The sequence below is a fragment of the Dama dama genome, chromosome 1, assembly GCF_033118175.1.
Source record: "Dama dama isolate Ldn47 chromosome 1, ASM3311817v1, whole genome shotgun sequence".
Taxonomy (NCBI): Eukaryota; Metazoa; Chordata; class Mammalia; order Artiodactyla; family Cervidae; genus Dama; species Dama dama.
In genome coordinates, this window is record NC_083681.1 from 17275091 (window position 1) to 17396986 (window position 121896).

General features: G+C 42.2%; 2 protein-coding genes across 3 annotated transcripts; both read right to left on the reverse strand.

Moving 5' to 3' along the window:
• Positions 1–6261: 6261 nt before the first annotated feature.
• PIWIL4 (piwi like RNA-mediated gene silencing 4) lies at positions 6262–117801 on the reverse strand. 2 transcript variants are annotated; one of them, XM_061143970.1, is made up of 22 exons: positions 112786–117801; positions 105954–106130; positions 101625–101732; positions 61703–61781; positions 56468–56599; positions 50988–51202; positions 47629–47750; positions 44625–44705; positions 41027–41224; positions 39165–39276; positions 33709–33832; positions 32299–32416; positions 31437–31548; positions 25052–25236; positions 23053–23125; positions 18045–18245; positions 16897–17000; positions 14992–15062; positions 13455–13608; positions 8395–8520; positions 8141–8288; positions 6262–7459 (listed from the first exon to the last, which is right to left on the reverse strand). In XM_061143970.1, the coding sequence occupies exons 2-22, from the start codon at positions 105978–105980 to the stop codon at positions 7343–7345; spliced, it is 2607 nt and encodes an 868-aa protein (XP_060999953.1). In that variant the 5' UTR covers positions 105981–106130; positions 112786–117801; the 3' UTR covers positions 6262–7342. The 2 variants fall into 2 exon arrangements, with proteins under 2 accessions (XP_060999953.1, XP_060999962.1); XM_061143979.1 differs by lacking the exon at positions 44625–44705.
• A 140-nt stretch (positions 117802–117941) lies between these two features.
• FUT4 (fucosyltransferase 4) lies at positions 117942–120024 on the reverse strand. The gene has a single exon (XM_061143991.1). The coding sequence runs from the start codon at positions 119995–119997 to the stop codon at positions 118801–118803; it is 1197 nt and encodes a 398-aa protein (XP_060999974.1). The 5' UTR covers positions 119998–120024; the 3' UTR covers positions 117942–118800.
• Between the last annotated feature and the right edge of the window lie 1872 nt (positions 120025–121896).

The window sequence follows — 121896 nt, forward strand, 5'->3', positions numbered from 1 at the left end:
GAGTAATCATCAGGATCACCTGATGAAGGTCAGGCTTCACCTCAGACTAATAAAATCACTATTTCCAGAGGCTCAGGTTTCTGCTTTTTTTTTTTTTTTTTTTATATATATATAAAGTTTTTAAATATAGGAAGCTCTGATGTTTCCAAGGTTTAGCACCACTGGTTTAATCCAACCTCTCCTCATATTGCAGATTGGGTAACTGAGTCTTAATGAGGCAAAGTTGTTATATCCCTCAGCTGAAAGAGTTGGAACCAAAGTTCAAATGCAGAGTTTCCTAAACCATGTTGCCCTCTGGGAGCTCACTTGAGGTTGGCTATTCTCAGAAGGCTGAGCACTGAAGAACTGATGCTTTCGAACTGTGGTGCTGGAGAAGACTCTTGAGAGTCCCTTGGACAGCAAGGAGATCAAACCAGTCAATCCTAAGGGAAATAAACCCTGAATATTCATTTCAAGGACAGATGCTGAAGCTGAAGCTTCATTACTTTGCCCACCTGAGGCGAAGGGCCGACACATTGGAAAAGACCCTGATGCTGGGAAAGACTGAAGGCAGGAGGAGAAGGGGACGATGGAAGACTGAGATAGTTGAATAGCATCATTGACTCAACGGATACGAGTCTGAGCAAACTCTGGAAGATAGTAAAGGACAGGGAAGTCTGGCATGCTGCATTTCATGGAGTTGCAAAGAGTCAGACACTACTGAGCTCATCCAACAGTCCTTGTGTGCCCCCTGGTGGGTTAAAATGGTAAAGAGCCACCACCTTGGCCACTACTTAACCGGGTAAAAGAATGAGGAGTTCTATAAACCTTAGCATTGCCTCATCAACATGCTACATGTAGGTTTATACATGTTGGCTGTTAGTTGGTGGCACTTTACATCATCATTGTACTTAGAAGGAGGAAAACCACATCATCAACACAAAAACACAACCACTCGGGATTTGAACAGTGCCTTCCCTCTGAAGACTTACTACATACAATGCCAACTTTAAAGTGTATAAGGTGCTCCTTCATCTAAGAACTCTAGGAGAAGCTTTTTAAACTTTTAGTATCTATTATTAAGGTGGTAGAGTCTAGCAGTTCATCTCTCAGGCTTTGGAGTCAAACACAACTGAGGAAAATTCTCCCTTCACAATTATTAATTTTATAAATTTTGGTGAGCCACATGGCATCTTTCATCTTCAGTTTTACCATCTGTAGAATGGTCATTATAATGCTTAATTCGTACAGTTGTTATGAAGATTAAATATGTATGTCAAGTCTTGGTACTGTACCTGCAATATATTAACAACTCCCACCCCAGCAAAGATTTTCGTTACTAGAAAAGATCCCATGTTGGGTGCATCTGTGCCAGCCTGGACAAATGCTCTCAAATAGGAAAAACCTGTGTCTGGTGCCCTCTTATACGATCTCTGCATTGGTGTCTGCTCTCCCCTCCCTGCTTCTGCAGCCTTCTACACACTCTCTCCCCTGGGAGAAGAATTTGGACTCCAGTCTTTTCCTGCATCAAAATATTTGTGCATGCCCCCATATTCTCACCCCTGGGGCATTCACATGTGAAAAGGATAGAAGATGAGGGACAACCAGCAAAGGAAACGGAATGAGTGTTGGACGCAGCAGGAGAGAAACCAAGAGAGTGTTACTCTAGAGGCCACGTGGAGTGACGCAAGATGGAGGAAATGACCAACTGGGTCAAATATGCTGACAGGTCAGCAAAGATGAGGACAGAGAACCAACCATCAGATTTAATAAATGGAAGTCACTGCCTCTTTGACCAAAGTGATTTTTGCTGTAATGGTTGTGGTGAAATTCTGAGCAGCATATGAAACTGGATACATCAGTCATGGATGACTCTTGAGACGCTGAGAACTGTAATATTTCCTGTCATATCAATAAACAAGGATGGCACAGTCATCCGGATTCCAGCCCTCCAGGGCACTCAGGAAGGAGAAGAGTCCCTGCCATCAGAAGCCATGAGGCTGCAGCCACTCCCTACAGGGAGCCCTGAGGAACTCGGTGTGAAAGACACAGGATACTGGCCCCAGAGAGCTGAGATGCATATGAAAGGAGTGACTTCAGTGAGTCCAGACTCTTGCATCTTCCCATACATAGAAAAGCACCAAATACCTTGAGATATCTTATTTCTTGAATTCTCAAAAAAAATAGTTTTGATATTCAGAATACCTGCCCTTTGTTGCAAACCTGTACAACCTGACTCCTCCACATCTCTCCTCAGAGCAATTCTCTCAGGGTCACTTGAGATGCCGTCTCCCAGGCGTGAAGTCCTAAAAATTCCCACTGGCGAAAACATAACTTCCAACTTTAGGATTGTGACTATATTTTTAAGTTGATGAAGTTTTTCTGTAGAGAGGAGCAAAGAAATGAGGTAGTACCATGAGGACAAATGTTTCTTTTTTTAATATGGAAGAAATAAGAATATATTTATAATGCTGATGAGTGGGGAGAATCCAGGGTGAGAGGGAAATTGATGATACAGAAGGGCAAGGGAAGAATGTTTAGAGCAGCATCCTGGATAGACCAGAGGGAGCAGGAGTTAGCACACAGGTGGAGGGGTTCCACAGGAGCACAGTTTGTTTACAGTAACGAGGGGAGGGGCAGGGGCTATGGGCACAGATGCCCTCAGGCAGGCAGATGGATGGGAGCCTGTGCAAGTTCTCTTCTGATGGCATCTACTGTTTAGGAAGCAATAGGAGACAAGATCACAACCAGAGAAGCTGCTACCAAGTGAAATAAAGTTCCATAAGAGAATAAGTAAAATCTGAAAAAGAATACACATATATGTGTGTGTATATATATATGGCTGAAAAGAATATAATCAATCTGATTTCGGTGTTGACCATCTGGTGATGTCTATGTGTAGAGTCTTGTCTTGTGTTGTTGGAAGAGGGTGTTTGCTATGACCAGTGCGTTCTCTTGGCAAAACTCTATTAGCCTTTGCCCTGCTTCATTCCGTACTCCAAGGCCAAATTTGCCTGTTACTCCAGGTGTTTCTTGACTTCCTACTTTTGCATTCCAGTCCCCTATAATGAAAAGGACATCTGTTTTGGGTGTTAGTTCTAAAAGGTCTTGTAGGTCTTCATAGAACCATTCAACTTCAGCTTCTTCAGCATTACTGGTTGGGGCATAGGCTTGGATTACCATGATATTGAATGGTTTGCCTTGGAAACGAACAGAGATCATTCTGTTGTTTTTGAGATTGTACCCAAGTACTGCATTTTGGACTCTTCTGTTGACCATGATGGCTACTCCATTTCTTCTAAGGGATTCCTGCCCACAGTAGTAGATATAATGGTCATCTGAGCTAAATTCACCCATTCCAGTCCATTTTAGTTTGCTGATTCCTAGAATGTCGACATTCACTCTTGCCATCTCCTGTTTGACCACTTCCAATTTGCCTTGATTCATGGACCTAACATTCCAGATTCCTATGCAATATTGCTCTTTACAGCATCGGACCTTACTTCTATCACCAGTCACATCCATAACTGGGTATTGTTTCTGCTTTGGCTCCATCCCTTCATTCTTTCTGGAGTTATTTCTCCATTTATCTCCATTAGCACATTGGGCACCTACCGACCTGGGGAGTTCCTCTTTCAGTATCCTATCATTTTGCCTTTTCATACTGTTCATGGGGTTCTCAAGGCAAGAATACTGAAGTGGCTTGCCATTCCCTTCTCCAGTGGACCACATTCTGTCCGACCTCTCCACCATGACCCATCCATCTTGGGTGGCCCCACACGGCATGGCTTAGTTTCATTGAGTTAGACACGACTGTGGTCCTGTGATCAGATTGGCTAGTTTTCTGTGATTATGGTTTTAGTGTGTCTGCCCTCTGATGCCCTCTTACAACACCTACTGTCTTACTTGGGTTTCTCTTACCTTGGACATGGGGTATCTTTTCACGGCTGCTCCAGCAAAGCGCAGCCGCTGCTCCTTACCTTGGATGAGGGGTATCTTCTCACGGCCGCCCCTCCTGACCTTGAATGTGGAGTAGCTCCTCTCAGCCCTCCTGCACCCTGCAGCAGCCGCTCCTTGGAACTGGGGTTGCTCCTCTCGGCTGCAGCTCCTGAGCTGTCGCAGCCTGACGCTCTCTGTCGCTACCCCTGACCCTGGGCGAGGGGTAGCTCCTCACGGCCACACTTCTGCGCGGTCCGTCGCAGCGGCGTGAACTCCTTATTGCCAAATTCAGACTTAAACTGAAGAAAGTAGGGAAAACCACTAGACCATTCAGGTATGACCTAAATCAAATCCCTTATGACTACAGTGGAAGTGAGAAATAGATTTAAGGGACTAGATCTGATAGACAGAGAGCCTGATTAACTATGGACGGAGGTTCGTGACATTGTACAGGAGACAGGGATCAAGACCATCCCCATGGAAAAGAAATGCAAAAAGGCAAAATCGTTGTCTGAGGCGGCCTTACAAATAGCTGTGAGAAGAAGAGAAGCGAAAAGCAAAGGAGAAAAGGAAAGATATTCCCATTTGAATGCAGAGTTCCAAAGAATAGCCAGGAGAGATAAGAAAGCCTTCCTCAGCGATCAATGCAAAGAAATAGAGGAAAACAACAGAATGGGAAAGAGTAGAGATCTCTTCAAGAAAGTTAGAGATATCAAAGGAACATTTCAGGCAAAGGTGAGCTCGATAAAGGACAGAAATGGTATGGACCTAACAGAAGCAGAAGATATTAAGAAGAGGTGGCAAGAATACACAGAAGAACTGTACCAAAAAGATCTTCACGACCCAGATAATCACAATGGTGTGATCACTGACCTAGAGCCAGACATCCTGGAATGTGAAGTCAAGTGGGCCTTAGGAAGCATCACTACGAACAAAGCTAGTGGATGTGATGGAATTCCAGTTGAGCTATTTCAAATCCTAAAAGATGATGCTGTGAAAGTGCTTCACTCAATATGCCAGCAAATTTGGAGAACTCAGCAGTGGCCACAGGACTGGAAAAGGTCAGTTTTCATTCCAATCCCTAAGAAAGGCAATCCCAAAGAATGCTCAAACTACCGCACAATTGCCCTTATCTCTCACGCTAGTAAAGTAATGCTCAAAATTCTCCAAGCCAGGCTTCAGCAATACGTGAACCGTGAACTTCCAGATGTTCAAGCTGGTTTCAGAAAAGGCAGAGGAACCAGAGATCAAATTGCCAACATCTGCTGGATCATCAAAAAGCAAGAGAGCTCCAGAAAAACATCTATTTCTGCTTTATTGACTACGCCAAAGCCTCGACTGTGTGGATCACAATAAACTGTGGAAAATTCTGAAAGAGATGGGAATACCAGACCACCTGACCTGCCTCTTGAGAAACCTGTATGCAGGTCAGGAAGCAACAGTTAGAACTGGACATGGAACAACAGACTGGTTCCAAATAGGAAAAGGAGTACGTCAAGGCTGTATATTGTCACCCTGCTTATTTAACTTATATGCAGAGTACATCATTGGAAATGCTGGGCTGGAAGAAGCACAAGCTGGAATCAAGATTCCTGGGAGAAATATCAATAACCTCAGATATGCAGATGACACCACCCTTATGGCAGAAAGTGAAGAGGAACTAAAAAGCCTCTTGATGAAAGTGAAAGAGGAGAGTGTAAAAGTTGGGCTAAAGCTCAACATTCAGAAAACTAAGATCATGGCATCTGGTCCCATCACCTCATGGGAAATAGATGGGGAGACAGTGGAAACAGTGTCAGACTTTATTTTTTTGGGCTCCAAAATCACTGCAGATGGTGACTGCAGCCAGGAAATTAAAAGATGCTTACTCCTTGGAAGGAAAGTTATGACCAACCTAGACAGCATATTAAAAAGCAGAGACATTACTTTGCCAACAAAGGTCAGTCTAGTCAAGGCTATGGTTTTTCCAGTGATCATGTATGGATGTGAGAGTTGGACGGTGAAGAAAGCTGAGTGCCGAAAAATTGATGCTTTTGAACTGTGGTGTTGGAGAAGACTCTTGAGAGTCCCTTGGACTGCAAGGAGATCCAACCAGTCCATCCTAAAGGAGATCAGTCCTGGGTGTTCATTGGAAGGACTGATGCTGAAGCTGAAACTCCAGTACTTTGGCCACCTCATGTGAAGAGTTGACTCATTGGAAAAGACCCTGATGCTGGGAGGGATTGGGGGCAGGAGGAGAAGGGGAGGACAGAGGATGAGATGGCTGGATGGCATCACTGACTCGATGGGTATAAGTTTGAGTCAACTCCGGGAATGGTGATCGACAGGGAGGCCTGGCGTGCTGCAATTCATGGGGTCGCAAAGAGTCAGACACGACTGAGCGACTGAACTGAACTGATACATATATGGGCTTCCTAGGTGGCTCTAGTGGTAAAGAACCCACCTGCCAATGCAGGAGACTAAGAGACATGGGTTTGATCTCTGCATTGGGAAGATCCCCTGGAGGAGGGCATAGCAACCCAGTCCACTGTTCTTGCCTGGAGAATCCCATGGACAGAGGAGACTGGCAGATTACAGTCCACAGGATCGCAAAGAGTCAGGCACGACTGAGGTGGCTTAGCACGCACGCACACACACATGTGTAAATATTCATGTATAACTGAATCACTTTGCTGTACACTTGAAACTAACACAATCCTGTAAATTAACAATAGTTCAATTAAAAAAAAAAAGAATAAGTGAAATGTTCACTTTTGGAAATATAACTCAAAGTGATGGTGAGGTGGTTTAGGGGCTAAGAGTTTTTGCTGAAAACCCTTAAATAATGAAGTTCACATGAAATGTCAACTAAAATTCAAATAACAATAAACACGTATGTGATGCTCTCAATTTTCTTTATTTTCTAACAACTACTTAAACCACTCAACAAAACACTCTACAACATAATTTAAGAAAACTTCTGCAAATTTTAGGGTGGAAATTAGACCCTACCATTAAAACATCACACAAGCACTTATTTTCTGAGGGGATATTTAACTTTGTGGTATTCCTTACAGGTGATGGTACATTTTAATTCTATACACCACAACGAGAATTCACCCTGAGCACAAAGCTCTTTAAAATAAAACAACACATGTGTATACCATGCGGCTGATTCATGTTGATGAAAGGCAGTGATAAGCACAATATTGCGCAGTAATATCATCCTTCAATAAAAAAAAATTAAAAAAATAAAATAAAACATCATTTCTTCTGAACCATTTCAGGTTCAGTTGCTATGTTTTTTTTTTTTTTTCCCCTCAGAAGTTAAAACTACACTCAATCTGCTTCCCGGAGCCACAGCCTTGAGCTTATAGCAGATTTGTACAGAGTACACCATGGGCTCCTCAGAATCCTCCACCAGTGATGCCTCCCGTTCACGTTATCACAGGTAGAAGAGAGAATTGGCTAATTCCAAACTTGGTTCTTTATGAAGGCTTTGTGCCACTAGGAAGGTCAGCTTGCGTGCATACTGACAGGGAGCCGGAACACTGATTAGGCCCTAAGGAGGAAAACGTATTGATAGTAATTAAGAGGAAAACTTATTCTTCAAAGCGGTATTTCTTCTGAGTTTTTTTCATCCACCAGTTATACATATGTTAGAATGTGTGTAAATCAGTAAGAACTCAGCAACAAAGGGCGACCTTGCTCACTGCGAACTTAACTTCACTGGGCAGGATGCGGGAGCAGAGAGGGCCAGTCTGGTTTCACGACGCCCGGACCTGTGAACCACACACTGAGGGCTGACCTGCGCTTCCTACAATTTGATGCTCTGAGGGGCTGAGAGCAAATCTTGGCTTTGGACCTTGACAGCAGCTGTGGAACGGAGTCATGCCTGTTGCCCTCCCACCAGACACAATATCTGAGTTGCCTTCAACTGTCTCATCTGTCACTTGGAAATAACAATACCGTGGTTTCCTCCCAGACCAGTATAAAATAATGTATATCGTAAAGTCTTTGAGAAATTATCAGTGCTAATGAATTCTAATAGTTACTGGTGTTTTATGTCTATGATAGACCGGGTTTCATCCAGTGTGGACTAAGAAGCCATCCATCCACCCATCCATCCATTCATCCCTCCTCTGTGGAAATACAGGCATTGTGCCAAATGTGAACTGGGGGACAACCTCCGGGTGGACACCCTGAGTTCTACTCTGCAACTAAGCACAGAGCCGTCACTCACCATCCAGTTGTAGTAGAGGTGACACAGTTTGAACGTGAGTCTCTGCATGTGGTCAGGTTTCAGGCCATTGTCATCATAAATGACGTTGTAGTAGATGGGATTAACAGTTCCCCGAAAGGCCACCTGGCTGATCAAGTAAAAGTCGTACCTGAGGGGAAAGGAAGGATTGTGAGAAAGAAGGCAGGCAGAACAGGGCCAAACTTGACCACACACGTTCACAGCTTTGTTAACAACAGATTTTCTAACAAACTTGCCATTCTGGCCGTGTTGCTTCCGAATCCACGACAGTGCCAAGGGGTGGGTTCTGCAGAGTTCGGCCGGTTTCCGCCAAGAATCGTGGCATGCCCTTCTTCCTGACCACAATCACTGACAGTTTGGGGCTTAAAACCAGACAAGCAAAATAAAAAATAATAGTAATAATAATAATAAGAAGAAGATGGGGAGAACTAAAACCAAGCCATGCAGCTGTTTCTATTTATTTATATATTTTTGGTAATTTTAAAATGAAATAAATTAATTCATTCACAAAATTCTGCAAAACAAAGAAAATTAAAATTACCCTTAATCTCCCCTCCTCCCTGAAATAAAAACAATCTTTAAATTAAGGATCATCTTCATTTGTTGCAAAAGTGTGGTATGTCCAATCACTTGACCAATTTCCATCAGTGAAAGGGGATGGGAAAGAATGGTTCACGGGACAATAAATTACAATTAGCACTTCTAAAGAAAGCATTTGTAGAATTATACACAGAGACACGATTCTTTTCTCCATTAGCAATCATCTCCCTGTTTCACCTTCACTCTTCTCAATTTCTGAATAAAAAATGGAGAACTAGAAGCTCCCCTTACTCCTCCAGTCATTGCTTCTGAATGGGAAGCACATGCCTGGGAGGGTGGATTTGACCCCACATACACCTTGGGGTCAAATGCTGAATGACCAGGTGTTAAGTGTTAATAGATAAAGTCCAAATATTCACCCCCGGTAGTGGTTAAGAATCCACCTGCAATGCAGGAAACAGGTTCAATCCCTGCATCAGGAAGATTTCCTGGAGAAGGAAATGGCAACCCACTGCAGTATTCTTGCCTGCGAAATCCCAGAGACAGAGCAGCCTGGTGAGCTACAGCCCATGGAGTCTCAAAAGAGTCAGACATGACTGGGCGACTAAACAACAACAAATATTTGCCATTATGGGAGAAACCTCCAGATCACTGAAAATTCACTTTAGGCACTTTATCTTAAAAATACTTTATTAATGTTTTCAATCTCGAAACTTTTTAAAAGTTGATGTCATGGTGCAGGAGAATGAACTCTTTAGCATTGTCAGCTGCTAAAGTGTATCCTATGATCCCCAAATTGCATGCTGGTGACTCGGGTCAGTTAGATTGATCCAACGCAAACCACTTCAGTATTCTTGCCTTGAGATCCCCATGAACAGAATGGAAAAGCAAAAAGATAGGCACTGAAAGATGAACACCCCAGGTTGGTAGGTGCCCAATATGCTACTGGAGAAGAGTGGAGAAATAACTCCAGAAAGAATGAAGAGATGGAGCCAAAGCAAACACAGTGCCCAGTTGTGGATGTGACTGGTGATGGAAGTAAAGTCCGATGCTGTAAAGAGCAATATTGCACAGGAACCTGGAATGTTAGGTCCATAAATCAAGGTAAATTGGAAGTGGTCAAACAGGAGATGGCAAGAGTGGTCATTTACATTTTAGGAATCAGTGAACTAAAATGGACTGGGATGGTTGAATTTAATTCAGATGACCATTATATACTGTGGGCAAGAATCCCTTAGAAGAAACAGAGTGGCCCTCAGGGTCAACAGAAGATTCCAAAATGCAGTACTTGGATGCAGTCTCAAAAATGACAGAATGATCTCTGTTTCCAAGGCAAACCATTCAATATCACAGTAATCGAAGTCTATGCCCCAAACACTAATGCCAAAGAAGTTGAAGCTGAATGGTTTTATGAAGACCTACAGGACCTTCTAGAACTAACCAAAAAAAGTGACCAAAAAAAGATGTTCTTTTCATCATAGGGGACTGGAATGCAAACATAGGAAGTGAAGTAACAGGCAAGTTTGGTCTTGGAGTACAAAATGAAACAGGGCAGTTAACAGAGTTTTGCCAAGAGAATGCACTGGTCATAGCAAACACCCTCTTCCAACAACACAAGAGAAGACTCTACACGTGGAAATCACCAGATGGTGAATACTGAGATCAGATTGATTATACTGTTTGCAGCTAAAGATGGAGAAGCACTATATAATCAGCAAAAACATGGCCGGGAGCTGACTGTTGCTCATATCATGAACTTCTTATTGCCAAATTCAGACAACTTGCATAAAGTAGGGAAAACCACTAGACCATTCAGGTATGTCCAAAACGAACTCCCTTACAATTATACAGTGGAAGAGACAAATAGATTCAAGGGATTAGATCTCATAGAGTGGCTGAAGAACTATGGACAGAGGTTCGTGACACTGTACAAGAGGCAGTGATCAGGACAATCCCCAAGAAAAAGAAACACAAAAAGGCAAAATGGTTGTCTGAAGAGGCCTTACAAATAGCTGAGAAAAGAAGAGATGATGAAGCCAAGGGAGAAAAGGAAAGATATACCAATCTGAATGCAGAGCTCCAAAGAATGGCAAGGAGAGATAAGAAGCCTTCCTCAGTGATCAATGCAAAGAAACAGAGGAAAACAGTAGAATGGGAAAGACTAGAGATCTCTTCAAGAAAATTAGAGATACCAAGGGAACATTTCACGCAAAGATGGGTACAATAAAGGACATAAACAGTATGGACCTCACAGAAACAGAAGATATTAAAGGTGGCAAGAATACAGAGAAGAACTATACAAAAAAGTATCTTAATGACCCAGATAACCACGATGGTGTGATCACTTACCTAGAGCCAGACATCCCGGAGTCCGAAATTAAGTGGCCTGAGGAAGCATCACTATAAACAAAGCTAGTGGAGGTGATGGAATCCCAGTTGAGCCATTTCAAATCCTGGAAGATGATGCTGTGAAAATGCTGCAGTCAACATGTCAGCAAATTTGGAAAACTCAGTAGTGACCACGGGACTGGAAAAGATCAGTTTTCATTCCAATCCCAAAGAAAGGCAATGCCAAAGAATGTTCAAACTACCACACAATTGCACTCATTTTGCATACCAGGAAAGTAATGTTCAAAACTCCCCAAGCCAAGCTTCAACAGTACATGAACGAAAAAATTCCAGATGTTTAAGCTGGATTTAGAAAAGGCAGAGGAACCAGAGATCAAATTGCCAACATCTGTTGGATCATAGAAAAGCAAGAGAGTTCCAGAAAAACATCTGCTTCATTGACTATGTTAAAGCCTTTGACTGTGTGGATCACAACAAACTGCGGAAAATTCTTCAAGAGACAGGAATACCAGACCAGCTGATCTGCCTCCTGTGAAATTTGTATGCAGGTGAAGAAGCAACTGTTAGAACCGGACATGGACCAATGGACTGGATCCAAATTGGGAAAGGAGTATGTCAAGGCTGTGTATTGTCACCCTGCTTATCTAATTTATATGCAGAATACATCATATGAAATGCATGGCTGGATGAAGCACAAGCTCAAATCAAGACTGCTGGGAGAAATACCAACAACCTCAGATATGCAGATGACACCACTGTTACAGCAGAAAGTGAAGTGGAACTAAACAGCCTTTTGATGAAAGTGATAGAGGAGAGTGAAAACCTGGTTTCAAGATCAACATTCAAAAAACGAAGATCATGGCATCTGGTCCCACCACTTCATGGCAAATGGATGGGGAAACAATGGAAATAGTGACAGACTTTATTTTGGGGGGGCTCCAAAATCGTTGCAGATGGTGACTGCAGCCATGATATTAAAAAATGCTTGGTCCTTGGAAGAAAAGCTACGACCAACCTAGACAGCATATTAAAAATCAGAGGTATCACTTTGCCGACAAAGGTCTATCTAGTCAAAGCTATGGTTTTTTCCAATAGTCATGTATGGATGTGAGAGTTGGACCATAGGAAGGCTGAGTGCTGAAGAATTGATGCTTTTGAACTGTGGTCTTGGAGAAGACTCTTGAGAGTCCCCTGGACTGCAAGGAGATCCAACCAGTCCACCCTAAAGGAAATCAGTCCTGAATATTCATTGGAAGGACTGATGCTGAAGCTGAAGCTCCAATATTTTGGCTACCTATTATGAAGAACTGACTCATTGGAAAAGACCCTGATGCTGGGAAAGATTGAAGGCAGGAGGTGAACAGGATGACAGAGGGTGAGATGGTTGGATGGCATCATGGGTTTGATGGACATGAGTTTGAGCAAGCTCCGGGAGTTGGTGATGGACAGGAAGGCCTGGCGTGCTCCAGACCATGGGGTCACAAAAAGTCGCACACAACTGAGTGACTGAAGTGACCCAAGGTCAGTGGGGAATGAGAAAGTTTGGCTCTGATAGTTTGAATGCAGCTAAAGGTGGTTTTGCCACTCCACTATGATGCTCTCCCTCCTCTCTGATGGTCACTGATGAGGTCAAGGTTTGGCTCCTTTGAGCCTCGACAGTAGTGATGATGGTATAACCCTACAGAGGAGAGGGAGTGCTATGCACAACTTGGAATATAAAGCTTTCTGAGGATTATAAGGAGCCATCTTAAGATCATAATCCTCCTGAGGATTATAAGGAGCCATCTTAAGATCATAATCCTCCTCCATTTTTCCGGTTCTAACATTTTTCTTGCACTTACCACTGGATATAATCATGGAGGATAATGAACCAAGACATCGAATCTACAAATCTGACAGTAAAGGAAGGTTCTTGGTGTTTAGCATGGTCTGATTTCCAAATGCAGCCTTGATTTCACAGCACCCACAGCACTCTCAGCATCTTTCACACACCTGAGCTGCATATCAGTGCCTGCATGTCAGAGCCTTTCACCCTGTGCATTGATCTGGGCCTCAAATTTGAAACCAGCGCTTGTTTTTCTTCCCCCAGCATGTTAATATGTATGAAGCATCTTTAGCTGCCAGCAGCCCTGCAAGCTTCCTGCTGAATCTCAGTGTCAGCTGCTCTGGAGATTCCTGCCTTCTTCTGGTACCCCTACCCAGGGCCCCCAAAAGCTCACAGCACCCAGACGATTTGCGTAAGATCATCCCAACCACCCTCCAATCTAGGGGTGGTTGTACTCGCATAAAGAAGAAATGGAGAACAATTTAACTGCATGAAAAATAAGAGACAGATGCACATAATAATTTTAATAGTTACAATGAATGTCCTAGAATTGGAAGTGGGAAAAGAATACTCATTTGATACCTGGTATTTGAACTTGCTTCGGTCACACTGCTCAGCAGTTGTGGGACTTCATAGTCAACGAGTGTCTTGAGCTGACCATCGCCGACACCGTCACGGTACACAATTATCCGTGCTGGCAAACCGTGGTTATGCTTATACCACCTGTTCAGTGCCCCTGCAGGATTTGATGTTAGTAAGAAAAGGATGACTTGTCCGATGCCAACAAAGAATAACATTCCCACATATTTCAATGTTTAAATAGCCTGCTATTTCAGACCACAGTGATATAGGGTAATACCTAATCTGGTTTGTATTTGCAATAATATAAAATTGGATAAATTTCTGGAACATTGCTGCATTTCTCCTATTTAAGGAATCATAATGGCTTCTGTGGCATAATATATATTCAAACTCAGCCTATATCTTTAGTAAAATTTTCTAAGCAATAAATTAAAATTTAATTTATGCAATAGACAAATTCCCTCAAACCAAATTAATACTGATTTAGTTTATTTAAATCTTTAAATCCTCTCAATAAGGAAAGACTGGATAATATTATGTAATTTTCTTCTCTAATGAGCATAAATATGAAAACATAAGGAAAAGTCTTGGCTGTTCCTCTAAAAAACATCTCTTCACACTGACTCACCCATAAGTCTTGCTGACAATATGAACTCTGAAAAATTTCCACTCACTTTAAGAAACTGCCTAAAGAGCAGAGACTCCTACCCAACAGAAACTTTTCATAACTACTGCTAAAAAAATGACCAGGTTTTGAAGTGAAGGGAAAGTAATATGATAAAATATTTCTTTTCCTGCATATATGGCACCATTGTATTAGGAGAGTTTATGGTCCCGGAGATTCACTTTAGTTTGTAGAAAATGACCATATGTATAAGTCCACTACCAGTACCTATCACCAAATGCACCTTTTTGGGAAACAAATATTTACAACCCCTCAAAGTTTATAGTTGTGATGAAGCAGATTAGGGGCATGGGGAGTTGTACAGGTCACATTGCTAGGCAGTGGCCCAGCCAGTTTCGGACCTGGGTTGGAACAGATATGGGAACCCCAGAGCCCTCTTTCCACTGCATCCTTCTGTGAGGAGGGCACCCTCCCCATCTTCCCTGTTTTCTCCTCCAAGGCCACACCTGACCTGCCAGCACCCCCACCCCAGTCCCCCAGGCTTCTCTCCTGTTTCTAGACCTGGTCTGTCACAATCCTTGTTCCTCCGGGCTAAGCTTCTTTCGGTCTTCAAACTGCTTGCCAGAGCCACCAGCAGCAACAAACTTTCTTTCCTCCTGGCTTTCAATTTTTCTTTCTTTTTTTTTTTCTGGCTTTCAGGTTTTCACACAGAGACACAAATGCAAATTCCACAGCGCCTATCCGTCAGCCTGAGTCAGGCCGCAGCTTTGGGGTCTCCAACTAGGCTGGAGCCAATTGACTCAGGCAGACTTAAGGAGTCTGTTTCCACCTGTCTGCTCTGCTAGCAGCTTATGGACTTTGGGTCTGAAGGAGCAGTCCTTGGAGCCCACCCCCACTGCTTGAGTTTAGTACCGATCATGAACACTTTTAAGCAATCTGCAACATGAGCTGTTGTTCTCTGAAGAATACAGCGGGAAAACCATCTAAAGAAAGCAAAGAACCAAAGTAAAGCTCACCTTTGAAAGTTCTGCTATAAACATGCATAAGTATTAAATTAAGAAGTAGACATTATAACTAAATCAATGTTCATAACTTTGTCTACACTATAGGATCACTATTATATTAAAATGCTCTCCCTTACCCCCCTCCCATTCAATAAAATTTACTGATACTAGAAACTAAAGCACAGTGTTAGCATCAGATATCTCTGGGTTCAAGTCTTGGCTGGTAAATTCACCAACTGTGTGACTTTATTATATGAACTTAAGCCTCAGTTTCCTCATTTGTGCAAAGGAAATTTACAAAATAGTAATGTAGCTAGTGGGCTCCCCAGGTAGCTCAGTGGTAAAGAATCTGCCTGCCAATGCTGGAGCCACAGAAAACTCGGGTTCAGTCCCTGGGTCAGAAGATACCCTGAAGGAGGAAATGGCAACCCACTCCAGTACTCCTACCTGGACAATCCCATGAACAGAGGAGCCTGGCGGGCTATAGTCCATGGGATTGCAAAGAGTCAGACACGACTGAACTGACTTGGCATGCAAAGTAGTTAGTATCTCATAGGGTTGTTGTAAAAATTAGGTAAAATATGCAAAGTACTTGGTTCAGCACTTGGTACATAATAAGCACTGATAAATACAGGCCACTACATTATTGTAAGGAAATGTATTAGTTTAGCAGTAGACCTTCCACTTTCAAATTATTCAAAGATTTCTCAAGTATAAACTTCATTTCTATAGGTAAGCTTTGGGGAATTGATATCTTAACATGATTAACTTAATCTAGACTTCAGAAGCAAGTTCTCTTGCTAAAATTATTAATTAAAAGCACTTATAAAATGAAGATCATGACTTAGTGATACCTAATACCTCCATTTCTCTAGTTCTCTAAAAATGTGCAATAATCATGATGCAATTAGAAATGCTGCTAAGAAGCCAGAAGTCCCTTGGGTGTGTGATTAAGAAGTGACGCAGAGAACAGGGATCTCATACAACCTGGAATGAAGTTGGAGGCATGCAGACTGCTGCTTCATCCATTTCCCACAATTCCAAATATATTCCTGATCACAAATTTAACGGAGTAAATCAAAGAGCTTAATTCTAGGAAGAAAACCTGTTGCAAACAGCCTCAAAATACACTGTTTAGTTACAAATATTGAAACGATTCTAAGAACTACAATTTAATATGTACTATAAGTCAATGTTTAATGTGTTATCCTTCATCCTGCCTATGTTTGCTTTTTTTTTTTTAAAGATGATGTATTTTATTTTTATTTGTTTATTTATTTTTGGCTGTGTGTCTCAGCATATGGGATCTTAGTCTCCCAACAAGGAGTCAAACCCGTGTCCCCTGCAATGAAAGAGCAGAGTCTCAACCACTGGACCGCCAGGGAAGTCCCCTGCCTATGTTTTTAAAAGCTGTGTAAATAAACAACCACCACATCAAGTTTCTGTGACTATTAAAAATATTTACAAGCATGTCTTGAACATTTACACAGAATAGATAAGTTGCAGATCAGGATATAAATCCAGGCAACCTGATTCTCAACTGCTTGACATCATGAAAGTAAACTTCCTAGTACAGAGCATATAAGAAATAGCCTGTCCTAATGTATGTATAAAAATAGTATTTTATTGAAGCTAAATTTTACCCCAATATTACCCATCACATTTATACATGTGAGTATAATTTGTGACCGTAGTGTTCATATTTTAAAAATGAGTGAAGAATACAGACTATTCCTTGCTGTATAGCTATTAGTTAAATCAGAAGTAAAAGTCTAAACAGCTGAAGACTGTGTTAGGGTAATTTTAAAAGTACCTGGTGATTCTGGGGTTAATACTGGCCACAAATCCAACCACCACTGTTTCCTTGCTGAATGCATCTTTACAGACATTGATACCAACCACCATCAGGGATTTTAACTGTAAAATTAGATTTTTTCATGATTTAATGGAATGAGGTATTATTTTCCCAAGCAATGACTTAATATGAAGTTTTTAAAAGACTCTCCGTAGTTATGAAATTATTTAAATTCTGCGCCAGGGAGATCAAGGTCCAGTTGAGGCAGATTATTAAACCAGAAACCAGAGAAACTTAAAGACAGAGAGAGGAATATAGTACATACTTTGATTAAGAGAGACACTGTAATCCCAAATGGCCACCAACCACTGTTGGGGTGGGTAAGGGCCATCAGTGGCTTAAGAGTTCTGGTAAAGCAGTGGGTCCATTTATCCCTTGCCTCAGGGCTGAAGGAATCTGAAGAGAAATTCCATTCCCCATTCTTTTTCTTTTCTTTTTTTCCATTTATTTTTATTAGTTGGACTTTAGCTCTCCAAGGAATCCTCCCTTGTCTGCGTGCCTGCGTGCCTCCGTGCCTCCGGGAGGAGCAGCTGGGGGTAACCTGTTATATCCTGATTAAGGGAACAGGCAATGGGCCCTCATTCCTGAGGCTCCTCACTTCCTTCCACGGTGGCCATAGTTCAGGAAAGAGAATAGGATTTTTTCAGTTCCCAACACAAACTGGAGCTTTACCTCACAGGCTCTGCTGTTTCCCCAAGCTCTCGGAGTGTGGGGGGCAGGTGTTCCATCCAGGGTGCAAGGGGCCTCTGCAAGGTATTGCCCTGCTGAAAGCAGGGAAAGGCAGGAGCCACAGAACGCAGATTTTAAATAATGGCTCCAATCAAGTCCCTCCAAGTCAATGCCAAACTAGATTCTCTTTCATGAAATACTCTGTTACCAGCTTGACTAAAGCTCCACGGGAACAGGGGCCACAACTCACCCTCCAGACCTTCCCAGTGGCTGGTGTATAATGGAACCCAGAGCAGACAGGTAAACAACAAACCGACCCAATAAACAAACAGTGCAAATATTTCTAGAATCACATGAAAATTATCTCCTACTTTGATTCACTTTTTAAAATTCATAACTGATCGGTCACTAAAAGGAAAAGACAGGCAGTTCCTCACCGGGATCTCCACCGCCCAGAGCTCACCCCCGAGTTTACAGATCATTTGCATGGCAATCTTGGTGGTGACACTCATCATCATCCCCTGCTTATTCAACGTCTGAGCAAGCACACACTGGCTGGGCACGGGGCAGTCGGAGCTCAAATATTTTTTAATGGAATCATAATAGCTCGTCTGCATAGAAGGCAGAACGCACAGCACCTAAAAACAAAACAGACAGCAGCAACGACAAAAAGAAAAAAGTCAATTTACTTATGTTGAGAGGATGCTTTAAAAAACAAGGAATTTCCAAAACATCTTTCATCCTTACACTCCCAAGAAGCAAACAGCACACCGACAATTCTTTTCTTAAATGGCCTTTAAAGAGAAGACAATGAATCTAAGCCTTTTGAAATGCCTTCTCATCAGCCATCTGCTCTGCAAAGCCCCCTCCAATCCTACCACCTCCTTCGGCTCTTCCTTCCTCTCTGCTTCTCTCCTGATTTGATTTGGTCAGTTTCCTCAAATTCCCTTCCAACCTAGCTTTTTCTCCAGCTAGCTCTCTTCTTTGCAGTGACCCTTCCCTGTGGCTCTCCAGCTCCCCACTCCCCAACTGCATCCACAGACAAGCAAAGTGGAGAATTAGCTTAAACTGTAGTCTTTTTCCCCATTAGGCACTGGACATCTGAAATTAAAGAAAAAACAACACTTTTTGTTTGTTTGTTTACTCAGACTTGAGTGTAGGGTATGACGGGAAGGAAAATAAAGAGAAAGAAGCTTCAGATGCCCTGGTAAATTCCAGTCTTCTCTGTTACTGCCTACATTTCCCATCAGGTATTTCCCTCACAGAAGGACCTCTCCTGGCCTAACTCCATCTCCTTCCTATCTTTTATTCTCTACTTTCAACCACCCTCTCCCAAATTATAGAAAATATAAGCACTGCCATAATCAACAGAAAACAAATACAGTGACTTTTTTCACCTATAGAATTGTTTCAAATCATAACATCAAAAGCTAAAATTCACACTGAATCATATAAAGAAGAAAATATTTTTAATGTACCAGAAAAATTATCTTAGGGGCCTTCCTGCCTTGCATCCTGTGAATTTGGGGCTAAGCAAGGAGTGGCCCAATGGGAACCAGGACCTAAGAAGGTGGGAGCCAAGTGAGACTGGTTACACACCTGGGATGGAGAAATAAGCAAGTATGTGGAGAATAATAAGGGCCATGCTTCTCACTCTCAGAGATAAGGGCTACAGATATGGAAAGGGAGAACCATCTCCTGTGGCACTGGGTGGCAACTAGGGACCTGAACACATTTCATATTTAGAATTTTGATAAAATATTTTAATATATACATAGACACATACAGCAATAATATAGATGCAAGTGTGCATGTATATATATGCACACCCATGTGGCGGTGATAGTTTAGTCTCTAAGTCATGTCCAACTCTTGTGACCCACAGACTAGCCCACCAGGATCCTTTGTCCATTGGATTTCCCAGGCAAGAATACTGGAGTGGATTGCCATTTCCTTCTCCAGGGGATCTTCTCCACTCAGGGACTGAACCCACGTTTCCTGCACTGCAGGCAAACATTTCACCACTGAGCCACTAGGGAAGCCCATGCACACACACACATATACATATTTCCTAGCTTTGCCCCCTGGGAAGGCCTAGTGGCCGTGACATCCGAGCAGCAAGTAAGCACACCCAGTGCCCAGATCTTGGTTAGTGATACTGATCTCTTCCAGAAGGAATCAGGGCTCGTTGGAGAAATATACAACTCTAGAGCTGGGCAGCAAAACTTAACTTAACCTGGAATATCTTAATGTGTCAGACAGTAAGGAAGTGTTCCAAGAAAGATAAGAACACGTCAAAAAGACACAGAAGCCATCTTGAATGGAGTTCCTCCTGGCAAAACCAAGGACAGTTTGGGCATGGGGCCTCAAAGACTCAGACACGACGGAGCTTCTGAGCACACGCACAGATGTTGTAGCAATGGATTCAGACAAGAATTATCCACAGATTCTAACACTAGTGGGTGAAGTTTGATGAGAAACAAGATATTTACACAGTCTCAAAGTATCTCCTACCAAAAAACCCCTAATTACCAAAAAGTGTAACTTTATAAAGAAGAAGCTTGACAGAAACCACCTAATGGAGTAACCCCTGGTAAGAAGACAAAATCATTCCTGTGATATTGCTGTCCAAAGTGTATAACCTGAATTTAATGATAAAGAAACATTAGAAAAACCCAAGTTGAGAGACACTGTATAAAATAACTGGTCTATTATACCCTTAAAAACTGGAAGGTCATCCAAGTCAACGGAAACTATGGAACTGTTATAGACTGAAGGAGAGATTAAAGAGACAAGGCAACTAAATGCAATATAGCAGATTTTTTCACAAGAGAAAACATTCTGGGGACAAATGGAGAACTGTGGATGGAGTTGGTAGATTAGCTGGTGGTACTGCTCCTTGGTTTTGATGGTTGTTCTGTGGTTCCGTAGGACAGTGACCCTGTTCGTAGGAAATGTGCCTAACTGTATGAAAAGCATAATGGGCATCATGCCTGTAACTTACTCTCAAATGTTCAGGAAAAAAATAAATAAGATAGGGAGGGAGGAAGGGAAAGAGGGAGGGAGAGAAGAAGGAGAGGAAATGACAGAAAATGATAGTAAACATAATCAAACAATCGGGGAATCTGAGTGAATCGTATATTAGAGTTCTTTGTACTATTCTTGCAACTTTTCTGTAAGTTCAATTTTACATTTTTAAGTGAAAAATAAACGCTCTTAGAGTGAGAATTTCCTTGGTTTATTATAACATCCTTATGGGCAAATTTTTGTGGAAAGAAAGAGGTACCTAACTAAACTGCTTTGTGTGAGATATGAATAGCAAGGTTGGGAGCTGGGATGAACGAACCAGGGGAGTAAGATAGGAGCTGGGGCAGAGAAGCACTGCAGTACAGTGAGAGGCTAAGCGAACATTTCCAAGACACAGGAAGGGCTGAGAAATCCTTTACCAAAATGTGAGTCAATTTTCACTTGTCTGGAATGGTGGTATGTGATGTGATCGTGCCTTGGCCCCAAACCCTCAGCAAAGTCAGCTACGTAACACACACACATACACACACATTCACCACACACACACTCACTACACACACACATATACACTCACCACACACACACACGCACACTCACTACACACACACAGACACACCACACACACACACTCACCACACACCACACACACACACCACACACACACACCACACACACACACCACACACACACACACACACTCACCACACAAACACACCACACCACACACACACATATACACTCACCACACACACACCACACACAGACACACTCACACACACACCCCCACACACTCACCACACATACACACCACACATACAGACACACTCACACACACACCCCCACACACTCACCACACACACACACCACACCACACACACACATATACACTCACCACACACACACACCACAGCACACACATACACTCACCACATACACACACCCCACACCACACACACACACTCACCACACACAACATACACACTCACTACACACACACACCACACCACACACACATATACACACTCACCACACACACACACCACACACACACCCACACACTCACCACACACACACACCCCACACATATACACTCACCACACACACCACACACACAGACACACTCACACACACCCACACACACATACACATTCACTACACACACACACACCCCCCACACCAGACACACACACCACACACTACACACACATCACACACACTCACTACACACACACACCACACCACACACACTCACATACACACACTCACCACACACTACACAGATACACACCACACACACACACACACCACACACATATGCACACACTATACACACACATACACCACACCACACACACACATACACACACTCACCACACACACACCACACACACATACACACTCACTACACACGCACACACACACCCCACACCACACTCACCACACACTACACACACACATCACACAACACACACACTCACTACACACACACCACACATACACACACTCACCACACACTACACAGATACACCACACCACACACAGATACATACACCCACACACATATGCACATACCACACACACACATACACCACACACATGCACACACTACACACACACCACACACACATATACACACATCATACACACATGCACTTACTACACACACACACACACCACATACACCCACACACACTCACCACACACACACATTCACTACACACAACATGCACTGACACACACATGATACTTTGGGAAATGAAGCAATTGTGGGTGTTATAAAGCAGAAGGAAAGAGCACCCATGAAAGGGGACAAGAATTCAGAGGAAGAGGAACATGGAACCACAGGTGACATGGAAAACTTACACCTTCCAAGAACCCCCTGAAACACTGAGAAGAAAACTGGGTGCCCCAACATTTATGGGATAAGATAGGAGTCAATCTATCTTAAGTAAAAGATGACTCCCACCAACAAGCTGAAAAATATGAACATATCCAATAAGCTGATAAAGGGGTGGGTGCTCAGTCATGTCCAAATCTTTTCAGTTCCCATGGACTGTGGCCCACCAGGCTCCTCTGTCCATGGGATTCTCCAGGCAACAATATTGGAGTGGGTTGCTGTTTCCCTCTCCAGGGGATCTTCCTGACCCTGGGATTAAACCCACATCTCTTGTGTCTCCTGCATTCATAGGCAGATTCTTTACCACTAGCGCCACCTGGGTTAAAAATTAATATTAGAAATATGAAAGGAAAATAAAATATCTGATTAAAATACCAAGATCAATACTTTATTGGGTGTTTGGGGAAATGCACAGCTATTTGAAAACCTGTGGAAGAATATGTTCAAATTCCTTCTTTCAAGGCTGATATGAAGAAAAATAAAAATTATATCTTAAAACACAAAAAATATCCTATACTTACCAACTGAACCTCATATTTAACATGTTTCTGTATAGCGTGAATAAATGCAGCTGGATTTTCTTGTACTTTTATGCTACATAAAAAGATTAATTTTGAAAATGTATAAATTTTAGTAGCACATAATCATATAGTGTTAAAAATAATAGCAGTCAATTTTTATAACAGACTATAATTTGAGGGAAAAAAATCATTAAACTGAAACCTTTTGAGTCTAAAATTGCTTCTCCCAAACAAGGTATGCCAGAAATATTTAATTACTATTTTTATTAACATAAAAAACAGATTAGTGAAAACTAAAATTTTCTCCATTGTATAGAGTTCCCACAGACTCTATCTAAACAAGTCTGTTGTTCAAAATGAAATTGAAAATGTCCTTTTGAAACCACAAGTCACAATATCAAACGTTTGAAACAGAGGTCAAGTTAAATTGGGAGTAAAAATTCTGTAATTCTGAATCTCCATGGGAACTCTAAAATAAAAATCATTAGATTAATAAGATCAAGATATCCAGCTAATCTGTATAATTCAAACTAAAAGATTTTTTTCCTTAGTGGCACCTTGCAGCATGGAGCCTGGAATATCTAGCCTTAATTAATCAATCAATCAGTGGAGTACTTATCAATTATCTGTTCTGTGGCTACAGTATATTAGGGGCCAGAGGTTACAGAAAGTAATTCCACTCAGAGGAATTTATAGATCTGTTTTCTTGACATGGGAATCTCTCAGGCCCAATGCCCAGGGGCCTTTTAAAGCTTGCCTGCCAGGTGGCAGGACCACTATCTGCCTCTCGTTGGTTACAACAGAAGTGACCAGCAGTGCTGTTTCTGATGGGAGAAACCACGCATATAAATCTAATAAGTAAACAGATACGTCACAGGAGAGAAAAAGGATGGAATAAAATATGAGCTTGCAAACAAAACAGGCCAAGAACAGAACAAGAGCACAGACTTGCTGGAATGTGGGTGAAAAAGAGCCTCTGATGCCAGTTCAGGTCTGAGACTGTAGCTTCTTTCATTTCCTATCTTCTTACCTCATGGGTTAAGAGAAATTAGAGCAGGTGAAACTTAAAGCAGGAGATTTGTTAACAGATTTGATAAGAAGAGAATTCTAGACGACTGTAAAATGAGACTTCGGGAAAAGCTATGGTTTACAATAATTCTTGCGCTGATGATGTAATTAATTAGTAACCATGTATTTAAAGAATAACTCCCCACCCTGGCAATTAGGACATTTGCACCTCCACTACAGCAAAGAAAAAGAAGCATCTGTTGTTCTTTTTTTAAGCAATGAAGTAAGACATGACCAACTTTGTGGCTTTTCTAAATTAAAACAACATTCAGCTTTGAGTGTGATTGTATATGAATGGATCTCTTACTAAATTGAAAGCATCATATTTATCTCATCCTATGCAAATAGCAAATCATTTACTATGTAGTAGTAGATACTCAATAAATGTTCAAAGGCTAAATGAAAGACCTGGTTCTATCAGAAAACTATTTAGATGACTAATCTTATGCCACAGGAACAGAAGAATAAAAACTTCTTTCAGATCTATTTTTACAATAAATTTTAAATCATAAAATCTATCAAATAAGTCAGGAAATGCAAGTTTTGTTAATATCCTGACTGCTGTTAAGTTTTATAAACAAGTGATATGGAGGAATTCAGAAAAAAGTTGAGAAGGCAATATATGAACTTATTAAAAATTCATACCTCAACTAGTACTGGAAAGACATTGAGGTAATCAGACTAATGCCTAGGAAGAATTATGAAAATAAAGTTTTATAAAGACCAACATAAGATACATCTTAACTGGATAAAATTTTAATCATTGCCAACTCTATCTACTTATAACTATTATCTCGGCACTCTATAGCAGGAAATTTTATTGACATAAAGAAACATTTGTAGCTCTTTCAGCCATTACCTCCTATTACCTTTCTAACCAAACCATATTAACATATGAAAAAAATGAGGAGGACTTTCAGCATCTTCTCACATTTTGGGGCGATCCACATTAAATCCCACGGGACTTCCAACTCTTCTCAAGCAGTTCAGAAAGTTCTCTGTCACACTTTCAGCTCTGTTACTACATATAACCAACCATTTATTCAAAGACTGTGCACTTAAAACCTTGCAAGTTCGTATATCCTTGGACCAGTCAGCTGCAGAGGCAGGTTGACACTGAGAAAAATAACAGAGAATAATTTTAAAAAAAGACAATGTGGAAATACTTCATATTTGTCATAATAAAACGAGTTTCAGTACAGTTAACTACTCACAGACTTAAAACACAGATAGAAGTGCTTCACATCTGAACACCACACACACTGCCTGGGAGTGGACGCAAGTGAATGATATCCCAGGTCCACCCCTCCTTGCCTGTAGATTGCTGGCAAGTCCTTTACCTCATGGGGCTCTGCCATGGGCAAAGGCAAGTGTCTGGTTCAAATCTCTAGGTTCCCAGGAATTCCCTAGTGGTCCAGTGATTAGGACTCCAAGCTTTCACTGCCGAGGACACAGGTTCAATCCCTGGTGGGGGAATAAGCTGTACAGTGTGACCAAGAGAAAAAAAAACAAACCCCAAAAACAAACCCCACAAATCTCTAGGTTCCCTTCCAGCTCTAAAAACCTAAGATCTTTACTACAGAGACTCACGTGAGTGACTGTCCAGTTTGGTCTCTTTGCTTTAGGCATCTAGAAATCGTGAGTGGGAAATGCTGATGACTGATCTTCCAGGTCACCATACTGAGATGAACAAACCCTACAGTTAAGACTCCACATTACACTAGGAGTAGCTATATCCAGAAGCAAAGATGAAGCCAAGACACAGGCTCCTTATTCTTGGACGGTTCCCCGGGAGACCAGGAAAAACAAGCTCCTGACATTGAAGAGGGCAGACTTCAGACTAGTCCCCAGCCTTCTGAAATCAAATCAAAAGTCCCTGGTGTGTGAGGCAGGAAGAACCACGGTAGAATTTACAAGGACACTATAAGCTAATTCCTTGCTACTCAGCGTGCTGTCTTGTAGCAGCGCTGTCTCCTGAGAGCTCGTTAGAAATGCAGTCCTGGGCCCCATCCCAGACCCACTGAACCAGACTCTGCGTCTTAACGAGTTCCCCAGTGATTCACTCACACAGTACTGTTTAAGAAGCATTCCTATCCCCCTGTTTCACAGACTGAAAAGCGACGGCTGAAAGTGGTTATGGAGCCAGCTGGTGGCCCTGGACTTGACTTTGCGGTCAGGGCATCTCCCACAAGCACTCCAGGCCCCAGCCATGCTCCCAGGGCCGCGACACAGGAGGCCAGGCAGGGGCTCAGCCTCAGGGGCAACCTTCACCTAAGAACCCAGGGGAAGGGTTCAGCCTCCAGAAGGGTTCTGTCTGGAGCCAGGATTCATTCTTTCCCATTACAGCCAGTGTGAGGAGGATCACTGCCCTCTCACCCACACTCCCAGCTTTACTGGCTGGCAGGTGACCCAGGACACATACCCAAGGCCACTCTGAGGCCTGTGAACCTTTTGTGTACTCAGCTTCTCAAAGTGAAAGTCGCTCAGTCGTGTCCGACTCTTTGCGACCATCATAGTCAACAAAAGAGTCCAAAATGCAGTACTTGGATGCAATCTCAAAAACGACAGAATGATCTCTGTTCATTTCCAAGAAAAGCAATTCAGTATCACAGTAATCCAAGTTTATGCCCCAATCAGTAATGCTGAAGAATGGTAAAGTCGAATGGTTCTATGAAGACCTACAAGACCTCCTAGAACTAACACTGAAAAAGATGTCCTCTTCATTACAGGGGACTGGAATGCAAAAGTAGGGAGTAAAGAGCTACCTGGAGTAACAAGCAAATTTGGCCTTGGGTACAAAACGAAGCAGGGCAAAGGTTAACAGAGTTTTGCCAAGAGATCGCACTGGTCATAGCAAACACCCTCTTCCAACAACACAAGAGAAGACTCTACACATGGACATCACCAGATGGTCAATACCAAAATCAGACTGATTATATTCTTTACAGCTGAAGATGCAGAAGCTCTATACAGTCAGCAAAAACAAGACTGGGAGCTGACTGTGGTTCAGATCATCAACTCCTTATTGCAAAATTCAGACTTAAATTGAAGAAAGTAGGGAAAACCACCAGACCATTCAGGTATGACCTAAATCAAATCCCTTATGATTATACAGTAGAAGTGAGAAATAGATTCAAGGGATTAGATCTGATAGACAGAGTGCCTGAAGAACTATGGACGGAGGTTCATGACATTGTACAAGAGGCAGTGATCAAGACAATCCCCAAGAAAAAGAAATGCAAAAATGCAAAATGGTTGTCTGACAAGGGCTTAGAAATAGCTGAAAAAGAAGAGAAGCTAAAGGCAAAGCAGAAAAGGAAAGATATACCCATTTGAATGCAGAGTTCCAAAGAACAGCAAGGAGAGATAAGAAAGCCTTCCTCAGTGATCAGTGCGAAGAAATAGAGGAAAACAATAGACTGGGAAAGACTAGAGAACTCTTCAAGAAAATGAGAGATAGCAAGGGAACATTACATGCAAAGATGGGCACAATAAAGGACAGAAATAGTATGGATCTAACAACAGCAGAAGATATTAAGAAGAGGTGGCAAGGATACACAAAAGAACTATACAAAACAGATCTTCAGATCCAGATAACCATAATGGTGTGATCAATCACCTAGGGCCAGACATCTTGAAATGTGAAGTCAAGTGGGCCTTAGGAACGATCATTACAAACAAAGCTAGTGGAGGCGATGTAATTCCAGTTGAGCTATTTCAAGTCCCAAGAGAAGATGATGCTGTGAAAGTGCTGCACTCAATATGCCAGCAAATTTGGAAAATTCAGCAGTGGCCACAGGACTGGAAAAGGTCAGTTTTCATTCCAATCCCAAAGAAAGGCAAAGCCAAAGAATGCTCAAACTACCACACAACTGCACTCATCTCACATGATAGTGAAGTAATGCTCAAAATTCTCCAAGCCAGGCTTCAACAGAATGTGAACCGTGAACTTCCAGATGTTCAAAGTGGATTTAGAAAAGGCAGAGGAACCAGAGATCAAATTGCCAACATCGGCTGGATCACCGAAAAGTAAGAGAGTTCCAGAAAAACATCTACTTCTGCTGTATTGACTATGCCAAAGCCTTTGACTGTGTGGATCACAACAAACTGTGGAAAATTCTGAAAGAGATAGGAATACCAGACCATCTTACCTGCCTCCTGAGAAATCTATATGCAGGTCAGGAAGCAACAGTTAGAACTGGACATGGAACAACAGACTGGTTCCAAACTGGGAAAGGAGAACTTGTCAAGGCTGTATATTGTCACCCTGCTTATTTAACTTATATGCAGAGTACATCATGCAAATTGCCGGGCTGGATGAAGCACAAGCTGGAATCAAGGTTGCCGGGAGAAATATCAATAACCTCAGATAGGCAGATGACACCACCCTTATAGCCGAAAGCAAAGGAGAACTGACGAGCCTCTTGATGAAAGTGAAAGAGGAGAGTGAAAAAGTTGGCTTAAAACTTTCAGAAAAAAGTTGGCTTAAAACATTCAGAAAATTAAGATCATGGCATCTGTTCCCATCACTTTATGGGAAATAGATGGGGAAAAAATGGAAACAGTGACAGACTTTATTTTGAGGGGCTCCAAAATCACTGCAGATGGTTGCAGCCATGAAATTAAAAGACGCTTGCTCCTTGGAAGAAAAGCTATGACCAACCTAGACAGCATATTAAAAAGCAGAGACATTACTTTGCCAACAAAGGTCTGTCTAGTCAAAGCTATGGTTCTTCCAGTAGTCATGTATGGATGTGAGAGTTGGACTATAAAGAAAGCTGAGCGTCGAAGAATTGATGCTTTTGAACTGTGGTGTTGGAGAAGACTCTTGAGAGTCCCTCAGACTACAAGGAGATCCAACCAGTCCATCCTAAAGGAAATCACTCTTGAATATTCCTTGGAAGGACTGATGCTGAAGCTGAAACTACAGTACTTTGGCCACCTGATGTGAAGAACTGACTCAGTGTGAAAGACCCTGATGCTGGGAAAGATGGAAGGCAGGAGGAGAAGGAAATGACAGAGGATGAGATGGTTGGATGGCATCACCGGTTCAATGGACATGACTTTGAACAAGCTCCGGGAGTTGGTGATGGACAGGGAAGACTGGTGTGCTGTAGTCCATGGGGTCACAAAGAGTCAGACAAGACTGAGTGACTGAACTGAAATGAACTGAACTATACTGTCCATGGAATTCTCCAGGCCAGAATACTGGAGTGGGTAGCCATTCCCTTCTCCAGGGGATCTTCCCAACCCAGGGACTGAACTCAGGTCTTCTGCATTGCAGGCAGATTCTTTACCAGCTGAGCCACAAGGGAAGCCCAAGAATATTGGAGTGGGTAATTTATCCCTTCTCCAGGGGATCTTCGCGACCCAGGAATTGATCTGGGGTCTCCAGATCAATTGCATTGCAGGTGGATTCTTTACCAACTGAGCTATCAGGGAAGCCCCAGTTTCTCAAACCCAGTTTCAAAAAAGCAGGATCAGCTGAGAAGTCGCTGACGCAGCCACTTCTAACCTACCCCTAACCTAGGGGGCAGGTTCTCCACTTTAGTGCCACTTTTCCGATGGAGGGGGATTCCAAGGCGGTGCTAGTCATAAAGAATCTACCTGCCAATGCAAGAGATGGAAGAGATGCGGGTTTGATCCCTGGAGTAGGAGGATCCTCTGGAGTAGGAAATGGCAACCCACTCCAGTGTTGTTGCCTGGGAAATCCCATGAACAGAGGAGAGAGGGAGGCTACAGTCCATGGGGCTGGAAAGAGCTGGACACGACTGAGCACTCAGGACTGCTATGGAGATCTGATTCTGGGCAAAAATATGCAAACAAAACTCTAACAAGTGTGACTTTACCTAGAGATGATGAAACAGACCATTTAAAATATGTCACATCTCACTTCCCGTGTGGAACTAAAACCGAGCCTCTTTTTACTGACTCCTGACCAAGATCTTAACGAGGGTGTACATTTTAGGACTTGACAACGTTTTGTGTTTAAAGTAGTTTTTCCTTAGCCTCTCCAACAAGGATTTTGGTTATTTGAATAGATTATCAAAAAAGCAATAATGAAAAAAAGAATCTCCATCCTGCCAAAAAAAAAAAACATTCGCTGCTCAATCATTAATTTCAACATGCTGACTTACCTGCATCAAATAAGGGGAAGAAGAGTACCTTTAAAAATGAAATGAAATGTAACTGGCTTAAAAAATGGGCAAAACAGAGGGGGGAAAAGAGAGAATGTACAGTTTTCGCATAAAGTTGGTTCTTTTTTTTCAGTGGAAACCCCAGAGAAGCAATGATTTGTCTCTCCAGGTTTCTGAATGCCTCTCTGCCTAACTGCTATGGCTGGGGTGAGCTCTGGGAGAATTTCTTCATGTTTACACCAACTGAGCAGCACTCTATTTTGGGGGAAAGAAAGAACGCTGGTATCAGGAAACAGAGTCTACCGGAATTAACCTCCACCAGTTAAAACAATGTTTTCAGGTACCACAAATTTTTTTAAGCAATGTAAGAGTAAAACAACACCCAATAATAGGCTACATGTTTTGACTGCGGTGGCGCGAAGCAACATTTTCTAACGCATCTTTTGTTTATTTATTTTTGGCTGCACTGGGTCTTCACTGCTGTGTGAGGATTTTCTCTTGTGGTTGCAAGCAGGGTCTACTCTTGGTTGCAGTGTGGAGGCTTCTCATTGAGGCAGCTTCTCTTGTTGCAGAGAACTGGCTCCACAGCCCATGGGCTTCTGCAATTGCAGTACGTGGGCTTAGTTGCCCCGTGGCATGTGGAATCTCCCTGGACCAGCGATCGAACCTGTGTCCCCTGCACTGGCAGGTGGATTCTTAACCACTGGACGACCAGGGAAGTCTTCTAATGCATCTGTAAATGTGACATCAATCACACTAACCTAATTCTGCTGGGTGCCACTAAATCCTTGTACACCCGGATTAAAAAGGAAAATACAGGGCTCTTGGGGTTTAGGCGGGGAAATAAGTTGTGCTAAGTCAGTTCAGTCGTGTCCAATGCTTTGCGACCCTATGGACTGTAGACTGCCAGGCTCTTCTGTCCATGGAATTCTCCAGGCAAGAATATTGGAGTGGGTTTGCCATGCCCTCCTCCAGGGGATCTTCCTGACCCAGGGATGGAACCCACATCTCTTAACGTCTCCTGCACTGGCAGGCGGGTTCTTTACTACTGGTACCACCTCGGAAGAGGCCATGGAGAAACCAAATGAACATTATATTATAAGCTCACTCTGACTTACGATCAAACTGACACACATTCAAGAAAATACTTTTAAATGAAAATAAAATCACAGAACTTACCATGTGGTCTTGCATTATTATTTTTTCTGCAGGTGCAATGCGGCCAGTCAGAGACAACTGGCATCCAAAATGCAGCCCCCAGGTCTCCAGTTCAAAACGAGCATCCTTGTTTCTGTTGATAGAGTTGAGTCTTAAATCATTAAAAGTGCTTACTATCTAAAAATGTTAATCATTAGAGATAAAATTATAATGTTAATTATTCAGAGACTGACTTTTTTAGGGTTCCTCAATTCTATTTCTACTCACCATTTTTTCTCTGCTCAAAGGAATTATAGGAGGACTGAGGACCCATGGGGGACTCAAAGGGATGGAAAGGCTCCCAGCGTGGCCTTCTGGTAAACAAAACGGGCCATTGAGCCAAACAGTGTGTGCATGTGTACTCAGTCACTTCAGTCACGTCCAACTCCGTGACCCTATTGACTACAGCCTGCCAGGATCCTCTGTCCATAGCATTCTCCAGGCAAGAATACTGGGTTGCCATGCCATCCTCCAGGGGATCTTCCAGACCCAGGGATTGAACCTGAGTCTCCTGCATCTCCTGCATTGCAGATGGGTTCTCTACTACTGAGTCACTGAAGAAGCCCCTGAGCCAAACAGCTCAGGCTTCAAATCCAAATTCTAACACTAAATAACATGGACCTTGAGCAAACTCTGAAATCTTTTAAAGTCATGGTTTCCTTATTGACAAAATGTAGGACTAACCTAGCTATTTCATAGGGGTGATGTAAAGGTTAAATATGACAATACACAGACAGTGCCACCACCCTGCCTAGGTGCTCAGTATAGGTGAGATATTATTCCTGATAACAAACATCAATAAAGAGATTCTGTAGACCATCTGGATGTGGAGATGTCCCCATACCTCTGGAAGTCATCTGCAAGCCTGGCCAGGTGCTGCTGCCTTACCAAAGGATTAAGACGAGTTTCTTCAGCCACAGCCTTCATCAGCTGGACATCAGATGTCGCCTGGCCAGGCATCCCTATAAATTGTGAACGAAAACAAAGTGGAAAATGAACAGTCCTCAATGCAATCCAGCCCATCTCAGGCACAGAGCAATAAAACTCTGAACTTAAACTGAACCAGATTCACCATCTGACAGCAATGCAAGCCACATTTTCATTTAAAATTTTTTTCTAGTAGTCACATTTAAAAAGAGCCAGAAGGAAACAGATGCAATTATTCAAACAGTATATATTATTTAACTTAATATGTCCAAAATATTATCATTTCAACATATAACCAAGATAAAAAATGAGTTCATGAGATAGTTTCTCTTTTTTTCACACTACATCTTAGACGTCTAGTCTGTATTTTTACACTTACAGCTCCATCCAATCCCTCAGTTGCACTAGTCATGTGTCAAGTGCTCAGTGACCACATGTGGCTAGAGGCCACCAAGACGACTATGCAGATGTGAAATGCCAGAGTATCACTAAGAATGTTCATCCCTCTCTGCAAGGATGGTATCCTTATTAACTTCTCTAATTGCAGAATAAACACACGCACATCAAACTCATTCGAGCATCATAAGCGTAAAATGTAGAAAGTCCTCCCGTCTTAGTCTCACCCTAGTAATCAGATGAACATGATTAAAAGAATCTTAGCTAGTCTTTTTTTTTTTTTTTTTTTGGTTCTAGTGTAGAGTGAAGATTACCTTCTGGAGCTCATGCAAAAAGAAAATAAAGAGTATTTTGGCACCTCTCAAAGAACACACCGGAAGAAAATTAAATCACATGACTTCTTAGCCTGCATGCGTGCTAAGTCGCTTTAGTCGTGTTCAACTCTTTGCGACCCTAGGGACCAAAGCCCTCCAGGGTCCTCTGTCCATGGGACTCTCCAAACATGAATACTGGAGTGGGCCGCCATGTCCTCCTCCAGGGGATCTTCCTGATCCAGGGACTGAACCCGGGTGTCTTACATCTCCCGCACTGGCAGGCAAGTTCTTTACCACTAGCAACACCTAGCCCAGTGAAGTTCAAAAAATGGGGGAAATAGTTTGGTTTTAGGAAAACATCTGGCAACCAATTTAACGTCAAAGTAACAAATGGAATACATGAGATAAAGGAAATAGATAACCTTCACGGTGCTGACCAATTTCCAAAGAGTGCTCTACCCGCCCACTTCCTCTGTGATCAAATAAATTACCTGAGTCATCCTTCCTGGGTTAAATTAGAGCTCTGGCACTCATCTAACTTAAGGAGGTTTTGCCCACTGCAACGTGTCATGAGTCTGTGATCAAGAACTTGAGAGAGAATAAAATACAAACATTACCTGTTAGAAAGCAGAGTTCGGGAATCAGGTGGGCCATCGGAACCTCAGAGTTGTCATTTTTCTTGTTTTTCAACAGACTAACAAGCACTGGCTGGTTCAGGTCAGATAAGGTAATATCATATTGCTACAGAATGCAAGATTAAGGAGGGAAAAGTTAATATGGAAACACAATACAACGAGCATCCTTGCTTATAAGCAACAAATGAATAGATAAGAAAATCTTCTCAATAGAAGGGAAAAAAAGTCCCCACTAATCCCCATGGTAATCTACTCATTTCTACTTCCTTCGTGGGACCTATCTCTTACATCTCAGGATCAGCTTCATGATTTTAATTATTACCTTTTATAATTCAATAGCATTTTTTCCCAATCATTTTCCTGCTCTCTTCTGAGTTTCATCCAGAGTCCTAAGCTGGATGAAATCCATAGTACCATGACCCCAGGTGCAGCACTGCCACTGGAGACTGAGGCCAACTGAACCATATACAACTAACTGGCTCTGGCACCTGTGTTCATTATGAAAATATCAAACACAAGTTGGAGGCAACGGTCATGCTGAGTCAACCTCAGATTTCTCCAAAGAGCACAACTGTCCTTACTTTCCAAGACAGTATGATGTTACAGGGAAGTCACTTTGAACTCTGACAAATGTAAATCTGGTCCACAGATATTTTATCCACTTGGATCATGACACTGGGGAAGAGGCTTACCTTTCCTTCTCTATGAAATGAGGAGAACAAAAGCCCAGAGATGTCCCATGTAAACCATTAGCACGGTGTCTGGTTTATAGTAAGTCCTCAGCAATCATTAGTTCCTTCCCCACTCCCTTTCCCTTCATAAACTTGAATTTCAACATTCTTACCTTGCTATGAGTTCATTTACCTTCCAAAGGCAAAGTTTCCATTAACACCAGTATAGCTTACTCAACACTGATGACAGAACAATTGGAATTGTAATTTACAAAATGCCTGGGGACCACATGATGCTGACATCAATAATTATAATGCAGGAAGCCAGCAGTGACGGGTTCTCTACTCAATAAAGACTTTAAGTCATTAAAATAAAAAACAATTCAGGAAACAGCAATTTAAAGTGGTGATTGCAACAATGCTATGGCTGAAAAGCTTGGAGAAGCACTGGTAGAAAGAATTTTTATACATGACTTCATTAATTCACATCTTGTGCTTGCTATATTCCAGGGATTGAAGGAAATACAAATAAAAAAGAGTCACAGTCCCTGCCTTTACACATTATCTACACATTATCTATAAAGCAAGGTAGACCAGAAGCACAAATATATATCTACACTAAGCACTTATATTTTTCCTCATTTAGTCTTTTTCTAATGGATGACTACTGTGTTTTTTTTAAATTAAACTAGAATTGATTTACAAGGTCATGTTGATGTACGGCAAAGTGATGGAGTTTTAGGTAGACATTCTTTCCAGATTCTTTTCCCTTATAGGTTATTTAGTATAGTTTTTTTATACTAAACATAAAAATATTTAGTATAGTTCCCTGTGCTATACAGTAGGTCCTTGTTGGTTACCTACTACATATATATAAATAGTAGTAGTGTATATGTTAATCCCATGTGTATATGTTTTATCCCCTGCTTCTCCTTTCATAACCATAAGTTTGTTTTCTATGTTTGTGAGTTTATTTCTCTTTGGTAAATAAGACCCTTTCCTCACTAACTCTTAACAACAGAGTGTGACTGTTGTGTGCTCTGTCCTGTCTGACTCTGCAACTCTATGGACTTCAGCCTGCCAGGCTCCTCTGTCCATGGGATTATCCAGGCAAGAATACCGGAGTGGGTTGCCATGCCCTCTCCAGAGGATCTTCCTGACCTAGGGATCGAACCTGCAACTCCTGCATTGGCAGGTGGATTTTTTTTTTACCACTTAGCCGCCTGGGAAGCTCTTAACAAGAGAACTGTGACTCAAATGCTATTATCATCTTCTTCATTGATGAGGAAACATTGTTAAGAAATTAAATAACTTCCCAAGGTCCTGTAATTGAAAATTAGCACAACCAGGACTTAACACTTAAGACTTGGGAGCCTCCGCTTGTTACACCACTTGGGGCTGGGTCCCTCACAAGGAATAGGGAGCAAGGTAGTGAAAACAATTTATGGCTGGTAAATCAAGGAAGGCTTCATGAAGGAGGCAGAATCCAAGACAGCACCTTGAAGAAAATGCAGGAGTATTAGAAGTTCTGGGAACAGCTCAAGCAAAACTGGGACACAGTTTAAGAAGAGGGTATTCTACTATTTACCTGGAGCATGGTTAAGAATTTACCCACTATGTTGTATAATCAGGTGGACTTTACTGTCTCCCATGCCCAATTTTCTTAGCATTTGGCAATAGTTTTCATGATAAGATAAAATAGAGAAGTATAAAGGTCAATATCAAGATGTCTTCCAGTAAAATTACAGGCTATAAAATCAATACACAGACATCACTTGTATTCCTATACACTGGCAATGAAAAACCAGAAAGAGACATTAAGGAAACAATCCCATTCACTGCTGCAACAACAACAACAACAAAAATACCCATGAATAAACGGACCTAAGGAGACGAAAGACCTGTGTGCAGAAAACTATAAGACACTGATGAAAGAAACCAAACACAACACAAACAGATGGAGAGATATACCATGCTTTTGGACTGGAAGAATCAGTATTGTGCAAATGACCATACAACCCAAGGTAATCTATAGGTTCAATGCAATCCCTATGAAACTACCAATGGCATTTTTCACAGAACTAGAACAAAGAATTTCATAGTTTGTATGGAAACACAAAAGACCCTAAGTAGCCAAAGTGATCTTGAGAAAGAAAAATGGAGCTGGAGGAATCAACCTTTCTGACTTCAGATTATATGCAAAGCTACAGTCATCAAGACAGTACGGTACAGGCACAGAAACAGAAATACAGACCAGTGAAACAAGGTAGAAGGCCCAGAGATAAACCTCTGCACTTATGGGTACCTCATCTTTGACAAAGGCAAGAATATATCATGGAGAAAAGACAGCCTCTTCAATAAGTGGTGCTGGGAAAGCTGGAAAGCTACATGTAAAAGAATGAAACTAACTTCCTAACACTGTATACAAAAATAAACTCAAAATGGATTAAAGACTTAACTGTAAAGCCAGAAAACTCTTGGAGGAAAATATAGGCAGTACACTCTTTGACATACATCACAACAAGATCCTCTTTGACCCACCTCCTAGAGTAATGGAAATAAAAACAAACAAATAGGACCTAATTAAACTTACAAACCTTTGCACAGCAAAGAAATCAATAAACAAGATTAAAAGACAACCCTTAGAATGGGAGAAATACCTGCAAATGATTCAACTGACAAAGGCATAATCTCCAAAATATACAAGCAGCTCACACAGCTCTACATCAAGAAAACAAACAGCCCGGTCCAAAATGAGCAGAAGACCTAAACAGACATTTCTCCAAAGAATACATACAGATGGCAAATAAACACATAAGACGATGCTCAGCATCACTCATTATTAGAGAAATGCAAATCAAAATTACAATGAGGTATGACCTCACACCAGTCAGAATGGTCATCAAAAAATCTACAAACAAATGCTGGCAAAAACCAATACAACAAAAAGTTAAAAAACAAAAAATAGTAGAAAAAATTAAAACATTATGGCTGAAGTGAAAAAAAGGATGTCTTCCACTTTGAGAGTAGACTATATAATAATTTATCCTTCCTTTCCTGGGACAAAGAGGAAAGCATTCTAGAAACTGGTGCCATTTTCTTTCTTTTTCTCCCTAATTACAATAGATATGAAGGGAATCACAACTCATTACAAAGAAAGTGAGTGGGATTTTTATCATGATTCCCTTTTCAGAATGTCGCAGGTCCTCAAACACATTAAAGAAAAATGAATTTAACCATGCAGGAAAAATCCCAAACATTTAACAAATTCTGTGTTTAATAAACACTAATGGAGAACATGTTTTTGCACAAAATGCTTTGCCAAATGCCCAAAGTCTTATGTGTTCTGTAAGGACAACTGAATGAGGCGGAGAGGGAGAAGAAGAAGAATACAAAATGATTTCCTGAGATGCAAAATTCCCAAGGAGAGACAGGCATGGGAAAGACAATGAATTCAGTTTGAATTTTGTTCGTTTGAGATGCCTGCAGGATATTCATGCAAATGCAGCCTGAAAATGGAGACGAGGATGTAATTTAGGAAGGAGGGCAAGACAAAAATATATTAGAAGTGATCTCAGAATATGAAGAAAAGATCCTCTGCAAAGGGGCTGTGGTGAGTTATAGCATTTCATGTTTGGGGGAAGTGAAGGGGGAGAATGTTGAATGAGGCTGATAAAGAACCACCTGAAGCCCAGGGGAAAACCACCAGGGATATGCCGAGGGGCCAAAGAAGAGGAGGTCAGCCCACCAAGAGCGGTCACTAGCATCCAGAGCCACTAGCGTCCAAAAGCCCCTTAGAATAAGCACAGTAGCTGACTTTGACCTTGGAGAGTTAGTTCCATGGCAGCAGAACCAGATACCAGACAGCTGAGGCTTCCTGGAGGAAGAACAGAAGAGGTGCTTGGAGCTCGTTTAGACAACCTTCTAAAGAAACTAGCTAAGGAAGAAAAGGAGATCACTCTTCTTGAAGGTACAGAAAGGTCAACACATTTGCTTTCTCTTTTTGTTTGTAAAACAGTGGTGAGATTTTGGAAACAGAAATATGACTGAATATGAAATAAAGAGAAGGCGCCTCTGAAAGGAACTGAAGTTGGACAGTAGGGATGGGGAAATTGTCATCACTGTGAACCCAGCTCCCAGAGTCAACAGGAGATTTCATCAGTAAATGTTTGAGCATCTACTAGATTCCCTGAGTGTCCAGAAATCAAGAGCTCAAAGTTGAAGAGGGAGAGTCAGACCATTCATAACCTGCCTGTGATAACTGCAAGAAGTTAAGTACAGACAGGGGACCCGGGGGAAAAAATCCTAGGGCTCCCTTGACAGCTAGGGGAATTTCCCTGGCAGTCCAGTGGTTAAGACTTCGCCTGCCAAAGCAGGGAGTGCAGGTTGGATCCCTGGTCAGAGAGGTAAGATCCCACATGCTTTAGAGCCAAAAACTCAAAACACAGAACAGAAGTGATAGTGTAACGAATTCAATAAAGACTTTAAAAATGGTCCACATCAAAATAAAAAAAAAATCTTATTAAAAAAAGAGTTGACTGCTGAGCTGAGGACCGAAGGGTGTTCAGTAAGTGGCCGATGGTGAATGGGTGTCAAGGAAGAGGAGAGTAGGGTGTGAAAACATGCACGGGGAGTGGAGGACTTGAGGAACTATGAACCGTGAGCACAGCGGAACCTTCCAAGGGAACAGGATGGAGGAGTCAGACCACAGCCCTTCCCCGAGCTAAGCAGGAGGGAGATGAGGTGGAAAGGAGAAACAAGCGCTACCTGCTTGTAGTAATCCACGTAGGTGATCTCAGTGCCGTCCCGCTTCCGGAAGGTGTGCGTGGGTTTCACCGACCAGTCGATGTCATCAATGCGGTAGGTTTTGTTATTGTATCTGGTAAATGCAAGAAATCTTTTCAGTTCTTTTCTGAAATGCTACAAGGTAAGTGGTTAGTTCACTACACTTTAATTCACAGTATTATCCTCCAGAATTTCAGATATTATGAAAGACAATAACTCAAGAATAGTCACTTTAAAAACAAAGATAGCTCTTACCCAAGAAGAGCGTTGATGAACTCTTCCATTCATGGGAGGACCCCTGTATTGCAACAAAACCAAAGGAATAATCGCTGGCCCACCATCTGCTTTTCTCACTGAGAAACACTGTGTGTGTGTGTGTGTGTGTGTGCGTGCACACACACGTCTGTGTGTGCACACACATGCACACGTGCACTCAGTCCTGACTCTTTGTGACCCCATGAACTGCAGCCCACCAGGCTCCTCAGTCCATGAGATTTTCCAGGCAAGACTACTGGAGTGGGTTGCCATTTCCTTCTACAGGGGATCTTCTCAACCCAGGGACCGAACTGGCATCTCCTGTATCTCTTACGTTGGCAGGCAGGTTTTTTACCAGCTGAGCCACTGAGGCATGCCCGGGAAACACTGCAGCTTCAGGTAAATCATGCTTAAATGTTCAAAGGCTGAAGTTTGGCTCCAAACCTTCCTGTTGGCTTCTGTTTTCACTTAGAATTTTTGACCTCCCAGCTAGTCTTTCTGATAAAAAAAAAAAAAAGCATCCTAAGGAGGCTGATGAACCATGCCATTCTGGCAGCTTGCTTCATCTTCCATCTAAGGCTGGCCCTGGGCAAAACTGCAAAGCAGGTCAGCTAAGATCTTTCTAAGCTCTTTCTCCCCTCCATCAGGTACCATGTGGCCTGGAACACCCTCTCATGTCAACCCAGCCGTGGGACAGAAACCTCCTTGTCACTTTTCTCCTGGGCTCTCACTACTTTGCAAATGACTTGGAAATAATGTGATAAGTTAATTCATGGAGCTCATGACAAGAGGATAAAGGGGCAGTGTGGAATTCAACCAGTGCCACATCTCTGCTCCACAACCCAGAAAAACAACTTCAAGTGGAAATTCCAACCTAGACTAGGAGAAGGCGAGTGGGTCTTCTGTAAATGGTGTCCATGGACTGGCAGCCGTGTAGAGTGGACTTCTGTTTCTCAGGACGTCACCTAACTGTCCACACTTCATTCAGTTCAGTATGCACTGAGGGCAAATTACACACAGACACAGCCAGAGGCCTGCAAGTCCTCAGCCATAAGGACCTCATAACTTCACAGTGAAGATGAGACGCGAACCTGATGCTCTGTCTTGTTGCGACTGAACCAAAGCTGGGTCGGCTTGCCCAGCACAGTAAAGCCAGCCTCCCGACAGCAGGCTGTGGTGAAGCAAAGAGCATCAGGTACTGCTATGTGGGTACTTCAGAGAGGAGCTAAAGCAGAGGGTGCGGGGCAGGGGTCTGCCCGGGGAGGCCCCACAGAGTCCTGCTCAGTTACACTGTGATGTAATAAAAAGAAATAAAAGGGCTCTAAAGAGGTGACGATAAGCACTGGGCTTCCGGAGCAGCATAGAGGACAGAAGTGAATAATTCCAACTGAATGGACTTTGTGGGAGCAGAAATCTAAAAGGCAGAAACAGAAATAGAGGCGGGGGACCCAGGCTGAGGGGCTGGAGCAGTTTTTGCAGACCACAGTGGGTAGGGGAGGGTATGGGAGGAGCCCGGAGCTCTCCCTCTTCCTACGTGGCATACATAAGGCAATCTCTAGAGGAAAGTCTATTTAAAGGCAGGCTTTTACCTTGTCAGGACAATAAGCCCAATCAGCTGTTTCTCACACGTCTCGGAAAAGCAGGATACGCTTGTTTTGTGGCAGAGATCCGTCATGAACTCCAGAACTGTCTCATTCCGGAGGATTTTGTAACTCACATCAGCACTCAACAGGAGTTTGCTTTCAAAATGTGATACAGAAATGGCGAACCCAGGCCAAAGAGACAATCTTCAAAAAAATAAAAATGTTTAATAAATAAATATTTTTAAAAATAAATGTTTTAAATGTTATATCAGAAGAACAATACACATTTCAAAATGGTGACTTTATACTCTAATTCTCTCAATTCTATGAAACAATTTTTCTTTAAATCTGATTTCTTTCAGCGGCTGACTTAACACTTTAGCTATTTCCAGCTGGAGTGTCTTTAAACATATGAAGTGAAGTGAAATGAAAGTCGCTCAGTCATGTCTGACTCTTTGCAACCCCATGTGGAATTCTCCAGGCCAGAATACTGGAGTGGGTAGCTTATCCCTTCTCCAAGGGATCTTCCCAACCCAGGGATCAAACCCAGGTCTCCCGCATTGCAGGTGGATTCTTTACCAGCTGAGACACAAGGGAAGCAAATAAGGGGAAATTTTAAACACATATTTAGGATAAAATACATTTCTATAGAGCTTCGTTTCTTAACCTTGGCACTACTGACATTTGGACTGGATAATTCTTTGCTAAGGGCTGTTCTGGGCACTGCAGAGTGTGTGTGTGTGTGTGTGTGTGTGTGTGGTGTGGTGTGGTGTGGTGTGGTGTGGTGTGGTGTGGTGTGGTGTGGTGTGCTCAGTCATGTTCGACTCTGTGACCCCATGGACTCTAGCTCACCAGGCTCCTCTGTCCATGGGATTCTCCAGGCAAGAATACTAGAGTGGGTTGCCATTTCCTCCCCGAGAGGATCTTCCCGACCTAGGATCCCTTGGTTTGATCCAAACTTGCATCTCGATCCAAACCTTCATCTCTTTCGTCTCCTACTTCACAGGCAGATTCTTTACCACTGAGCAACCGGGGAAACCCGGGCATTGCAGAATGTGCAGCATACCCCTGGCCTCTACCCACTGGAGGCCAGCAGCAACTCCCACGCTGTGACAACCAAAAATACCTCCCGACATTTTCAAATGTCCCCTGGGGAGCAGACTCGCCCCTGGCTGAGAACACAACTGTAAGACTGAAGTGTTTATGGAGGGATCTGTCCCAGTAGGCAAACATCTAGGTTCAGAAACGCACAATGACTCAGTGGTGAAGACAGTAACGAGATTTCACAACGAGACAGAAATAATCTAAGTGATGTCACATGCAGACACCCAAGAGAAACTGTAGCAATGGCTACATCTCCTTTCCACATTTATGAATATCACAGTCTGAAGTCTTGAACTAGAAAAAGTTACAGGAACTGGCAAGAAAGAACAATTTTTTTAAAGAAATCGTTTCAGTTGATATTCTTGTGGACTTCATTGACTGTGAAACTAATGCAAGAGTACTGGAGTAAGTAACCATTCCCTTCTCCGGGGGATATTCCCAACCCAGGGATCAAACCCCAGTCTCCTGCATTGGAGGCAGATTCTTTACCATCTGAACCACTGGGGAAGCCCCAAACACCAGCTCAGGACCAGCACATGCTGAAAGAGGCACCAGCACTGAGAGAGGCTGGGATCTGGGGCCTCTTGCCACAATACTGGCACATGGACAAACATCTCCTCAAGCAACAAAATGCAGAGAAACTATAAAGGACTAAAAGTAACTGGATGCGTGCACAGTTGAGGCAAATTATGGACAACAAGATACAAAAAAGAAAAAAATATACCAAAAAGCCAACTGCCACTTCTGAAGAGCTGGGAGCAAAAGCAGGGTACTGTGCATGCCTGCTACACTCAACACCACAGAAGGGATGGGCAAACCAACTAAGCCAACCCTCTGGCCTGACCTCTGGACACATCCCTACCTTCACCCCACATAAGCAACCAGCTGCCCCTCTCAGTGAGTAAGCGGGCAAGGGAACCTATTACTTGTTCTTGTTCCTCCCTGTTGCAGCAGGGTCCCTGATAAAGCCCCGCTTGAATTTCTTGTCTGGTCTCAGCAACTTCTATTGATTAAGGAGACGAAGAACCCTGGTTGGCAACAGCACCAACGCCAGCTTGTCACAACACTGGAGCCACGAGAATTTCTAATTCAGGTGGAGATATAAGTGACAGGGTGAATGATCAGGTGCTTTATACAGAACAGTCTGACCCACTGAACCAGCACACAGAAACCCTGCCCTTTTCTTCCACCCAGAAGAAACCAAACACCCTGCATCCATTTTCTATCTTTTATGTACAGATCTTCCTCAACTGACAACGGGTTTTTATGTTCACAAACCCATCATAAGTTGAAACAGCCTCAGTCAAAAATGCATTTAATACACCCAACCTTTTCTTCAGTAACCTACTGAACATCATCAGGGCATCTCCAACCTGGTGTGCTAAGAACACTTACATTAGCCAAAAGACCCTGACGCTGGGAAAGATCGAGGGCAGGAGGAGAAGGGGACGACCGAGGATGAGCTGGTTGGATGGCATCACCGACTCGATGGACATGGGTTTGGGCGGACTCCGGGAGTTGTGATGGACAGGGAGGCCTGGCGTGCTGCGATTCATGGGGGTCGCAAAGAGTCAGACATGACTGAGTGACTGAACTGAACTGGACAAAATTATCTAACACAAGGCCTATTTTACAATCAGGTGCTGAGTATCTTGTGTCATTTACTGAATACTGTACCGAAAGTGAAAAACAGAATGGTTGTATGGGTTCAGAAAGGTTGTGAGTGTATCAGTCATTTACCTTCGTGGCTGCCTGGGTGCTGTGGCTGTGGCAGCCAATCATGATCACCAGATAGTATCACACTCCGTATCGCTAGCCCGGGAAAAGGTCAGAATCCACAATTCCAAGTGTGGTTTCTGCTGACGGTGTATAGCTTTCACATCATCGTAAAGTCAAAATGCCATTAAGTCTAAACCCTAAGTCAGGGGGCATCTGTGTTTCTCCCTTTGGGTCACTGGTTGCCTCTGTTTTTGGCTCAACCACATGTTTTGGAAAGCTGAGTAACAACCAGTTCAAGACCACCTTTGCTGCAGTCTCTACTTCCTAGTTTAGGATAGAGATTCTGCAAGTGTTCCTAATGGGTCTATCATTCACTAGGGCAGCTTAGTTGGCTTGGGTATCTGACATCTTCTTACCCATCATGATTTCCTACCTACCACCCTGGCTGTGTTAATGTTCTGTCAGCCAGAAAACAGAGCCCCAGTTATGAGGTGTAACATAATAGAGTTTATTCTGCTCTCATTATTACTTGTCACACACAGGAAGCTCAGTTTCTGAATTCTAGGATTTGTGATAATGATCTAGCACACTAGTATAAGAAAACAGACTGCTACCTTTTGACATTCACCATTCTATTAAAAAACTTGAAAATTAAAAAAATCCATTACCTTTTTCACCACAGAGTCTCTCATAGGAGGCATAATGGTATAATATTGCATCATAAATGATACTGCTCACATTATAACAATTTCAGAGTAGCAGAAAATATAAATAAACCTACTTGTGCTGGGGAATTTCCACTGGCTCAGAAGGCTTATAGAAGTTCCGTCCAATTTGGTACATGGACAACTTTTTTAAGATCCTGAAAGTATACATATTTAAAATCTGTGTTAAACATCTGTCTATAACAGTAAACTTCTAAGTTTGTACCCATGCTGAAATAAAAACTACTAGAAAAGTCCAGAACTCTTATTGTTATAATGCTGAAAGTTTAGCTACAGCATATACATGTGAGTGTATATACAAGAACTATCACTCCATATTGGGAATGACACAATTGAAAATACTTCTATTCTTCTGGGTTTAACTATAAAAGGAGGTGGTCCCCGAGCAGACATGACTGTGACTGTAACATTCTGGCTGGGGAGGCTGAGGTGAGAAAAGCCACGTCCACAGGGTTTTCTGGCCTCGTTCTTATTTTGAAATGAGGAGGCCATTTCCTTCCTTTTTTCTTTCTTTCTTTTTGCATAGTTAATTTACAATGTTATATTGGTTTTAGTGTACAACAAAGTGATTCAGTTCTTTTTAACGGCTGAGTAATATTCCATGGTGTATATGTACCACAGCTTCTTTATCCATTCATCTGCTGATGGGCATCTAGGTTGCTTCCATGTCCTGGCTATTATAAACAGTGCTGCTATGAACATTGGGGTGCACGTGTCTCTTTCAGATCTGGTTTCCTTTGAATCAGTCCTAATGAGATGGATGAAACTGGAGCCCCTTATACAGAGTGAAGTAAGCCAGAAAGATAAAGAACATTACAGCATACTAACACATATATATGGAATTTAGAAAGATGGTAACGATAACCCTATATGCAAAACAGAAAAAGAGACACAGAAATACAGAACAGACTTTTGAACTTTGTGGGAGAATGTGAGGGTGGGATATTTCAAAAGAACAGCATGTATACTATCTATGGTGAAACAGATCACCAGCCCAGGTGGGATGCATGAGACAAGTGCTCGGGCCTGGTGCACTGGGAAGACCCAGAGGAATCGGTTGGAGAGGGAGGTGGGAGGGGGGATCGGGATGGGGAATACGTGTAAATCTATGGCTGATTCATGTCAATGGATGACAAAACCCACTGAAATGTTGTGAAGTAATTAGCCTCCAACTAATAAAAAAAAAAAAAAGAAAAAAAGTGATTCAGTTCTATGTGTACATTCTTTTTTGGATACTTTCCCCTTATAGGTTATTACAAGATACTGAATATGGTTCCCTGTGCTATTCAGTAGGTCCTAGTTGCTTATTTTATATATGGTATTGTGTATATGTTAATCCCAAATTCCTAATTTACCTCTAACTCCCCATCCCCTTGGCTAACGATAAGGTTATTTTCTGTCTGTGAGCCTATTTCTGTTTTGTAAATAAGTTCATTGATATCATTTCTTAAAATTCTACATACAAGTGATATCATATGATATTTGTCTTTCTCTGGCTTACTTCAATGAGTATGGTCATCTCTAGGTCCATCCATATTGCTGCAAATGGCATTATTTCATTCTTTTTAAGACTGAATAGTATTCCATTGCATATATGTACCACATCTTCTTTATCCATTCCTCTGTTGATGGACATTTAAGTTGCTTCCATGGCTTGGCTATTGTACATAGTGCTGCTATGAACACTGAGGTGCACGTATCTTTTGGAATTAGAGTTCTTACTAGGTATATACCAGGAGTTAATCTTACAGTAGTTCTATTTTTAGTTTTTTTAAGGAAACTTCATACTGTTCTCTATAGTATCTGCACCAATTTACATTCCGAGGAGTTTGTTTTTAATGAGTCTGTTCAGTGTCCTCACTGCTACCAAATGACAAGGCTGCCTCTTTAGCAACTAACTCTGGCTGCTTTTGGAATGTGACACATGACTGGTCTGAAGCTGCCCTGTGCACTGTGGAAACGGAAGAGTTGCAAGTCTGAAAACAGAGATTCCAACTGTGTGCTTTTTGGCTACCCAAAGTCATCTGAGCCTCAGTCTCCTTATCTGTAAAATGGGGAGTTTAATCATACCTGCCTCATGGAAACTGAGTAAAGATCAAGGAAACTCTGGCACCAGAGAAAGAGCTCTGTCACTGCAAAGCACCTTCCAAATGTCAGCTGACTTAAAACAGTCAGGGGGGCACATGCAAAAATGGATTCTGAAGAGTGTTTTTTACAGCCCTGAGCTGAGGCCCAGATAAAATCGGAAGACACTTGCCTAGTCTTCTGACCAGAATTAGGAATCAATGTATCTGTGTGATGGAAATTCCTCTATGTGTCCTACTCAGTAAATCCAAGCTCCTCTCATCCTGTCCAGAACAAAAGGCTAAAATCTTAGGTTTTTAACACATCACCCTAGTGATCCACACCAACAGCATGGAAAACAGGAGTTCTCAAGCTTCTGAGCTCCCATCTGGGAAGCTTGCCAAAAATGTGGATTTTTCAGGCCCCACCCACAAAATTCTGTTCACTAGGTCCAGTGAGGGGCTAGGGAACCTGCATTTTGTCAAGCTGCCTCTAAGACCCAAGCTGACACTGAAGCAAGCGATCCTCAGAGCAGTCTGAAGAACACTGAAAAGTTCAGTGACAACCTTCCTCTCCCCAGGGGACAAGCGGGGGAAGGAAGGGGTCTGAAAGCACCGAACGCAGAGGGTGATGACCTTTCATACCTAAGGCAAATCAGCCAGGAGAAAAGCCACTCCCTCAGTTTATTGACCCAATTTTCAAGTCTGGGGATGGAGGCTGGGAGTGGGTTCAGGAAAAGGGCAAAGGCACTTGCCCTGGCCCCTGAGTCATTCTCAACGCAGGTGATACTGAATCGTGACCGAGGTGCCAGGTCAAGGCTGTGATGGGCTGTGGTGCGCACTTCTGCGCAAGTACACGGAAGTACACAGAAAACTGCCCTCAAGATGACACTGCTGCTGGCACACCACCTGCAAAATTGTCAGTACTTTTGATACCCAGGCTCTATGCGGAGAGGCATCACCGGCCTAAACTAAATTCACACTTAAGGCACTTTACTTTTTGAAGATGATATTGAAGACCTGGATGCACACAGGAGAACTTGCCGGCAGCTCTCTCGTCAGAGTGATAGTCATCTTTACAGTCTTGCCTCTTTGGGTTTCACTTGACAACTCCGTGACCTGGAAAAAGAAGTACTTAAAACAGACTCTATAGCTTATCCTCCAGTGCACAGAATGTGGCTATGCTAAAGCTGTCAAAGCTTCACAGGCTCTAACGAAAACAAAGCTGCAGCTGTTAGTGATGTGAGTGATAATCTAATCATCGGGTTACGTTTGGAAGGTTTTTTTCCCCTCTGTATTTTGCTAATCCCAGAAAAGCAACACATCTCTCCACTCTCAAATTTCTTAACAGAGAGTCAAAACCAGACTCAGGGTTCAAAGATTCAATCCAAAGAGAATTCAGGAGCAGGGCTCTTGACCTTTTAGGGGAATGGGGAGGTATAGGAAAGCAGGTCACAACCTACTTTGAGAGTCTGATGAAAGTTACAGACATTCTCCCAAGAAAATGTCATGTATTTGAATACCACAACAAGGTATATAATGTACCCATTTACAGGATTTCATGGATACCCAAAAACCTATTAATAAAGTGTCCTGCCCATCTTGGGGATTCCCCCATGACTCAGCAGAAAGGAATCTGCCTGCAGTGCAGGAGATGCAGGAGACACGGGTCCGATCTCTGGGTCAAGAAGATCCCCTGGAGTAGGTAATGGCAACCCACTCCAGTATTCTTACCGGAGAACACAATGGAGAGAAGAACCTGGAAGGCTATGGTCCATGGGGTCACATAGAGTTGGACACAACTGAGGACGCATGCACATTGCACGTTGCCCACCTTGAGTTCATGGATTTCAGAAAGAAGCCTCTCAAAAGTTTATTTAAAAAAACAAACAAACAATAGAGGGGCAGAAGAGAAGAAAAAAGGAAAGGATAGGGAACAGACCATAGGGAAAGTAAATGTGGAAAGAGAGAGAAGAAAATGGTGACAGTTTAGACAGGAAATCTGATTTCATTTTTAAAAGGCCTGGAGAAAGCCCTAGGGATCTTATAATCTGGAACCACATGCTAACAGTATAGTGAATGCATGAATAGGTCTTTATACCAGGTGCCTAACTAAATGTAAAGCTCCTTAGACCAAGCAAGGCTCAGTACAGATTTTTTGGAATAAAAGAATGAATAGATCAGCCGGTAAGAATCAATGGTCAAGGATTTTTCAGAAGGGTGAGGAATTAGAAGAGGTCAGTTCATTCGCAGGCATTTATGTATTTTCTATTGTGAAAGTGTAGTTTTAACGACTTTCGGCCTGAACCAAGAATGTAGGGCAGGGACTGAAACAAAGAGAAATGCAATGCATCCTTTCACAAGTGATGAAATATTTCACTGAAGTATTTCTTGCCTCAGGTATAACTGTACAAAAGTCTGGGACTTCCCTGGTGGTCCAGTGATTAAGAATCTGCCTGTATGTAGGACAAGATGATCTTTAATGATAGTAATACCCTTGAAATATGTCATTTAAGTATGAGAGACTATACTAGCATGCTATCAACATCTGGTCATAGGACAAAATATTGAGGGACCAATAAGGACTTAGGATGAATAAAAATGTTTCTAAATTTACAGATCCAGATCTTACATGTTCTTAAATCTAATCACATGATATAATTTTAAAATCCCATATTTAGATGAAATAAACACTCAGGTTGCTCCTATAAATCTTAGAATTTCATAAAAGGATAAAAAGGCTCCAAGAGTGTTCAGAAAAGCACTTCTTAAGGAGATTCACAAAGGTTCACAGGGAATCTAGAAATTTATATTTATGCTCTTGCTGTCATCCTGTTCAAGATGAGGAACTAAAATGATTACACTTTCCAAGGGACAGAAGCATCAAGTTTTAATTCAATACTCTGCTTTAGTTTTCCATACAGAAACTGGTTCTTTTTCTTTGCAATAATTTTAATATTGCCTTAGAACAAAGCATATGATAAAAACCTCAATATTGATATTTTGATTTTAGGACTAAAAATGAGAAGGTGTAAAAAATGGATATGAATCATGCAATTGCCATATCCAAAGGTCATAACCGTTCAAAAATATCCTTAAGACTGACACATGCATCTGCCTCAGTTGCTTCAGTCATGTCCAATCCATTGTGACTCTATGGACTATAGCCTGTCAGGCTCCCCTGTCCATGGGGTTCTCTAGGCAAGAATACTGGAGTGGGTCATCATTCCCTTCTCCAGGGGATCTTCCCAACATAAGGATGGAACCTACATCTCCTGCATTGTAGGCAGATTCTTTTCTGCTGAGCTACCAGGGAAGATTGATATCAGTTCAGTTCAGTTGCTCAGTCTCATCTCACTCTTTGCGACCCCACGGACTGCAGCAGGCCAGGCCTCCCTGTCCATCACCAACTCCTGGAGCGTGCTCAAATTCATGCCCACTGAGTCGGTGATGCCATCCAACCATCTCATTCTCTGCCATCCCCTTCTCCTCCTGCCTTCAATCTTTCCCAGAATCAGGGTCTTTTCCAATGAGTTAGTTCTTTGCATCGAGTAGCCAAAGTATTGCAGTTTCAGCTTCAGCATCAGCCCTTCCAATGAACACCCAGGACTGATCTCCTTTAGGATGGACTGGTTGGATCTCCTTGCAGTCCAAGGGACTCTCCAGAGTCTTCTCCAGCACCACAGTTCAAAAGCATCAATTTTTCGGAGCTCAGCTTTCTTCACCGTCCAACTCTCACATCCATACATGACCACTGGAAAAACCATAGCCTTGACCAGATGGACCTTTGTGGGCAAAGTAATGTCTCTGCTTTTCAATATGCTGTCTAAGTTGGTGATAGCTTTTCCTCCAAGGAGCAAGACTGAAATAAGTAACTCCTATTTCATATGATGGAACAAGTCATGAAAAATGACAGTTTTAGAATCAGGATTGATGTAAAGTTCTTTGGACAGATGGACACAATGCACAGGAGCAAAAAAAAAAAAGGAAATTTAAAGGTCTGAGGCCACAGGTTAAATGCTGTTTCTTAAAATTCTTGCCTATTTGGAGAAATGTTTAAAAAGGATTCCTCTCTCAAGGACACTTTGCCTTAGAAAAAACTGTCAAAAAAGCAGTATTTGTATTACAGCTCTTCTTTCTGAAATGCCAGACCAGCAGCTTCCTAATTAGGAAATCAATTACTGATGAGGTCTTAATTAAGAAGTCTTTTGCTCTCGGGCATGGGAATAGGAAAGAGAAAAGGAGTGAGTAACACACTTATCCCAACTGTCATGAAAATCAGCTAACCTCTAAAATCTATATGGGGGCGTATAAATATATGCATATGTGTGTGTTCAAAAATGAACCATACTTTACCTTTTCTTCTAGCTTTTGTGAGAGAAAAAGGATGACACCATCGAATGCTTTTGCTTTGTTGGAGAGTTCCCTGTGACTATAAAGCAGAGCAATTCTCAGCCTTCTAGATTCTATATCCGGACTATATGTCACATGATACTGGTATAGCTGCCAGTCCTGGGGCAAGTCTAAATTAAAGAGATTTGTGACCAGTTTCACAGGTATTCCACTGGAACCTGAAGAAAACAAATAAAAAATATTTTTTAATGAAAAAAATACATTATGTTCATATTAATCACAGCATTCAAAAATTCATTTGCATATGCTAATTGTTGCTGGAAAGCAAGAACTTTTGTTCAGCGACACAAAGTAAGCTCAAGTAACCGGCAGCCTAATAACCTTACATGCACGCACGCACTCTAAGTCACTTCAGTCGTGTCTGACTCTTTGGGATCTTATGGACTGTAGCCCACCAGGCTCCTCTGTCCATGGGATTCTCCAGGCAAGAATACTGGAGTGGGTTGCCATGCCCTCCTCCAGGGGATCTTCCCACCTCAGGGATCGAACCCATGTCTTATGTCCCCTGCATCAGCAGGCAGATTCTTTACCACTAGCACCACCTGGGAAGCAGAGTCCTACAAACAAAAGGATCACAATGGCAAAGCAGGCCTCATAAGAACCTAACAGAAGGAACTGACCTTTGGGAGAAGGACCTTTGGGGAGAAGAGAAACATCTGAATTCAACTATCCTACGTCGGGAGCCGCCAGGATGCGCCCAGTCCGTGACAAGGTCATGGGACAAGAGAGGAACCTGCAAGGCAGCTCTTCCTCACATGGGGCTGCCCCGGGGGCCCAATATGTCCCCTTGGGAGCCGCCGGGACGAGAAAGGAATCTGCAAGGCAGCTCTTCCCCTCGAAGTTGTCCCAGGGGCCTGGTATGTCCCTTTCTTCTTTCTGTCTTACTGTTCTTGGGCTTTCTATTAATTTTTGGAAATATAATATATAGTAATAAGGCCTCCCTGGAAAAGTCCAAGCCTTTTTGGAAATGCTCATGATTGCTCTGGCTCAGGACACGACCATAAACATCAAGTCAGAAAAGAAAAGGCCACAGGTACAGTTTGGCTGCTTGCTTAAACGATGATAATGTTCTAGAATAGAAAAGAGTAGAGGCATTTAGATTTAGAAGTTGATATACTGCTTCAGTTTAGTTGCTCCTTGGTTGAGAGAGTTTTCATTATTGCTATTTCCTTGCTGCTATTTGTCCATTGTTTCCCTTTCTTTAAACAACATGGGATATTATGGGTATTTTTGTAGAGTTAGGAAATGGGGTACATAGGATTTTAATAGAAGATTTATATTAACCAGCTTCACTGCCATTATCTCACTATTAATAGAGGCGTTTTGCTGCTTTAGAGGTGTTTTTGCTGTTTAATAGTTAATCATTGTAAATTGAGATTTTGTGGTTTCAGGTAAAGAAAAATATCAAGGTTTTTCTCATGGTACTATTCTCAGAAATGTCAAACATGTTACTGTGACCCTTCCCATGTATTGTTTTATTGTCCAAAGAATTTACATTATACCTGAGATTTTAGAACATTGTTTTGTTAGAATGAAAATGTTAGGCCATTGAGGCAAGAAGACTATGTACAGGACATTTAAGAAAAAACCCTGTAATCGGAAATGTTCTAGAAGAATACACAGGGGAAAAACATGAGAAATAAAAATATTGACAGGAGCACGAAACCAACATCTGATGTAATATGTGGTGACTTAAGGGGGAGGTAACGTTCATTCTATAAAAACTGAGCTATCCTAAAACTAAAAAAAAGCTACCTCTTCTATGCAACCTTCTGTGTGTGTCTGTCTTCTTCACCGATGCCACTCATTCCTTGGATGTTCCTGGACCCGCTGGGGCTGGACCCCAACAATCCTAGAACTTCTTCCAAAGACTGCCTTCCAGCTGATTCTGTGCAACTCAAATCATTCAAGTGATAATTCTGTAACTGAGCAAGACCCCATGGAGCCTTCCTGAGACAGACCCCTCTCCCATATCGTCTACTTTCGCGCCTCTCTAAGTACCCAGATAATAGTACCTAGTGCACATTTCCTGGATTGTTTCACAGATGCTAAAACCCCCACCCAATGAAAGAAGTTAACTACTTGACAACCATAGCTGTCTTGATCAACCAAGCTACTTCGTCACGTAGCTTCTAGAACTACTGGCACCTAAGAATTAATAGGGTTTCCCAGGTGGCTCAGTGGTATACAATCCACCTGTCAATGTAGGGGACCTGAGTCCAATCCCTGGGTCGCAAAGATCCCCTGGAGAAGGAAATGTCAACTTGCTCCAGAATTCTTGCCCGGGAAAGCCCATGGACAGAGGAGCCTGGCTGGCTATAGTCCATGGGGTTGCAAAGAGTCAGACATGACTGAACATCTGGGCACACACACACATCAGGAAGTTTGGGCTTTCTGAGCACGAGCTGTCCTAGACTCCTTGTACAGGGCCTCCTAGTAAACACTGCACTCCCCCTAACCACAGCCTGGCGTGTCAGGAGACTGACCACTGTGCATGGGTGAGGGGACCCGTTTGGTTTGACAAGTTTCAGATGCTGCTCTGAAATTATAGGGCTTCCCTATAAAGAATCTGGTAAAGAATCTGCTGCAATGCAGGACCTGGGTTGGGAAGACTCCCTGGAGAATGGAAAGGCTGACCACTCCAGTATTCTGACCTGGAGAGTTCAATGGACTGTACAGCCAATGCATCCTTATACAGTGCCTCACAATAATTTCCTTCACCACAATTTCCTTCACCACAACACGGTATGTCAGTAACACGGTATGTCAGTAGATTGACTTTACTGTGTGCGGGTGAGGGGACCTGTTTGGTTTGATAAGAGCTTCAGATGCTGCTCCGAAATTATGGTGCTCTCAGACTATAATGAAACTCTCCAGTTTTTACCATGAATATAGCCGCCACCCCACCCCCACCATTCTTTCGGAAATTCAGATAATCAAAAGTTCATCATATTTCAGAAAATGTTGAAACACTACAGTCAGTGGTTAGATGGCTCTGTAAGCCCCAGAGAAGGGGCAGAAGAAGAAATTTCACATCTTCCCTGTGTGAGAACAGACAGGACTCTGGGCTTCTGTTTTTTGCAGGCACAGGAAGGCCCTGTGAGCTTCCCGGAACTCCAGGCCCTACAGAACTTTTATTCACCTTTTCAAAGTCTACAGGACAGGGACTTCCCTGGGTCAGTGGCTAAGATTCCAGGCTCCCAGTGCAGGGTATCTGGGTTCCATCCCCGGTCAGGGGACCAGATCCCACACACTGCAACCAAGAGTTTGCAGGCCACAACCAAAGATCCTAAATGCAGCAAGACATTCAGGACACCCTGAAGACACCCGGCACAGCTGAATAAATAAATACATATTTTTTTTAATTGTTTTATAAAACTCTACAGGACAAATTCAGGATGGCTGTGACACAGTTGGTCGGTGTCCAGGATGCTGTAAACTCCATCAGGACAGACTCGGAGGGCACAAAGGAAGTACTCTCACCTCTCCTCCGAAGGTGGAGTGTTTGCCTTACAGGACAGAATTATCAAACAGTCACCGTTTTGCATGTCTCATGGAGGAAGTGGAAACATGAGCCCTGAGGTCATGAGGATGAAAGAGTATCCTGTGTACCTTAGGAAATATTCCCCCAGTTTTGACATGTGTATTAACTGAAAAATAATGCACAACTTAAAAGATGAGGATTATGTTTTATTCAGAGGACAAAACTGAGGGCTTAAGCTTCGAACACAGCATCTCAGATAACTCTGAGAGTCTGCCTGCAAGGAGGCAAGGGAAGAGCAGGATAGACAGGAGCTTTTGCAACAAAGGCCAGGGAGTCAGAACCTCTAAAGATGACTGGAATTAAAGAAAGCCAGACATCCTGTATTAATGACTTTAGCACTTTCCTATGTATGAAAGTGAAAGTGTTAGCCACTCAGGCATGTCCAGCTCTTTGAGACCCCATGGACTATAAGCCATCCAGGCTCCTCTGTCCATGGAACTCTCCGGGAAAGAATACTGGAGAGGGTTGTTGCCATTCCCTTCTCAGGGGATCTTCCTGACCCAGGGATCAAACCTGGGTTTCCTGCATTGCAGATGGATTCTTTACTACATGGGAAGATGCAAAAGTCAGGGTTCACTGAAATCATTCCTTTGCCATGCACCTCAGCTACAGGGGCCAGTGTCGTATTCTTTCCCACCCCGAGTCTCCTTAGGGTACATTGTTGGAGAGTGGCTGCAGTAACTGAAAGGCTTGGCAGTGGGCAGCCCTCATCCTTAATGTACTGATATGATAAATTAACAACACCCTTAATTTACTGATATGGTAGGCGATACTTTTTTTATTGACATGTGTACATACCCAGTAGGAACAAGGAATCATTGTGCTATTTTATTCAAAGGAAAGCTTTTTTGTCACTGTCCTCCCAAAGGCCATGCCAATGTGTTTTAGCTGCTCATATTAATGGACAAAGAGAAGTCATCTAGAATGTCCGAGCAGGCAGGCAACCCTTTGAGATCACTTAACCAAGTGTGTTCAAACTGTAATCCTGTCTCGTTAGTGCTCCAGTTATGAAAATAAGTGAGGCGAACCATCACGTTTTATAGAAAGACTAGGATACAACAGAATGGATCCAAGAGCTGGCCACTGGAAGGGCAACGCTGCCTCATGAAACTTTGTTTCAATTGTGTTTGTGTAGTGTGTGTGTGATGGATAAGGATTTATCTTATTTTTGTTGCACGGTTTGAAAGAGTTTGAAAAAGACTGATCTGCAGGCTTTCTGCATCACTGAGTCTTAACTTTTAGAGGGAATTACAAAGTCTTTTGAGGCTCCTATGAAAACAGTAGGCCTACTTTTCCAAAAATACACATAAAATTTTAGGTTGCAATTTCAAGGGTAAGCCTAGCATCAGCATAAAGAATTCCCCAAATAGGCTACACTTTTCTTTTTAGAGCTTAAGTCCAGAAAGGTTATTTTTCCCCATATAAGAAAAAGTTGAGAAAGGGACAAAGCATCTTCGTGGACCCCTACCTCAGAGGTAAGGAGAAAATGTTTTCAATGTATGAAATGTAGTTTTACAGAAAATGTTACTCTTCCTATTAATAAAAGAGAGAATTAAGGCTAAAACAAGTGTCTAGATAATGTTTTTGTTTGTTTGGTTTGGGTTTTTTGCCTTTCTTTTTCTATATTTATTTTTAATTGATTGATGATTGCTTTCCAATATTGGTTTGATTTCTGTCATACATCAACATGAATTAACCGTAGGTGTACATATGTCCCCTCCCACCCACCCTTAGACAATGTTTAAAATATAGCAGATGTTCAATACATATCTTTGAAGTCAACATATGAACTTATTTTAGATCTGGAAATTAAAATTCCTTAGGCAAGATTTGGTAATATTAAAAAAAAAGAAAGGTAAGTAACATGAAGAGTGGGTACCTGTTTTGCAGTCTCTAACATGGGCCAGTTTCTCCCTGGTACAGACAGCCAAGTCCATGATGTCTCCTCTGACTTTCCCACCTCTTTCCTTGATGGTACATCCAGAATCACCCGAAGATATACCACCTGCATCTAAAATATGATGAAAACACCATAATATCTCATATTTCATGCTAGTGATATTGCTTATAACCTCTATATAAAAAACGCATCTAGAACCAAAACTCAAATTTTTGTGGCTTTTAATAAAACTGACCCACATTACTGAAAACAATGGGGAATGTACAGAAGTCTGCAGCCTGAAAATTGAAAATCGTGAAGGAAGCATGGTCTTTTCTTAAACGTAGCAGACCCTGAGTTAGTCCCACCTCATATAACATTTGGGGCTGCTCTGATTCTCCTCTTGACTAAGGAGGAGGCTCTCTCTCCCCATACTCTGCTCCACACCCACTGATGAAGAGCTGGTCTCCCTCCTGTAGCCCTTGTGTAGCACCTAAAGAATTACACATTAAGATTGTCCATGTCAACTTCTGCACAGATTGAGGCTGAAAATTTCTCAACTTCTCCAACCACAGGAAGAGAAATGCCCAGAGGCTGTCATCAGTTTTTATGCTAGATCATTCCTCTGAGAATGAAAGTCAGCACTTCACCTTGGGAATGTCACTGTGTTAGGTTCTAGAAAACATGAAATTGAAATCTATTTCCAGATGGATATTTTCTTTTTTAAATGAGTATAAAGAGATGCTGATTTTGGATACAACTTTGACACTTTGAAGATAATGTGAAAATATCAATTTTACATTACAAAATTATTACTACAAAGAAACATGACTAATAGTAAACAAATCTCCTTCCTTTGAAATAGTCATGATCTGCAACTACCCCAAATGGCACTACCCACTCACCCAAAACTGCTGTCCATACCCTTTTTGGTGGAGTCAGTCTTTCAGGAAAATCACAAAATTTATTTCATTTTAAAAAATTTGATTATTCCTGCTAATTATCCATATAGCTTACTGCTCAAATGATGTCTGGTGGTTTCTAAAAATTCAGTCTACCATAGATGCTGGGAAAGATTGAAGGCAGGAGGAGAACGGGATGACAGAGGATGAGATGGTTGGATGGCATCACCAACTCGACGGACATGAGTCTGAGCAAGCTCCGGGAGTTGGTGATGGACAGGGAGGCCTGGCACGTTGCAGTCCATGGGGTTTCAAAGAGTGGGACACGACTGAGCCACTGAACTGATAGAATGGTAGTTGCCAGAGTCTGGTGAAAATCGCTCAGTCGTGTCCGACTCTTTGCGACCCCATGAACTATACAGTCCATGGAATCTCCAGGCCAGAATACTGGAGCGGGTAGCCTTTCCCTTCTCCAGGGAATCTTCCCAACCCAGGGATCGAACCCAGGTCTCCAGCATTGCAGGCAGATTCTTTACCAACTGAGCTATCAGGGAAGCCGGCCAGAGTTTGGGGTGAGGGGCAAATGGAAAGGTACTGTTAAATGTGTACAAAGTTTCAATTTTGCAAGAGGAGAAAGGTTCCAGAGATGGATAATGGCAATGGTTGCACAACAATGTGACTATTGTTAAGGCCACACTGGACTGTGCACTTCAATATCGTTAAAATGGTCAATTTTACACTCCACATGTTTTACCACAATTTTTAAAAGTAAAAATATTCAGTCTACCCTCAAAGGATGAAGGATTTCCATCACTTGCTAGTCACAAGGATGTGCAGAAGATGTGGAAAGAAATTCTCAAAGAAAAGCTGGAATGGCACTTGCATGATGGCAACAGGGGCTGGAATTATGAGACCAGACATTTACATTGTCTAAGTCACTGGGTCTGCGGTACTCTATCACAGCAGCCCTAGGAAACTAGCACATCGGGCAGCCAACTCGCACTGTGTGCTATGGGCTATTTAGAGTAGCCTGTCGACAAGTATCTTGAGGTCAAATCTGGATTTGCAGGGAAGAGGGCTTCCACCAAACAGTGATGTTTACTACAGATGGGAAGTGAAAACAGACTGGGAAACAGGCACACCAGGTTTCTACCATCTCTGCAAGGCAACAGTGTTGACATTTGTATGTCATAAAGAATTTTTAAATTTTTTTTCCCAAATTTATTCAGTAAGAAACAAATAAATCAGAAAAATTGGCTTCCTAATGTCTGGGGGTTCCCAACGGCCAAACACCATCAGGAAATTCAGTGGCAGGCTCTGTGTTTGGGAGTCTCAAAGAAACACAACAAACACAGAGGGATGCTTCAAGGAAAGGAAGATGGGATGCTCAAGAAGTGAGTCTGCTCTGATAGCTGTGGCCAACACTTCCAAAACTATGTTGAATAGTAGTGGTGAGAGTGGGCACCCTTGTCTTGTTCCTGACTTTAAGGGAAATGCTTTCAATTTTTCACCACTGAGGATAATGTTTGCTGTGGGTTTGTCATATATAGCTTTTATTATGTTGAGGTATGTTCCTTCTATGCCTGCTTTCTGGAGACTTTTTATCATAAATGGATGGTGAATTTTGTCAAAGGCTTTTTCTGCATCTATTAAGATAATCATATGGTTTTTATCTTTCAATTTGTTAATGTGGTGTATTACATTGATTGATTTGCAGATATTAAAGAATCCTTGCATTCCTGGGATAAAGCCCACTTGGTCATGATGTATGATCTTTTTAATATGTTGTTGGAATCTATCTGCTAGAATTTTGTTAAGGATTTTTGCATCTATGTTCATCAGTGATATTGGCCTGTAGTTTTCTTTTTTTGTGGCATCTTTGTCTGGTTTCGGTATTAGGGTGATAGAATGAGTTTGGAAGTTTGCCTTCTTCTGCAATTTTCTGGAAGAGAGTAATAAAAGGAATCCAGATAGGAAAAGAAGAAGTAAAACTCTCACTGTTTGCAGACGACATGACCCTCTACATAGAAAACCCTAAAGACTCTACAAGAAAAAAAAAAAAAAAAAAGACTCTGCCAGAAAATTATTAGAGCTAATCAATGAATATAGTAAAGTTGCAGGATATAAAATTAACACACAGAAATCCCTTGCATTCCTATACACTAACAATGAGAAAACAGAAAGAGAAATTAAGGAAACAATACCATTCACCATTGCAACAAAAAGAATAAAATACTTAGGAGTATATCTACCTAAAGAAACAAAGACCTATATATAGAAAACTATAAAACACTGATGAAAGAAATCAAAGAGGACACAAATAGATGGAGAAATATACCGAGTTCATGGATTGGAGGAATCAATATTGTGAAAATGACTATACTACCCAAAGCAATCTATAGATTCAATGCAATCCCTATCAAGCTACCAATGGTATTTTTCACAGAACTAGAACAAATAATTTCACAATTTGTATGGAAATACAAAAAAACCTCGAATAGCCAAAGCAATCTTGAGAAAGAAGAATGGAACTGGAGGAATCAACCTGCCTGACTTCAGACTCTACTACAAAGCCATAGTCATCAAGACAGTATGGTACTGGCACAAAGAAATACAGATCAATGGGACAGAATAGAAAGCCCAGAGATAAATCCACATACCTATGGACACCTTATCTTCGACAAAGGAGGCAAGGATATACAATGGAAAAAAGACAACCTCTTCAACAAGTGGTGCTGGGAAAACTGGTCAACCACTTGTAAAAGAATGAAACTAGAACACTTTCTAACACCATACACAAAAATAAACTCAAAATGGATTAAAGATCTAAATGTAAGACCAGAAACTATAAAACTCCTAGAGGAAAACATAGGCAAAACACTCTCCGACATAAATCACAGCAGGATCCTCTATGACCCACCTCCCAGAATATTGGAGATAAAAGCAAAAATAAACAAATGGGACCTAATTAAACTTAAAAGCTTTTGCACAACAAAGGAAACTATAAGCAAGGTGAAAAGACAGCCCTCAGATTGGGAGAAAATAATAGCAAACGAAGCAAAAGACAAAGGATTAATCTCAAAAATATATAAGCAACTCCTGCAGCTCAATTCCAGAAAAATAAATGACCCAATCAAAAAAAGGGCCAAAGAACTAAACAATCATTTCTCCTAAGAAGACATACAGATGGCTGACAAACACATGAAAAGATGCTCAACATCACTCATTATCAGAGAAATGCAAATCAAAACCTCAATGAGGTACCATTACACGCCAGTCAGGATGGCTGCTATCCAAAAGTCTACAAGCAATAAATGCTGGAGAGGGTGTGGAGAAAAGGGAACCCTGTTACATTGTTGGTAGGAATGCAAACTAGTATAGCTGCTATGGAGAACAGTGTGGAGATTTCTTAAAAAACTGGAAATAGAACTGCCATATGACCCAGCAATCCCACTCCTGGGCATACACACCGAGAAAACCAGATGTGAAAGAGACACGTGTACCCCAATGTTTATCCCAGCACTGTTTACAATTACCAGGACATGGAAGCAACCTAGATGTCCATCAGCAGACGAATGGATAAGGAAGCTATGGTACATATACACAATGGAATATTACTCAGCCATTAAACAGAATTCATTTGAATCAGTTCTAATGAGATGGATGAAACTGGAGCCCATTAAACAGAGTGAAGTAAGCCAGAAAGATAAACACCAATACAGTATACTGACACATATATATGGAATTTAAAAAGATGGTAACGATAACCCTATATGCAAAACAGAAAAAGAGACACAGATGTACAGAACAGACTTTGGGACTCTGTGGGAGAAGGCGAGGGTGGGATGTTCTGAGAGAACAGCATTGAAACAAGTATACTATCAAGGGTGAAACAGATCACCAGCCCAGGTTGGATGCATGAGACAAGTGCTCAGGGCTGGTGCACTGGGAAGACCCAGAGGGATGGGATGGGGAGGGAGGCGGGAGGGGGGATTGGGATGGGGAACACATGTAAATCCATGGCTGATTCACGTCAATGTATGGCAAAAACCACTACAATATTGTAAAGTAATTAGCCTCCAACTAATAAAAATTAATGAAAAAATAAAATAGATTGCAGAAAAAAAAAAAGACTATTCCCTGGCCAATAACAACTATAAGACATTATCAATTATAAGACATCTTATAATAATGTCAAAATATAAAGAATGTACATTTTAAAATCAATGAAAAAAAAAAAAAGAAGTGAGTCTTCTGCTCAAAGGCTTGGTCGAGTCACTCCTATTTCATTCAGATGGGATGCAACCGAATGGTCAGACGGAGCTGCACTTACATTTCTGTGAAATCCTGCTTGTTCTATCACAGTCACTGCTAGAGGATGCTTCGTTATCAATAAGTGCAACAGATGGAGGCTGAAATGAGTAAAGATATTTGGTCAGATTTAAGATATTAAGTCATAAACCAAAACATTACCACGAGATGAGAAGGAGAATGGAAATTATGTCCTGTGTCAGTAGAGTACCACGAGCTAGGAAAAGAAAATGTTAGCAGGTAAGATGCTTGAAAGAGGAGGAAAGATTGCCCATTTTAGAAAAATAGATAAGGCCAAGCTACAGTGTTCCCCATTCATGAATCTTTGATTTCAATGCTGTGAGCCAGATACAGCCTTTAGACCTCGGAGGCAAAGGTGTGAGCCTTGCCCCCAAAAGTGAAGTCTCTCAGTGGTGTCCGACTCTTTGTGACCCCCTGGACTGTAGCCTACCAGGCTCCTCTGTCCATGGGATTTTCCAAGGCAAGAATATTGGAGTGGGTTGCCATTTCCTTCTCCAAGAAGGTCATCAAATGGAAGGTGGTACAGGTGGTCACAAGCTTCCTGGTGACGACGATAAAGAATTTGCCTACAGTGCAGGAGACGAAGGTTCAGTCCCTGGAGAAGGAACTGGCAACCCACTCCAGTGTTCTTGCCTGGAGAAATTCATGGACAGAGGACCTTGTTGGGCTATAGTCCACGGGATCGCACAGGGTTGGACACGACTAAAGCGACTAACACACATACAGATGATCACAGACCTTATGCTTCTGTAGCTCTCAGACATAGGGACTCTGATGTGAACAAGTTTATACAAGAAAATAAACTGAGCCCAGAGGATCTGGGCCACCAGCCAGATGATGAGGCTCCTGAAAAAACTGGTCCAAAATTAGTTCACAAAATAGATGAAGAGAACCATTAATATTTTCTCTTCACAGTAATTCCCTGTTGAAGAGGCCTGATTTTTTTTTTTTTTTTAAGAAAAATGGGGGAAATCAACAGGTCTCTTTATGAGAGTAAAGGCATATTGACGACACACTACTCAGGTAACACTTCTGGTCTAAGATGTTACTCCAAATACTAAGTTTTTGCTAAGTATTGCTCCAGATACTAAGTGTAACATCACTCAGAAATTGCAGATTTGCTTCTCGATTCAACCTAGCTGCCTGTTTAATAAGGAGCCCTATGCACGGCGGTTGATTCTAAATTTCCGTTGTGTTTGAAATTATTTCTCTTTATATAAATTAGCAAGATGAATCATATTATGTTACATACCAAATAATAGTACCTTTAAGGTACAGTCCTTTTCACCAGGAGACTTAAAAACGAATGAAGTAATTAAAACTCAGAAAACAGAAGAGTGATCCACTCGCCTCCCACTTTCAGTCCTTTTCAGCGGCCAAAACATCTACATTAATATCTTACTCTGATAAGCTCCCCAACGGGAAATATATATATATATGAATATGAGAAACCCTGGAAAGACTCAAAGTTGAAAGAGAAGAGAGAAGAGAAGTCGCTGCTTTCTATTAGAGAGGAAAAGAGATGTGCAGAGAAGGGCAGTGTCCACGAAGGAGTGGTAGGAGGGAGACAGCTCAGCTGCTAAGCGGCCTACACACCGACGGATGCCCCTGGGGGCGCCCCACCTCCGCGGCGCCGGGGCTGCGGGCCATGCCTCGCGCCCTCACGCGGGCGCGGCCGCTCATGTCCCCGCGGAGCCCAGAGGCCGCCAAGTCTCACTGAGGGCGCTTCTTCACCAGCACCCGGGCCGCATAGAGCCAACAGGGGCGGAGGAGGTGGATCTCCGCAGAATCGAGGCCCGGCTCCCGCGTGGGTGGAGCCGGGCGCGCAGCCCGCCGTCTTCCCGCGGCGGGGGCGGGGGCAGCGCCTGGGCCGGAGGGGGTGGGAGCCTGCCTCCAGACTTTTCTTTGCATCCGCCCCCCCTCAAATTTATCCAGCTTTCTAGTTTTTGCCTATCAGAGGTGTATATAAGGTTGCATCACACTTTTTTGTCTGTGTTATCTGCTCACTTCTGCTCCTGGCTTCTGGATGTTTTAGAATATGTCATGTCAGTGTTGTTTCTGAGAAATATCTGATTCATCTACTGGGGCATTGGGAGGATTCATTTAAAATTAAATTAATATAAAAATATGCAGGAATGCTTTAAAAAAATGGTAGCCGTATCTTCATCTGTGTGATAGATGTGAGGGTTTTTCTGTTATTGTTCTGTGAATTGCCTGTTTATATTCTTGGCTGTTTTAAACTGTACTTCTCGTGTTTTTCTTGTCATTTGAAAGAATTTTTTTTTCATAACATAGCAAATACCTACTCTTGATTTATCACTTGTTAATTTTAACTATGAAGTTCTTTATCTAATCAAGTCTTAATTTCGATGTAGTCAAATCTATTTTATTGTTTGTGCTTTTGAGATTTTCTTGAAAGAAAATTTTCCCTGCCCTGAATTTACAAGGACTTCATAGGACATTTGTGTTTCCCTGGTAGCTCAGATGGTGAGGGATCTGCCTGCAATGCAGGAGACCTGGGTTTGATCCCTGGATTGGGAATATACCCTGGAGAAGGGAATGGCAACCCACTCCACTATTCTTGCCTGGAAAATTCCATGGACAGTCCATGGGGTCACAAAGAGTCGGACATGACTGAGGGACTAACAGTTTCATTTCTTTCGATTTCATATGACATTTATTAATTTTATGTTTTCTATTCACATAAGCTACCTTGTATCCTTTAAGAGTTTATTCATATATATACATATAAATATATATTTATATGATATGTATGATGTGAGGTAGGGATCTAACTTTATATCACTTTGGTAAGCTGTTTACTCTTAACATCATCTATTAAACTTACAATGGTTTCTGGAGGCACTGTCAAGAAATAGCAAATTCCCATATGTATCTGGATCTGATTTTGTGTCTTCCGTTTCTATTGTACTTATTTATATCTGCTCAGAATCAATACTTTATCCCTTTAAAAGAATTTTTAATGACTTTAGCATTTACTTATTTTTATTTTTTGGCCACACTGCATGGCATGTGGGATCTTAGTACCCCAAGGAGGGGTCGACCTGCAGCCCCTGCAGTGGAAGCACAGAATCTTAACCACCGGACCGCCAGGGAAGTCGCAGTACTTTACCTCTTTTAATTATTGTTTCTTTGTATTACTCCTAAAATCTGGTGGGGAAAGTCTTTATTCTTTGATTTTTTGATTGATTTATTTTTTGCCAACTGTATTCTTTCATATAAGTTTTTAAAATAAGTTTGTCAGGCTTCTTTAAAATTCCTGATTAATTTCCAACGGGCACTGTATGGAATATAGAAATTAGTTTCAGAAGAACTGTCACTCTTGCAGTTATATTTCTTCATTTATTCAAGTATCTCTTTATATCCTTTAATAAAATTTAACTTTTTCACAAAAGCCTTGTATATTATTTATGGAAACATAGTCTTATTAGTAGTTTGAAGCTTCTCTTTTTTTATTATGTTTTCTATTTGGTTATTATTAATGTAGATACAGGATATTGATTTTTGTAAATTGGTATCAGATTTGCTGAACTCCTTAGTTCATATAGCTTGTCCTTTGATTTCACTAAGTTTGCATTTAGATGATCATGTCATCTACAAATAATAGTAATTTTGTCTCATCCCTTCTTATTCTTCTTTTACTTGTCTTATCACGTTGATCAAGTTTTCCTGAATAGTATTGAAAGTGACTGTGATAGCTGATATTGCTTTCTTCCTGACTTTAAGGAGACTATCTCTGAAATGTTTCCATTCTGAGTCTGCCATAAATATCAGGTTTATAGTCTTTCATATTTTAAGGAAACTCCTCTTCTAACCCTAATTTTCAAAGATTACTTTAATCATGAATTTGTATAGAACTTTAGTAAATATATCTATGGATGTATTGAAAACTTGTGCAGAGGTTATAGACTGCTTATTGTATAGGCTGTTTATTGAAGTTATTTATTTATATATTTCACATTAGAATATTCTTTTATTCAGTTGTCTTGGGAAACCATTAGCCCTAAGGGCTGGCAGTGCAAGAGGTATAGTAGCCTTGGACAGAGATGACCAGTCTGGACTTGGCTCAGTGAAGCCATGGTAATAAATATGTTTCTTTGAAAATGAATGAGTCTGAAAGTTGTGAATGATCATAAAATGCATATTAAAAAGTAGGGCAGGTGGAGAACAGAATCTGGGCAAGGAATCTACTTTTGAAAAATCTGAGCTTTGTTTGTGAATATAAAAATAATCTTTACGTCATGTTTTCCAAATTGACCGCCTCAGATGAATTTGACTTATATTGATGTGAGAACACTAACAGTGATGAGAAGCACTGAGAACACCACAGACAACGTCAAACAGTCAAATCCTTTCAATTTTCCAAATACTGACTCATTATGAAATAAAAAATATTGATTATTTCTAATCATTATCTGCATTTCCACCTCTCTGCTATAATTATTATAATAACTGATATACAAATTCACACTGTGACCTCCACATATGATTTTTAAAGACACTTGTGTATTCCTTGTAATAGGGAATTCATAGCATGGTCACAAGCACGCATGGGCTTTAGAGTCCTAAAGATTAGGATTTATATCTTGACTCCATCAACCCACTAGCTTTCCGTCTCAAGGAAATGCACTTAATCTCATTTAGCCTCAGTTTCTTCAACTGTAAAATGGAGATAAAGGTAGGCCAGGATTTCTCAACCTTGGCACTATTCACATTTTGGCCCAGATAATGCATTATTTGGGGGGAGGGGGATCTGTCCTCTATATTATAGGATGTTTAGCAATAATCTTGGCCTCTACTCACTAGACACCAGTATCTCTTGGCATTGTGAGAACCAAAAATGTCCATAGATTTTGACAAATGTCTTTTGCAGGGTAAATTGCCCTAGATAAAGAACCACTGAGGGATTTCCCTGGTGGCCCAGTGGTTATGAGTCAACTTGCCAATGCAGGGGACATGGATTTGATTCCTAGTCCAGGAACATCCCATATGCCACGGGGGAACTTAGCCCGTGTGCCACAACTACTGGGCCGCCTCTCTAGAGCTGATGCTCTGGAACAAGAGAAGCCACCGCAGTAAGAATTCCGAGCCCTGCAACTAGAGAGTAGTGCCCACTCATCACAACTAGAGAAAAGCCCACGCACAGCAATGAAGACCCAGAGCAAACAAACAGACAAAAAAAGGCTTTGCCTTCCAGTGCACAGGGTGTGGGTTCAATCCCTGGTCAGAGAGCTAAGATCTCACATACCTCACAGTTGAAAAACAAAAACCTAAAACAGAAGCATTACTGTAAAAAATTCAGTAAAGACTTTGAAAATGGTCCACATTAAAAAAAACAAACACGAAGACCCACCAAGATATGGCTACCTCTCAAGGCTGTTTTGACTGTTTTGAGGATTAAATGAAATAAAAATAATGACACAGTATAGTGTGTGGCATGTAATACAAATTGAAGTTCCAGTACTTTGGCCACCAGATGCAGCATCAACTCATTGGAAAAGACCCTGATGCTGGGAAAGCCTGAGGCAGGAGGAGAAGGGGACGACAAAGGATGAGATGGTTGGATGGTATCCCTGATTCAATGGACATGAGTTTGAGCAAGCTCTGGGAGATGGTAAAGGACAGGGAAGTCTGGAGTGCTGCAGTCCACGGAGTCACAAAGAGTCGGACACGACTGAACAACTGAACAACAATAACAAATTATATAATTAGTTATTATTGATATCAGAGGGTAGGTTCTTGTCTCATGGCATAAAGAATTCAAAGATAAGAGAAGGAGGTCAAGAAAGCAAAATGAGGGTTTATATAGGTGATATGCTCTTAGGGGAGAGCAGGCAGACTCAGGTGAACAGCTGTCCTGAGTTTCTTCGGCAGGTTGGTTATGTGGAATGTAGAAATGAAAAGGTAAAATATTCACTGGGGAGGGAAGGTTTTGGGAGTCATATTCCCTGATTTTCATACCAGCTCCACCTTCTTGAGAGGTGGAGGAATTTTTGTTCTTATTAAGTCTTGGTTGGAATTGTCACGGTGTAGGAACATGATGGGTACTTCTTACCTTCAAGGCTAATTCTATTGTAATGAGAATACAATGAACAAAAGGTTACATTTGGAAGCTGGAGATTCCCACCTTTCTTTGCCTCCAGGATATTTATAGACCCAAAATATGTCTAGAGATTCCAGCTCTTCTTTGTCCGCCCAAGGATCCCCATTGACCTCCATTGTTTGCAAGGCATGTGGGTTCTTGCCATTTGGCCCATGTCCCCTTTCTCTGCTCATGTCTAGCTAACTGCCTTCTTTGACATTTATTATCATAAGAATGTGTGATGAACACATTTTACAAAAGTTTACTTAGTATAATTTTTGTCATGTTTCATATTTGTGTCAAGCCCGTTCATGTGCACATACTGGCTCATAATGTTCCTAGTGCTGGACAACTCTTCACATTGTCTTCTGCCCACCTTTTAGCTCCAGCCCTTGCTGTGGTGATCAGCTGCACACAGTGTAACCTCGGCTGCACCATACCTCTCTCTCTCCAGCTTCCATCCTGGGGCTTCTCTGCTACTGCAGGATACCCGTAGGAACTCACTCAGCCATTCCAACAGAGGAGCAAACCTGGAAGTGTGAAGAAGTTCACATCTCACACTAAACTTGGCCAGTGTGTCATGGGAAATGCTGGATAAATATTCCCTTCTCCACCCATTGGGCAGACTGCTTTGTGGTGCATTCTATGGCTTCACAGAGGGTCCGAGTGGAATCAAGTATCAAATGTCACAGTGGTGCTCACCTGGTAATGCACTCTTACGTGGACTTCATCATCCCTGTTTCACTCTTCCTTCTCCCTCTCTACTGCGTCTTGCAATCACTTCCCAAAAACAGACTACTTGCATGCAAACCTTATCTCAGGTTCTATTTTGGAGGGAACCTAGTATCAGTTGAAACAAAAAAAAAGTGCAATCTAACAGGGGTACAATCTAAAGGTACAATCTAAAAGTACAATCTAAAGGAGAATTTGTTTTATGTAGTGGTCTTTCTGCGGACTTCAGTCCTGGGAGGCAGTCCCTCAGCAGGGACTGCTCCTAAGAGATGTATCAACAGTCTGTTCAGTTCAGTTCAGTTCAGTCGCTCAGTCATCTGTGACTCTTCGTGACCCCATGGACTGCAGCACGCCAGGCTTCCTTGTCCATCACCAACTCCCAGAGCTTGCTTAAACTCATGGCCATTGAGTCAGTGATGCCATCCAACCATCTCATCCTCTGTCATCCCCTTCTCCTTCTCCTTCAATCTTTCCCAGCATCAGGGTCTTTTCAAATGAGTCAGTTCTTCACATCAGGTGGCCAAAGCTTTAGCATCAGTACTTCCAATGAATACTCAGGACTGATTTCCTTTAAGATTGATGGATTTGATCTCTTTGCAGTCCAAGGGACTCAAGAGTCTTCTCTAATACCACAGTTCAAAAGCATCAATTCTTTGGCGCTCAGCTTTCTTTATGGTCCAACTCTCACATCCAGATATGATTACTGGAAAAACCATAGCTTTGACTAGATGTACCTTTGTTGGCAACTTCAGCTTCTTCAGCGTTACTGGTTGGGGCATAGGCTTGGATTACCATGATATTGAATGGTTTGCCTTGGAAACCAACAGAGATCATTCTGTCGTTTTTGAGATTGCATCCAAGTACTGCATTTCGGACTCTTTTGTTCACCATGATGGCTACTCCATTTCTTCTAAGGGATTCCTGCCCACAGTAGTAGATATAATGGTCATCTGAGTTAAACTCACCCATTCCAGTCCATTTTAGTTTGCTGATTCCTAGAATGTCGACATTCACTCTTGCCATCTCCTGTTTGACCACTTCCAATTTGCCTTGATTCATGGACCTAACATTCCAGGTTCCTATGCAATATTGCTCCTTACAGCATTGGACCTTGCTTCTGTCACCAGTCATAGCCACAACTGGGTATTGTTTTTGCTTTGGCTCCATCCCTTCATTCTTTCTGGAGTTATTTCTCCACTGATCTCCAGTAGCATATTGGGCACCTACTGACCTGGGGAGTTCCTCTTTCAGTATCCTATCATTTTGCCTTTCATACTATTCATGGGATTCTCAAGGCAAGAATACTGAAGTGGTTTGCCATTCCCTTCTCCCTGCTTATTTAACTTATATGCAGAGTACATCATGAGAAACGCCAGGCTGGAAGAAGTACAAGCTGAAATCAAGATTGCCAGGAGAAATATCAATAACCTCAGATAGGCAGATGACACCACCCTTATGGCAGAAAGTGAAGAGGAACTAAAAATCCTCTTGATGAAAGTGAAAGAGGAGAGTGAAAAAGTTGGCTTAAAGCTCAACATTTGGAAAACTAAGATCTTGGCATCTGGTCCCATCACTTCATGGCAAATAGATGGGGAAACAGTGGAAACAGTGGCTGACTTTATTTTGGGGGGCTCCAAAATCACTGCAGATGGTGATTGTAGCCACGAAATTAAAAGATGCTTACTCCTTGGAAGGAAAGTTATGACCAACCTAGACAGCATATTAAAAAGCAGAGACATTACTTTGCCAACAAAGGTCCATCTAGTCAAGGCTATGGTTTTTCCAGTGGTCATGTATGGATGTGAGAGTTGGACAGTGAAGAAAGCTGAGCGCCGAAGAATTGATGCTTTTGAACTGTGGTGTTGGAGAAGACTCTTGGGAGTCCCTTGGACTGCAAGGAGATCCAACCAGTCCATCCTGAAGGAGATCAGTCCTGGGTGTTCATTGGAAGGACTGATGCTGAAGCTGAAGCTCCAATACTTTGGCCACCTCATGCAAAGAGTTGACTCATTAGAAAAGACCCTGGTGCTGGGAGGGATTGGGGGCAGGAAGAGAAGGGGACGACAGAGGATGAGATGGCTGGATGGCATCACTGACTCAATGGACATGAGTTTAAGTGAACTCCGGGAGTTGGTGATGGACAAGGAGGCCTGGCATGCTGCGACTCATGGGGTCACAAAGAGTCGGACACGACTGAGCGACTGAACTGAACTGAACTGAACCTTGTTGGCAAAGTAATGTCTCTGCTTTTTAATGTACTGTCTATGTTGTTCATCACTTTTTTCCCAAGGAGCAAATGTCTTTTAATTTCATGGCTGCAGTCACCATCTGCAGTGATTTTGGAGCACAGAACAGTAAAGTCTCTCACTGTTTCCATTGTTTCCCCTTCTAGTTGCCATGAAGTGATGGGACAAGATCCCATGATCTTAGTCTCTTGAATGTTGAGTTTTAAGGCAGTTTTTTCACTCTCCCCTTTCACTTTCATCAAGAATCTCTTCAATTCCACTTTGCTTTCTACCATAAGGGTGGTGTCATCTACATATCTGAGGTTATATTTCTCCCAGCAATCTTGATTCCAGCTGTGCTTCATCTGGCCCAGCATTTCACATGATCTACTCTGCATACAAGTTAAATAAGCAGGTTGACTATATACAGGCTTGACTTACTCCTTTCCCAATTTGGAACCAGTCTGTTGTTTCATGTTTATTTCTAACTTCTGTTTCTTAACCTGCATACAGATTTCTCAGGAGACAGGTAAGGTGGTCTGGCAGTCTCCTCTCTTGAAGAATTTTCCAGTTTGTTGTGATCCACATAGACAAAGGCGTTGCCATAGTCAATAAAGCAGAAATAGATGTTTTTCTGGAACTCTCTTGCTTTATCTGTGAGCTTTTTCAAGAGCCTGGGTTCATTGAAACTATTCCTTTGATATGCACCGCAACTATTTAGGGCCACTATCCTGTTTTTTTGGGCCTCACTGGTGGCTCAGACAGTAAAGAATCCACCTGGGATGTAGGACACCCAGATTCCATCCCTAGGTTGGGAATATCCCCTGGAGAAGGGAATGGCTACACACCCCAGTATCCTTGACTGGAAAAATCCCTTGGACAGAGGAGCCTGGCAGACTCCACCAGATTGCAAAGAGTTGGACACGACTGAGCAAGGAACACACATAGTGACTTCATGACTGTAACAGTCTTTGTTTACTGATATATCAGGCAGCATTTTTCTTTCTTTCTCTTTTTTTAGGCAACATTTTTCATTCAAACTAGGCTAGCCTCGTTCAGAAAGCAAATGTAGTATTTACTCATTTAAAACATGTTTCACACGCACCCTGGACACAAGCACTGGTATCTGAATTTTATCCTGCAGATCAGCTGTAAAGTTTTTCAGTTATTTTTCAGTTTTTCAGTTATTCATTCCAGTGGTTGTAGCTTAAATTTTTGAAATGATTTTTATTAGGAAAACCCTGCAAACAATGACAACCTACTAGTGCAGACACATGGTTGAATACCTGTGAAATTAGTGTATTAGTGGTGTTGTCATCTTTGGACCTTATTTTAACACTTTAAAATTAACACTGGATTAATTTTAAACAGTTTCATTTTTTAACTTTTTATTTTTAAATGTATTACATTTACAGAAAAGTTGCAAGACTAGCCCAAAGAACATTTCACCAAGATTCACCAGTTAACATTCTGACATACTTGTTTAATCTTTTCTCTTCATGTTGAAGCTAAATCTGGCCTCTGTGTTCCAAGGTCAAATTAAATCTTGAAGGCAGAGTTTTGGGTGAAGTTCAAAACTGAAAGAATAGCTTTAGTGCTTGGCCAGGCAAAGGGGGCTACAGTGAGCTAATGCCCTCAAAGTTGTGAGTCTCCCCAACTTGGAGGGGATAGTGAGAAGTTTCACAGTAAAGATTCAAAGAGAGCATGATCAGGTGGTGGACATTCTTCTGATTGATTGGTGGTGAGCTAAGTGGGAATCATCATCATTAACCTTCTGATTCCAACCAGTCTGGGGTCTACGGCATACTGTCCCTCAGCCATTAACTTTTTCCACGTAGTAGGGGTTTCAGTATGTGCAAGACGGCTCAGAAGATCTTGTTGTGTGAATCCCTTGATGGGGAACAAGGACCTTGTCCCAAGGCTGCAATAGTGTTTCTCTTGACTTTGTTTTTCCTTTGTCTCTCATCCCCTCTTCTTCCCTAATTTACAACTGCTTCTGTCTACCCATTGGAACTCAGGAAAGGTCATGCTGAATGAAGACTACTTCCTGTAATCAAAGAAATGGGGGAACACAGAAGAGCTTTGTGCCCAGGAGCCCCATAGGGCTCTGCTCATTATCAGTGTGTGTGTGTGTGTGTGTGTTGCTGACCCATTTACAAAGTGGTTGTAGACATTATACCCTTTGACCCCCTCATATTTTAGTGTGCATTTGTTAAGAATAACAATATCTTCCAATTTTCTTGTATAACCACCAATCCAATCCCAAAATGTAACATGGATAAAATACTGTTGTCCAAGTATCATCAATACTTAATTTAGACAATATTCCCCAAATGTCCTTTAAAACTTTTTTTTTTCTTTCGCTTCTCCAGAGCCTCAGTTTTTTCCTTTTATTGTCATTTTTTAACCAGCCCGTGTGGCATGTGGGATCTTAGTTCCCCAACCAGGGATTGAACCCATCCTTGTCCCTTGTGTTGGAAACATGGAGTCTTAACCACTGGACCACCAGGGAAGTCCCTGTCGCAGTCTTTTATTTGTGATGTGAACTGCCTCTCTCTCTCCCTCTCTCAGCAAATTGTAAAAAATACACTACTGTCATTACTAAAATATCCAGAGAAAGAAAAATTCCCACTATGTGTGTTAACTGCTTAGCGACTGTGATGGGAATCTTTCCAAACCATTTCATCTGCCTCTTGGCCTGCAGTGAATGCTCTGCATTCAGTGAATTCCTTCTGGAGACATGAACTGACTAGCACTGAGTGTTCCATGCTGCAGAGGTATTTTTATCTCTGTGTGCCCGCTGGTGCTCCAGGAAGGATTTGAGATTACTTATACATGTACAAGGTAAAAAAAAAAAAGGAAAATGTTTACAGTAGAGAGCTCCTCTATTCCCTAGTTCCTACCTTAGTTCTCTAGCCATAGGCTTTATAGACTTCCTGCACCTAAAGCCCGCTTTGGTTGAGAAAATCCGTCCAACAAAAAACTGCACCCCAGTGATTTCAGAGCACCATTTTGACTTTCCTTGGCTATAAGCACCTTCACCTTGGTGGGCTCCTTTTTCACTTAAAAGATATTTAAAATTATATCTTATAACTTAGGTGATATAAAGATGAATATATTAACATTATATAATAGAATATTTTCTTGGAACTCAAATTTTTCCTTTTCCAATTTAAAAGAAATGAAACATTTTCAAGCACTCCCCCCACCAAAGTATTATGGGCCCTAGAGTGTTAGGGATGGCCCCCGACTCCCATTTCCCACCAGAAGTTCACAGAAGATGGGTGAGGGTGAATCCCAGGCCAAAGATTAATAGTCAAGGGCAGATGTGAGTCCTCCAGGTCCGATTTCCTTTACAGCAGTCCCCTCTGTGTGAGCTGTATGTCCACTTATTTTCTTTAATTATGGCAACTCTTTAGTTTTGTTGATTTTCTCTGTTGATTTCTGGCTTTTGATTTCATTGATTTCTGCTCTAATTTCTTCTGCTTCTTTTGGATATAATTTGCTATTTGTTTTCTAGTTTCCCAAGGAGGAAATTTAAGTGATTGATTTAAGATCTTTTTTCCTTTCTAATATGTGTGTTCAATGCCATACATTTCTATCCAGCACTGTTTTCACTGCATCCTACAAATTTTGATAAGTTATGTTTTCATTTTTATTTAGTTCAAAACATTTTTCAATTTCTCTTGAAATTTGTTCCTTTACCCATGTACTATTTAGAAGTGTGTTGTTTAATCTACATGTATTTGGAGATTTTCCAATTATCTTTCTGCTAATGATTTCTTCTTTATTCCCACTGTGGTTGGAGAGCAGACATGGTATGACTTCTATTGTTTTTAATGTGTTAAGTGTGTTTCATGGCCAAGATAGTGGTCCATCTTGGTGAATGTTCCAAGTGAACTTGAGAAGAATGTGTATTTTTCTGTTATTGGATGAAGTAGTCTATAGATGTCAATTATGTCCAGTTGATTGATAATGCTGTTAAGTTCAGCTATAGCCTTATAATTTTCTCCCTACAGTCTGTCCATTTCTGAGAGATAGATGTTGAAGTCTCCCACCATCAAAATGGATTCATTTATTTCTCTTTGCAGTTCTATCAGTTTTTGACTCATGTAATTTAATGGTCTGTTGTTAGGTGCACCCACGTTAAGGATTGTTGTGTCTTCTTGTAGAACTGACCTTTTTATCATTATGTAATGTGCTCCTTTATTCCTGATAACTCTCCTTGCTTTGAAGTCTGCTCTGTCTGAAGGAAAATTCTATCCATTCCTGTATTCTGGCCTGGAAAATTCCATGGACAGTAGAGTCCATGGGGTCGCAAAGAGTCGGACATGACTGAGCGACTTTCACTTCACTTCACTTCACTGTCTGAAATTAACACAGTTACTCTTGCTTTTTGAAATTAATGTTAGCAAGGTACAATTTCCTCCAACCATTTAACATTTAATCTATATGTGTCTTTATATTTAAAGTGGGCTTCTTGAAGACAACATATAGATAGTTGGATCTCGTTTTTTAAAATCTTTTCAAAGTCTTTTTAATTGATGCATTTAGATAATTGATGTTCAAAGTAATTATTGGCAGAGTTGGATTAATATCCACCATATTATATCTACTGTTTTCTTTTTATTGCACTCATTCTTTGTTCCTGTCTTTGTCTTCTACACTTTCTCTGGGGTGTTTTTTGTGGTTTTAACATATTTTTATTGAAATATATTTAACATGCAACACTGTGTATATTTAAGTCTTCCCAGATGGCTCAGTGGTAAAGAGCCCACCTGTCATTTCAGGAGATGAAAGAGATGTTGGTTCTATTCCTGGGTTTGGAAGACCCCTGGAGGAGGAAATAGCAATCCACTCCAGTATTCTTGCCTAGAAAATTCCATGGACAGAGGAGCCTGGCAGGCTACAGTCCATGGGGGTCTCAAAGAGTTGGACATGACTGAGCAACTAACGCTACTACTATTACACATACATCACATCTTTTGTATCTATACACTCATTGATTGGCTAGTAGACTATTTCCAAATCTTAGCTATTGTGAATAATGTTGCAATAAACATAGGAATGCATATATATATTTGATATCTTGTTTGTTTTAAATTTCCTTTGTTTATATACCCAGAAATGGAATTGCTGAATTATGTAGTAGGTCTATTTTCAATTTTTTGAGGAACCTCAATATTGCTTTGCATAGTGGCTGAACCAATTTATGTTTCCACCAACAAAGTGCAAGCATTTCCTTTCCTCCATATCTTCACCAGCATCTGTTATCTCTTATCTTCTTGATGATAGCCATTTTAACAGATATGAAGTGATATCTCCTTGTGGTTTTGATTTGCATTTCTCTGATGATTTATGGTGCTGAGCATTTTTTTCATGTACCCGTTGATTATGTGGGTGTCTTGTTTGGAAAAATGTCCTCTGCCCATTTTGAAATCAGATTGTTTGCTTTTTTTAATTATTGAATTGTATGAGTTTTTTTTAAATCTATTTGCATGTTGACTCCTTATTGGAATATGCTTTGCAAAAAATCTCCCATGGATGCCTTTTAATTTTGTTAATTATTTCTTTTGCTATGCAAAATGTTTTAACTTGATGTAGTCCCATATGCTTTTGGACCAGTATCATAGTTTTTATTACTATGGCTTGATAATTTTGCTTGAAATCAGGAAGTGTAACACCTCTGGTTTTGTTTCATTCCACCAGAGTGCTTTGGTTATTCAAGGTCTTTTGTAGTTCCATACAAATTTTAGGATTGCTTTTTCTATCTCTCTGATAAATACCATTGGTACTTTGATGGGGATTGTGTTGAATCTATAGATGTGCTGCTAAGTCACCTCAGTTGTGTTCAACTCTTTGTGAGCCTCCAGACTGTAGCCCACAGGCTCTCCTGTCCATGAAATTCTTCAGGCAAGAATATTGGAATGGGGTGCCATTTCCTACTCCAGAATCTATAGATGGCTCTGAGAAATATGGACATTTTAACAGTTATAATTCCTCTGATCCATGAACACAGAATGTTTCCCATCTGTGGCTTCTTCAGTTTTTTTTTTCAGCAGTCTTATCAGTTCACTTTAGTCACTCAGTCATGTCCAACTCTTTGCGACCCCAAGGACTGCAGCACACAAGGCTTCCCTGTCCATCACCAAATCCTGGAGCTTGCTCAAGCTCATATCCATTGAGTCAGTGATGCCATCCAATCATCTCATCCTCTGTTGTCCCCTTCTCCTTCAATCTTTCTTAGCATCAGGTTCTTTAACAAGGAGTCAGTTCTTCGCATCAGGTGGCCAAAGTATAGGAGTTTCAACTTCAGTGTCAGTTCTTCCATGAATATTCAGGATTGATTTCCTTTAGGATTGACTGGTTGGATCTCCTTGCAGTCCAAGGGACTCTCAAGACTCTTCTCCAACACCACAGTTCAAAAACATCAGTTCTTTGGCATTCAGCTTTCTTTATAGTCCAATTCTCACATCCGTACATGAGTACTGGAAAAACTATAGCTTTGACTAGACAAAGCTTTGTCAGCAAAGTAATATCTCTGCTTTTTAATATGCTGTCTAGGTTGGTCATAACTTTTTTTCAAAGAAGCAAGCATCTTTTAATTTCATGGCTGCAGTCACCATCTGCAGTGATTTTGGAGCCCAGAAAAATAAAGTCTCTCACTGTTTCCATTGTTTCCCCATCAATTTGCCGTGAAGTGATGGGACCAGATGCCATAATCTTAGTTTTCTGAATGTTGAGTTTTAAGCCAACTTTTTCACTCTCCTCTTTCACTTTCATCAAGAGGCTCTTTACTTATTCTTTGCTTTCTACCATAAGGGTGATGTCATCTGCATATCTGAGGTTATTCATGTCTCTCCCAGCAATCTTGATTCCAGCTTGTGCTTCATCCAGCCTGGCATTTTGCATGATGTACTCTAAGCAGGGTGGCAATATACAGCCTTGATGTACTCTTTTTCCTATTTGGAGCCCATCTGTGTTTTCCATGTCCAGTTCTAACTGTTGCTTCCTGACCTGCATCCAGGTTTCTCAAGAGGCAGGTCAGGTGGTCTGGTATTCCCATCTCTTTCAGAATTTTCCACAGTTTGTTGTGATCCACACAGTCAAAGTCTTTCACATAGTCAATAAAGCAGAAATATATGTTTTTCTGGAACTCTCTTGCTTTTTAGATGATCCAGTGGATGTTGGCAATTTGATCTCCGGTTCCTCTGCCTTTTCTAAATCCAGCTTGAACAGCTGGAAGTTCACGGTTTACATATTGTTGAAGCCTGGCTTGGAGAATTTTGAGCATTACTTTACTAGCGTGTGAGATGAGTGCAAATATGCAATAGTTTGAGCATTCTTTGGCATTGCCTTTCTTAGGGATTGGAATGAAAACTGACTTTTTCCAGTTCTGCTGGGTCATATGGTGGTTTTATTCCTAGTTTTTTAAGGAATCTCCATACTGTCTTCCATAGTGGCTATATCAATTTACATCCCCACCAACAGTGTAAGACCGTGTCCTTTTCTCCACAGCCTCTCCAGCGTTTATTGTTTGTAGACTTTTTGATGACGCCCATTCTGACCAGTGTGAGGTGACATCTCATTGTAGTTTTGATTTGCATTTCTCTGGTAATGAGTGATGTTGGACATCTTTTCATGTATTTGTTAGCCATCTGTATGTCTTCTTTTTAGAAATGTCTGGTTAGATCTTTTTCCCACTTTTTTCTTGGGTTGTTTGCTTTTCTGGTATTGAGTTGTATGAGCTGCTTGTATATTTTGGAAATTAATCCTTTGTCAGTTGTTTCATTTGCTATTATTTTCTCCCATTCTGAGGATTGTCTTTTCACCTTGTTTATAGTTTCTTTTGCTGTACAAAAGCTTTTAAATTTAACCAGGTCCCACTTATTTACTTTTGTTTTAATTTCCATTACTCTAGGAAGTGGGTCATACAGGATCTTGCTTTGATTTATGTCATCAAGTGTTCTGCCTATATTTTCCTCTAAGAGGTTTATAGTTTCTGGTCTTATATTTATGTCTTTAATCCATTTTGAATTTATCTTTGTGTATGGTGTTAGGAAGTGTTCTAATTTCATTCTTTTACATGTAGATGTCTCAGCACCGTGTATTGAAGAGTCTGTCTTTGCCCCATTGTATATTCTTGCCTCCTTTCTCAAAAATAAGGTACGTAGGTGCATGGGTTTATTTCTGGGCTTTCTATCTTGTTCCATTGGTCTATATTTCTGGTTTTGCTTTTTTTTTTTTTCCCCCAGTACCATGCTGTCTTGATGACTGTACCTTTGTAGTGTAATCTGAAGTCAGGGAAGTTGATTTCTCCAGCTCTATTCTTCTTTCTCAAGACTGCTTGGATGGACAAGGTCTATTCAGGGTCTTTTGTGTTTCCATATGAATTGTGAAATTTTTTGTTCTAATTCTGTGAAAAATGCCAATGGTAATTTAATAGGGATCACATTAAATCTGTAGATTGTGTCTGGTAGTGTGATCATTTTCACAATGTTGATTCTTTCTACCCAGGAACATGGACTATCTCTCCATCTATTTATATTGTTTCTGATTTCTTTCATTAGTGTCTTATAATTCTGTGTACAGTTCTTTTGTCTCCTTAGGTATGTTTATTCCTAGATATTTAATTCTTTTTGTTGCAATGGTGAAAGGGAGTGGTGCCTTAATTTCTCTTTCTGAATTTTCATTGTTAGTATATAGAATGCAAGTGATTTCTGTTTATTGATTTTGTATCCTGCAACTTCGCTAAGTATACTGATTAGCTCTAGTAATTTTCTGATACTATATTTAGGGTCTCTATGTACAGTATCATGTCACCTGCAAACACTGAGAGCTTTGCTGTTTGGCCTCTTCTGCCAGTCTTTCTCCATAGCTCTGCCCATTCAGGCACTTAGAAGGCTCTTTTGCCTGGGATCGTTCTCTGTTGTATGGTGTGTCAGGCACATAGAGGGGCCCCCCTGTCTGGGACCCTACTCTGTAGTTCAGTGCATCAGGCGTTTGGTGGGCCAGCCTCTCTGTTGTTCAGCTGCTGATGCTGGTATGTGGGAAGAGAGAGGCTATGGTGATGGCTTCACCCCCTACATGTGCCTCAGCAGTATCACCTTGCTTCCATGGCTGCCTGGCTTTCCTCCACTGGCTTTTCCCAGCGTGATCTCCTCCCTCATGTCCCCTCGATCTGTCTCTCCACAGTCAACAGCAGCCCTAGCCCTGGAATTGCTCCACAATCCCCAAACTCCAGCTCCTAGCCACTGCGCCTTCCAGGGGACCTGCGTCCCTGTCCAGGGTATGTATGGCTGCAGCAAGGACTGTCTGATTCTCATCCCAGTTAGGCTGCCGCAGATCAACTGTTTTACTCTCAGCCTTAAATGTTTCTCCTGTGACTCAGACAGTTGCCCCGATGTGGGGATCAGAACCCTGCTTCAGTTCCCCCACCCACTGAGGGCAGGTCCAGTCCTACTAACACTCCTGTTTTTCCCCCTTGTTCCTTTGTCCTACCGAGTTTTGTGTGGTTCTATACATTCTTTGCCACCCTCAGCTAGTGTTCTGCATGCACGTCTGTGTCTGAAGCTGTGTTCCTGATGTATCCATGGAGAGAGATATACTCCACATCCACCTACTCCTCCACCATCTTGTTCTCCCTTTCTCTCCTTGCTATTTTTTGGAATTGTGCATTCTGATGGGTATATCTTTCCTTTCCTCCTTTGCCTTTAGCTTCTCTTCTTTTCTCAGCTATTTGTAAGGTCTCTTCAGACAACCATTTTGCCTTTTCGTATTACTTTTTCTTGGGAATGATCTTGATCACTATCTCTTATACACTGTCACAAACCTCCATTCCATAGTTCTTCAGGCACTCTGTCTATCAGATCTAATCCGTGGAGTCTATTTGTCACTTCCACTGTGTAATCACAAAGGATTTGATTTAGATCATACCTGAATGATCTAGTGGTTTTGCCTAGTTTATGCAATTTGAGTTTGAATTTTGCAATAAAGAGTCATGATCTGAGCAACAGTCAGCTCCCAGTCTTGTTTTTGCTGACTGTATAGAGCTTCTCCATCTTTGGCTGCAAAGAATATAATCAATCTGATTTCAGTATTGACCATCTGGCGATGTTGATGTGTAGAGTCTTCTCTTGCGCTGTTGGAAGAGGATGTTTGCTATGACCAGTGCATTCTCTTGGCAAAACTCTGCTAGCCTTTGCCCTGCTTCACTTTGTACTCCAAGGCCAAATTTGCCTGTTACTCCAGGTTTGTCTTGATTTCCTACTTTTGCATTCCAGTCCCCTATGAGGAAATGGACATCTTTTTGGGGTGTTAGTTTTAGAAGGTCTTGTAGGTCTTCATAGAACCATTCAACTTCAACTTCTTCAGCATTACTGGTTGGGGTATAGACTTTGATTACTGTGACATTGAATGATTTGCCTTGGAATTTTGTTGTATACATCTTTCACTTCCTTGGTTAAATTTATTTCTAAGTATTTTATTGTTTTTGACTGTAGTTATAAATGGGATAGATTTTTAAATTTCTTTTTCAATGTTTAATCATTTGTGTATGGAAATGCAACTGATTTCTATCTGTTGATTTTGTATTCTCCACCTTTACAGAAATTGTTGATTAGTTCCAATGGTTTTTTGGTTGAGTCTTGGATATTTTCTCTATGAAAAATTATGTTGTCTGCAAATAGTAACAACTTTACTTCTTCCTTTCTAATGTGGATGTCTTTTATTTCTTTGTCTTGCCTACTAGCTCTAGTTAGGACTTTCAGTACTTTTCTGAGTTAGAGTGGTGAGAATGGGAATCCTTGTCTTATTCCTGTTCTTGAAGGAAAGTCTTTTAATTTTTCTTCATTGAACGTAATGTCAGCTGTACATTTGTCATATATGACAGATATATCTTCATTATATGGATGCATGTTCCTTCTAGGAGAAGGGAATGGCAGCCCACTCCAGTATTCTTGCCTGGAGAATTCCATGGATGGACAGAGGAACCTAGCTGGCTAAGGTCCACGTGGTTGCAAAGAGTTGAACATGACAGAGCTTATAAGCACAGAACAGCATGTGTTCCTTCTATACCAATTTGTTAAGGTTTTTGTCATGAAAGGATATTATATTTTGTCCAATGCTTTTCTGTGTCTATTGAGATGTGATTTTTATCTTCCTTTTATTAACGTGATGTGTTACTTTATCAATTTGCGTATGTTGAACCATTCCAGGGATAAGTTCCTCTTGGTCATGACATATGACCTTTTAATATGTCTTGAATTTGGTTTGCTAATATTTTGTTGAGAATTTTTGCATTCATATTGATCAGAGATATTGGTCTATAGATTCCTTTTCTTGTGGATCCCTTATCTGGCTTTGGAATCAGGGTAGTGCTGACCTCAAAATATGTTTGGGAGTGTCCCTTTCTTCTCAATTTTATGGAAGACTTTGAGAAGGATTGATGTTAATTCTTCTTTAAATATTTGGTCAAATTTGCCAGGGAGCCCTCTGGTCCTGGTTTTCTGTGGTGGGACACAGTGATTATTGATTGAATCTGGTTATTAGATATTGTTATATTCAGATTCTCTTTTTTGTCTTGATTCAGTCTTGGTAGGTTGTTTGTTTCTAGAACTTTACCCATTTCTTCTACGCTATACAATTTGTTGGCTAATATTTGCTATTAGTAGTCTTTTATTTCTGTATTAGTATTTATATTAGTAGTCTATGTATTTCTATAGTGTTAATTTAATGTCTCTTCTTTCATTTCTATTTGTATTTTCTCTGTCTTTTTCTTAGCCTAGCTAAAGGTTGGTCAATTTTGTTTATCTTTTTGAGAAACCAGCTCTTACTTTGTTGGTCCTATTATTTTTCTGTCCTCTAGTTCATTTATCTTTACTCTGATATTTATCTTTTCCTTCTTCTGCTAAATTTGAGATTAATTTGTTCTTTTTTTCTAATTTCTTGAGATATAAAGTTAGGTTGTTTATTTGAGGTATTTCTAATTTCTTTTTTAATTTATTTGTTTTTAATTGGAGGATAATTTCTTTATAATATTGTGTTGGTTTCTGCCATACCTCATCATGAATCAGCCATAGGTATACATAGGTCCCCTCCCTCCTGAACCTCTCACCGCATCCCACCCATCTAGGTTGTCACAGAGCACCAGGTTTGAGCTCCTTGCATCACATCACAAATTCCCATTGGCTGTTTACTTTACATATGGCAAACAAGGTATATGTTTCAATGCTACTTTCTCAATTCCTCCCACCCTTTCCTTCCCCCACTGTATTCACAAGTCTCTTTTCTATGTCTCTGTCTCCATTGCTGCCCTGCACATAGGTGCATCAGTACCATCTTTCTAGATCCCACATATACGCATTGATATATGATCATTTGTTTTTCTCTTTCTGACTTACTTTATTCTGTGTAATATGCTTTAGGTTCATCCACGTAATTAGAAATGAATCAAATGTGTTCCTTTTTATGGGAACGCAAATGTGTGTTAAGTCACTTTAGTTGTGTCTGTGACTCTGTGGACTGTAACCCACCAGGCTCTTCTGTCCGTGGGATTCTCCAGGCAAGCATACTGGAGTGGATTGCCATGCCATCCTTTAAGCGGATCTTCTTGACCCAGGGATCAAACCTGCATCTCTTATGTCTCCTGCATTGGCAGGCAGATTCTTTACCAATAGCATTACATGGGAAGTCCTTTATATGGCTGAGTAACATAAAAATATAAAATGCTTCATAAATTTGAAAAGCATCCCGTGTTCACTGATTAGAAGACTTAATGCTAAGCTAAGATGGAAGTACCTCCCAAATTGATCAATAGATTGCATGCAATCCCTATCACAATTCAGCTGGCTTTTTGGGCAGAAATTGTAGACATTTTAAACCATTTTTTTAAATGTAAAAATTATGTTTGATCCAAAGGAATGGACTCAAATGATGTCATTTGTAAAAAGTAAATTGCTTACAAATCTATAGTGTACCAGATACTATTTGAAGTTCTGGAGATTAAGCAATGACTAGGACAAAATCTCTGCCTTTCTGGTGATTTATAGTCTAGTTATATAATTTTTAATGTATAGTTTTACTCTTTGTGGTTATAAAATCTATATATTTATGTTTAACGGAAAGCAAATATTTAGCATAATTTTTTTCCTTTTCATACTTCAAAATTTTTCAACATTTAGTTCTGAAATATATTTTCACATATGAAAAAATAATTTTTTACCAGTATCTTTTATCTTATATTCCATTCTTCAGTCTATTTCTGAAGTTTTTGTTTGTTTGTTTATTTCATTGTGCCAACACTACAGCTCCCTGGCCCACGCCCCCTGCAGTGTAAGTGTGGGGTCTTAACCACTGGACCAACAGGGAATTCTCTACAATGTTTTATAATTTGCTTTACTATCTATCTATTAGGGAACTTTTTACTGTAATGAAGTGGCTAAAATACCATTCTAATATAGTTACAATTTCCTAACTTTGACTTTTTTCCACCTATACCAGAATGCTGTGTACTTTCCTATGTTTTTATGTCACTCGCATCTTTTCATTTCAAACTGAAGAACTCCCTTCAGCAGGTCTAGTGGTGGTGAGCTCCCTCAGCCTTTGTTTGTCTTATAAAAGCCTTTGTTTCTTCTTCATGCATAAAGGATAACTATGCCAGATACAGTATTCTTGGCTGGCAACTTTTCTCTTTTGACACTCTGAATGTGTTATTCCACTCTCTCCTGGCCTCAGCAGAGTTTCTTCTAAGAAATTCACTGATACTCTAATGTGATCCTTTGTAGGTAATTTTCTTTATCACTACTTATTGACAATTTCATTATAATGCATCTTGGGAAAGGTCTTTTTGCTTTGAGAAAACAGGTGTTTTATTGACTTTATGGATGTCCAATTCTTTCCCCAGGTTTGGAAATTTCTCGTCTTTAAATAAACTCTCTGGGTCCTTTTCCCTTTCTTGTTCTAGTACACCATCTATACTTTTATCTATATTTCCAATCAAATTTGATAACTCTTGTAGAGTTTTTTCACTTTTTAGAAATCTAATCCTCTCCCAACTGAATCATCACTTATTCTTTCTTCCATCTGATCTGCCCTGTTACCTGTGCTCTCCAATACGTTCTTTATTTCATTCATTGAATTCCTCAGTTCCAGAATCTTCGTTTGGTTCTTCTTTATAATTTAAATTTCTTTGGTAAAGAATTCCTATTTGATAACTTTATTCTTCAGTTCATTAAATTTCCTGAGTTTTCTTGTAGTTGGTTAAATTTCTTCATAACAGATATTTTGAATTCCCTATCTCTTAGATACCAATATTCCATGTCTTTAAGTTTGGTTGCTGGAGAATTATCATTTTCTTTTTGTGAGGTCATATTTCCTTTATTTTTCACAGTGTTTGATAGTATGAGTTTCTGCTTTCATACTGTTTACATTCGTTCTTAGATTTCAACAGACTGACAATTAGAAAACTTCCCTGGTGGCTCAGACAATAAAGAAACTGCCCACAATGTGGGAGACCTGGGTTTGATCCCTGGATTGGGAAGATCCCCTGGAGAAGGGAAAGGCTACCCATTCCAGTATTCTTGCCTGGAGAATCCCATGGACAGAAGAGCCTGGTGGGTCCATGGCATCACAGTCAGACAGGACTAAGCAACTAACACTTTCCAACTTTCAACCTTTGCATTCCAGAAGGTGGCGCAATTGTTCGTTTTAAAAAATTTCTATTGAGCTGGTTCTAGGAGCTGCACTCAAGGGCACACACAAGGAACCCTCAGCAGAGTGGGGAGAGGTGTGGGTTTAGCATCTGGGACTTTGGGGGTGCCCACAGGCCTCACAGGGGACTTCCAGAACTCGGAGGTGGACATCCTGCTGAAGGCCCCAAGCATACAGCAAGAAATGTGTTCCTTGGGGCCCTTTGGTATTCTTATCTGACTCCTTCCCCTTTCTTCTCTCACTCCAGTCACAGACGTCCGTCCCCCTCAGAAATCTGGGCGCTGCTAGAGAGAAATGGGTCCCTCCAGCTACAAGCACTGCGGTCAAGCAGTCCGTCTCTCACCACTCTTGCTCTCCACCTCCTCTGCTGAAGAGGCAACTGCTGCAGTGGCACCTCGGGAAGGGGCTGCCCTTTCCTCCCTCTCCTCTGCTGCCAACCTCATCTCTGTCCTGCGCTGGTGGCATGTCACATTCCCCCAACAGGCAAGCCGGACCTCCACAAAATATCTCCTGTGGATGTCTGCCCAGTTTTGCACTCTCCAGGCTTCCATTTCCCCAGTTACAGTGAGTGGGGTGGGGCAGGCTTACCGACTCTGATTTGCAGCCCCCTCCAAGGTCCTGCTTGGGTGCTAAGTCGATTCAATTGTGTCTAGCTCTGTGCGAGTCCATGGGCTGTAGCTCTCCAGGCTCCTCTGTCCACGGGGATGCTCCAAGCAAGAATATTGGAGTGGGTTGCCATGCCCTCCTCCAGGGGATCTTCCCAACCCAGGGATCAACCTGTGCCTCTTATGTCTCCTGAATTGGCAGGAGAGTTCTTTACCACTAGCGCCAGCTGGGAAGCCCACGGTGCCCTAATTTACTGCACAGTTCAGTTATCAATGTTCAATTAATTGTAAATCAAAGAGAAGAAGAAAAGGGAACAACTCAAACCACATGATGCTGATGTTGCTATACTTCTTATGCTTTGATAGGATTTTAATAACCAGACAGGTGTCTCTATGTGATCACTTGTTTCCTTATTCCTTTTACCAGAGATATTTTAAAGATAAGCATGAACTGGACAAGGTTTTACCATTTGCAATATTGAAAAATAAATCCCAGGCACCCATTGAGATCCTAAACTGAGCTAACTTCCCTAAAGAAGTTGCTAAAACCCTGACCAATTGGAACTAGCTGTTTGTCTTCCATTTTCTGACCATGAGAGACCCACCTGTCCACTGGAGAGATACTTACTCAAAACTTTGTGACTAGAAATAAGATTTTAGGTGGCAGTCAACCCTGGCAGTCCAGTGATTGAGACTTTGCCTTCCAATTGCAGGGGGTTCAGGTTCAATCCCTGGTTAGGAAGCCAAGTTCCCACATGCCTCGTGGCCAAAAACCCAAAACATAGAACAAAAACAACATTATGACCAATTCTATAAAGACTTTAAAAATGGTTCACATCGAAAAAAGAGGCACATGACTACTCTAGAGGCAGTATGCCTCCTTCCCCTGAGTGAGCTTTCCCTGGCCAACTAAGAACAGGTACACGAAGAAAAAGGCCAAGAGTTATGACACATTCATACACAGGTCTGCCCACAAGCAACAGCTCAAGGAAGAGGGCCTTGCTCATCTGAATCACTATGCCTATATTACAGCCATAGCATCCTCTTCTAAAACAGTTTCTTCAAAGACTTTTGTAACTAGTTTCCCTGGCACGGGTTCTTTTCACCAACCACATCCTGGACTTTGTCACAGTAGTTAGGGCTACTTGACCTGTCAATCTTTTCCCTGGTTTCCTGGTGTCTAAGGCTGCTGTGTGGCAGTGGGTTCCTGAGCCAAGAAGTTACAACTCCAGTGGTAGGCCAGAGGAAGCTGGTGTCTTACTGGGCTACTTCTGCATTATTCCAGGAGTCACGCCAGAAAGATCTAGAACATACTCTTTCAGCATGTCCAACATTCCTGAACTAAATCCCTCCCTTCCTCATTTAAATAAATAAATAGAAAGAAATACACACATGCACAAACACACAAAGGATAAATCTTTTCCTAATTAAAGCACCTTATTTTTTTTTAAACCCAATTCAAATGTCTCTTCCTTTTTGAAAGCTTCTTGTGTCTCCAAGAAAACATTTTTCATGCTTTAACTTCTTTAACATTTCGTATCTTTCTTTTAGTGCTGACCACAATGGTTATTGGGCTTCCTAGGTGGCACTAGTGGTAAAGAACCCACCTGCCAATATAAGAGATGTAAGAGACCACAGTTTTCATCCCTGGGTCTGAAAGATCTCTTGGAATAGGGCACAGCAACCCACTCGCGTATTCTTGTCTGGAGAATCCCCATCGACAGAGGAGCCTGGCAGGTTACAATCCCGGGGGTCGCAAAAGAGGTGGACACAACTGAAGCAACTTAGCATGCATGAACAATAGTTACTGGTAAGGCTGTCTTTTCCAAGTTAATGAATCATGAGTTCCTTCAGCACAGGAACCAGTCTGGCTTCTAATACCATCCTAAATTTAGAATAGTTCCTTGAACACAGTAAACGATCAATAAACATTGGTTTGAATACTTGAATTGGAGTTTGGCTTGTAAAAGTGTAAAGATTTTTTACAGAAGAAAGCAGAAACTTAAGAAGATACAGCCTACAAAAATGGCAACGGATGAAAAAGCTTAATCGCTCAGTCATGTCTGATTTTTTGCAACCCCATGAACTGTAGCCCACCAGGCTCCCCCGCCGATGGAATTCTCCAGGCAAGAATACTGGAGTGGGTTGCCATTTCCTTCTTCGGGGATCAAACCTGCCTCTCCTGCATTGCAGGCAGATTCTTTATCATCTGAGCCATCAGGGAAGCTCAAAAAAGTGCATAACAAACAGAAAAGGAAACACAACTTGCCCTCATGGAACACAAATAAGGAACACTGATTATCTGGAACACAAATAAGGAACACTGATTATCTTTCTGTTCTAATCAACAACAGCAAAGAGAGATTATCAAGACTATAGGTTCTGGTTCAACGACCACGTAGGCAGATCCTTTGCACACCTCGTCCAGTGGACACATCAAATCTATAGCTATATATGGAATAATTGACACTGAAAAACAAAACCAGAAACCAAAAGTAGCTGAGTGACTTCCATGCTTTGGGCAAACTGGGAAATACCCTTGTGGTATTCCAAGTGGTCAGGAGAGGCCGAGACACAGTCCTGCCATAAACCCCACCCCTGGCACGGTCATGCACAATCAGGAGGGAACTCTCACAAACCCAGGTTTCTCCCTGAGGAGTGAAGGGCTTGAAACCCAAAATTGGCACTCCAATTTTTAAGAGTTATACCTGAGAGGCAAGCCCCTAAAATATATAGCTTTGAAAGCCATGAGACCTACAGGGAATAGGGAACTGAGAAACTGTTCTTAAAGGACTTGCCCATGCAGATTCACCCATCCCAGGACCCAGTGCAGAAGAAGCCGACTGAAAGGTGCTGACTTCCCATGAAATATGCTTGTTTGCTCAACTTACGCCGTTAGCCTGAGGGACAGGCATCTACTTTAACATACATCTAGGGGCCTACTGAAACAGTCTCCAAAGACAGAGCTTGGTGCGTGCCATTTTAGCGCTCTCTTTCTGCTCTGCTCTGTTAATAGCTTCCTAGTTATTCTTTAGTCACTAAGTCATGTCAGATTCTTTTCTGACCCCACGACTGTAGCTCGCCAGGCTCTTCTGTCCGTATTCCAGGCAAGAATACTGGAGTGGATTGCCATTTCCTTTCCTTGGGGGATCTCCCTCACCCAGGGATTGAACCTGTATCTCCTGCTTGGCAGGCGGATTCTTTATCACTGAGCCACCAGGTACCACCTAGAAAGGAGTTTGTACCCTTGTGTTGTGCCTGGGTTTTTATGGCTGGGGCTCAGCGTGTGATCTTTGATTGCTTGTTTCCGGTGGCCAGCAAAGCTTCAGACTGTGAGTCCCCTGGGGCTGTTACAAACAGAGGGGCAGTTCTTAGCCAGCTACCACCCACAGGCAGTAGCACAGGCAGCTTATTGAAACACAGTCTCAGCCTTTCTATGAAAGAGGCCTATTTGTCATCCTGGAGCTTTGGCCCGAGGGGCAGGCTTCTCTGGTTTGGCACACACTTAGAGGTTACCCCGGGTGCTATCTTTGTGCTCTCCCTGGGTCTCACTCCTGGGCTTCCTTGGTGGTTCAGACAGTAAAGAATCTGCCTGCAATGCAGGAGACCTGGGTTTGATCCCTGGGTCGGGAAGATCCCCTGGAGAAGGGAATGGTTACCCGCTCCAGTATTCTTGCCTGGAGAATTCCATGGACAGAGGAGCCTGGGAGGCTACAGTCCTTGGGGTCACAAAGAGTTGGACACAACTGAGAGACTAACTTTTTTTTTTTTAATTTTTGAGTCTGACTCCATACTGCTGATATCTCCCGGAGAGGAGCTTGCACTGTCATCTGGAGTTCCACTTTAGTGGCTGTAGCCCCACGAACTCATCTAGATGGCCTGGTTCTGGTGGTGGGTGGGGCGTATGCTCATGGATCCCACAGGATTGTAATCAACAGGGAAAGAGCTCTTCAACGGCTAACACCACAAGACTCAGCTCAGAGGCAATAGACTGAGTGAGGAGCCCCGAGGCCTGTTAGGTTTTCTGCACAGCTTTGGCCTGAGGGCCAGGCTTCTAATGAAACACACATCTAAGGGCTGACTATAAATCCATCCAGAGACCTCAAAGGGCAAGTCCTATGTCACAGCCTTCCTCCTCTGCTGAGTCCCAGTATCTCTCAGAGGGCAGCTTGTACATGGATCTGGTGCCCAGTTTGTGTGTATGTGGAGGGGGGTGTACTTCCCTGGAAGATGCCCCTTGATTGCCTGGATCAGGTGGCCAGTAGAGCCTGTGTTCATGAACTCAGCGGGACGGTAGCAAAGAAAGAAACAGTTTCTAACTGGCCATCAGCCCATCGCTCAGCCCAGAAAGAGAACACAGAAATGCCCAACTCCTGTTGCAAATGAATTCATCAAGAAGGAGCATTGTTGAGGAGTGGCCAAGGTGGTAGAGTTGGAGGACTTGAGCTCACCTCCTCCCACAGGCACACCGAAATGACAGCTATTTACAGAGAAACTGTACATAAGAAACTGTACATAAGAAAAACCAGAAGATGGGCAGAATGGACAAAAGGGATCTTCTACAACTAAAAATATAAAGAAGGAACCCCAACAAGACAGGTAGGTGGGGTTGAGTCATGATACAGTCATGTCCAACTCTGCGACCCCATGAACTCCTCTGTCCATGGGGTCCTCTGTCCATAGAATTCTCCAGGCAAGAATACTGGAGTGGGCTGCCATCCCCTTCTCCAGGGATATTCCCCACCCAGGAATCAAACCCGGGTCTCCTGCATTGCAGGCAGTTTCTTTACCATCTGAGCCACCAGGGTGAACCACAAATGGGAGGATAGTTACAACTTTACAGATTCTTCCCAAGTAGCAAGGAGTCCAAGCACCTCATCGGGCTCCCCAGCCTGGGGATCTTGCACCAGGAAGAAGAGACCCCAAAATGTTTGGCTTTTAAGGCCAGCAGGGCTTATTTAGGGCAATCCATAGGGCTGTGGGAAATAGACGATCTACTCTTAAAGAGCACACACCAAATCTCACAGCTCTGGGACCTAGTACAGAAGCAGTAATTTGAAAGGAACCTGGGTCAGATCACCACAGGACTTCCCAAGTGGCGCAGTGGTAGAGAATCCACCACTTCTCCTGCCAATGCAGGAGAAGCAAGAGACCCAGTTTTGATCCCTGGGTCAGGAAGATCCCCTAGAGAAGGAAATGTCAACCCACCCACTCCAGTATTCTTGCCTGGAAAATCCCATGCTCAGAGGAGCCTGGCGGGCTACAGAACATGGTGTTGCAAAGAGTCAGACGCATCCTGAGCACATGTGCACGTGTGCGCATGCACACACACACACACACACACACACACACACCTGCTGATCTCAGGAAGCCTCCCAGAGAGGCAGGAAGCAACTGGAACTCATCCTGGGGACACAGACACTGGCAACAGTCACTTTGGGGGTGCTTTTCCTACCATGTGGGTACTGGCACCGGCAAGTGCCATTTTGGAATCCTCTCCCTAGCTTATTAGCATTGGGATCCACCCCCAACCCTCACCAGCCTGTTGGCACCAGTACTAGGATGCCTCCAGCCAAGCAACTAGCCAGGTGGAGATATAGCCCTGCCCATCAGCGGACATGCTGCTTAAAAAACCCTGAGCCCACAGCTGCCCCAGACCTGGCCCTTTGAAACAAACTGGTTTGCTTATTGGAACAAGAGGGATTTTAGGGTCAGGTAGAGTCATTTTCATTTTCATTTGGCATCATTGACTCATGAGTGTGAGCAAACTCTGGGAGATAGTGAAGGTCAGGGAAGCCTAGCGTACTGCAGTCCATGGTGCTGCAAAGAGTCAGACATGACTTAGCCACTGAACAACAAAGAGTCATTTCAGAGTTCAGTTACTTAAACCATAGAGCTTCAACTTCCATAACTGAATGATGGAATATTACAATCCATCTTGTATAGTTATTGTGATAATTAGAGATAATACACACAAAACTCCAATAAGATTATTAATGTACAGTAGAAACAAAAAATGTTTATCATTCTTTTATTTCAAAGCAAAAATGACAAAATGATTTTTAGTGACTGATTGTGGACTCCTGGTACACTATCATGAGAATGGTATGAGTTTGTGGTTTGACTCAAGGTCCATGACCCAGGGTCAGTGAGAAATCTCTGCCATGGGCACAGTGACAGAAGCTGCAAACTGAGTCACGATTTACTGCACTCTTCCAGTTAGAAGTCCTATCTGAAAGGAGGGAATGGTAAACAGAGAGGGTAAAAGTAAGTATAGTTCCATGAGCTCCCCTGAATCTATGAATCAATCACTGAATAAGTTCAAAGAATTGACAACTGATCAGCTAAAAAAATGTATTTTACAAAAATCTGGAATAGTGTCTACTACCCACAGGCAAAGTCAGAAGGCAACTAGCTATGGAGAGGAGATGAAAATTTTAAATAAATAGGAGGTTATTGCAAAAAAAAGAGAGTGGGAGAAATCAGTGTCAAAGTACTAGAGATGAATATTTACTGATGGTTTTATAACTGATTCCCACTGTACTACGTGGGACATGCTTAAAGTAGTCAGAAAAGTGTTTGCAAAATACCACTTCTTGGATCAACAGGGCAGCAAATATTAAAGTGGACAGCTGACACCAGAAGCCTAATTGCTATACCTTTGCTTTTCCTTCAGAATATATTTATTGCAAATATTCTCTACTCTTTTAGCCTGGCTTTCATAAGAGAAGCATAAACAATAGCTCACCTAAATCACTACAGTCATACCATCAGTTATATTACAAAAGGCAGTTAAATGCGATTGTTATTATTTTTGGCTGTGCTTGGTCTTCGTTGCAGCTCTGAGGCTCTTCATTGCTGCCCCGAGTTTCTCTGGTTGTGGCAAATGAGGGCTATTCTTTGTTTGTGGTACACAGGTGTCTTGTACTTGGTGGCTTCTCTTGTTATAAAGCAAGGGTTCTAGGGCACCTGGGCTTGGTAGTTGCGACACACATGCCTAGCTGCCCCATGGCATGTGGAATTTGGTTCCTGGACCAAGGATCAAACCCATATTCCCTGAATTGGCAGGCAGATTCTTAACCAATGCACCACCAGGAAAGCCCCACAATTATTACTTTTTTTAAAAAAAATACACCTTTATTTTGTGGCTGTGCCTTGAAACTTGTGGGATCCTAGTTCCCCAACCAAGGATCCAACCCATGTCCTCTGTAATGGAAGCTGGGAGTCTTAACCACTGGACCTCCAGGGAAGTCTCCGCAATTATATTTTATTACAAATATTACAATAAAGAATAGATCTCTCAAAAAACATGTAATGGGTTATTAATACCATTCTAAATAAATTGACAAAATTTTAAAAAACTGTTTTACTCCTAGTATGGTAAATATTGCGTGATAAAACCTACATAAACAAAATTATCCTTAGGGTACTACCATATCATCCAGCAATCACACTCCTGGACATATGGAGAAAACCATAATAGAAAAGGTATATGCACCATTGTAGCACCCCACGTAGTTCACTGCATCTCTATTTACAATAGCCAGGACATGGAAACAACCTGAATGTCCATCGATGCAGGAATGGATAAAGATGTACTGGGAATTCCTGGTTGTCCAGTGGTTAGGGCTCTGCTCTTCCACTTTGGGGATCACAGGTTTGAACAAGTTGCTACTCGTGACCAAAAGCAGAAAAAAATTGTGTGGTACGTATATACAATGGAATATTATTCAGCCATAAAAAGAATGAAATAATGCCACCTGCTTTAACATGGATGGACCTTGAGATGATCATACCAAGTGAAGTAAGTCAGAGAGAGAAAGACAAATATCATGTGATATCACTCAAAGGTGGAATCTAATTTTTTAAAATGTTACAAAGGAACTTACTTGCAAAAGAGAAATAGACTTACAGATATCAAAAACAAATTTATGGTTACCAAAGGGGAAACAGGAAGGAGGGGTAAATCAGGAGCTTGGAAAGATAGATAACCAACAAGGACCTACTGTGTAGCAAAGGAAACTCTACTCAATATTCTGTGATAACCTATATGAGAAAAGAATCTTAAAAAGAATGAATATATGTGTATGCATATTGGAATCACTTTACTGTACACCTGAAAATCAACTATATATATTTCAATAAATTAAAAAAAAATTATCCTTAGGGTTCTCACTAATTCTTGGAGAAGGGAACGGAAACCCACTCCAGTATTTGTGCCTGGAAAATCCCATGGACAGAGGATCCTGGAGGGCAGGCTACAGTCTACCGGGTCACAAAGAGTCAGACATGACTGAGTGACTAACACTTTGTCACTAATTCTAAGACAATATAGATAATATTGAATCAAAATGTTTTGAGAACGATGAGTCAGTTCCTGGGGCAGGACTCAGGGTGACGGTGTGAAAAAGAATGTTTCACACAGGAGGAGAGGGCTCCGGGCAAAGCCCCAGGCCTCCCCCTGGTGTGGGTGTCAGGTCCCAGGTGTTTCCGATAGAGGAAGCTCAGTGCTGCGGTGTCCCGTCTCCCAGGAGTTTCATTTCGTCCTCTCAAAACCTGTGTCAGCTCCTCCTGCTAGAGTATTCACCATTTTGCCCCAGGTCTTAACTCCCAATGCCAGGCCCATTTCTGGGGCTGTCAATCTGGGTCATCAAAAGTGTTAGTCTCTCAGTCACGTCTGACTTTGTGACCCGGTGGACTGTGACCCCGCCAGGCTCCTCTGTCCATGGAATTCTCCAGACAAGAATACTTCTCCAGGGGAATCTTCCCTCCCAGGTATCAAACCTGGGTCTCCTGCATTGAAGGCAGATTCTTTACCGACCGAGCCACCTGGGAAGCCCAGGGTCACCGAGGGTCCTGGTTAAAAGTCCGCACAAAGCCAGGACTGATTCTCCCCAGACTCCCAGGATCCCGATTACGGCGCCCCAACCTTTCCAGTTGCTGCTCTGTGGAGGGGGGATGGTCAGCAGACCTGGGAAGCGAGTGCGGGTCCAGCAGAGAAACGAAACTTGTCCGGGAATAGCTAAGAGGGCGGGACTATGTGGGCGTGGTTGGCCGCTGGGGCGTGGCCAGGACCTCAGAGCCTGCAGGGGATTGGTGGAGGCGTTTTGACAGACGTCTCCTCCGCAGGGGACAATGAATGCGTTGCCTGCGACGGCGACGTTCCCTGGCCCCGAAAGAGTGCGCTGTCTGGGGTCGCGTAGCGCAGGGTGGCTCGTGCCGCCTGCGCGAGCGAGACGCAGCCGGTGAGGCGGAGCGCCACAGGAACTATTTGGAGGGGCCATGCTGCGGGGGGTGGTACCCCAGACTGCTAGAGAAACCTACTGGAAGGAAATGCTGAAGCGGATCTCCCCGACCTCCCTCTGGGCTGACGCTAGCTTCCCACAGGAGGGAAAAGTGAAATCAGCGTCAGAATACAGCCCTCCTCCCGCTCTGTCCAGACTTTTATCTTCTGTACCAGAAAGTGACTGGCCCAGAGGGCCCTCCTTTCTTTATTTTTTCTTTCTATTTTTGTTTTTCTTTTTTCTCATATATTAAAGTGAAAGTCGCTCAGTCGTCTTCGACTCTCTGTGATCCTATAGTTCATGGAATTCTCCAGGCCAGAATACTGGAATGGGTAGCATTTCCCTCCTCCAGGGGATCTTCCCAACCCAGGAATCGAACCCAGCTCTGACACATTGCAGGCGGATTCTTTATTAGCTGTGTCACAAGGGAAGCCCAAGAATACTGGAGTAGGTTGCCTATCCCTGCTCCAGTGGATCTTTCCAACCCTGGAATCGAAAGGGGGTCGCCCGCAATGCAGGCGACTTCTTTACCAGAGTTAATTTCTCATACATTAAAATCGACTCTTCCTGATGTACAGTTTCATAAATGTTGACACATGTATGGATTAGTGCAACTATCACCACAGTCCAATATGGAGCAGTTCCTTCACCCCGGAAACACTCTCTCAGCTGCCCTTCTGTATTCACATCCTCCTCCACCCAACCCCTAGCAACCGCTGATCTGTTCTCTATCACTATGGTTTTGTCTTTTGGAGAATGTGGTAGAAACAAAATAGCTGGGCTTCCCGGGTGGCTCAGCAGTAAAGAATCTACCTGCCAAGCAGGAGACTGTTTGATCCCTGGAAGATCCCCTGGAGAAAGAAATGGCAACCCACTTCAGTGTTCTTGCCAGGGAAATCTCATGGACAGGGGAGCTTGGCAGGCTACCATCCATGGGGTCTCAAAAGAGTCAGACATGACTTAGCCACTCAACAACAACAAAAATACAATGTAATTTTTGACACTGGCTTTCTTTAAAGGACTATTAAAGAATACAGTCTCTCAGGATGGAGGGAGAGCTGATCCCTGAAATGACTGATCAGAGGTTCCTTTTAACCCTAGCAGCTGGCTTGGGAACTAGGACTTTCTTTCTCAAGGCCCATTCTCCACCTGAGAATGCCTTTGGAGGCCTCCTTCTAGCATTTTTAAGTCATTCACCCTCTACTCAGTCAGCAGTCTGTATTCTCTTTCTTAGAGACCTGAGGCCTTCTACCATGGGCTCTCACTTAAATCTAAGAACTTACCAAGGAGCTGAAGATTAACCCAGATTCCCCAGTCCAGACTGATATCTGGGTTTTCTGCTTCTTCCTTCTAAACCAATTGTCCTGAACATTCTCAGGGTGGGCAGGCGTGCCTAGTCAATGCCCAGTATATCCTGGGCTTGGGTGTGGTCACTCCTTAGCTGGCTCATCTTCTCTGCTCCTTTGTCCTTGTCCCTTCGGTAGAGCCTTGTCCCACTAGCACCTGTGGTCACAGGGGCGTGAACACCACCTGGGCCCTGTCCTGTTTCCAGGACCGGGGGCGGTGAGGGCTTCCTGTAGCTGGGTCAGCCTAGGCTCAGGCCTGAGTCCTGCCCCTGACTCCCATCATTTGCGTCCAGTATTTCTCTGGATTATGCCTGCTGTTTTTCGTGTTTAGAGTTCAGGTCTCTTTCCCCTGTGGGTCTACCATCTCTCTGACAGAAGCAGGGCTCATTTTGCCTGTCATTGTCCCCTCAAGTCTCAGGGCAGCCCATGCTCACAGGCATCTCGGTGGGACTGAAATGAATTCCAGACTAATCCAGCTCTTGCCTTTTTTCTAGGGGTGTTCCCTGGATTTTTCCCCCCATTCTTTACCAATGTATTTTTTAAGACAAGATTCTGGAGTGAGCAGAGAAGAGAGATCTGACAGTTTCTCATCTTAATTAAATTCCTCTTGGGTTTCTATCTTCTCTGCAACCTGTACCTTCTCTCTGCCTTAGCTCTAGTAATCTGATTCCTGGCTCCAGTGCAAACTCCTGGATTTATTGCATCTGATTTTGATTCACAGTTAGTCAGAAAATGGGACCTACAAGCCTAGGCTTGTCTTTTCTGGAAAGAGAAATATAAATGAGTATAACCATGCGCTGTACTGTGCAGGAGGGTTGGTGTGGGAGGGAGGTGCTTTGTGGAGGGAGGGGAAGGCAGCACTTGTGAGAAAATTACAGGCGGCACTGATGTCAGTGTGAGTGATGCTGTGCTGTAGGGCTGCCTCACAGCAGTATTTGGCCTAAGGCTACATTAATAAAGATATTTTCTCTAGAATAGGGAGGTGCTCTACACTAATCATTCATTCAACTGATATTCGTTGTGGGTCAGATATATGACATAGTATTTTTTGCATCTAGGAAACCTCAGTGAACTAAAAACAAAAAAAACATTACTGACCTTGTGGGGCATGTTCTATTGGAAAGAGGCAGGCTATACTATAAGCATATTAAATGGGGAAGTGTTTATGTTAGAGGTTGTGTAGTATTTTGAGGAAGTTGACTCAGTATAAATGTGTGGGAACAGCATAGCTGGCTGTTTTCTGGTGTGGTCAGTGTGGTTCTCAGTGAGAAGATGACCACTGAGAAAAGATGTGAAGGACATGAATTGTCCAAGAGGATATCTAAGGGAAGTTCTGTGCAGACAGGAAAAATCTCCAGTGCAAATGCATTAGTGCAGGAGTGAGTCTGTGTATTCAAGAAAAGCGAGGAGGCTCAAGCGGCCAGAGCAGAGAGGAGCTGAGGTGAGGCCCGGTGTCTGGATCACGTAGGCCTCAATGATACTAGAAAGATTTCGACTGTTCTCTGAGTAAGATGTGAAGTTACAAGATAGTTTTGAACAGAAGACAGATCTGGTATGACTTCTCTTTAGAAGCAGTAGTCTGGCCACTGCACAGAATGGACAGGTGAAGGCTGAGTGACTTGCAGAGGAAATTGTAGTATGCAGTGGCCAGGCTGGAGATATCGGTTGCCTGTCTGGGATGTGAGCAGGGAAAATAACAGAAGGTGATTGAACTCTGGATATATTTAAAGATGGACTTTACAGCATCTCCTGATGGATTAAATCTGAGAAGGAAGAATCAAGGAGGACACTCAAAGCTTCAGACAGTATGAGTAGAAATATAGGAGGACTTCTGTGGAAATGGTGACATCATAGGCATCTAATTTAGTAAAGTTGAAGCTAAGATGTGATAGTCACTCAGTCATGTCTGATTCTATGCGACCCCGTAGACTGTAACCCACCAGGCTTCTCTGTCCACCAGAATTCTCCAGGGAAGAATACTGGAGTGGGTTGTCATGCCATGCCCTGCTCCAAGGGGTCTTCCATGTCAAGGGATCAAACCTGGGTTTCCTGAATTGCAGGCAGACTCTTTACCATCTGAGCCACCAGGGAAGCCCTGAAACTAAGGAATCTATTAGAAAATACAAGTGAGGTTAGCAGGTGGATACAAGAGTTTAGGCAGATATCCTGACCGGAGAAATAAATTTGGGAGGTGATACCAAGTAAATGATATTTAAAGCCTTGAGAAGGGAGAGAAAGAAAAGCTGAGTGAAAGAAGCAAACTTGCCAAAATGTTAACATCTGCTATATCCAGTTGAAGATGCATTGGTATTTATTGTACTATTGCAACTTTTCTAAAGGTTTTCACTGTCTACAACGATAAGATGAAGAAAGAAAAGCAAGCTAGGTTTGATTCTAGCTTCATCTTCATATATAGTCTTGGTAGGAAATAAGCAAAATTCCATTGAATTTAATAAGCCGAAATAAATTAACCTTGACTTTCAAAAAAAAGCCTTGAGAGGGGATGAGGTTAACCAGGGGAGTAATGACTATAGAAGAGAAAGGATCAGGGCTGAACCCCGGAACACCCCTGCCCTGTGCTGAGGGGTCTGATCAGACCACACACCAAAAGCAGACTGCATAGTCCTGACATCACATCTGAAGGTATGACGACAAGGGAGTCCCAAACGTTACTGCACACAAGAATCACCTGGACATCTTATTAAGATCTAGATGGTCTAAAGCAGAGCATGAGATTCCAAATTTATAACAAGATGCTGATGCTGCTGGTCTTCAGATCACACATTTAGAAGCAAGAATGTAGACCAGAATTCCCACATGGCTGTGAATCAGCCTCCTATGTAGGGCTTGTTAAATTATGTGTTCCTGACTCCATGCCCTACATTCTAAGATAAGGGGTCTGAGGACAGGCCTGAGTGTTTTGTAATAAACTCACAGGTAATCCAGCCAGATTGGGATCCGGGGAGCTCAGAGATCAGAGAGGACTCAGGGCACAGAGGGGTCTTAAATCCACACAGAAATTTTTTTTTTTAGAGAGAAAAAAAAGACAAGATGTATGCTGTTTTCTCTACTGTGGGGTAGAGGCAAGTGGAAGATTTAGGAAATGGCTATCAGCTCAGCATAAAGAAAACTCTTGAGTAAGAAAACTCTTGAGTTGCTAAGAGTCTAGATCTTAAATGTGCTCCCCACAAAAAAGAAATGGTAATAATGTAACATGAGACAGATTTTAGCTAGTGCTATGGTGGTAGTCCTCCAGTACTCTTGCCTGGAAAATCCCATGGATGGAGGAGCCTGGTAGGCTGCCGTCTATGGGGTCGCACAGAGTCGGACACGACTGAAGTGACTTAGCAGCAGCAGCATGGTGGTAGTCATTTTGCAAAATGTAAATGTATCAAAGCAACAAGTTGTACAAATTACATTCCCACCAACAGTGTAGGAGGATTCGCCTTTCTCCACATCCTCTCCTGCATTTATTGTTTGTAGTTTTTTTGATGACGGCCATTCTGATTGGGGGCTTCTGATTAAGGGCTATTCTGATTAGGTGGCACTAGTGGTAAAGAACCTGCCTGCTAATTCAGGAGATACAAGAGATGCAGTTTCGATCCCTGGGTCGGGAATATCCTGATGTTTTTATATTTTTTTAATATAAAAATATTTTCATATTTTTATTTATTTTATATATTTTACATTTTATCTATTGTTGCCTGGAGAATCCCATGGACAGAGGAGCCTGGTGGGCTGTGGTCCATAGGGTCTCAAAGAGTCAGACCGACTGAAGTGACTTAGCACACATGCATTCTGACTGGGGAGAGGTGATACCTCATTGTAGTTTTGATTGGCATTTCTCTAAAAATAAGAGATGCTGAGCATCTTTTCATGTGTTTACTGGCTCTCTGTATGTCTTCTTTGGTCGGGGGGAGAAAGCTCAAGAAGGAGAGGATATATATATATACACACAATTAATTATATATTAATATATAATTATTTATATTATTATATATTATATATATTATTTATATATTATATATATATTTTATATACATATATAATTAAGACTGATTGGTGTTGATGTACAGCAGAGACCACCACTACATTGTAAGGCAATTATCCTCCAAAAAAAAAAAAAAGCAACAGGTTATACATCTTAAATTTACACAATGTTATATCTCAATAAATCTGGGGAAAAATCTCGGAATCCTTGCCCTCTGAGACTATTTCCTACATGAATTTCTCACTTCTTGTGTGAACAATGGATTCCAAATTGTTCTAATTGAAGCATAAGTGAAAATGTATGCATGTATATATAGGGTGGTGGTTCAGTCACCAAGTCATGTCCAACTCTTGCAATCCAATGGACTGTAGCCTGCCAGGCTCCTCTGTCCATGGGATTCTCCAGGCAAGAACAGTGGAGTGGGTTGCCAGTTCCTTTATCAGGGAGGTGTACATATATACATATGAATTTGGGCCTTGTTTTATCTCAGGGAAAGCCATAGAACAGTCTTAAGACTACATAGCTAAGAACTGGATCTAGAATCTCACCCCAGGTTGGGTCCCACAAAGGCACCACTGCCATGCTGTTAGGCCCAGATGCCAGTGTTCACACCACTGGCTCCCCTGACGCTGGACACTGTGCCCTGGCCCTAGGACTGCTTTCTCTGTTGCTCCTGACAACTGGATAACACTAATACCTCTCCTGCCACCTGTGCCCAACGCATTCTGCACTGTCCCAACCTGTCTGTCACCAAGTCCCGAGCCAGAGAACTGGCATGTGGTCACCTGCCGGCGAGGGCTTCATGTCCTGCCCATCTGCAAGAATGCTTGGGAAAGTGAGATTTCCTCTCTTATGCATATGCAAGGAAGTGGTCTCTGGGACAAATAAGGTAGAGGTTTACTATCTTATACTCACTCTCAGTACTTACATGTATCTTATTGTAGGCTGATAACAAGCAGTTCACAAACCAGCACTGGCTTGCAGAACACGCAGAGTAGCTTTGCTTTAGGTAGATTTGTATTTCAGTCCTTATATCCTGATGCAAGATAAATAGCAGAAATGAAAGGAAAAAAAAAAAAAGGTTAATTTGGGCTCCATTTCCAGTTACATGATAGGTTAGGTTTTAAAGCTGTCTCTTCCACTAAAAATGACTAGAAATAATAGATGAAATATAAAAACATCCAGAAGAATACAATCAAGAAAACAATCGAGAGAGTAATCGTTTAGACCAAAAATATCTGTGTGGTTATGGAAAGAGAGAAAAGTTGTTTTTATCCTTAGGGCATTAGCCAAATCTGAAAAAATCTTAGCTTTTGTTTTCTCAAGCTCATGAGCTATAACAGGCAGGAAATGATACCCAGAGCTCAACCACATGGGGAACATATGAGACGTCCTCTAGCGGAAAGTCTGGGGATCCAAAACTCACATGCTCAGAGTAAGGATGAAACAAAACAAAATCTGCTGTATCCTCTAATTCAAGAGTATTCTAAGAAAATTTGCCTTTTGAGGCAGGAAAAAAAAAAAAAGAGCAAACAACTGTTTTTTTAAGATTTGCAACCATGGGTTAGCCCTCCTATGATTTGCAGTCCAAATCTGCTTTACTATTTGGGGCCAAAATAACCTCAAGCCCTGACTTTATGTTATAATGGCCCTGGATTTGATGGATGTGATGACCCCAAAAAAATGGAAGAAAGAAATAAAATTCTCTACAGAAATCTATAGTTAACCTGAGTATCAAAGAATTTGCCAAATGATTGCACCAGGAAAAAGAGCAACTCATAGCAAGAAATGTATGGAGAACAAATGGGAAAAAAGACAGTGATTGAAAACCAGTATAATAAAATACAATCTATTTATATTTTAAGGCAGGAAAAGAAATTATCTAACATAAAATTCTTTTTATTTGCTTGTTTGGGCCTTCTCCCTCCCTAATATATACCATGCATCTCCATTACACATTAACCAGAGCCCCTCAAAGATGGGAGTGCCTGCTGATGCTAGCAATGTAACTTCTTAAAAGAATACAGTGATAAATGGTGTGGCCTTAAGCAGGCAACTCAGCCTCTTCAGTTCAGTTCAGTCACTCAGTCGTGTCCGACTCTTTGCAACCCCATGGACTGCAGCACGCCAGGCCTCCCTGTTCATCACCAACTCCCAGAGTCCACCCAAACCCATGTCCATCGAGTCGGTGATGCCATCCAGCCATCTCATCCTCTGTCGTCCTCTTCTCCTCCTGCCCCCAATCCCTCCCAGCATCAGGGTCTTTTCCAATGAGTCAAGTCTTCGCATGAGGTGGCCAAGGTGTTGGAGTTTCAGTTTCAGCATCAGTCCTTCCAATGAACACCCAGGACTGATCTCTTTTAGGATGGACTGGTTGGATCTCCTTGTGGTCCAAGGGACTTTCAAGAGTCTTCTCGAACACCACAGTTCAAAAGCATCAATTTTTCGGCACTCAGCTTTCTTCACCATCCAACTCTCACATCCATACATGACCACTGGAAAAGCCATAGCCTTGAGTAGATGGACCTTTGTTGGCAAAGTAATGTCTCTGCTTTTTAATATGCTGTCTAGGTTGGTCATAACTTTCCTTCCAAGGAGTAAGCATCTTTTAATTTCATGGCTGCAGTCACCATCTGCAGTGATTTTGGAGCCCAGAAAAATAAAGTCAGCCACTGTTTTCACTGTGCTCCATCTATTTCCCATGAAGTGATGGGACCAGATGCCATGATCTTAGTTTTCTGAATGTTGAGCTTTAAGCCAACTTTTTCACTCTCTTCTTTCACTTTCATCAAGAGGCTTTTTAGTTCCTCTTCACTTTCTGCCATAAGGGTGGTGTCATCTGCATGTCTGAGGTTATTGATATTTCTCCTGGCAACCTTGATTCCAGCTTGTGCTTCTTCCAGCCCTGCGTTTCTCATGATGTACTCTGCATATAAGTTAAATATGCAGGGTGACAATATACAGACTTGAAGTACTCCTTTTCCTATTTAGAACCAGTCTGTTGTTTCATGTCCAGTTCTAACTGTTGCTTCCTGACCTGCATACAGGTTTCTCAAGAGACAGGTTCAGATGGTCTGGTATTCCCATCTCTTTCAGAATTTTCAAGTTTATTGTGATCCACACAGTCAAAGGCTTTGGCATAGTCAATAAAGCAGAAATATATATATATATATATATATAGTATATATATATATATATATGTATAAAATATATATACAGATAGAGGATATAATGAGGATCATAAGACAACCCCAGGGCTTCCCTGGTCTTCTAGCAGTTAAGAATCCACTTGCCAGTGCAGGGAACACTTGTTTGATCCCTAGTCCAGAAAGATCACACATGCTGCGGAGCAACTAAGCCCGTGTGCCCCCACTACTGAGCCTGCACCCTAGAGCCCATGAGCAGCAACTACTGAAGCCTGCTCACGTAGAGCCCATGCTCCGCAACAGAGAAGCCCCCGAAATGAGAAGCCTGCACACCAAAAGGAAGAGTAGCCCCCGCTTGACAAAACAAAAGAAAGTCCTCAGGCAACCACTAAGACCCGGCCCAGCCAAAAATAAAATAAAATAAATAAATAAATCTTAAAAAAAACAACACAAAGTAATATGAACTTGTAGTTTAAAAAAATGTGTAAACCCCCATGGGGTGACAGAGGATGAGATGGTGGGATGGCATCAATGACTCAATGAAAATGAGTTTGAGCAAACTCCTGGAGATAGTGAAGGACAGGGAAGCCTGGTGTGTTGCAGTTTATGGGGTTGCAAAGAGTCATACACAACTTAGCAACTGAACAACAACAACCCCCAGGGAGCGTTGTGGCTGTAAAATAGGATAATGTGTGTGGGAAATGTATGTGGACCAGCTTAGGTGGGCATACAGCAGGTGCAATAAAGTTCACCTTCTCTGTGCTCCCCTCCTCATTTAGGACCACGCTATATATATATTCTTCCTGTGAAAGGAATTTCTTTCTTACCCTATGATGTAGAACTAGCTTTCTCTTACTCTAGCCCCGGCAAAGATTAAAAAAAAAAAAAGCAGGATATCACTCTGAACAATGAGCCCCCCCCCCGCTCATGTATTATGGAAAGTTACTTTCTCTGTCTGGGTACCTATTTATTTTCTGTTCCCTTCATATCATTCCACCATGAAGAATGAAACTTTGTATGCTGGCTTCTTTAACCCCAGCAAGGAATCAGGTCCTAGTACTTGGCAGAATATTTTTTGGATGATTGAAGATGCTTGAAGAGTATGAGAAAACTCCCCTTAGCTTTTTCTTCTCTGGTTTATTTTGTTCCATCACTTCACACTTTCCCACAGGGCACTTTTATTCCAACTCTTTAATTATGTTGTCCAAATGGCTCAGTGATTTTGGCAATTATGAAAGCAGAATACTAACATAAGACAAAATCACTTATTCTCATGCATTATAACACACAGAAGTAAACTTAAATCTTGCTTAGTTCAACTGGCTCACTGTCTGGAGTCTAGGTCCTAGACTAGTATGCTCAATAAATAAAACAAGATATTATATCCATAATCCCGAAGTAATGCAAATGGAAATTTAAGCAGAATGGCAGGGTTGCAAAAGCTGATGTCTAAATAACTGTGGTTTATGGTATATGCTACATGCCTTACAGACTTACGAGGCATAAAGGACTTGGTAAATCTTTAAAGAAGGAAAAGACAGGGTATGACTATTTCTGAGTGCTACATAAAACTTTCAATTATTTTTATTATTAAATAATGAAAAAAGTTTAGAATTTTATTAGTCATTCTGGAGGACTGCTGGCAACTAAGTGCCCTCAGATAGAGCAAGGCATATGTAAGGAGTACAGACATTCATTTATTTTGGCCTCAAGGGGAGCTTATCTGTTCAGACTGGTAGAAAGAATAAATGTAATACAGAAAAGTACTAAAACAAAGGAGCAAATAAATTTGGACAGGGGAAACTTTCAAAATGGCATCTAAATTAGAATTTTCTGGTCAGTTATGGACGGAGCATGACAAATAGTTGCTCACTTAAAACTGTAACTCAGAAACAAAAAAAAAAACTGTAACTCAGAAATTCTTACAAAGTGTCTATGCTTGAAAACTCAAAGAGATTCCTAGCTAAGTGGAAACAAAAAGGAATCCTTGTAGTCAGTCTTACTGATTTGCTTTACAGACAAAACTAGAAGGCAAAGCTGCAGGTGCTACTATAAATTAATCACCATAACATCACATGAATCCTTCTCAATCAATGAATAGTAGGACTTGCCTGTTTACTTGTATGGGATGGTTTCATTCGAGGCTTCCTACGTGTTCCAACTCAAATAGCAGTCCCGACTTAAAACCAAAAGTGGAGCCACATACAGCTGCATATTTGCCATTTTAGTCTCCTGGGTAAGAATATCAAACCATTTCCTTTCCAGTACGTTATGTAGAATTGCCAGGCCTTTAATCAACAATGAAGAAGAATGTAGTAGTAGCAAGTAAGACAGAAAAAAAAAAAAAAAAAAAGAAAAATATCAATAGTTTCTTCTTATTTCCTGGGACATAAAAACCTGTATTCAGGAATTAAAAGGAAGGAATTGCTGACAGATACAATAATATTGAAGAGTCTCACAAGCATTATGTTAAGAAAAATGGAGCCATATAGAAAGGCTACACACTGCTCAGGTTCATTTATGATATTTTAGGAAAGCAAACTACAGCAATAGAAAACAGATTAGCAGTTGTCAAGAGCTTGGAGTGGTAGGAGTTGTGTCTGAAGAAGTACGAGGAAAATCTGGGGAATGATGGAACTTGACCACAAGACCTGGTTTCTAGATCCTGGAGCGGCCTTGGCAGTGCTGTACCACGAAAATCACTGGACTAACTAAATTTCATTAGGCTTCAGGCATGCAGGGGAACATGGTGAACTGCACACCTAAGACTGCTATCCACTCTGGGACCCGGAACGTGGGCCTGTATTTCTTGGGCATTAATAAATCTGATTGACTAACTGTCTGACTTTGGATTTCTACCACCACTTTGTTTTCAGATACAAAATTTATAGAGACTAAGTTAGACTATAATAGTGGGAGAAGATAGTACATACCAGGTTGGAGGGGTCATAGTTGAGCATTGATTGCCTACAGATCACCCATATGCGCACCATTCAGGAAATTCTAGTGTCACTGCTTACGCACTATCAAGATGACAGGCAAATCAGACTACCCAACGTTCCTACATACTCTTCCAATTTGATCATGGTTCTATAGGCCCAGATTTAATCTCAAGTATAATAACAAAAAACTGGAATATGACTGAAATACTTCTTACTCTGCTTTGAGGAAAAGAAAAAGTGACAGAGATGGGGGAAAGAAGACAATATACTTCGCTTAGATAATTATTGGGGATGGAGCTAGGTTTAGATGAATGAGACAAGAATGAATAAATAAATCAATTAACTATTCACAAGGGAAGAACGTAAAAATTTCAAGGTGATTTTCATATGTAATTTTGGCATAACAATGGTTTCTTTCAAATATCTTTTCAATTTAGTAAGTTGGTTACAATATAGAATTCAAGTAATATAAATGGTACCTATAAATATGCAACATATTATTTGGTTATTATTGTTAAAATTTGGCTTCCCTAGTGGCTCAGTGGTAAAGAATCTGCCTACCAATGCAAATTTGATCCCTGGGTCAGGAAGATCCTCTGGTCAGAGGAAATGGCAATATACTCCAATATTCTTGCCTGGGAAATCCCATGGGGAGAGGGCCCTGGCAGGCTACAATCCATGAGGTCACGAAAGAGCTGGACACGACTTAGCAACTAAACAACAGCAATAGCAATGTATGCACGTTTATCCTTATTTCCCGTTTGCATTTAAAAATGGGGTACCAAAACTTTGGAGGACAGCCTTCCTGCTCATGGTGACTAAACATTTTTGACAGCTGTGGTGGATTCCCCAGTCCAATCGGGACAAACTTCTTTTTGGGAGGGGAGGGGCGTGCATGGTGGGAGACCAGGGAGATGTGCTGAGCTGCGCACTGGAGGCTCCTGATTATTTCTTTGCTTTTAGAGAATCAGAAGTTTCGAGATGGAAGAAGTTTATTCAAAAGATGCTCTCTTGGATTGAAGCTGAAATTTTTATGTAACACTAAAAAAAGGCACTTTACAAAGGAGTTTGGTAGCTAGCTAAAACATTTTGATCTATGTATTACTGACATAATGTGGATTTGCGGATTTCTCCTGTAAGAATTACTCTAAAACTAGAATTATCTATCCTCTCTTAAATATCAGCCATTTCCTTTCTTGCTATGGTGTCATTATTCTGAAATTATATTCATATCGAAGGCATCTTCGTCCTAGAATTATGTTTCTGTTACTAGTAGACATATATTACTTAAGCTACAGACAAACAGAAATAGCTAGAAGCGATGATAAAATCTGAGCAATACTGTGTGGCATGAAGGATCTTAGCTCCTCCACAGGGATTGAACCCTTGCCCCCTGCAATGGAAGCACAGGGTCTTAAACGCTGGACCATTAGGAAAGTCCTTCAATAGTTATTTCAGTGACCACAACTCAAAATTATTACACTGATTTTCAAAACTAAATAATTTGTTGTTGTGGTTTAGTTGCTAAGTTGTGGCCGACTCTTTTGTGACCCCATGAAAGCCTGCCAGGCCCCTCTCTCCATGGGATTTCCCAGGCAAGAAGACTGATATGGGTTGCCATTTCCTTCTCCAGGGGATCTTTCTGACCCAGGGACTGAACCCCCATCTCCTGCATTGGCAGGCAAATTCTTCACCTCTAAGCCACAAGGGAAGTCCCACGCATACATTACAAAATGCTATAAACTGAGTCATCTAAGAAAATTCAGGGCCATGGCTACAAGAAGTCAAGAGCTGAGATCAATGGCCAGGGCTCCATATTTTACAAGGGTCAGCACCCTTTCATGTTACCGCATCTTCTGTTGTTCCTTCACTGGGAATGCAAAGAACTAGAATGCAAAGAATGAGGAATCTGGCACCAGACAGACCCATCAAGAAAAGCAATTATGTTTTCTAGTCTCCTTCCCCAGCTCTGCTCAGAAGACTTGGAATCTTCTCTAGCTCTTGCCAACCTTATCCACTTAGGGGCTGGACCCCACTTATGCACTCCCATCCCATTGTTGTGATCCTGCTTTAAACCACATGGATCGACCACCTGAAACAGCAAGGTTACCACTACCCATTTGGCCACACGGACACTCTTGTATTCAATCCACAAGGTCAAAACTGCTATTAACTTGAATCTGTCCCTCACCATGAGGTCTCTGGGCTTTCGTTGATACCATAGTAAGAGCTACTGGCTGCCACCCAAAGGCATTGCCTCTAGTGAGTCAATTACCCTTGTCTAAACCCTTCAATGCAGGAGACCTGGGTTTGATCCCTGGGTCAGAAAGATCCCCTGGAGGAAGAAAGGGCAACCCATTCCAGAATTCTTGCTGGAGCATCACATGGAGAAGAGGAGACTGGCAAACTACAGTCCATGGGGTCGCAAGGAGCTGGACAAGACTGAGCAACTAACTTAAGCCCCTCCCAGTTCTGAATCCTGCTTCTTCCCAAATGCCCAGACACCGAGGTCCCAGCAAGCTTCCTGGTAAGCCAATGCTAAATATGTGCCTCCATATTTTACAGATGAGAAAAATCCAAATTTAGAGGAGTTGAGAAGATTGCCTATTTAATCAGCAAAAGATTAGGGAAACTTATTACATATTCGGACAGAGGGGCATACCTCACAGTTACTGCAAAACTTAGACTTAATGAAAGACAGGGTACTATAATGAAAGATTTGGAATCAAATGGAGTTATATTAGAATCCTGGCTTGGGTACTATCTGCAGGACTGTGCGTGCCTAACCTGTTTATCATTTTTCTTATCTCTAAAATGGGAAAAATACCAGTGTTAGCGATCTATTGTTACATAACGAATACCCCTACAGAAACCCTAAAACAGGAGACATCTATTATCTTACAGATCCTGTGGGCCGGGAATCTGGGCATGCCTCACCTTGGGGTCTCTGACTCAGGGTCTCTTGCTGCTGCTGCTAAGTCGCTTCAGCCTTGTCCGACTCTGTGCGACCCCATAGATGGCAGCCCACCAGGCTCCCCCGTCCCTGGGATTCTCCAGGCAAGAACACTGGAGTGGGTTGCCATTTCCTTCTCCAATGCAGGAAAGTGAAAAGTGAAGTGAAGTCGCTCAGTCGTGTCCGACTCTTAGCGACCCCATGGACTGCAGCCTACCAGGCTCCTCCATCCATGGGATTTTCCAGGCAAGAGGACTGGAGTGGGGTGCCAGGGTCTCTTAAGAGGTTGCAGTTAAGATGTCAGCCGGGCCTGGGTCTCCTCTGGAGGTTCCCGCATCTGGTGGGCAGGACCCAGTTCCTCACTGGGTTGGTCAGAGGGCCTCCCCCTGTTTCCTGTCCCAGGGTAGCTCACATCCTGTCAGAGCAAGCAAGCTATAATGCAAGAAAGGCCCCCAGAATGGAGAACCAGGCCTTTCATGATCTAATTTCGGAAGTGTCAGCTTTTCACTTCTGCCATATTCTTCTAATCCAGACCAAACTCAAAAGGAAATAATTACACAAAGGTGTGGACCACAGGGAGCAGGAGTCAATGGGGGTTATCTTGAAGACCGACTACCACAATGTCTAAAATGTAAACAGTTAAAAAACAGAAAAGGAAATATGTAAAGCACCCTGCATATACTAGGAGCTTAATAAATAACACATATTAGTGAGCTACAATTTCTAGCAAAAAAATCCTTGTTTAAAAGTAACAAATGTATATCAAAGAAGGTGGCTTGAGAAATCCTTAGATGTGACTCATTTTTATCTAAACATGTTTCTGTTTGATCAGTGTGATGGTGGTGCCTCATTGTATTTCAGAATAAGTTTCAGGAAGTAGAGCAGAAATTTCTAAAGTGTTTATCTAATATTATGAGAAGGAGAAAACCAAAGGGTATGAGTGGGTGTGCCTAGCTGCTAGGAGAGCAAAATCCCTATACAGATTGACATTTAGGTTAGTTCCATGTCTTGGCTATTATAAGCAGTGCTGCAATGAACACTGGGTGCATGTTTCTTTTCAGACCATGATTTTCTCTGGATATATGCCCAGGAGTGGGACTGATGGGTCATAAGGTAGCTCTATTTGTTTTTTAAGGAACCTCTATACTATTCTCCCTAGTGGCTGTACCAACTTACATTCCCACCAACAGTGTAAGGGGCTCCCTTCTCTCCACGCTCTCTATAGCACTTACTGTTTGTGGATTTTTTGATGCCAGTCACTCTAGCTGGTGTGAAGTGATACCTCACTGTAGTTTTGATTTGCATTAATCTGATAATTAGTGATACTGAACATCTTTTCATGTGCCTATTTGCCGTGTGTATGTCCTCTTTGGAGAACTGTCTATTTAGGTCTTCTGCCCATTTTGGAGTGGGTTGTTTTGACGCTGTTCAGCATCACGGGCTGCTTGTGAATTTTGGAGACTAACCCCTTATCAATCACTTCATTTGCAAATATTTTCTCCCCACCTGTGGGTTGGCTTTTCATTTTGCTTACTGTTTTCTTTGCTGTGCAGAAGTTTTTGAGTTTAAGTAGGTCCCATTTTTTTTTGTTTGTTTTTATTTCCATTATTCCTGGAGATGTATCAAAAAAGATGTTGCTGTGATTTATGTCAGTGAGTGCAGGACATATACTTTTTGAGTGCAGAGTGCTTGCCTTAGTTCCATTTACATCCCCAAGTCCTAGCACAGTATCTGCACAGAACAGACACCCAAAAAATGTTTGTAAAATGCTGTTGAAATCCATTTCCCTATAATTCAGATTAAGACTTGTAATTCTCATGATCTAACAGAGTATTAGTTTTTAGCATATTTAGGGAAGATTCAGTAATTTTCAAAAACTCTAAATTGAAGATCTCAGAAATACAATTCTTTACAAGTTACTTGAAATAGTTTTACAGTAGGTTCCCCATGACACTAATAAGGTACTAAACGTTCTTTATCCCTTCTGTTTTCCTCTGACTCTTCCTCAGTGGAGTCAGTTGGTGATTATGGCTATTTTAAAACACAATAAATTTCTCTAAAAGTAGATACTGAGTACAGTTGAAGCATGCTGACTGGAAGTAAAAAATAAAATAATCTGTCACAAACGTGATTTTTTCCAAGATGAGAAGAAGCATTCACAAGAGTTCAAGAAGCTGTTGTAATCAATTAAGGGCACTTCCATATTTCTGCTGAAATGTTAGTTTATTCCTTGTTAAGTTCCTGACTCTTTGTCAGTAATTTTAAACTTCATGATTTTGCTTCTCATTTGCCAAAGGACGCTGCATTTCACAGGGGAACAAAGGTTTCTTTGGAGGACAGTGGTATTGAATGGTAGATTTTACTGTCCCTTCATTCTCCAGACAGATGTTCCTCCTTTATCCTACTTTCTTTGTCATCCCACTATATCTTCCCTCTCCTCTTTTTCTATCTTCTCACTTTCTCTTCAAGCTCTTTGTACTTATTTTACCCCAAAGTCTTTCTTTTTCTCTTCCCTCCTCACATATACTCACCACCTGTTCTGCTTTATAATGCATTTCTTTTAACTCTTTCATTATGGAGTCCTCTTTTCCTGTCACACCTGCTCCTACCCCCTACTGACCATCATCATTTTTCAGTACTTAAATGAGCACATCAGTGTGTGCCTATTGGAGAAGGGAAACTAGGGGAAATAGTGATCTTCCGAGTTCCTCTTTTCCCCTTTTAATAATTTGAGCATCAGCAGTTAAGAAGAGAGATACCTCTGCCTACCATCACAGTCCCAGACTTTAGTTCACCTCTTTTATTTTTAATTTTTTGGCCATGATGCATAGCTTGTGGGATCTTAATTCCCTGACCAGGAATCAAACCCAGCCCTTGGCAATGAATGTACAAAATCCTAACCACTGGATGGCCAGGGAACTCCCATTATTCCACCTCTTTTAAAAATGGTATTATTTAATTTAGTGCACAGAAGCTAGAGATAGTACAGAGGACATCTGAGCACTTAGCAAAATAAACTGGAATAAGAGAAAAGAGTATGCTACTTACACCCTTGGAGAGGAGTCACTGGTTTAAAGTGAAGAAGCCAGACAAGAAAGAGCAGAAGGCAAGCTGAATGAGACCTTGTGTGGTTCAGAAAAGGCAACGTCATCACATTTCAGTTCCCTTTCTAGAACCAGTGAGCTTACAGAAACCCCTTGACCAAGAAACACCCAATATATCATTGTTGAATTCACTAGTACCTGGGGAATATACATCATAAAAAAAGAGTTATTTTTGATCTCATTACTTTAATCGTTTTGTCAAAATAATCTGAACTTGGGTACATAAATACTCAATTTGTTATTAGAATGTGCACCTTAAAAGTCCCTGAGAAACATTCAAAATTGACTGAAATGTATTCAATGTAATTATTTACCATACTAATTGCCAAGGACTTGGCTCCTTCTCTGATACTTAAGGCATGCAGTGTATCATACATGTATACACACACAACATCAAAAAACTTAAGGTCACGGCATCCAGTCCCACCACTTCATGGCAAGAGGAAGGGGGAAAAGTGGACGCAGTAACAGATTTTATTTTCTTGGGCTCCAAAATCACTGTGCACAGTGACTGCAGCCATGAAATTAAGATACTTGCTCCTTGGAAGGAAAGACATCAAAAACCTAGACAGCATATTAAAAAGCAGAGACATCACTTTGCTGACAAAGGTCCATATAGTCAAAGCTATGGTTTCTCCAGCAGTCATATACAGATGTGAGAGTTAGACCATAAAGAAGGCTGAGCGCTGAAGAATTGATGCTTTTGAATTGCACTCCTGGAAGATTCTTGAGAGTCCCTTGGACTGCAAGGAGATCAAACCAGTCAATCCTAAAAGAAATCAACCCTGAATATTTTCATTGGGATGACTGGTGCTGAAACTGAAGCTCCAATACTTTGGCCACCTGATGCGAAGATTGACTCACTGGAAAAGTCCCTGATGCTGAGAAAGACTGAAGGCAAAAGGAGAAGGGGGCGGTGGAGGATGAGATGGTTAGATAGTATCATTGACTCTACAGACATTGAATTTGACAAACTCCAGGAGATAGTGGGAGACAGGGGAGCTTGATGAGCTGCAGTCCAAGGGGTTGTAGAGTCAGACATGACTTAGCGACTGAACAATAACAATATGTTCACATATATAATGTAAATTTATAATTACATATTCTATATAAATATATTTATTTTATATTAATGCCACATCAGAGTCTCCCTCTCTGTTGCCTGCATTTTTTTTTTTTTTTTGCCAATTTACTGATGCTGCATAGTAAGTCATTTCCAGACGGGAAGGCACTTAGGGAAGTAAATTAGTTCTTTAAGCCCTAGGGTGCCAGTTAGTCAAGTAAGGACAATGGAACTAGAAGGTCGCAAAAGAAGATGTTGCCCAACCCCCCCATTTTTCAGTTCAAGTGACAAAGGCTCAAAGGGGTTGTGCCTTGCACAAGCTTGTCTGGTTCTGCCACTATTACTGTGAAGTAAAACTGGAAGTGTTAGTAGCTCCAGTGTCCAACTCTCTGTGACACCATGGACTTTAGCCTGCCAGGCTCCTCTGTCCATGGAATTCTCTAGGCAATGGAGAATTCGCTGGAGTGGGTTGCCTTCTCTAAGGGGATCTTCTCCACCCAGGGATCGAACTCAGGTCTCCTGCATTGCAGGCAGATTCTTTACCACATGAGCCACGAGGGAAGCCCCAACTATTACTGTAATCTTAGACAAGTCCTTAACTACATCTGGACTTCCACTCTCTTCTCTGTAAAATGACAGGTGATCATCACAGCTAACATCTTTCAGGTGCTTCCTGAGTTGCCAACACTGTCCTGAGTACTTTAAGTGTCTTTTCTAATTCTCCCAACACCTTCATAAATTATATATAATTACCTTCAATTAGAGATGAGACTATCAAAACACAGAAAGCTTAAATAATTTGCCCCAATAAGACAATTGAGAAATGTTGTAAAGCTGACCTAGTAATCTAGGAATAACCACCTCCAAGATTCTCATATTCCAATTCTTAAATCCCTTCTAAGAAAACTCCATCAGGAAGCTTCTCAAATTCCTCTAGCTCTGAAAGTCTGGAGCAGAGTTAACAAACTATGTCACCACCTTTGTTTACAGATAGGTATTGGCTGCCTTTGCACCACCAACAGCAGAGATTAGTACCAGCAATAGAGGTTGTATGGTCAGTAAAACCTGAAATATTTACTCTGCTTCTTTACAGAAAAAAGCTGTGCTGACACCTGCTCTAGAGCTTTGAAAATTTAGAGTACGCTGAAACTGTACAGCATTTTACAATGTACAAAGCACCTTGGCAAACGTCATCACATTTAATCCTTGTTTTGCAAGGGGCATTCAAGCACTATAAAGGAGAAAGTTAATTTAAGTAACTTGCCTAATCAGGGTCACAGAGGCAGACAGTGGCAGAACCACACACCCAGGTTTGGACTCCAGATTGTGAGCTCTTTCCATGAAGCTACCCTGTCTCCTCTAAATTACTGTTAAGGAAGGGTTTGGAAACTGGAAAAGACCTGTAAATACTGAAGGTGAGTCAGACTGTCTTCCTGCTGTCAATATCATTCCAGGTGCACTAGTAATTAAAGTCATCAAGCACTAAAGATAATAAATTAAATTTGTAATAAATTGGAAAGAAAAGTTTAAGAAAGCCACTTTGGAATATGTGATGTATTTCTATGTATTTTTGTACTAACGTATATGAAATTTTAAATTACTCAACTTAGAATGACTTGAAAAATGAAATTATATAAAATGAGCAATTGCCCATTTCTCCTGCTCTTTGATGAGATTAGCCTTAAAATACACTGTTTTTTTCCTTACCTAGAATTTGCCCATGAATAACACTGCAATTATCCTTCCTCATGCTTAGCAATAAAAAAATACATGGTTAGTTTTAAACAGACTTAATACTAAAGAGAGTATTAGTAAAATAATACTTAATTTAACAACAAAAACTTAATATAACTTAACAAATTAAAAAAAAATTTTTTTTCAAAGAAAGCATTAGCTTTAGGGATTCATTTGAAATACATGATATGAGGTCACTTGCTTTTTATTTCAGATATATTCTGTAACATATCTTGAGATTTAATTTTATAATCCATATAAGTGGATATGGAGGCACCCTGAAATCACTCCAAGGGGAAAAAACCCTATTTTTCTGTCACCAATTGAGTCACCACTATGTGTTAGGCACCTTTTTACTCTGTTCTCTGAACAGCTCATAAGCCGCTGTGAAGCCATTTCCTGCTCCATTTAAGATGAGAAAACTGAGGCCCAGGGTTATTACTCATTTGCCTGAGGTCACATGGCTGGAATTCAAATCTAAGCCAGATTACCTTCACAATCCAAACTATCCCCCAACTGTCCCATGTAGATTTCCAATAACCCCAAGATCATTAGCCAATAAGTCATAAATAGTTATTTAAAAAGTAGAATTTTTCCTTCTTTATTGAATGACTCTACTTGATATTGTAATTTTGCCCATACTATTTTAATGAGGAAATTTTATCCAGGGATTTCAATTTCTCTTTTTAAGGAAAAGGAAGAACTGAAGCACCTAGATTTTAGTGAGTTTTTAAAGTCTGCAACAAATGTTTACAAATAAAAGTTACTTTATGAATCAGCTCATTGTACTAATCAAATGCAAAATTACTGTTTACAGCAGAATTCTGTATAAACCTAATTAATGTTGGACCTCACCCGTAATAATTAGTCACTGAGGGTGCTTATTATAATAAATCAAGGAGGAAAAAAAGACCCCATTATTTTAGGCTTTAAATCAACTGGCTTTCTAATAATTGATTTATGGTACTATTAAGAATGTCACTTTACTCCTGATTTATTCCTCCTCTTCAAATTAGGAGTTTGGGATTAACAGATACACACAACTATATGTAAAAGATAAACAACAAGGACCTACTGTATATCACAGAGAACTATATTCAATATCTTGTAATAAGCTATAATAGAAAAGAATCTGAAAAACAATATATATTATCTATAATATATGTTACAGAGAATGTAGGGCTTCCCAGGTGGGGTTAGTGGTAAAGAACTGGCCTGCAAATGCAGGAGACATAAGAGACTCGGGTTCAACCTGTGGGTCAGAAAGATCCCCTGGAGAAGGGAATGTTTACCCACTCCAGTATTCTTGTCTGGAGAAACCTATGGAAAGAGAAGCCTGTAGGACTACAGTCCATAGGGTCACAAACAGCTGGACACGTCTGAAGCTACTTAGCATGCATAGATAATATATATATTATATATAAAACTCAATCACTTTGGCGCACACCTGAAACTAACATGACATTGTAAATCAACAATATGTTAATTAAAAAAAAAGAATGTTACTTTAACAAATAAGGTCTGCCAATTGCTTTTTGACAAAGGTAGATTTCAAGAGCCTTCAAGACAGGGATCCTGCCTTACATATTTTTGTCTTTGTCACGCTCAGGGTTTCACACAGTGCAGGTACATGGTGACACCTAACATGCTGTTCATTCGACAGTTTTTAGTCAATGGATATATTTACAAGGTGGATCCCACAGCACAGTCTCAAGGGCCGTAGAAATGTTGGTATCTGGATGGTAAAGAATCTGCCTGCAATGCAGGAGACCTGGGTGTGATTCCTGGGTCAGAAAGATCCCCTGGAGAAGGGAATAGCAACCCACTCCAGTATTCTTGCCTAGAGAATCCCATGGACAGAAGAGCCTGGCAGGCTACAGTTCATAGGGTCACAAAGAGTCAGACATGACTAAGCAACTAAGCACCTACATGAACATACTACTGGGCAGGCCAGAAGGGGAACCTGATGGCCCCAGGGAGAATTGCAGATTTTTGTAACAAATGATAAAGTTTTACTGCAGGCACTGATTTAGTTCTATTCCCTAGCAACCAAACATTTAACTTCAAACTGACAAGAGTCAAAAACGGCCATTAACAGCCAGGAGACTTTTTTCCTTTTGCATGATTCCATTATACAGTGCAACCTCACTCCCTGTTCTGCAGAGAGGTAATGCCGGCACCCCTGGAGGACTGACTTTCCGGGTTTAAATTTCAGCTCCAGTAAAGACACAAAAATAAATAATTCTGTGGAAAATGACATTATGGCTTCCTTTTCTAGGTAAACATAGGCTGGATTTCTGGGGTGAAGGGAGAAAAAGGTTGCTTCTGCTTTATTTTCACATCTGTAATTATGGTTTTTAAAAAATCTAGGTTATAGAAAAACGGATAGAGAAGAAATCAGGAGATGATTATTCACATTGTAAAGGGATTCTCCACAGGGTTCCATTAAACACTGCGCTCTCTTATAAGAGTGGATTTGATTAAAAAGCGGCCTTTCAGGAATACATTTGTATGAAGCGAGGTACACCAAATATTCACTCTCACTCTTCTCCAAGGACAATCCAGCATCTTGTTTCCATTCATAAAGCAGGGGAACAAACAACACTAGTTGTTACTGAAGTCAGTGGAGGCCTGGACCACCCTCCTCACCTTTCTTAGGCGATGAGGCTTTGAGGAATCCAGGTACAAAGAGTAAGACCCACTGGTAGCCACAGTCCCTTTGCTATCCTGCAACAAGTCTCTTTCTAAAGCCAGGGTTTTGCAGCATTTGGCCCAGGGACATGTGAGTGGAGGAGTCTGTGAAATTTGGACTCAGCAGAGGTCACAAATATAGCCTGTGGCAGATGAGGAAATTCAGAGCCACGGGACCATGGTTTCTTGTAGGTAAACTGTTTTCTCAACTTACAAGGAGGAGCAAAGGTCCCCTTCTTCACCCCTGAACTCGGATGCCCTCAGACAACCACGAGTTATGCAAAACCCACGAGCACCCAGGATCCTTCCCACCCAGTCTTTGTGTTGAATGAGATTAACTGGTAAATCAACTTGTTCCCATAGATTAAAAACAGGTATTTGGGAAATGCAGTCCCACGACTCAGTGGTCAAGGAGAGGCACCGCAGAGCATCCAGACTTGGCCTCCAGGGTCACACCCGGGGACAGTGACCTCACTGTTGAAACCAGCCAGCCAAGTTGGGGACACTCTTGCGTTGGTTCCCAGCCTTCTGCACAGCCTGGCAGGCGAGGCACCAGGGCTCATCCCAGAAGGAGGTGACGTGCACGGCATGGCTCCGGCGCCACCTGAAGTAGCTGCGATAGGCGGTCGGGTTGCGGTCCAAGAACTGCAGGTGGGCGGCCAGGGAGGACACGGAAGGGAAGTCGTCCACGTGGATGAAGGCATAGGAGGGCACGAAGCGCTCGTAATTGGTGCGGTTGGGGCCCAGCACGATTGGCACGGCCCCAGCCAGGAAGGCGTTGCGCCAGAGCTTCTCGGTGATATAATCCAGGTGCTGCGAGTTCTCGAAGGCCAGGTAGAACTTGTAGCGGGCCACCGTGTGCACGAGCTCCGCGTCGGGCAGCGGCTGCCCGGGCCCGGCCTTGCCGAACACGTCCACGGGCACGAACTGACTCAGCTGGCGGTAGTAGCGCACGCGCGCCTGGCGCTCGTCCCAGTTGCTCACCACCCAGGCCACCAGCCCCTGCTTCCGGGCCAGCGGGGGGACCAGCCCCGGCGGCTGCTCGCTGGGATGGGTCCTGGGGTAGAGGTAGCCGTAAGGCACGAAGATGTCCGAGTCGGCCCTGTAGGAGAGCGTCCAGTTGAAGATGTTACCTGCCAGGCCCTGCAACCCCGGGGAGTGGGAGGGCGACTCGAAGTTCATCCACACCCAGCGCTGGCCGGGGGGCCGGGGGCCCAAGGCGGCCAGGGCTTTGGCCTCAGCCGCTTGCCTCTCGTCGTCCATCGCCAGCACTTTCTGCTCCTCCGCCGGGGGCATCTGGACGCCCCAGGGCGGGGGCCAGTCCGGGGGTCCCTTCACCAGGTCTCGGTGGTGGAAGAGCACCGCCTGGGCCTCCCCGTAGGCCGCGCGATCCGTGTGCAAGACGCAGCCGCTGATGTTGAAGCGCCGCTGGCAGTCGGGGGGCGGCCTGCCGGAGTTGTGTCGGCCCCTGAACGGCTCCCACCACAGCAGCACGTTCACCGGCCGCGGCGGGCCAGGGGAGGCCCAGGGCAGAGGCGGCAGCTGCTTCAAGCAAACGTAGATGGCCAGGACGGTGGACAGCAGGCTGGCGGCCAGCAGCGCCAAGTGGGTGCCTGGCAGCCCCGGGCCTCCGCGCCGGGAGCCCCGCCGGCCCCAGCGCGCGCGCATGGACAGCGCCGGCAGAGCCGCCGCCGCCGCCCGCCGCGCGGCCGCGAGCGTGGAGCGCCGGCGCCCGCTCTCATGCTGCCGAGGCGGCTCCAGCTTTCTTAGGCGCTCGCCCCCCGCCCTGGAGCGCGAGAGGGCGGTCCCGGGATCTGAGGACCCGCGGGTCCCGCTCTCCTCCCCGCCGCTCCCCTCCCGGCGAGGTTCCCGGGCGAGGGGGGCGGACCCGACGGCCCAACCTGGCGCCGCTGGGCCCCTCCCCTCCACCGCGCCCCCGGCCCGACCGGCCCGGCCGGGCCCCGGGCGCCTCCTGCTGCGCCTCCGTCCACTTCCGCGCCCCTCCAGGGTTTCTGGATTCCCCGGCCGCGCCCCACCCGCGGCTCCGGATGCCTCTCTCCGCACACCCCAAGCCCCGGCCTGTAATATTCCCTCCCAGATACGCCCCGGCCCTCAATCGCGGTGGCCCAGACGCTTGCCTTCCAGGGTGAGGGCCGGGTTCATCCCCTGGCGCGGGCAGGCGGCGTGAGACCCTCCGAAGCCGCGGCGGCGGCGCGAGAGGAGGCGGGCACCGGAGAAAGGCGGCCCGGGGGTGGGACCGGGGAACCGCTTCCTTCCTCTCGTGCCGTCCGGGGCCGGTGACGCCGGCGGGAGGAAGGGAGCGCGCGAGGCCGAAGTGCGGAGCGGACGGGGGCGCAGCCTTGATCTTGTGACCTGCCACCCACCCCGCAGGCCCTGCACTCGGCCTCCTCGGCGCGGCCCACAGAGGTGGTGCATTTTGTGAAACCAAGTTTTCCAGGAAAGCCTGCTGTCAAAAGGACCTTCGCTTTGCCTTTCGCTCCAGCAGTGGAGAGAGAATTGCTTCTGAACAATGGAATTGTTCTGTTTCTTCCCTCCACCACTGAATGAACGCTTCTGCCTGCTGGCTCAAAGCTTTCTTTGTACCAGGGCTAGGAGAACTCGTAAACCAAACGTAAAAATGTGGCCCTTGAGGCCATTGTCCTCAGGGAAATTCCTGCCTATTCAATGAGTTGAATGAATGAACACCATTTTTTCCCTTCTAAGCACTTAAGAATCGGCTTAGTATCGGCACTTAGGAATAGGAAGATCATACAAAACACAGGACTATAAAATGATGACTAAGATAAATATCATAGCATCCAAGTTCAGGATATAAACGGCAAGTATCGCAGTGGTACCTTCCGGTTGATCAGCGAAGCAACCGAGGCATCTACCTCCACAGTGACTTAAGGAATTTTTTCCCTATGGCTTGATTTTGAATTTCTGGATTTTGACCTTCATTTATGTAACTAAACTTTTCTTCAGCAAATTTCTAAATAGGGCATGGGCGGGCTGCTGACCTGAGAAGAGCGGGCAGTTTTGAGAGAATTTTTAGAGCCCAGCAGTGCATGGGTGGTGACCCAGCCCACTACCAGGTAAGTTACAAGATGTTAGGGAAGAAATAGACTTGCTGGGAAGGGGCCAACCTGACAGGTGTTTTTGATGTTATGCCGTTTGGATTTATTGTGAAAAACTTTTTCATTGAAAACCAAGTACAGATGGTAAAAGCTTACATAAAATGGTTTCAGGTGGCACTTCCTGTCTGCCTACACTGACAGTTTGGAAGCTGAATGAACAGTGTTAGGTGCTCTGGCTATACCCATCAACCTAGTGATACTTTCTCCCACACCGAAACTTTTTATAATGTTTTTCTTTCCATAGAATCACTTTTCAAGCTATTAATAGTTAAGCAGTTAGGCTTTGAAATAAGATATCTCGGTGATTCTCCAGTTTGTTTTTAATTAGAAAGAAAAAACTATAAATGAATGAATAACTTCCTTTCACTCAAAGGAAGGAAAGGACATGTTGGGTTTTTTTTTTATACGATTTAGAAATCTATACCTTTAT

Coding starts and splice junctions, on each gene's coding strand:
- PIWIL4 (XM_061143970.1), bottom strand. CDS start 105,980: ATGAAACCATCCCATACAAGTAAACAG. Junction 44,706..47,628: donor TTCAATATCATCTTCAAAAA/GTAAAGTGCCTT, acceptor GTATACTTTCAG/GATCTTAAAAAAGTTGTCCA. Junction 7,460..8,140: donor ACCTCTACTACAACTGGATG/GTGAGTGACGGC, acceptor TTTCCTCCTTAG/GGCCTAATCAGTGTTCCGGC.
- FUT4 (XM_061143991.1), bottom strand. CDS start 119,997: ATGCGCGCGCGCTGGGGCCGGCGGGGCTCCCGGCGCGGAGGCCCGGGG.